Source organism: Dipteris shenzhenensis, chromosome 5, assembly GCF_047967505.1.
Source record: "Dipteris shenzhenensis isolate YYH24624 ecotype China chromosome 5, Dip_SZ_1.0, whole genome shotgun sequence".
Classification (NCBI taxonomy): domain Eukaryota; kingdom Viridiplantae; phylum Streptophyta; class Polypodiopsida; order Gleicheniales; family Dipteridaceae; genus Dipteris; species Dipteris shenzhenensis.
The window spans coordinates 30482189-30626367 of record NC_141600.1 but is presented as its reverse complement, the minus strand read 5'-3'; the positions used below and the strand labels follow the sequence as shown (position 1 = coordinate 30626367).

Genomic DNA, 144179 nt, shown 5'->3' with positions numbered 1-144179 from the left:
TCAATGCAATCACACATGATAGTAACAATGACGTTCTCTTCATGTTTAGTTTATCTACAGAGTTGCTTACCACTTCAGATGATGCATATTCCCAGAATTGGATTTTGGATTCTACTGCTTCATTCCATGTTACTCCCCATAGGGAATGGTTCTCCACTTATGACAGTGGAAAGACAGGTTGTGTGCATCTTGGAAATGACTATGCATGTGACATAGTGGGAGTAGGTGACATAAAGTTTTCTTTTGCAAATGGGTGTGCATTTATTTTGAAAGAGGTGAGACATGTACCTAAGTTGACCAAGAGTCTTATTTCAGTGGGTCAGCTAGATGATGCTTGTTTTCACACCACTTTTGGCTTTTAGAATTGGAAAATTCAAAAAGGGCTGTATGCTTTTGGCCAGGGGTGCCAAGTGTGGGACTTTGTATCCCTTACATGTATCAGGGGTATTTGATCATGTTGTTGCAATAACCAAGCAGCCAAGCACTTCTTTATGGTATTGCAAGTTGGGGCACATGAGCCAGAATGGAATGAAACTCTTATGCCATTTGGGTTATGTACCGCATTTGAGTTTCTCTTATTTTGAATTTTGTGAGCACTATCTCTATGTGACGCAGACTAAATCAGCCCATAAAAGAAGGGGAAAGAAAGAGGTTGAAAAGCTTGATTTGGTGCATTCAGACGTATGTGGTCCCATGCCTACAGGGTCATTAGGCGAGGCTGAATACTATGTGACATTCATGATGATGCAACTAGGAAAGTGTGGACTTATGCTATAGCTCGGAAGAGTGATGTGTTCCAGGTATTTCAGAAATGGCTGGCCTTGGTTGAGAATCAATCAGGTAGAATGCTTAAATGCCTACGAACTGACAATGGTGGAAGGTATCTCTCTCATGCTTTTAGCATTTCTGTGATACACGTGGGATTAAGAGGGAGCTCACATCCCCTCGTACTCCTGAGCAAAATCCAGTTGCAGAAAAGATGAATCGTATCATTCAAGAAAGGTTGCAATGCATACTTTCCAATGCAAGTCTTTCTGGTGGTTTTTGGGCTAAGTCAATGACGACTGCAGTGCATGTGATCAATAGATCACCTAGTAAGAGTTTGGATGGCGGTATTCCTGAAGAGGCATGGAGTGGTAAGAAGGCCTCTTACAATCATTTGCGTATATTTGGATGTGAGGCATATGCACATGTGCCTGCTTCGAAAGAAGCTAGATCCTAAGTCTAGGAAATGCATCTTTCTGGGTTATGGTGAAAGTGGAGAGATGGGCTATCATCTCTGGGATCCAGAAGCAAAGAAGATCATACACAGCCATAATGTATTCTTCAATGAGAAGAAGATGCATAAGGCACCCATGAGGGATGTGGAAATGAGGAGAATCACTTTCCAGGATGTGAATCCACCTACATATGTTGATAGACAGCAAGCTGTCCATGCACCAAATGTGCAAGAAATGGTACCACCAAGTACTCCCACAGGTATACAATCAAGGGTAGATGATGGTGTGAGGGTTAAAGGTCACTGTGCCTTTACCCCAGTTATGTACAATACTCAAACACATATATAAATGAATGAAAAAGAAGATTAGGGTGGTTCTGCACCCACCAAAACTTGTGTGGCTCTCTGTCTCTCTCTCTCTCTCTCTCCTTCTTCCGTTCTTACTTCCATTGAGAGCACTCTCAACTGGTATCAGAGCCCGGGTAATCTGGATGAGCATCCGTGAATGCTTGAAGCTCAGCAGCTCTGTGGAAGGAAGGAGAAGCTATGTGGGAAGCTTTGTGGGCGACTTTACTTGCATCCGAGTGTGTAGAGACCTTGGAGGAACCTTTGGAAAAGTCACTTTGGTTTTGCGAAGTGGTTTTGAGAGCTTGTTAAGTGTTTTCAAAGAAAAAGTTATTTTTTGAGCTTTTCCCTATTCCGTTCGATGACAGAGACTCCGTATTGACTTGTAGAGGCAACTATTGCTTGCTTTTGGTGTCCACTTCACTTCAGGAGCTTGGAAACAGCTTCATTCTTGAATCTGGGATCATTTCATTGGATTTATGACTCACTGTGTCAGTTTCTGCGTTTTTTGCCCGGGTGTTGGAACTCAAGTTTGGAGCAACCATTTGTAGATCTGTCAGTTCCAGTGGACTCAGGAGGTCCTAAAACTTCTATGTTACTCATCATTCGCACTCCAGTGGAGTTTACAAACAGCTCTGTTTCCAAAAACGTTTTTCAGTCTGTGTGTTGGACCCAGTGATTGAGACCACGGTTTCCAAAACTGTCTGTCCCATTGCGTTTCGGACACCCAAAGATCCCTACCTATCAGTTCTTGTGCAATTTGGTGGAGGATTTTCAGAGTTATAGATCTCTGTGTATTCAATTTTGTCTCTCTATTATGCATTTTTCATTCTAAGGTTTTGAAACCTTAGATTTATGCCACATGGTAGTGGATAAGTGTTAACTCCCATTTCTCACTCATCGGTTGGGATTTTGGAGTTCTGGCAGAAGAGAGATATTTGCAGATTGTCTTGCCGAGTCCGATTATGCAATGGTGCCCATGTTTTGAGGCATCTCAGGTTCTATTTTCAGTAGTGGTCATTACCGTGGGACTATGATTTCTTGAGCATACCTTATGCAGATCACTCTAGTTGCAGTTTGAGCAGTGTTGTGCACTCATTTGTGGTATGCATTGGGTCGCAGTGGATGATTTATAGGCCATTTGGATGCATTAAGGTCCTTATTGGATGCGCTGATAGGCCCAAATTGCCTTGTGGGATGCTATTTTTATGGATGCTTTGCATATGGATGCTATTTTATGTTGAGGGACAGCATTGACACATTGCAGGTGATGCACTGATAGTGCTATGCTCTCTTGGATGAGATATTATTGATGCATATGCCAGTGGACGGTATTTATGCTTAAGTCATTTGGCACTTATTGGCATTTTGGATTGCCATTGCAGTTGGCATTTTCTTTTGGGCCAGATTTGCTCATATGGATGCATAGTATATGCACATGAGTCAGATGCGTTGAGACATGAGTTTTGGTGATATTTCACTCTATTGTGGAATACACATTTGGGTGCACCTGGTATTTGGTGTGAATCTCTCTTGTAGGCACTAGCATTTGGGATTTAGCTTTATTTGCATTATGGCATCCTCTTCCATGTCTAAAAAGGAGTTTTTCAACATTAAAAAGTTTGATGGGACAAACTTTTCTTTGTGGTAAGAACAAATAAGGGATGTGCTTATTCAAAAGAAGCAGATTAAACCCTTGGCAGGGATTGAAGCTAAGCCTGCAAATATGTCTGAGGATGATTGGAATGAGTTGGATGCATTAGCAAAATCTACTATTAGACTTCATCTTGCAGAGTCAGTTTATTTCACAGTAGTAAATGAGCAGACTACAGAAGATTTGTGGAAGAAACTGTGTGCTACTTATGAAAAGGAAACTGCCTCTAACAAAGTTTACCTCATGAAGAGCTTGTTTGAGCTGCAGGTGAAGGAAGGGGTCTCCATTGCTTCTCACTTGAATGAATTCAATATTATTTTCAGCCAGCTTCAGGCTCAAAAGATGAATTTTGATGCGGAGACTAAGGCAATATTTCTCTTATGTTCATTGCCATCCTCATGGGATACCTTTCATACAGCTGTCAGTAACTCCGCACCTAGTGGAGTACTGAAATTTGATGATATTGTGGGTAGCTTGTTGGCCGAGGAGATTAGACAGAAGTCTATGGATGGCATCAAGCAGGATGCAGCCTTAAATGTGCAAAGGGGCAAATCACAATTCAGGGGGAAGTCCCAAGAAAGAGGGAAGTCTCGTAGCAAATCCAGGGCATGGAACATTGAGTGTTACCACTGTGGCAAGAAGGGCCATATGAAAAAGGATTGCTACAAGCTGAAAAGAGAGCAAAAGGTTAAGAAAAAGAATGCAAATTGGGGTGTAAATCAAAAGGAAGAGAGTCCAAGGGAGGACAAAGGAAAAGTGAAGATCGAGGAGATCAATGCAGTCACACATGATAGTGACAATGACGTCCTCTTCATGTCTAGTTTATCTACAAAGTTGCTTACCACTTCAGATGATGCATATTCCCAGGATTGGATTTTGGATTCTGGTGCTTCATTCCATGTTACTCCCCATAGGGAATGGTTGTCCACTTATGACAATGGAAAGATAGGTTGTGTGCATCTTGGAAATGACTATGCATGTGACATAGTGGGAGTAGGTGACATAAAGTTTTCTTTGCAGAATGGGTCTACATTTGTTTTGAAACATGTGAGACATGTGCCTAAGCTGACTAAGAGTCTTATTTCAGTGGGTCAGCTAGATGATGCTGGTTTTCACACCACTTTTGGCTTTCAGAGTTGGAAATTTCAGAAGGGATCCATGCTTTTGGCCAAGGGTCAAGCACTTCTTTGTGGCATTGCAGGTTGGGGCACATGAGCCAGAATGGAATGAAACTCTTATGCCGTTTGGGTTATGTACCGCATTTGAGTTTCTCTGATTTTGAATTTTGTGAGCATTGTCTCTATGGGAAGCAGACTAAATCAGCCCATAAAAGAAGGGGAAAGAAAGAGGTTGAAAAGCTTGATTTGGTGCATTTAGACGTATGTGGTCCCATGTCTACATGGTCATTAGGCAGGGCTGAATACTATGTGACATTCATTGATGATGCAACTAGGAAAGTGTGGGCTTATGCTATAGCTCGGAAGAGTGATGTGTTCCGGGTATTTCAGAAATGGCTAGCCTTGGTTGAGAATCAGTCTGGTAGAATGCTTAAATGCCTACGGACTAACAATGGTGGAGAGTATCTCTCTCATGACTTTCAGCATTTCTATGATACACGTGGGATTAAGAGGGAGTTCACATCCCCTCATACTCCAGAGCAAAATCGAGTTGCAGAAAAGATGAACCGTACCATTCAAGAAAGGTTGCAATGCATGCTTTCCAATGCAAGTCTTTCTGGTGGTTTTTGGGCTGAGGAAATGAAGACTACAATGCATGTGATCAATAGATCACCTAGTAAGAGTTTGGATGGTGGTGTTCCTAAAGAGGCATGGAGTGGCAAGAAGCCCTCTTACTCTCAGTTGCATATATTTGGGTGTGAGCCATATGCACATGTGCCGAAAGAGCTTTGAAAGAAGCTAGATCCTAAGTCTAGGAAATGCATCTTTCTGGGTTATGGTGAAAGTGGAGAGATGGGCTATCGTCTCTGGGATCCTGAAGTAAAGAAGATCATATGCAGCCATGATGTGGTCTTCAATGAGAAGAAGATGCATAAGGCACCCATGAGGGATGTGGAAATGAGGAGAATCACTTTCCAGGATCTGAATCCACCTGCATATGTTGATAGACAGCAAGCTATCCATGCACCAAATGTGCAAGAAATGGTACCACCAAGTACTCCCACAGGTATACAATGAAGGGTAGATGATGGATCATCTATTGGTGGAAATGATGAGCCAAATGTGGCTGATATGCAGATGGGACAGCCTTGAGAAGATCTTCTAGAGTGTCTAGACCACCTGATAAGTTTGTTCCAGGGGTAGACTATGTGATGCTTACTGATTGCGTGGAGCCTTCTTGCTACAAAGAGGCTATGATGCGCGAGGATCAACGCAAGTGGGAGTATGCTATGCAATGAGAGATGAGTTCACTTATGAAGAATAAGACTTGGGACTTGGTTTCTTTGCCACATGGAAAGAAAGCATTGCCATGTAAATGGAACTACAAATTGAAGGTCACAGGTGATGATGTGCCTAGGTACAAGGCCCGTTTGGTCGCTAAAGGGTTCAAGCAAGAGAAGGGTGTGGACTTTGATGAGATATTATCTCCGGTTGTGAAGATGACCACACTTAGATGCATGCTTGGACTAGTGGCATCAGAGGATATGGAGCTTATGCAGATGGATGTCAAGACAGCTTTCTTGCATGGGGATTTGCATGAGGAAATTTACATGGTGCAGCTAGAAGGCTTTGAAGAAAAGGGCAAAGAGCATTTAGTTTGCAAGCTGAAGAAGAGTCTCTATGGTCTTAAGCAAGCGCCTAGAGAATGGTATCAGAAGTTTGATGCGTCAAAGAGCACTGCTGTGCTCAAGAGTTGGAGGTTGGTGGGCTCTGGCTCTGGGCTCTGGCTCTTCAGATGTGCTAGGAAATGCAAGGCGATGGCCATGTTTGGGAGCCATATGTAGAGGAGGCTCATGGGAAAAGCTTCTATCGATCTTGTGTTGCATTGGACAGTCCGTCAATGGCGCATGCAACAAACTGGCAGTGGTTTTTAGCATGTGTGAGGGACTACTTATTAGTTTTCATTTAGCACTGTAGGATGTATTTTTTATGATGTAATTTATCGGGGAGAACGGCTACTTTGGAGGTGTGAGCCTCATGTGAGTGAAAAGGCTTGTCGATAAGGGCTGGAGTCATATCGAGTATGTCCACTGGCTATCTTGTCAGTACGGAGGATGGAGCCCATGTGAGACAGACTCCCTTGTTGTTGGAGTAGGGTCGGGGCATTGTCGGAGACCCTTCTGTAAGTTAGAGCTTTGTTGGATGTCAAAATGGTAGTCAGATCGAAAGCGTATTGTTTGCTTTTGCATGAAGCGGAGCGAAAGCGAATGTCGTAGTTGGGTGTGAGTCGGATGGGATGAGTAATGTCGCATGTGTCAGGCAGCAGATCGGTGTCGGAGACATTCACCCATTCGTATGCACTTGTCGGATTGGCGTCGGAGTCGGACACTGTGGTCGAAGTCAGAGTGTACTCGAAGCGCTCAGTCATTTGCATTGTTCCCATCGGATTGGAGTTGGAGTCGAAGGCGCTAGCTTTGTTGGATGGTTGTTGGATGGTCGTTGTGGGCCCAGGCTCACCATTGTGGGCACTTTAAGTTTGGCATACCTGCAGCACTTAGTGGATTGGACTGGTAGAGATTAGAGCATACCTGAACGTTTGTGTAGATGAAACATGTTTCATATGTCTATGTCAAGCTAGTGTCAGTGGAGTCTGATGGATATAAATTTGTCAATGTGAATAGCTGAAACATATATATCATCTTGATTGAGGTCTTTGCGGAGTTGCAGAGAGATTGTGTTTATCTTTACTTGAGTGGGGTCAAGTCCAATATAGGGTTTGACCCTGAAACTATTGACTGGTTTGTCAAATGCATTCCCATGAACATCAACTGATTTGAAGGCACCTTGATCGAAAACTTCAAGGACCTTGAAGGGACCATCATATCTGAGCTTAAACTTTCCTGGCATTTTCCCCAACTTTGTGTTAAACATTAACGCCAAATCACCTTTTTTGAACAATTTGAACTTGATGTTTCTATTAATCCATGCTGCCCTCCTTTTTTGAATAATAACAGCAGTAGTATGTGAACTTGTTAGCCTATCCTCATACAATTGCAAAAGTTGTTCTGATCTTGCATTGATGGATTCTTCTGGGGATAGTCTATTATCTATTGCCACTCTTAGGCTACCTGTGCCAAAAATTCCGTAGGTATTACTGCTTCATAGCCATATACCAACCTGAAAGGTGTTAACCCAATTGCAACCTTGTGTGTTGTTCTAAGTGCCCACAGTACTGAATCCAAGTGTTGATCCCAATCCTCAGGGTGATCAGCCACCATTGTTCTTCTGTAGACCTTTTTCATCACTTTGTTAGAGCTCTCAGCCTACCCATTAGCTTGTGGGTAATAGGCTATAGTCATCTTCCTGATTGTTTTGTTCAGGAAATGGGTTCCTCTAAATGGCACTATTTCAATAGGAACACCAAATTGGTGACAATATTATGATAAAGGAAATGTGCCGTAGTCCTTGCCTTGCATGTTTTGAGTGCTACAGCTTCAACCCATTTCATACAATAGTCAATGGCACCCAAAATATATTGATCACCTGAAAACTTTGCTGGAGGTTTGATGCGTCCAATAAAGTCCACTCCCCATTTCTAAAAAGGTCCCAAGAGCAGAATTGGTTGATGGGGCATCCTATCACTGTCTAGTGGTTTGTCATCTCTTTGACAGGGCAAACATGTTTGGCCAATTATGAGCATATTTTAAAACGGTAGGCCACCATAAACCAGCTTGCAAAATCTTCTTACTTTTGTAATGTCTCCAAAAAAGTGTCATTCTGTTGGTCCTCCATGGGCTTCAGCTAAGACAGCTTTCTGCTCATGATCTTGGACACATCTTCTAGTTACCTGATCAATTCCTCTTCTATACAAAACACTAGCAATAACTAGGAAAGGCTTGCTCTATAAAACAAGTTTCTTTCTCTGATCCCTAGATAATGTTTTAGGGATCAAACCATCAATCAGAAAGAACAACATTTTATCATACCAATTTGGTGCTTCTTCAATTCTTACCATGAAAATTCCTGCATCAGGAAGCTCATATAGTATTCTTGTTGGAGCTTCTCTTGATAGCAACCGGCTCAAATAATCAGCAATTGCATGCTGCTTTCCAAGCCTATGCACAATGCTATAGTTAAATTCCTATAGCAAGAGCATCCATCTGACCAATCTTCATGTTAATTGCAGTTTGTTCACTAGGTAAATGAGAGCTTGATGATTCACATGAAAATCTACTTTGTTTCCCACTAAATAATGTTTGAATTTGTGCAATGCATAGATCATTCCAAGAGCTTCCCTTTCTATGCTTGCATAGTTCTTCTCATGCTTGGTTAAGATTTTGCTGGCATAGTAAACTGGTCTAAACCACTTTGGTGTTTTTTGCTGCATAAGTGCTGCACCTACTGCTGCATCAGAAGCATCAATAAAAACTTCAAATGGAAGACTCCAGTTTGGGGGGCTGTAATATAAGTGTTATCATCAACATTTTCTTCAGGATATTAAAAGCATATTGCTGTGCATCACCACAAATGTATGGCTCTGTTTTTCGTGTGAGTTTTGTGAGAGGATAGCAAATGTCACCAAGGTATCTAAAAAATTTGCAGTCTCTGAAGCTGCTTGATTTTTTTGGGTGGTTTGGCATGTTGAATGGCTGAAACTTTGTTTGGATCTATTTCCATTCCATCTTGTGAGATAATGTGCCTTAGTGGAATTCCTCTACTCACAGCAAATGCACATTTGGCTGGGTTTAAGTTTAGACCAGCCATTCTACACATGGCAAAGCATAAACTCAAGTGTTGTAGATGCTCCACTTTTGTGTCAAATATTGAAAAATCATCAAGGAAGACTTTCATGAAAGATGTAAGATATTCAACAAATACCTCCTAGATGTACTTTTGAAAGGTTGGAGGAGCATTCTTAAGACCAAATGTCATGACATTAGAAGCAAAGACTCCCCATTTAGTGACAAATGTTGTCTTGTCTTTATCTTCAGGTGCCATTGTTATCTAATTGTAACCACCGAAACCATCAAGAAAACTATAGATTTCATGACCTGCTACAACATCTAGTAAGGAATCACAAAATGGTACAAGAAAAGGGTTAGTATTAGTGGTAGCATTGAGCTTTCTATAGTCCACACATATTCTGAGTTTTCCATTCTTTTTGGGCACAATCACAATAGTTCAAAGCCATGTAACATGGGTGAGAGAGAGGATATATAAAACCCACTCTCAACAGCTTATCAATTTCTTCTTTAACTTGTTTTGCATAGTTGGGATTCATTCTATACCTTCCTTATATCATTGGGACAACATCTTGGTTTAAGTTGATTATGTGTTGACAGAACTTAGGGTCTACACCCTTCATATTAGTATAATGCCAAGCAAAGATGTCCTTATACTCTGTCAATAAGTCTTTTAAAGCCATTTTGAAACGTGGAGGGAGACCTGTACTTACCAAAACTATCTTGGGGTTGTGGGGGTCTCCAAGGTTCACCAAGTCATCTAGTTGGACTCCAATACTCTTTTGCATATGCTCTTAAAATTGAGCTTCAGCTTCCAGGATGACTTGTGCAGCTGATTTATGATCGTCTTCATGTAATGTGTTATCTGGGTGGGATTGATTGTCACTTGTGATACTATGCTTGATATAATCTGCTTCAACTATTTTTTGACCGTGTTCTATTCTACCCCAGTCGTGGATAGCTTTGTTTCTTGATTTGAGCATGTACATTGATCAATGATTTTGATTACACCAATTTCAAATATGGGAAAAATAGTAGGATTTCTCCTAAGGAAAATTTCCTCCTCATCTTCTTCAAATTCAGCTATCATATTAATGCCCTCTGCTTGTAGTGGCTGAGCTTGTTTTGGGAAGCTTCTCTTTGAAGAGAGATTGATTTTAAACTTCTTCTTGCCTTTCCTGGTCGTAATTCTTTCTAATCCCCAGTCTTGCTTTTCTTTGGCAGCTCTCAGCCATGGCCTCCCCAATAACATGGAATAGGCACAATCTCTTTTCTCCATCCCGAGTACTACAAATGTAACTATGAAGGATAGTCCCATAATAGTAATTTCTAGTCCTCTTAGTATTCCAAGAGGTTGGATCCACCTTTGGTCAGCCATTCTGATTTGAAATGGTGCTGGTGCAAGTTCATTGCAATAAAAAAATTTAAATAGATCCTCAGAGAGGATGTTCACTCCTGATCCTCCATCTACCAGTACTTTGAGGATCCTTTGCCTTTTATAATCCACATCTATGAGTGGGACTTGATAATCCACATCTTCAATACTAGATGTGTAAATGGCAGGTGTTTCCTCATCATCATCACTTTGTGGGTTATTTGTGGATTGAGGAACGTCAATAAAATGCAAATTCTAACATAATTGATTTTTGAAAGCTGGAAAAAGATTCAAAAGTTGATCTAATGTTATTTGAACTTTGGAATCGAAAGGCTCTTTAAAGAAGAGTGTGGGATTGTCATGTTCATGCTTGGCCTTTTCCTGTATCTCTCATTTCTATTTTTCAACGTGGTGTCTAGAATTGAAACTATCTGTTCCTCTTTGATTTCTATCAACTTGACTATGTCACCACTATTTCTCTGCTCTGCTAAATTCGAGCTCGTTCCAACCAGCAAATCATTTTTATCTTTTGGAATATATCTCCGGCTGGAAGAAGCTTGTACTGTTCTTTGTGTATCTAGAACCTTGTTAAGTTGTTGTTGTATGTTGCCATGCTGAAGTTGACTAGCTATAGCTTGATGTCAGACATTTTCTGTCGGAAGACTGTCGGACTGTTTTTGGAGTTGTTCGAGGTTGAGCTAGGCCTTACCCTTGTTTTGGAGCTGGGATGTTCTTGCTTCTATTGCTACATTATTGTCAAGTATTTGTTTGCTGTAGAGCTTGATTTCTGACCTGTGCCTGATTGGGCCAGTTCATTGGTTGTGTTGTCATTCTTGGTGCATCTCCAAGGACAAGCATGGGCTTTGTACCTTTAGATCTGGTTACTGTCAATGCATGTATATTACCCTAACTTCTTTGAGTTTGTTGATTGTATTTTTCGTTTATAGGATCCCAGTACACCATGTGAACACTTGGCGATGGCTACTACTGTTGATTCTGGTTACCTCTTCCATTATAGTTGATGATGGGAATTCCTCTTTCTCCTCTATGCTTGCACCAAAGCTCACATTGAGGTCCTTGTCTGTGCCCTTCCATGCCATAGTATGTGTATGCTTGATCCTGGCCAGCCACGGTTGTTATCCCTATCGGAGAATGTGTACCTACAGGTGGCAAACCTGAAGTAGTTAGAAGGTGAGATAGCGCGTCGATATGTGGATCGAGCGGCCGTGCTCCTAGACCGTTTAATTGCCATGCAAGAGGACAACGCTGGATTTTGAGATGGAATGACTCAGCATGTGCCGGGCTACCTTGTAGTAGGAGCAAGTGACGAATTTTGCCTCAAGCTTAAATGGGAGAATCCAGAAACCATGGTGCTAGCACATGAGATTGCTCAAAAGTTTGATGTTCCAAAGCTCGACAAGAACCTCTTATCAGTTGGGCAAATGACGGAATACAATTATCAACTCATCTTTGATGGAGATGAATGCACGATTAGAGACAAATCTAGAGGATATCAGCTACTAGTAGGAAAAGCAGTCAAGGAAGGATGCTAGCTTCAGTACCAGATTTGCATGCCATGTCAGCTCAACCGCCGCGACAGATACCATTTTTTGTAGTATGGCACAAGGGATTGGACATGTCAATTTCAAAAGCTTGATTTAGCTAAGAAATCAAAATATGGCAATTGGAATTTCAAAAGTACAGTTTCTTGGAAAATATGTTGCTTTCGTAAACAAAAGAAAACCAATTTTGGTAGAAGCACCTCTCAAGCTCTTGATTTAATACATATAGATGTATGGGGTTATGCCTAGACCCGCAGCATCAATGGTTCACTTTACTACTTGACTTTCATCGACGACTACCACAAATATTGTTGGATCTAACTTTTGAAAGAGAAATCTAAAGACATTTCTAGATTTCAAGAATTCAAAGCCATGGTTGAAAAATAGACATGCAGAAAGATCAAATTCATGAGCTCAGATAGAGGAGCTAAATGCATGTCTTTAGCATTCATGAACTTTGGCAAAAATAATGGCATTCAAAGACAATTCACATGTGCAAATACTCCTCAGCAGAATGCAAGAGCTGAAAGGAAGAACAGTACCAGTGCTAGAGCAATTCTCAGTGAGAGGCATCTTCCAAATCAGTATCAGGCAGAAGAAATTGCCACTGTAAACTATTTGCTTAATCGGCTTTCAACCCACCCAATTCAGGGTATAACACCTAATGAAGCATTCACTAGACACAAGCCACACATTGGGCATCTCCGCATATTTGGTTGCATAGAATATGTCCACATACATGATGATCATTGCAAAAAATTGGATGCGAAGTCACGCAAATGCATCATGGTTGGTTACAGTGAGGAAAGCAAAGCATACAAATTGTATGATCCCATCAACCAAAAGGTCATCATCTCTAGAGATGTAATCTTTGATGAAGAATCAGAATGGAAAACATCAAATTCACAAGAGATAGACACACCTGTTACTCAGTCACCTACAGAAAAAGTTGATGAAGAAGAGCAAGAATTGCTAGAGACACCTTGAGAAGAGCAACAACTCAGACGGTCTATTAGGGAAAGAAGACCACCAACCAGATTGGCATATGCTTGGAAAGGAAAATCAATTCAAGTGGAAACTACCAATTATGCTCTTATGACTACCATCATGGCTATAGAAGATCCAATGTACTTCGAAGACTGTTGTCTTTATTTTAGCCAAGTGCAGGTTTCGAGGGTGTTGGTCACCTACAGTCATGTCATTGCTCATTGTAACATAGGTGTTCACAAGTGTAGCATAGGTCCACAGGTTGTGTTCCAATGAGAGGTGTAGGCTAAAGCGTGGAAAGTAGATTTCATGCGCATGTGAATGAGAAAGAGGGCTTGATTTTAACAATTGATGGAGGCTCTCGCCTTCGCAAGAGTTCAAGGGTTTAGAAGGGGATTTTAGGGTTAGAAAGGGGGACAGGGTTGACAGAGTTAACTAGGAGTTTCAGGGTTCAGAGGGGGTTGCTGGGTTTAGGAGGAGTCTAAGGTTGAGGAGTGGAGAGCTAGTCTCCTTTGCGGATTCAAGGGGTAAGGGTTGAGCAGGAGGGAGGGAGGAGGAGGAGGAGAGAGGAGGAGGACAAGGGAGGAGGAGGGGGAGGGAAGAGAAGGAGGGAGGAAGGAGGAGGAGGAGGGAGGAGGAGGAGAAGGAGGGAGGAGGAGATGGGAGGAGGAGGAGGGAGGAAGGAGAAGGAAGGAGAAGGAGATGGGAGGAGGAGAAGGGAGGAGGAGGAGGAGGAGGAGGAGAAGGGAGGAGGAGGAGGAGGAGGAGGAGAAGGGAGGAGGAGGAGGAGGAGGAGGAGGGAGGAAGGAGAAGGAAGGAGAAGGAGATGGGAGGAGGAGGAGGAAGCAAAAGGAGGAGGAGGGAGGAGGAGGAGGAGGGAGGAGGAGGAGGGAGGAAGAGGGAGGAAGGAGGAGGAGGAGGGAGTACAAGGGTAGAGAGTGCAAGGATAAGGGCATGCTAGAACATGGTTGTGTAAGAGAGCATGGACGCAATGGAGATCAATCGCATGAACACAATAGTGAGCTTGAACACTAAACCCCAAAGAGTGGGAGCTTCATTCCATTTAGAGATATTTATACATGTTGGTCTTTACACAATCCGTAGATACCTCCGTGGTGGGACCTCTTTTGTAGGAGACCTTTTGGACAGGATTCCCTCCACTTTTGGGGGGGACCTTTTGGGTCTCTACACAAAGTGGAGGGACTTTCTGGGTCTCTACACAAAGTGGAGGGACTTTTTGGGTCTCTACACAAAGTGGGGGAACCTTTTGGGTCTCTACACAAAGTGGAGGGGCTTTTTGGGTCTCTACATAAAGTGGAGGGACCTTGGAAAGTGTAGGCTTTTAGTCTTTCTCTCTCTAGATCCTGATTTTGCAAGTATGATTAGATCTTTTCTAGAGAGGATTTTGGCTATCCTCACCCTTTAAGATTTATCATACCATCTTTTAGGCTCAAGATATTACAAGCGGAGCTTTTCCACTATTCTACACACACAATGCTCTCATAGTTGTTGTCCTAGACTGCACTTCTGGCCCTTGTTGCCATAGGGTTAACAACTCCCCTAGACCGATTTGATTACCCATCCTCGGGTTATGGTTGGGTCTGTAGATGATGTTGTGATGCAGTTGTCTTTACCCAATGAGTATGGTAAAGATGGCGGTGGTGATAGATGGAGCGAGCTTCTTATTGATCTTTTCCTTGTAATCCACGAACACCATTGATTGCTTGCTCAATTTTTAAGAAGCCAGTGTCAACCATTTCTTTAAAAAAAAACACATAGCACCCTTGAAGAGATATGGCCCTTTGAAAGAGGAAACTTGTTGTTTGAGGATCTATATGTTGATTTGTATTGAAGCTGAGGTTGGGAAAATGGTCGTCAATGGTGAGGTACACCTCCAGGATGACTGCTAAGGCTTCACTGTATCTTGCACTTTCCTTGAGTGTTTTGTCATGACTGCATTGCATAATTGATGCATGTCGGCGGTCCATGGCTCCAATGAGTGTTTCCTGGCTTGTCCATTTGATTTTAGAGATTCTATTGATTAATAGCCAATTGCAAGGAGCATCTGCATTATCTAGATTATGATGATTGGCATCCCACTGATAGCGATGGGGTACCGCATCAAATATGGGATGCATGCAAAAGGAAGATAGAGCCTGTATGTATTCAAGGAGGTACTTTTCATTGACCAGCTTTGGTCTATGCCAAGCAGGCTATGGCTCCAATTTCATGCTGATGTCTAGGGTGATTTGTGCTTAGTGGATACTCATTGAAATTCCAGTGAGGTCCCATCCTCCTCTTCACTGCATGTTTGGTATTGCCTCCAAAAATCACCAATGGGGTTACCGGGCATGGGAATCCTATCTGTCTCTTGTTCCAACTCCCTTGTGGGTGTGTGAATTGGATTATCCAATTCTTGAAGCTCATTGATGGAATCATTATTGGTGTCTTCCATTGAAAACTCAAGGGAGATTGGAGGAACATGTGGTCTTGGGAGAGAGGAAGAGGTTATAGGGGAATAGCTTGAGGTCAAAGCAAGTAGTGAATTTGAGAAGGTAGAAGTAGGGATGTTGGTGGAAAGTGGAGGGAGAGCAGGGCAAATTGATTTAGCAACTTGATAATCCTCAAGGGATGTATTGTCAAGTGTTGGAAAAAAGTTAGGTGTAACTGGATGATAGGAGTTAGATTCTTGGATTAGGCAATAATGTTGAGAAGCATGGGCAAAGAGGCATGGCAAGGAATACGGATTAGCGTGGATTTGTAGAAAGGTATGGAGGATAGTATTGGAGTTAGGGAGGGATGTGAGTAGATTAGAATAGAGAATGTCAAGGTAGGGTAGATTAGATTAAAGGTAGACCACTTATTCCTTTGGCAGATCCTTGTCGCTTCTGGTAGGCATTGACAGCTTTAATTTTGGATTTTTCTAGGAGTTATATCCCATGGAAGTTGCTAGTGATTGTTGCAGTAAAGGTAGGACTCTGGCTACTACCGGTTGACTCTCCACATCAAAGAAGGAACGCCGTTTGTTGTCTAGCTTTCGCGAATGCTATTTAACACCTACAAGATGAGGGCTTCTTCTCTTTTACTCTGATGGTATTGCTCAGCCAACCATGTTATTGATCTCTAATCAACTCTATGTTGGTCCCAAAGTTGAAGCCAAGAGCACGACCCTTTGTCCTTGCTCGGGGAAGATCCATTCATGCAGTTGGGTCCCCACTGTAAGAAATGTCCTACTCCACCGTAATCGTCATGAAGGCTAGCATCACCACACAGGATAGTTCTCCCCTTCCAAGACCACAAGCCACCATAGAGTGTTCAAGCATCAAGTAAATCTACTACCTACATTCCATAGTGTAAATACACTTTGTTGGTGACTACTCCCTAACATTAGAGTCAGTGAATATTTCCATTGCTAACACTGGCACACTCGGTGGTTAGATTTTTTTGTAATTCTATCTATCTGGACCCACTGAATCATTTATAGGACCATTATAATGGAATATAATAGACCTTTCACTTGATGTAACATCACACCAATTCAAGACTATGCCAAAAATAAAGAGAAGAACTTGGTGCAAAACCAATGTTCAACCTACCTCCAAACATGGCTATCTACCATACCCCAAAGGAAGGAGTTAGTTTGCAATAAAGAAAAACTAACCGAAGTGCATATCATCATCATGTCCTCAAGTACAATGCAAGAGCACGTGCAAAAATATGGTGTCACCATTGTACTTGAGCATATACTCAAGTATAATGCAAGAGCACATGCGAAAATATGGTGCCACCATTATATAGCAAAATGCCAACACTGTGAAGCCATAAAATATAATATCATCCAATGAAAATTGTACACAATAAAACCATAGGACCATTAATTAATTATATTTTCACTCCATTTGCACATGCTGGACATGTCACAGGCATCATTGTGCCTAATCAAAAGCCAAATAAAAAAATCAACTATGAAGATATATTTTATTAAATTCTAATTTCTTGTAATCTATTTTTTTTTAAATTATCTTCTTGAAGTGAAGCACTGATTTTTCTACATCATAACCATTGAAATAACTAAAAATATTGTGAACAAAATTTTTAGAACATTGTTGAATTTGTTTTCTATTTAAAATTTATATTTCACCATGTTTAAATCATCTTCTGTATTGATCGACAAATTCTTAAAAATATCTTCACGAGTTATGACACAGAATCCATGATCATATCTCAGTTCTTAAATATCAAAATTTGAATTTTTAATTTTTTTTGTAGAATTTCTATTTCTATTTGGAGATTGCCTATTTTTGTTTGCTATATTTCTATATCTTTTTGTGGTATTGGACTTTTTTAATTTCAATTTTCATGTATATTTTTATAGAGGCCAAGTGTTGGGAGACATTCGATCTGAAATTGTGGTTTTTTGAGAACTCTTCCAGGATCTTTTGGCTCTCTTGGTTCTTCTTTACACCCTTAGTTTCATCCACTCCATCCCATCACCATGACCCAATATGGCTGGCATCTTTTCCAGCATTATTTAAAATAGTTTTTGAGAAACTATATTAGAAACTAGACACTGCATGGGTATTAGAAATGCACTTGGTCTTCTTGAATCAAAACGTGAATATGTATTCAACACATCATTGTGAATTTCCTCATTTGAGTATGTGCATCAAAGGAAATATCATCATCATCATCCAAATCAAGAAATCTAGTTTTGAATTTACATCCTCTTGCATTTCTTAAGAATTCTCGTCCATGTTTTTGGATGAGAATTCAAATCAACATTATCATTCATAGAATGCATAAAATGTTGTTTTGATCTAAATTGTAGATAGGGTTGGTTAGGCTTCAGCTCACACCAAGCTGTGGTTGCAATTGTGCCACGTGGCAACATTATCACAAATATCATGTCAGTAGGGTGTAAAGAATAAGGGAGAGAGATAGGAGATTCAAGTTCAACTTTCTTGACAACACACAAAAGAGAGAGGACACAAGGTTGGAGGGTGAAGCCTTTCTTCACTTTTGCACACAACAACAATACAATAGAAGAGGGAAATACCCTATATGTCAAACCCTAGAATACGTGGTTCATATGTGAACCCAAACCAAAAACATACGTGGTAGTCTAACTACACCACGAGTACAACTAACATAGGCGGTGACATAAATGATAGTCATCCAGGAGATGTATCGGGGGTAGAGCTTGATATCTCAACACTCCCCCTCAAGCTCAAATCCATCTCACGTACATCAAGCAAGCTCCTAAATCTGCGAAGCTTCTCGGTACCCAATGCCTTCGTAAAAATATCAGCCACCTGCTCCTCAGTGCTGACATAGACAAGATCAATCTCACCAGCTAGAACCTTCTCTCTCACAAAGTGATAATGCACCTCAATGTGCTTTGTTCTAGCATGATAAACTGGGTTATTAGCAAGCATGATGCTGCTAATGTTGTCACAATGAATGACAACTGCTGCATGAATTGACTGTCCCATATCTGCAAGTAGCTTCCGTAACCAAGCTACCTCACATGCAGCCATTGCTGCACCCCTGTACTCAGCCTCTGTGCTCGACAAGGCAACTGTTGGCTGCTTCTTGCTGCTCCAACTGATGGCACCACTCCCAAGGGAAAACATAAAACCACTAGTAGATCTCCTGTCTGAGACACTACCAGCCCAATCAGCATCTGTGTATCCATGTACCTGTAATGCACACCCAGCTTCATAAAACAGTCCATAATGCAATGTGGACTTCACATACCGCAGTATGCGCCTAGCCGCATCCAAATGTGGCTTCCTTGGTGCCTGCATAAACTGACTTACCAGCCCCACAACATAGCTCAAATCTGGCCTGGGGATAGTCATGTAAATCAAGCTACCTACTATGCGCCTGTACATAGTAATATCTTCAAGAAGCTCACCTGTCTCTGCATTGAGCTTCACATTCTGCTCCAATGGAACAGAGATAGGCTTACAGCCTGTCATCCCATATTTGGACAGCATGTCCAAACCGTATTGCCTTTGCAACAGCCATATCCCACTCGGGGATCTAATAACCTCAATGCCCAAGAAGTAACGCAGCTCTCCCAAATCCTTCATCTCAAATTTCTACTTCAACAGCAGCTTCACTTCATTAATGTCTGCATCACTATCACCTGTAATAATCAAGTCATCAACATAGATGACTATAAGCACAATCCCTCTGTTTGTCCTTTTCACATAAAGTGAAAAATCTGAATTGGAAATCTGAAATCCAATAGTGACAAGATATTGCCCTATCTTGTCTGACCATGCCCTCGGCGCCTGTTTTAAGCCATACAAGGCTTTGCGCAACCTGCATACAAAATCGGGGTGTGAATTATCCTCATAACCTTCTGGCTGCATCATATAAACCTCTTCCTGCAAATCACCATGCAAGAAGGCATTTTTCACATCCATCTGATGCAAAGACCATCCCTTTGCAGCAGCCATAGTAATTACTGCTCTCACGGTTGCCATCCTTGCAACTGGGCTGAAAGTTTCCTCATAGTCAATTAAATAGGTCTGCGCAAAACCTTTGGCAACCAATCTTGCCTTGTACCTGCTAACAGACCCATCAGCATTGTGCTTTACTTTGTAAACCCACTTGCAGCCAATAGCCTTCTTATCATGAGGCAAAGGCATCAAATCCCAAGTGTGGTTTGCATCCAAGGCAGCCATCTCTTCATCCATAGCTGCTTCCCAATTTTTATGCCCTGCTGCATCCTCAAAACATGTGGGCTCTAGCTCCTCTAGAACCTTGACCATATAAGCATAGTGATGTGTTGTATACCCATCATATCTCAGCCTGTCAACTGGATACTTAATACGAGTGGACCTCCGTACAACTGGATCAGTTGCAGGAGTCTTTAAATCATGCCTGCTTTTCCTTGCACCAGGTGTAACAACAGAAGGAATCCCAAGTTCCTCATCAAGGCTCATTTCAGAGCCGCTTGACTCTCCATCAACATGAGAGCTACCAGCAGACACATCAAACACTGGAGCATGGTTTACTTTTTCTTTTCCCTTATGTGATACCTGCACAACACTATCAGGGCTGCCATGTGACGATTCACTAGATCTCAATCTCCCTGTCCATGCATTAGATCCACTAGTAGAGGACTCTATGGGTCCACTCAAGGCTTGAGATTGCTGCTCTGCATTTATTGCAGCATTCCCATTTCCTATCTGCATCTCCTACCATAACAGTTGGTGCATACCAGCTGCTCATTTCATCAAAAACAACATCTCTGCTCACTTGCATTTTGCGGGTGGAAGGGTTATAACAGCGATACCCTTTCTGGTGCAGAGCATATCCAATAAAGATGCATTTTTCTGCCTTTGGATCCAGCTTTGTTCTCTTCTCATCAGGAACATGAACATAAGCTATGCAACCAAATACCTTCAAGTGAGAAATATTTGGTTTTTGGCCTGTATACATTTCTTCAGGCGTCATGCCATGGACAGCTGCAGTGGGGGTTCTGTTCATAATATAAACAGCAGTTGCTACTGCTTCAGCCCAAAAATAATCAGGCATGTTTTTCTCATTTAGGATCGCCCGTCCTACTTCTGCAATATGCCTGTTCTTCCTTTCTGCAACCCCATTCTGCTGAGGGGTAGACCTGCATGAGTACTTCCTTTGAATTCCCTGTTCTTTCAGATATTCACAAAATTCTTCTGAAAAGTACTCTCCCCCTCCATCAGATCTTAGCACTTTAATATGCACACTTTCTCTTTTTCAACCATGGCCTTAAAAGCCTTGAAATGGCTGAACACTTCACTTTTGTGCTTCATAAAATAAATCCACACCTTCCTAGTGTAGTCATCAATAAACGTCACATAATAATGGCATCCACCAATAGAAGCAGCTTTGGTTGTCCAAACATCTGAATGGATCACTTCCAAAGGTCTTCTGCTCACCTTAGCATTTTTGGGAAATGCATGTCTGGCCTGCTTACCCATTTGGCATGCTTCACATACCTTTTGCATTCCCTCAACTCTGAATTTAGGCAAACCTGCAACAATGTTTTTCGTTTGCATAGATTTCAGCCTTTGTATATTCACGTGCCCAATGCGCTTGTGCCATATCTCAATATCTGCAATGACACCTCTCCCATGCGCAAACATAGCAGCTTTCACCTCAGGCATATCAACATCCAAGGTGAACATTCTGCCATTTTTGTTGCCTTTCGCAACCAAGCGGCACTTATTTTTCAAGTCCTCAACAAAGCATCCATCAGGATTAAATCTAACCTGCAGACCTTGCTCAACCATCTGGCCAACTGAAACCAGGTTCTTAGTGATTTTTGGAACATGAAGTACATCTGCCAAGTACTTCGTTTTGCCATCCTGCATAGCCAATGGCACTTTACCAACCTGCGTAATTGGGTGCGCAGTATCATCACCTGTTTCAACATAACCTGGCTTATCCAAATTTCTAACATCATGAAACCACTCACCATGACTAGTCATGTGGTTAGAGGCACCTGAATCAACATACCAAACATCATTGCAAGCTGCAGCATCTCCTCACATGGAGTTAACCATATGCTGCATCACAAAAAGGTGCTCATTTCTGTCGTCACCATGCCCACTTGATGATGCATAGTTGCTTTGCTGCAACTTCCCACTTTTGATGTCATTCTGCTTTTTATAGCATGTATTCTCCTTGTGTCCAGGCTTTCCACAATAATAGCATTCTGTGCTGCTATTTACTTGCTGGTTCCTTTGCCATGAACCACGGCCTCTTTGGCTCCCCCTGCCTCTAGAACTACCACGTCCTCCTCCATAGGACTGGTTTTCCTGTTGTTGCTGTTGGTTCTGATTTCCTGCACGGCCACCAAAACGGCCTCTTCCTCTACCCCTGCCTCTACCTGTATTCGAGTAGAAAGCAGTCTCTTGAGAAGTTGAGGTGGCTGAACCACCATTCCTTTGCTCTTCACTCAGCAAGAGAGCAATAAGTTCCTGAAAATCAGGAAATGTTTCATGGACTCCAATGGATGTCCGAAACTGTGCATAATCTTTTCCAAGACCATTCAAGGTCACGGACACTAAGTCCTCATCATCAACAGGTGCTCCAATGGAGGTAAGAGAATCTGCAAGGCCTTTCACCTTCAAGGAATACTCATTTATATTCAGATTTTTCCTTTGCACATTGTGCAACTCCTGCTTTAGCTGCATCTTTCGTGCTTTGGTATTTGTGCTATACAGCTTCACCAATGTATCCCATGCCTCCTTAGGCGTCTCTACATCCTGTATATGCACAATCATAGAATCTGAAATGCTAACAGACAGCCAATACAGGCATTTTTTGGCTTTTTCATGCCATTCTTTAAAGGCCTTCAATTCAATAGGAGTGGGAGCAGCACCCAAAACTGGTTCTGCAGTTTCACCACTGATGTACTCCCAAACTCCCTTTCCCATAAGGAAGTTTGTCATCCTGAACTTCCATGCTTGGAAGTTGTTCTTGTCAAGCTTCTCACTGACAATGGTAGACAGATTCTCAGACATTTTACAAATCACGAATTGCAACAGCAACCTGTAAACACAGCAAATGCCTCACAAGGGCAAATAGCAAAACTTCTGCAAAAAGCCTCACAGGGGCAGATCTGCAACACTGACGAAAGTGGTATTTCACCACACAGTCACTTCCTAGTGACGATTTTGCATCAACAGGCAACAGGCATGAATCTGCAACTCCCAATATCTCTGCACACAGGCATACGATGCAATTTCTGTGGCACCTTTCCAGCGACTAGCCGCGTGCAGTGGTCGCACAGCGAAAAACAGGGCCTTTTTCTGAGTGCCTGCGAAGAACTTCCGCCTTCAAAACGGGCCCCGAAACGGCCTCAAATCAAAAAAATAAAGTCGTTAAGGGCTTCGCCCTTGTCCCGCAGCATATACTGCGCTCTCGCCACACCGCGAAGGGCCTCTCAATCTGAAACAGTGCACTCCTGCACTCCTGGTTGTGCTACCTGCAGAGATTTGCTCCCAAACTCGAAATAGGAAAGCAACACTGGTCCTCTTACCAGGACACCACAAACTTGGCTTGCTTTCTTGAGCTCCTTACCACGAACAAGGCTCTGATACCATGTAAAGAATAAGGGAGAGAGATAGGAGATTCAAGTTCAGCTTTCTTGACAACACACAAAAGAGAGAGAGGACACAAGGTTGGAGGGTGAAGCCTTTCTTCACTTTTGCACACAACAACAATACAATAGAAGAGGGAAATACCCTATATGTCAAACCCTAGAATACGTGGTTCATATGTGAACCCAAACCAAAAACATACGTGGTAGTCTAACTACACCACGAGTACAACTAACATAGGCGGTGACATAAATGATAGTCATCCAGGAGATGTATCGGGGGTAGAGCTTGATATCTCAACATAGGGTGCCACATCACTACCACGTTAGCATCCATTATTTGCACATGCCACATCATTTGCAGTTTAGTGCCACCTCAGCAGTGAGTCAAATTGCCACCTCATCAGTCAGTCACCTCAACATCAGTGCTCAATAGGCACACTCCCCTCTAGAGGCACACATCATCACAGCATGTGACCTCCATAGGCCACATCATCATTTTTTGACCCCCTCCTTGGATCAAACTTTGGCCATCCTTCGAAGAGCCATAACTTTTGATCCAGGGGGAATTTGGAGGTGATCCAAAAAGCAAAAATCCTAGCCAGATCATGCTCTACGTGTTGAGCACCTCATATCTTACTTTTGACATTTCCACACGTCAACATCATTAAATCCTCTTCATCAGAACCACCTCCTGATCCATTGCAGTGCATCCAGCACATAAAATGAACGAACTAAAACTCATTTTGCTGCATTTAATGATGCGACGTTTAGTCTAACTATATAATAGCACCACCATAGAGGAGGTCCAACTCCACCAAGCCAAGTCGGCCATTGCCACATTACTCGATTAGTTCCTATCGGCGTCAGTCCCAACGGAAATATCATCGGAGTACACATTCACATATCTGATTCTTGGAATTTGGCACTTCATCACTCAGTGTGACACTTAGCTGTGATCTTCCTCTTGGATTGAGGAGTGTTGCATTCTTCTTGCACACACACATGCCACCCATGTAAAGTCACGCATTGTTGACTATTTTTGGCATTGGTTCCTGCACTCATACACATCAGCCTTGTACAGCCTCTTGGCTACTCCCGACACACAGTTGTCATCACTTTAGTACAGGCTTGATCCTTGGCACACACAGTAGTTCTCACATGACTTGGTTTTGACCGTTTAGCGTGTAAGCCCCCAAGTGGCAGCTCTCACATAGTGTTCTCATAGGTAGACACTCTTGCCAGTGCATGGGTAAGCCTCTTGCACAGAGCACCAGACCGCCTGCAGCATGGAGTTATCCACATCACACAGTTGATGATACACCAGTCATGACTCCGTATCAGATTCGTGAGTGGAAAGAGAACCTTCTTCGACCATTTATTACCACAAGGTATGTTCCAGTGTATGATGCCGACTCGATCTTCATTGGCCTTGACAGATCACATGCAGATGTAGATGCTTCAGATGTTAGCATGGATCAACCCACACTTTTTGATCATGCACATTCCTCGGTAAGCCCTCAGCATGAGGCACACTTCTTGGTAAGCCCTCATCACGAGGCACATTTGATAGTGAAAGTGTACAGGAATAACCTCGGTTACTAATAACGAGAAAAATGGAGGGTGGGAAATATTTACTTGGGGGAATTAGTAAGGGGGGGAAAAAACCTTTGGAGGGGAGAAGGGATTTTTTTTTTTTTTTTAAGTACATATATGTTGAGAAGGGTGAGAATTTTATAGAGTAACTAGGAGCATTAAGGTTAGAGAGGGAGAGAAAAAAGAGATAGGGGGGTATAGTTAAATATGGAGAAGGGTGTGGGAAGGAGTACTAGGTAAAGGTATAAATTGAAAGAAATCCTTAAGAAGGGAAGCCCTCAACATGAGGCATATTTGATGGTAAGTCCTCAGTACGAGGCAGTCCCATTGATATTCAGCTCAGACTGATTCTCGTGATGCACATCCATCACCTTCATGCATGGATTCGACTCCATCCTTTGCCACAGATGCAGATACTCAGCAGGATTTCACCTATGATCATGCAGTTATTTAGCAGGTAAGTCCTCAGTACGAGGCACTCACATCTTTTGTCGCATGCAAAGATATATGCCCCAGTGATTTAACTCTTCAGGTGATTCCATTCCAGCATCCATCACTGATGCTTTCACCCCTGACACAGAGCATACCTTGGGCTCAATTCCCTTTAGTAGTTCAGATCAGCACATCAGTCTTCTGGACATTTCAACATCAGCTCACTCATGCGGCATTGCGCCCTTGGATCTAGTGATCACCACCTCTTTCGATCAGTAGATCATTCCTTAGCACGAGGATACCTATGCATTAGTGTGGTCCTGCCCTAATGTAGTAGACATCATCAGGTTTAGCCATAGCGCAACCTAGGGAGACTCAGTGTTTCAGCATGCACTTATGCCTATCGTATACAGTCCATACTTTATGCAGATCAGTGGTTGGATCCACGACTTTAGATCTATCCCTTCATCAGCATTCGGCACTGCATATGCCTCACGGACATCTTATGATTTTTCAGTTGTATTTCAAGATTCTAGGCCTTTATACTGTCAACTCCTTCTCGACAAGCCTTTGACAGATTCTACATCCCATGCCAATGGATGTTTAGCTATGCACACCAGTTTGACAGGTTGCCATATCTTGTCATTTGTACCAGCCTCTTATTCAGCAGAGCAACGTATCATGCCTGCACCTTCAGCCCTCGATTTTCAGCCCCTAGATCACTCTGTCTACATGGACTATGCAGTCTTCTATGACCCTGCATCATTTGACAGAGATTATACTTCTACTGCAACATACCTCACACATTGCTGTCAGTTCTTTTGGGTTGGTGACACCCTTGTTTGTCACAACCTACCAGATTGTTTCGCCATAGCTACATCGACTAGCCTCACATCCGAATGCCTCTTCTACAAAGCAGCTGCACAGTCCACGATGACTAATGACATGTTCAACTTTGACATGTTCAGCACACAGCCATACATTTCACACAGTCATCATATCAATGGAATCTCTGGCAGTAATCCGCACGGTTCAAACTGCAATTCAACCACCTAAAAGAGGGCCTCCCTATGATGGCTACCAAGGCTAAAACTCTGGTGTTACAACTGCTTTACTAATAGTGTGGAAACACATCCCCATGAAGCATGCCTTGACTGTTGAGGAAGATTACTAATTGTCATAATGATTTTTCAGGCTATTTTAGCCAATGGTGCTCAAGTCAAAGTCTACAAGCCAATCAAAATCCTTGGGCTAGCAAGCCCTAAAACAAAGATGCTAAGAGAGCACTACAACCCTAGGGAAGAAGATGGTTCTCTAGAGCATTCATCGTAGGGATGCTCGATGCACTTCTAGTAGGGTTATCTCAACCCCACTAGCATATGCGAGGCCCTCTAAAACCTCTATCAATTTGTCATCAAACCTACAAGTTCACCTCCATTTGTATCTATTCACTGTTTTTTATCATGGTGTGGCAAAGAGTTTCTACATCAACGCCCCTCCTTTGAACTATATTCTCTATGCAACTGCTCTATTCAAGGGTTAGTCATTTTGCACCAACACCTGTAGCAATGCTAGCATAAATAATTCATCAAACACATTATTAGTCACTGTCAACGGGCCCAAAATCTAGGAAGCACCAACAAGACAATCCTTATATTTTAGAATCCATTCTCACTTGATGCTTGTTGAGCATAATTCCTACAAGGCAACATTGATTTATGAGGTCTACTAGGTTTTCGCTCATAGTGCCACATATCCAATTACCAAACTTTGGCATTCCACTCCCCTATTGGAGACAAGAAAAATCCCTCTCCAAGCGCTGAGAACATGGCCGGACTTGTGGATTCAGAGAACAACAGAGTGGAAATCAGAGGAGGAGTTGAGGATGGCATTCCGGATGACAGAGGGAGAGGTTGACCTCATCCACGCAATATTGGTTAGAATTCCAAACTCATGGCCGACGAATGGTATTCAAGCCAATGACGCAACATACAGGTAGTGGGTAATGGACAAAGCTCCCCTCCCGAACCTGTCAGTCAGAAAAATCTATAGGTCGCTTCGCGAATCGGAGTGGGTGGCTGCGAGACTGAACAAAATCTGGGGGATGAGGCATGGGGTAGAGTGGTGGAAGAAGAGGCTGACAGAGATCTGGAAAGGATGTACAGTACACATATGCCGCAGGTCTTCTGTTCCGTTTCCACAGAGTGCACACCCAGAATTGACCTAGGAGGTGTCTGATAGTGAGGGAGGTGTGAAGAAAGTTAGAGAAGGTTCTCGCGTTGGCGTGGGTTGGCATATACGCCAGTTGTGTAGGCATGGAGGTAGTCAGATTGTGGGACGTCCGACACAGTCTCCAGCCGTTCGTGAGCCAATTGAAGCCCAAGAGTGAAGCCACCATTCATAAAAAACCATAGTACTTGTCAGCCAGCCCCTGAGAATGAAAAAACCCGGGGCGAAAAAAAGCTCTGTTTTGAGCGTGGTGGATTCTTCCGCATTAAGGGGGAACACGGGGAGCGTGGGCATTTTATGGCGATCCCGCTCACATGGCATGTCGTGGGAATGCACTCTTAGACGCCACAGTGAGGCAATCAGGGCTAATGGCACGTTTCATGATCGGGACGAGCTGGAGAATTCCAAGGCTGGGGGACGCATCTAAACTGCTGTCTACACTTGCGGTGGCTAGTTGGCCATACCTCAGGGCATCCATCCTTCTAGGCATTTGGGCATTTGGGAATAAATTGGTATTTAAGCACAAGACTTATGCTGGCTTTAGATCATCTACAATGTTAGCAATCGTTAAGATATATTTACATGATGTTGGTAGGATAATGGAAAAAGTAGATCCGATGGTCAGCAAGGCGGGGCTATCTTCGCGGTTGAAGCAAACTTCTCAATCGGGTAGCAGAGTGAAGGTTGTTAGCGCAAGCCAGGGGGTTCTGTCCCCAATCTCGGCCAATTTTTGTATTAGGTCCTTTTTCTCGGGCTGACCACCCCCTTTAATATAGACGGCATTTTACTTAAAACCCAAAAAAAAAATGATGTTTCCAAAATTTTCATTTTTTTTCACTTTTCAAATGATACCCACTTTCTTCCATAATGTGCATCTATAAAGAACCAAACGTATGTGATATTTAGGCTGGTTACACACTGGTGGGGCGCCAACCTGTCCACCCAAAATAATAATGGCGAGAAGCCACATGGCAGACCTCGATAGGTCTCGCAAATTTCGCACCTTGTCCAAAGTTAGGCGGGCAAGATCCCCCGCCCAACTGCTCGAACACGGTCTTTTTGCCCAAACAAAATCTTATGCATTGCACTTGGTTGGGCTTGAACCCTCTACCTCCTGCCTTAGAGGTGAAAGCTTCCACCTTTAAGACATGGCAATGTGTTCGTGACATCGCCCGCCTGCCACCAAAATATACATATATATCTAGGGAGGCGCTCGTTTGATGCGTAACCAACCTCACACAAAATGAAGGGTGTGTTTTCCAACTCAACACCGTTTTCAACTTTTCTCTTTAGCATCATCATTGACTTCCTTGAGCGTAAGAGACCTCCTAGAGCACAGCTTTTTTCGCTTCTCCTTAAGGTATCCAAATATGGCAATATTGGCCTTGTGGACCCACTTGGCTTCCTTCTAGCCAACCCAACCATTCAAGTGGCCTTGTGCACCCACCAAAGTTGTATAAACACTACAACCATGAGAGATTTGTAGCCAAAATTCATGTATGGCTTAGTTGCATTGCAAAGTACTTATATTGGGGTACTTAAAGATTTTAGGAAATACATGTAGTTGAAGAAAAGTAGAAAAAGCACAAGATAATTTAGTCTATTTCCTAATAACCTAATAAAAAAGAAGACATCTACTTATCATGTAAGTTCATTCATTCACCAAAAGTTATTAAATTGAGGTCCAATTTATTTTCCCATACTTTAAAGAGATCCCACATTTTATCCTATTTTATTCGAAATGAATAACTTCATCTTGGCAAAGCTAGTAGCAAATATGCCTTACAATCTAGCACTTGGTCATTGTGTTTGCATCATGGCAAAGCTAGTAGCAAATATGCCTTTAGGATTTACCCACTAACTTTTTTTTTGTGGGAATTACCCACTAACCCCATTAGCACAAGTGCAATGAAATACGGTTCCATCTTAATTCGAGTGTTTACAACCCCTTCATGTAGATGTACATCTTTAATCCTGGCAGAAATTGGAGAAGAACTGTTGAGGAGCAGAACAGGAGAAAACAGCAGAAAAGACACTGGGAAAAATTGGAGCAAGAGTGTTGACAAGAAGAAGAGCCGGAAGGAAACCCTTAGAGAAGAAAAGCAGAAAAGACTCTCTGCACAGCCAAAACGGAAGAATTCGAAATCTTATAAGCTCAGAGAAGGAGAGAATAGCAGAAAAGACTCTGGGAAAGATTGAGCAAGAGTATTGACAAGAAGAAGAGCAGGAATAGAGAAGACGAGCAGAAAAGCAGAAACACACTCTGCACAGCAAAATGGCTGTTGGGGTAGCAAGAGGGCGAGGGGTTGGAGCAGGAGTAGAGGATGCAGACGCAGATGAAGATGACGAAGCAGCACAGGCCTCAGAGAGACGATGAAGACCTGAGACTTTCTCTTGGTGACAGCTCCACCTTGTTGCTTCTGAGCTCGTTCTTTGTTGCTTGCTTATGGGCTCATGGTTGAGGCTCCCCCCTTGCTGCAATTCCTTCGGTACATGCAGAGCCGGACATGCTGTCCACAAGGGCCTGCCTCAGCTGAAGGAGGCCCCAAACATTCGCTCTCGATCGGAGGAAACTTCTAACAAAGTTGCATTGGTGAAAAACAACAATTTGATCCACATGTATGTGAAGCGCGGGAGAATGCTGGATGCTTGCGGTGTGTTTGATACCATGCCTAATCGCGATGTGGTCTCATGGAACATTATGATCCTGGGGTATGCCAAGCATGAAAAGGGCGCGTGCGCCTTGGAGCTGTATGCACGGATGCACCAGGAAGGTGTCCACCCGAATGATCGAACCTTTGTTAGCGCATTGACGGCTTGCAGTAGCCTGGCAGCACTGGAAGAGGGCAACCCAGTTGTCTGGAAAGCAGCATGCCTTGCGAAAGGTAGAGCCATCCACTCTCAAGCAGCAAAGAGTGGATTTGAAACTAATGTGTTTGTCGGAACGACGTTGGTGAATATGTACACGAAATGTGAGAGCATGGAGGATGCACGGCGTGTCTTTGACGAATTGCCTCACCGTAACGTCGTTACATGGACGGCCATGATCTTGGGGTATGCTGATCAAGAAGAAAGTTCCCTGGCCATAGAATTGTATGTACGCATGCACCAAGAAGGCGTCCAACCCTGTGAACGAACCATTGTAGGAGCTTTGAAGGCTTGCAATAGCCTGACAGCCCCAGGAGAGGATAAAGAAGTTGGTGGGAAATTTTGGAAAACAGAATGCCTGGAGAGAGTTAGAAGCATTCACTCCCAAGTAGTAAATAATGGTTTTGAGTCAGATGTATTTTTGGAAACCACCTTGGTGGATACATATGCGAAATATGACAGCCTGGAGGATGCACGGCGAGTCTTTGACGCATCACCTCATCGTGATGTGGTTTCCTGGAATGCTATGATCCTCGGGTATGCACAACAGGAAAAGGGTGAACAGGCTTTGGAGTTGTATGCGCAGATGCACCTGGATGGTGTCCGACCTTGTAGACGAACTTTTGTTGGTGCCTTGAAGGCGTGCAGTAGCTTGGCAGCACTCAACCAGGGCAAGCATGTTGACAGGAACTTTGAGAAAACAAGATTTCCAGAGAAAGGCAAAGCCATCCATTTTCAAACAATTAAGAGCGGATTTGAGTCAAATGAATTTGTAGGAAACACCTTGGTGGATATGTATGTCAAATGTGGCAGCCTGGAAGACGCGCGGAGTGTCTTTGACACTTTGCTTCACCGAGATGCGATTTCCTGGAATGCTATGATCCTGGGTTATGCCAAGCAAGAAGAAAGCAAGGAGGCTTTTAGACTTTATGCACAAATGCAAGAGCAAGGCTTTTCACCAAATAGCTTTACCTTTGTGGCCATCCTGAAAGCCTGTGCCAATACAGCAGCCCTAGAAACTGCAAAGGAACTTCATTCTCAAATAAGCAGGGATGGTTTTGCAACCACAACCCCTGTGGCAGTAAGTCTTATTGACATTTATGCTAAATGTGGTAGTATGGTAGATGCCCAACTGTTGTTTGATGCCTTGCCAGCAAGGGATGTTGTACCATGGAATGCATTAATTTCAGGATACTCCCGTCAGGGAGCGAGTGACCTTGTGTTCCATTTCTTTGAGAGAATGAGGCAGGAGGATATACTGCCAGATGAGGTCACATTTCTTAGTGTTTTGACTGTTTGCAGTCATGCAGGTCTAGTTGACAAGAGCCAGAATTACTTTCTGGCTATGAGCGAACATTATGGCATTATCCCAACAATTGATCACTGTGCTTGCATGGTTGATCTCCTTAGCCGGGCAGGCCAACTGTTTGAGGCAGTGATGATGATCGAGAAGATGCCTTTCCAACCCAACATTGATGTATGGTTGACCCTGTTGGGTGCTTGTGTGAAGTGGAAGGATGTAGATGTTGGAAGGCATGCCTTTGAACAATTGGTGAGATTAGATAAAAAAGTTCCTGCAGCATATGTTCTGATGGCAAACATATATGTGGATGCTGGCATGCATGAGGATTGTGATAAGATTGAGGTAATGATGGGGAATGCTGAAGCATGGAACAATTTAGGAAAGAGCTGTTGGGCTGACATTTGCATAAGGTTGGGCGGACCTTATTTGAATTGGCTGCCGCTGGAAGTATCTGATAATGGAAAAGACAAAGCACTGTGTGAACTGGTTGGTACACTTTAGAGAGGACACCCATGCTCGTAAAAATATTTGCAGGCATGTGATGCTTGTCACAAGGCCAGTGCTATTAGCAAAATGTTTTTCTGTGATTACCATGTGTCCTTGGACCATTGGTAGACAACCCTCCATAGCATGCGCATCTCCTGTGGGTCTGCCCCAGCAGTGGAGTTCCCTGTGCCGAGGACAGCTGTGCACTGGGCCATTGGTAGATGACCCTCCTTAGTATGCTCATCTCCTGTGGACTGCCCCGGCAATGGAGTTCCCTGTGCTGAGGACAGCTGTGCACTGGGCCATGACGGTTTTTTTTGGAAAGACAAATTTTAATGGAGTTTTGATATGGCAAACAGTTCTGTGCAGGACTTGGTCACGTGATTTTGGCAAGACAGGTGACTATATTTTTGGCTGGCTGGAGCCTTGTATTTTAGTGGACTAGATATCTACTAAGCTCAAAAATCAGACATTGTATGGAGCTCTCAACCTCGCAGGAGCAGCATGTGCCAATTGTTGCATCAAGATGTGATTTCCTGGAATGCTATGATCCTGGGGTATGGCTATGAATGAACATTATGACATTATCCCAACCATTGATCACTGGGCCTGCATGGTTGATCTCCTCGATCAGGCACCGAAACTGACTGAGGCACTGGCGATGGTGGAGAAGGTGCATGTCCAACCCAATGTCAATGTACTGTCGAACTTGTTGTGTGGTTGTGAGAAGTGGAAGATTGTAGGGATAGGAACTCATGCTTTGGAATTTGGTGAGAGTAGATAAAAATTGTGCGAGGATTGTGATAAGACTGAGGTCATGAGAAAAAATATTAAAGCATGGAAGAATTCAGACGCGAGCTGTGGGGCTTACATAATAGTTGGCAGACCTTAAGGGATATCTGCCAGAATTTAATCGGATGCCACTGAAGTATGTGACAATAAAGCACTGTGTGAGCAGTGGCGTATTGCATGCACCCTGAATGATACATCTGAGAGGACACCCAAAATATTATATGCAGAGATGGGAATTGGACTCATAATTTCTAAACGTACCATTGGTAGACATCCCTCTATAGCATGCTCATCTCCTGTCAGTCCTCCCCCCCATCAACAGAGTTGCATCCTCTGTACACTGGGCCATAGCAGTTAACATTGCAGATTTGTGGGTGCAAGAATCAGTCGATTCATTGTGGCACTATGGTTGACAGTATATTTTCACATTTGAAGGCTGGCGTCCTGTATTTTAGTGCACTCAGAAATTAGAAATTTTCTGGAGCTATTGAGATCGATCAAAGGAAATTTTAATTTGTTTATGTCAACCATTCTGTCTTTTCTGTTGCAAGATCAAATATAATCGAGTCTTATGAAAGTATATATTACTGTTGAAATCTCCCGACTGCTGAATTCTGGGTAAAAGCTTTAAAGTCCCACATCATAGTCATACCAAGTCAGACACCTGTTACATTTGGTTCTAACTACAGCTCATATCTTTCAATCCACCATTTGCAATCTTCACATGCACAGAAAGGAAAACATTAATATTTGTAACGTTATGTGACGCAGAGGCTTTGTTAACCAATTCGCACAAGATCCTTCATGTTAATGACTAATCAGAAAACATTTGCTTCACTTTCTCAACTGAAAACACAGTAAATTATGGATTCTCAATGATAATGTTTTTCGAGTTACAGATAAGCCAGCTTCCTTCAAATGTATTCAGTAATATACATCTGAACAAGTTCAACATGTGCATACGTACAATGGATTGTTTTTTAAGAATATTTCATTCAGACGAAATATCCTTTGAAAATTTCCAATTAGGTAGAAATCAGAATTGAAATTGAGGAGGTACCAAGTCTTGTAGGGTTTACCATTCATGTTAACAAAGCTTTTTAGGGATCAACCAACAAGATCACCAAGAGCCATGTTTTTTGCCCTGCTCATCTTAATCCAGCATTAACTCCATGTATTTGCTTTATCAAACTCAGCACGACTCTCAATTGGGCCTGCTCAACACTCTTGAATTGGAGGACTGGGAATGTTTTGCCAGCCAACTGAGGAACGAATCAGTGTCACCAAGTCTGGGGTCACAGAAGCCACAGTACATGACAAATAACAGGATTCTGGTCTGAACACCTGCTCTGAATTCTTAGGAACCCCTAGTGCACCGTTTAGGAAGACGTCACCTTCAGAGCAGATGCTGCCGGACTCTGCCACCTCTTTGTCACTTGCCTGTGCATTGCACAAATGTTACTTTTCTATAAGATATAATAAAAGGCCTAATCTTTCTTTTCATCAAACATAACTGAAGCTCCTGTTACCTTCTCTGTGTAGTACTCGAATGCCTTTTTACTTTTGCCCGCTTCATATATATTGCATTGAGAAAAGATCTGCAAAACAAGTATGATGATTGCGAAAAGGCCATGAGCCAAATTGGGTTCACAAACAATCAGTCAACTTTCTCCTAATTTTTCACGAGAATCAATATGGACACCTTTGTTAAGACGGTATTCTGGCTATCGGATTGCCAAATGTGACTAGGAGTTTAGCATAAGTTGCAAAACGCCTACCAGGAAGTCCTAAATTACCTGGGCTTCCACACTAGCACAGACTCCATAAAGACCCCAATCCCGGGTATAATTGTTGTAGAGATGCACTTTCCCAAACCGCAGACGTGGGTGTCTCTGACGAGTGCCGTCAAAGAAACAATGGTGGATGGTCACTCTGATACAGCGATCACCAATATGATTTGGGTCTGCTCCTATTAGCATAGTCTTATCGTGATTGAAAAAGTGGCACCTGCAAAAAAGGTAGGCAAAGTCACTGAGGTGTTTTGGAACCAAATCCCCCTAAAGCAGATATCTTTTTCAAGTCACTAAGACCCCAATCCAGCAATTATCCTGAGGCAGATATCCCTGTACTATGAAGGACCTCATATACCCACAACGGCTTCTCTTCTTTCAGAATCCTGTCTGTGCTCACCTGGAGACTGTGATGTCAGTGCACTGTCTAGTAATGTCAATCAGTCCATCATCATAGTCCGAGAGAGTGCAACGATCTATCCATATGTGCCTGGAATTAGGTTTCAACTGAATGCCGTCGACGTCGTGACCTCGGCCACCTTCAAACTCCAGGTTGCAGATGATGACATGCTCACACTCTGGCAGTTGAAGTCCGTTGCCGACAAGCTTCACTCTGCGCCCTCGCCCATCGATGGTTTTGTATGACTGGACTTTGATCGGTGCTGAAAGTCTTATAACTCCAGAGACGTCGAACACGATCCACAATGGCTTTTTCGACTTGCAAGCCACTCTTAGGCTGCCTTCACCATCCTCTGCGAGATGGCAAACATCATATACTATCTGCACACAATTTGCCTTCGTTTTGTGTAGTGGAGGCACAGAGAGCGAGACTCAAACCAATAGGAAAAGAACAGGCGCCTACAGGCAAGCAAACCCAAAAACGTCAGAAGGTGGGAAACATTATATCACTACCCACCATTCAAGGTTGTGACATGATACATTTCACCGTTAAGGCCTCCGATGGCCTCCCGACCGAACCCCTCAGCCTGCCCAGAAAGAGCTCGCAGATGCGAATCGACATGTGAGTAAGGCAATCGGTGTTTTGGAAGCTGCGGAGGGGGTTGCAGTAGTGGCGGCGGTTCCTGCTGCTGCTGCCTCCTGGGAGCCAATTTGCGAGGAAGCTGAAAGCAGCGATTCAACCACTTTTTCATGCTCTGAGATGCGATACGAGCTTCGCGCTCCGGTGTTGTCATCTGCTTCAGCTTCCGAGCTGATCGTCGTCCTGATGGACTGCTGCAGCGTACTCTACAATCAAGGGTCTGGATCTTCAAAAATGGGAAGAGAATCGCACGCAATTCCAGCTATTGCTTTACCAACAGGCTACCATAGCCTTGCTTAAGGAGAGCGGGAAACGGTGTAGTTTGTCGATATATCGTTTTGCGTCTTCTTCCCTAACTTCTCGGAAATGTATTGCTTCTACGTATATATGAGATTCTCCCCGGACTGCTGTGAGCTCACACTTCCAAGCAACGGATCTCCGATTCGGGACTTGCAAACAATGCATCCACATTCCAGAATCCACATCTTCTCTGCCGATTGTAGCTACCTTTCTTCTCCGAGACGCTTGCTTACGTTTGCTCGACGTTTGCCGATCACGCCCGCGAGGCAAGGCACATCACGAATTTGCTGCCGCCATCAGGGCGATCAGAGCAGCTTCATTCCGTTGGTCTCTCAGAGGACTCGACTGAAATGAAGAATGCAAGCTCATCAGAACTTTGTGATTCAAAAACGGGTTGGCAATAACGCATCAAACTCCATTCAGCCATGAACGAGTACGGAAACTGGGTTTAAAAGCACTTAAGCCGAGGCCTTGGACCCCCCCCCCCCACAGAGGGGCAAATAGAATTGCCGACCCCAAAGGACAAATAGAATTGGAGAATTGCCATCACATGTGGTGGTTCACCTCCAAGTGGGGAAATAGAATTGGAGGATTCCCGCGAGATGTTTGTGGTTCACATCACCCCCCCATGGTCATCCCAGTTCTACCATCCTTTGATTCGTGTAGCAGTCATCATGTAACAGCTGGAGGACTTGGCCTTGGAGTCGGTGGCCTACATGGGCCTGCTTTGTTTTTAGGCCCGTCTCCCTCCCGTTGGGCCCACTCGGATAGCAGCCCTTCACACCACCCTTTGGAGCATGGCGGACAAGTGGTGTAAACCCAGCCTTACGGCCTTTCTTTTCAGTCACAAAGATGTAGTGAGATTCTGCTCGAGCAACAGCAACTCCAGCTATTTGGACTTTCACCCACCTGAGCTTTCGCTTCTCTCGGGAAAAAAAGATGCTACCTAACAACACTAGCCAGGCCCCTTGTAGTTGGCCGTGCATGCATGCGCGTGCGCATGTGTATACATACTCATAGTGTAAATTCATTAAGCCTCCTTATTGACCACTCTTGATTCATTGAAGCCTCTTCAAACCAGCACATAAAATGAACAAAGGAAATAAAATAGTTTATTAAGCCTCCTTATTTAACCCACTCTAAATTCATTGAATCCTCTTCAAACCAACAAATAAAATGAATAAAGAAAATAAAATAGTTTGCTACATTTCTCATAGTGATGTGTAGTTTAGGTGTAGACTAGCACATCATTAGAGGAGATCGAATGCCACTAAAGCAAGTGATGCTTGCCAAAAACATATAATTAATGCCTAAAAGAGTCAGTCCCCTTAAATCTATCATTAATTTCCTCACTCATACATTTGATCCCACCTCATTATTGATTCCACTTGTAGAGTGAACTTTTCTTTTGGATTTAGGTAAATTTCACTTATTTGCAATTCCTATGCCACCCTTGTAAAGCCACTTTGTTGACCACTTTGAAATTATCTCTTGCACATACATTAGCCTTGTAAAGCCTTGACTATTTCCTACACATTGTTGTCATTATCTCATTACGGGTTTTTATATTTAACATTCAATGACCCCATCATGGCTCATATCATACATTTACTAAGAACCCATGTTATACCCGTGTAGGTTGGGTAAGAGTTTGTTTTGAGAGGTAGCATTATAAAGTGGCAAGTCAAGCATAGCCCCATAGATGTACCTCATAGTTCTTATCTTTCATCTCATGGTTAGGTCCTTATTTCTGCATTCAATAGCCTTCCATAGTGAATCATCTTAGTGTTCTTCATGGATGGCTAAATACACTTGATGCAAGATGGGTTAGCCTCTACCATAGGGCCCTATATAGTCTCTAGCATGGAGGCATTCACATTTTGATGATATTGTAATCACGGATCCAGATGAAATCCATGAGTGGAGAGAGCAACTACTTCATCCTTTTGTTTCCAAAGCAACATACAATTATAATTCACAGCTCATAGGTCTTGATAAAAAGAAAATAGATCCTACTATCTCATATGAATGTGGTTTGAGTTCAACAGATTCGTCACATGTGCATGGATCAACAGAGTACACTTTTTGATCATGCAAACTTGTAGATAGGCCCTCGACATGAGCACCTTTCATCTCCATCAGACAATAACCTGTAGGAGCTGATTTAGATTGAAAACAATCAATAGAAATAGAGAAACAATTAGGCTAAATTGAAGGATTGTACAGAATGGAGCTATCTGTGTCAAGCATTGACCTTGAATTAAAGAAAAGCCACAACAAGATAGATAACAAGGGCATCCATAGGGGCAGCAAACATGAGCAAAAAACGAGATAATTCATCTAAAGACTTAAATATTTTTGACTTGTTTTATGAGGAAGTTACAAAGTGTTCTTAAATAGAGGGGCCTTGTCTTGTTAGGAAGAAGAGCCAAGAACTGTTTTATTGAAAGTTCCAAGAACAACCATGCCTTGGAGCAAAGGCGCCCTCAACAACCCACAAAAATGGTAATCTGTTCTAAAATTGAGTTGATGCACACTCTACACAAAAATGCTCAGTGATTTGATGCATAAAATCATGCCTCTTAAAATGATGTAAAAAGGCTAGGTCTAAAAAAAAGGAGCAAATAAAAATTGGAGGGACCTATGAATTAGTTGAGAAAATGCCTGAAACTTAAAAAGCAAGTTGAAGTCAGTCCTTAGTAGCTCCAAAACATTAACAAGCTTGACCATTAAAGATAAAATCTGCTCCCAATAGATTGACAATGAGTGTACAAATTGTGAGCATGGAAGTAGATAAAATTGAGCTAGGCAATGCTGCTCTGATACTGAATGGTTTAAAAAATGGTGAACACACATAGAAACAATCGCATTTGAGGAATATGTGCTAAAATGAGGATATATATGCTCTACAATGATACCCTAACCCTACTACTAGCCTAGGGGGAAGACCTCCTCTCTAGAGGGATAAAGTGACCCAAGGATAGGTTCACACCACACCACTCATAATCTAACACATCCTATCTGGAGGGATAAAGTGACTCTAGGATAGGTTCACACAACACCACTCATAATCTAGCACATCGCAAAGTTAGTTGACAAGCTAAAACTAAAGTTGCAGGACACTAATATTGTAAAGAATGTGTTGAAAGCTATCAAGGAGAGCGGGCCTTCCAAAACCAACCACTAAGCCAAAGTAATGGATAAGGTGTGGGCCTCTTTTGAATGCAAGATTCCTCCATAAAAGCAACTCAACTGATGTCTACTAGCTTCAAAATGGCAAGGACAATGTGATTTTGTAGGGTCAGTTGTGTTTTTTCTCTCCATGATCACAAGGAAAAAGAAGGTTGATAAGAGATTCTACCAAGGGATTGTTGTGCCAAGATTAATACATGTTTTGGCATGTGATGTAGTAGTGGATCGCAATCAAATCCAAGTTGTCAAAATGGAAGGATATTGACAATAGATGCCCACTCTACTATTCAACAAGGGAAGATGTCTAGCATTTATGTTGGAGATGCCTAAAGTTAGACCTATATAGAATAAAGTTGTTGCTTGGAAGTGCCAACCAGGCATCACAACTAGATTCTCCACTCAAAGAAAATAGAATATTGTCATTGGGAAGGTTGCTAGTATGTCTACATGGCAATAACTAAGCCATACATAAAAGGAGTTGTGATTTGGTAAATGTGGAAGGCCAAGAACATCACCTTTGACCAAGGGGCCTCTAGAGTACATGCTAGACCTATCATCACCAACTTTGTAGTTGAGTACATCAAAGATCTAATTGGATGACCCAAGAGTACTAGGGTTAAATGTGGTGTTGGTGGTAGTGGCTGGCCACCTCGTCAATCATAGCAAAATAAAGGTCATGACACTCATCTTTCAACTAACGATTTTATTTTGCTTATCACAAGCTAACCTTCCTTGTTGTCCTTCGAGATAAGTCGATAATCAACAAATTTGTCTACAAGGACAATATTGCCTTTGGAGTCTCTTCTAGGGTAGTTCAAAAAACTGTCATACTGTTAAAACTTTATTTTAATGTCTTTCTCACCTATGTTTCTAATGTTGAGCTCTTAGAGTAGGATGAAAGCATACTTCAGTCTCTTTAAAGAGGCTGCACATGGGTTCATCTTGTTTGAGTAAAAAATGCATCTTACATTCCATGAGACCATGTACCAATCCAGTTTACCAAAAGACATTTTTGCATATTACATGTGCTAGAATGGTACTAGCTACCACCAATTTGTTTGTGAAAGATGGACATTAATCTTGGGAAGTTTCCCAAGTCCATATATCAACCTTAAAAAAAGAAAAAGAAAAAGGCAAAAGAGTTTGACCACATGCATAGTCGCACATACAATGAACTAGTGTTTGAGAGGCTTGGTCAAATGGCCTTTTCAACAAAGATGGCATTCTGGTCCGTCATTGATTTCAATGGAAGGGCCTTGAGTTGATGTTGCCAATGAAGGGCCAAAAGTGTCCTCCATTCTCACTCTATCTCTCCTATTTTGCCTTTCTTGCAAACTTAAAAGTGTAAGTTTTGCCTCTGTTGAGTGTATACATATGAACCACATTGTAGGTGAGATTGTAATTATAGCAAGTGAGACTTTCATGTAAACTGTGAGCTATCGCTTTGTCTCCTAGAGTCAAACTTTAAATGCATTGCAAATATGTAGGGATGGTAGCCAAAGGAATCGACACATGGGAACAAGAAAGGCCTTTGGAATCATTGTTGTCTACACAGAAGTCACATTTCAGTTGAGAGTGGAGATGTTGCTCTCAAAATACCCACACACGTGGCTGTGATCTAAAGCTTCATATTGAAGACTACTAGTCACTAGACCATAACCCTCCAAGACAGTCAAGATTTGGGGATTTTCAATTGAGCACCTAGTTGAGGTAAACTATCTCAAACAATCACTTGGAAAAGATGACCATGTTTTTGACACATGGCACCTCTTTAACACATGATGCCACATGTTGGTGCATGTGTACTTTTACCTCTTCAAGTGATTTATTAAAGAAAGGCAATTGTTTTGCCATTCTACCTAGATATTTTCTTTACACATAATTAGATTTAACGTTGGTTAGAGTTGTTGACAACTCTAGTTTTTAAGATTCTTCCTCAACATTTGAACTTCAAATTCAAAAGCCAAGCCTCACCAAGCCTCGCCTTAGAAGAGTCAAAGGATTTAAGGCTCAAAATATTAAAAGCTCAACAAAACAACTAAAGGCTAGCCTCACCAAGCATCGTGTAAGAGGCCAAGAGTTATTGTAATTCAAATAAAAGGAAGGTTGATTGGACACTTAAGTTTACAAGTTGTCACTTTGTGATGTATGCATTTTTTCCATTTGAGCATACTATCAAGTTCTTGACTTTCAAGTGCACAATAGTGAAGCGTCCACTCTAGATGGTTGAAACGAAAGGGCTTTGGGAGCCCTTTACCGTTATGTCCAAGGAGTAAGGAGGCAACCCCTAAGCTTTTCCTATTGCGAAAGTGATGGGACAATGACAGAAAAGCCTTTCTACCTAGTGCAGATGGTCATGATAACAACCCAAGATCTGATCCCTATGCGGCTAGATGCATACTGAGGTATGTGAAGTCCACATTGCAGTATGGACTATTTTATGAGACTGGGGTTCAGATACAATTGCATGGATACACTGATGCTGATTGGGCTGGTAGTATTTCTGATAGACGATCTACCAGTGGATATGTGTTCTCTTTTGGGAGTGCTGCAGTCACTTGAAGTAGCAAGAAACAACCTACAGTTGCCTTGTTGAGCACAGAGGTTGAGTATAGGGGTGTAGCAATGGCTGCATGTGAGGTAGCTTGGTTGCGTAAGCTACTTTATGATATGCATAAGTCTACAGATGGGCCAATTGTCATTTATTGTGACAACAAACTGACTCATGATCAGGCTTAAGATTTGATCGACAGTCCAACAAATTGACATAGAAAATCATAAACTACCTTTACTTCTTGTCTTTTTGAGCTTTTGACCGACTACACTAAAATGTTGAAAAAACTTATATTATCGGAATTTTCTTGATTAGAGAAAATTCAAATAGCCATTATTTTATGGGCATAAACCCAAAAAACGGTGATGACAAAGATAAATTTCATGAATGCATGAACTTGCTGTGATTCAAAAAAAACATGTTTAAAAGCCCTTAATATTGAGGGCAATCCTAAAGCTTATCCAAGATTGGATCTTAAAACTCCTAAAAAATCATATAAATATTTGGATTTTCAAGTTAAGCATGTATATTATGTCCCTTCAAGTTAAGGACAGGTACATGCTTGCCAAAGCTTGAAAAGGGATGGATGTTGTGTCACTACAATTGGACGGACACTACAACAATAAAATTCATTTATTGCATCCGCTAGGAGATGCCTACATGGTTTAGGGCAAATACTCGTCTATTGGTTGCACGATGGATGGTGGTTATTCGTCCCATGGTAGTCTCTTTTTTTACACCTTGTCGTTTGTTGACATGTGGCAGCCATATGAGCCTAGGCTCTTGTCTGCCCATAATTGGACAGTTGGTGTGTAAGAGGGCCTCATAACGCATGCTAGAGGGGCTGGGATAGCCCCACTAGCAAAGAGGTTGCAACTCCCCATGCTTGTGCCAACACTAGGATCCAAAAATCTCAATGCTATAGTGCTTTTCCAACAGCTCCATTTGAAGCATGCTATGCTAGCTTTCCAATGCCTAAGCCCTCTCATTGGTCCACAGAGTTGACCTCCTTTCTGGTTGGCTCAAACAATGTGCAAGATCCTCGTCGGGCACTCATTAGTCACAAGTTGGAATAACAGAAGCCTGCATGGGGATGTATGTTTTGCAATGCTGGCTTAGCATCTCGTTGTTGCTAGAGTTCGAATGTTGGCAAGAGTGCGGGGAGCTACGACAAAAGACCTAAAGGCAACTTGGGAATTCCGATTCTCGGGAAGTGGGTTTGTCTCGGGGAAAATACACTAGAAACTAAGCTTTTGTGAGCACTCGGACAAAAATTGGGAAAAAGTCAACGGCTGAATGTGCAAAAGGTCAAACGGAACTGAGCATCTAGAGGTCCTTCGTGTGTTAATAATGTGAAAGTGATACACAAGCAATTCTTAAGCCTTTCATTTCATGATTGCCATGCTCATACAGCAACTCCTTAAGCTCCAGCCTGCTCCTCTTCTCAGTTTCTTTCAGAGCTTCACCACAACACGCTTTCATGGCCATTACTATTTCCAAAGTCCTCTCTCCTTCCCTTCCTATCTGCCCCCCCACACCTTTGCACCTTTCCCACCATCGCCCCATTGCCTCTTTCTTCTCCCCTCTTTTCAATTCGTCTCCTAAGCTCGGCCCCTCTGAGTTTTCTTCACATCCGCGTAAGTCGCTTTACTTAAAAATCTTACCATGGATTCAGATTGCGGGGGACTGATCTCTTATCCACGTGGAAGCCTTTCTGAAGACTATTATTGCACGTCGTTATCTACAATTTCATGTCTACCTCAACCCAGTAAGCACCAAAGTTTTTCATCCAATGGAAGCATCGTTCCTTTAAAAGCGTTTTGATGGGTATTTTGGTGTTCAATTGGTCAGGGGCTCTCGCTCCGTTACGAAGTCGATTCTATCGAAGAACCGTCTGGGCTGCTTCTGCGAAAAGGAATTCATCTGAAGATGATCGTCAACAGGTAATGATTAAATATCATGAATTATTATTTACATCAGTAATAATACTTTGGGTCTCTGGGGGAAAAAGTCGATCAGATGTGGACTGGCAAGTCAAACTGCTCCAAATTACAAAAAATGGGCGAGCTTTTGAAAAACACAATAAGGGCTTGGTTGTCATCCAACCTCATTCTGGTCCCTCCACCACCTGTTATCTATCGCCCCTCCTCTTGAGATGTCTCACTGCTCAATGTTAATTTAGGCATCTATAATTATTTTTTTGGAATGCTTTTTTTCTTAAAGCATCTGGCAGCATTCATATACAGCATTTACACCCTTTTTTGGGGCATTCTCCAGGGCAGCCACGGCACAAAAGTGCACATCTTTGGGGCTTTCAAGCAGCCTGTTTGCAGGCCAGCTGGGTCACCTAGGCTCGGCCCATAGGGCTGACTGAGTCGGCTCAGAATACCTGACTAACCAGGTCGGTCAGCCGACTTATTTAAGGGGCACTCAGCCTCCATTTGCAGCATTCAGTTTTGGGCCTTCTTACCTGCTGCTCCAGCTGTCCAGTCACACAGTACGAGCCCCCTGCCAGCTGCGATTAGCCTCAATATCCTCTGCAACCAGGGCAAAATATCCACACAGTGAGGGCGTGATATAGACATCAGCAGTTTGAGGTGGTCCCAGTCCTGTTTCAGCAGCATAGCTCATTTCTCCCAGAGTCGCACATAGGAGAGTTTTCCAGCTCAGTTTTGTATGCCAATTATATACGGACAGTAGTTAGGGCATTTTCGCCAGCATCGTAAATAAGGCAGTGTACAATAGTTAGGAAGATCTCTGCCGTCTTTCATGCTTGAGTTATCCATTTACATTTATCTATGTCCATATAGCAAGTCCCTGTGCTACATTCAGCATGGTTCCTTCTGATCTGAAGAAGGTTGGAGGAAGTCTTGGCAACAAATCGCAGTAATGGTGACAGAATCGGTAAAGAAGGGAGGATGGTCGGGATATTTCCCAAATTTTTATATTGTCTATACCCCGGACTAGTGGTAGTACTCCAATTTTGTATTTTGTCCCCACCCCGGACTAGTGGTAGTACCATACTCCATTAACCTCTCCCCCCTTCCTTCATCGCACATCGGGTCCGCTCCCATCTTCTGTGTGCATTTACACCTTGTGGGAAAGTAAGGGGCGGAATTTTCACCCTAGGCAGTCATTGTTGCAGCAGTTGATGGGTCTACCAGTTAGGGGCCCATCCAGCATACCAGCTCTCATGCGAGCGTTTAGGGAGCAAGATCGAATCCTTGAGCACAATTCCAAGCAGCACCAAATCTAGGTCGAGTGTTGTCGAAGTTCATCATCTGCTCAAGGGTCTTCCACCTTAGAGCACAGTTCCATGGGCTATCCGTTCGGTAGTTCCCATCACAGTTAGCTCTTCATCCGTAGGCAGTCATTCATCAGCTCAGGAGTCTTTCATCTTTGAGCACAGTTTAGTGGATTCTTCTAAAGAGTTCAGCCGTCTGTTTCTCTAGGGTCTACCAGCCTAGGGGAACCTTTAGTTTCCACAATAGCTGCATGGAGTGCCTTAGGGTCTTCCATCCATGAGGTTATTGCATCGAGTTCCTCAAGTGTCTTCCCTCCTTGGAGCCATCTGAGCACAATCCACAAATGTGGGGGTTGAGTCTCTTGGGTCTACCACCTGAGAGGGTCGTACAGTTTCTCCAATTAGCTCTCAGGAGTCTTCCATCCCTTTGGCCATCTCCGCTCAACCAGCCTATTGTTAGAAATGACCCAACAGAGGGTACACGCAGCGGAAGACTTATAGTAATGCCCAGGAGCTCACACAGTGTGCGGTGTGGGTGTGGAATCACAAACTTCTTTACTTATGTGCATACAATAGGTGTGCAGACTCATCAATAGACAATGAACCAACCAGATAGAGAAACCACCTAAAATATATATTTCCGTCCACAACTATGGACACAATACAAAAGAGACAGATCCAGAGTCCCACCAATGATGTGGTCCTCTGATCTTACCACAAGGTACTTCTCCTATCTGCTGGCTATCTCTAGACTCGAGCCTGCGTGCTCCACCTTTAGCGTAAGTAGACTTTCCGTCTAGATCCCTTCCACCTTGCTGTCTTTGCACCAGCCTAGGTGGGCAGCACCCTCAGCTAAGTCTGCAGCTACTGTATGCTCTCTTCTCCTCCAGTGATGAGGCCCAAGACAAGCTCCCTGCTGCTCCTTTCTAACGGGGCTTTTCTGCTGCTCCAAGTGATGATTGAATGAGGCCCAATGGCCTCTTTATATAGGCCCCAAGGGGGCTGACAAAAAAACCGACCAGCCTGCTACAGACTGGCCGACCAGACTGGCCGACCAGTCTGTGGCTGGTCCAGCCCTAAAAGGGCACACACCCCAGGGCTTTTGGCCCAAACTTTCAGGGTCCTTTGGCCCTCCATTCAAGGCAGGTATCCAGCCTATAAAAGGCCTGCCTTCTGCCCACTGACAGCCACATTTCCTGCTGCATATCTGGGTCTGCTCATCCTGCCATATCTGTGCCTCTGCCAGGTCCTCTTCCCAGCCACGTGTCCTGCGCCGTACACCTGTACTTCCTGCTGTCCTGACCTGCCTGTACTGCACCATCATCAGGGTCTGTTGCAGGCCCTTCACCTGCCCACTACCCTCGCCATGCTGACACCATCTGCAGGTTCCAATCCTGTGAGGTGCTGCCCATGTGGCAGCCCCCTCTCTTTCTTCTCTCTTGGGCACATCCTGCCCTAGGTCTCCCTCCCCCACGCACTCCTCATTTGGGGGCTTATAGATGGGGAGGTGACCTTTCCAACACCCCCTCTCACCGACACATCTCGGCCCAATGCCAACACGCCGATGAAAATGCTCCAGTAACTCCCTGGTCGTAGTCCTCTGGAACCTTTCGGTGTCGAAATCTTTTCCTGGCTTTGCATCCAGTGGCTCCTGCTCCACCTGGTCCGGTTCCACTTCCGCACACCATCCTGGTACACAGGTCCATCTTTGGTAGCACCTTCTGGTACCACCTCCTTTAGTCACGTTCTTGCCTCTGAACTCGAGCAATCCAGCCGTCACGATCTTTCAGTCGTCCCCCTCATAATGAGTGAACAACCTGGAGTCTTCCAGGCACCATGCTTTGAGGGTCTATTTCAACCCGTCCTTCCTTTGGCAAGGTCTGCAACCAATGAATATTTCTAGATAACCTGGACCATGAACTCTCGCTGAGTTCTCAAGCAGGTACTCTTCTGGATTCAGTATTCTTTGTCCATCACCTTCTAGCAATCTGCGTCCAAGATTTGAAAAGCACCAATACTTTTGCCTTCGAAGAAGGCCAATTCCTTCCAATCTCCTATCACCTGAGACAAATGAAGAGCAGAGTCTCTCCACAGCATGCTATAAAGGCTCAAATGCAGAATATCAAATACATACCAGACTGTTGTACTGCCTGAATGTTCGCTCTGAAAGCAAACTCTTATTGAGGCACCCACCAAGCGCTTGTGTAATCCTGTACTGTCCCCTTCTGAACTCCAGCATCCATCTGACCATGAGACCCCAGGGCCTTCCATGGAATCCACCCTCGTGTCAGTGTCAACAGCCACACACCTGGAAGGTACCAAGCGCTCCATGCTGTCCTTCACCTTCACAAAGGCATCTGACTCCTCGTCGACCCACATCTCTATGTCAGACATCCTTACTGTGATTTCTGGATCAACATATCTGACCTCGGTAACACTCGGTGATGTCACCAGGAACAACTCTTCGATTACCACATTTGCTTTGGCCTTTCCCTCTGAATCTGAGTCAGACTCCTTGTTGTTTTTCAGATCTGCCTTTTTCTTTCTGCAGTCCTTTGCAAAATGTCCGGGCATATCACAATAGAAACACTTCTTCTTGTGCTTTCTCTTCGAAGTCCCCTCGTCGTCAGAGTCGTCTTTAATGGACTTGCCACTTTTAGGCTTGCCCTTTCCTTTGCCAGCGGAATCCTTCACCAGCATCCTTTTTTTTAAATCCTCTGTCCTGCTGTCACAGCCGTAACAAAGCTCTTGAAACTCCGAGGCAGTCTCCTCAGTACCATCAAGGCCAGATGGCATGAGTCTGTCTTCTGACCAATTGCTGCCAGCTGATCTCTCACGACCTTGACCTTCGTCAAATGGCTATGTACCGTATCTCCTTCTTCCATATCAAGATTGTAGAGTTGATGCTGAAGAAGCACGATCCGGGAGGTATTGTCTGTCTCGTACAGATCTTTCAGGGTGGCCCACGCCTCTACTGACGTCTCGGCCAGTTGGATATGCGGAAGAATGGAGTCCGCCGTAGTCCCTATGGTTATTGCCAGGGCATGGGCATCTCTTTCTTCCCAAGCTTCAAGCTCCTCTCTGTCTACTGCCATGAGTACCTCCCCTTTACTATCAACCATGTCCTCCAGCTTCGACTCCTCTCCCGTGGTCAGCTTCCACAACTTCAGAGCCACTAAATGACTCCGGATCTTCACTTTCCAGATCGGGTAATTAGTCCCGTCGAGGTTCCTAGACTCTCCAAAATTAGGGATAGTGAAAGAGAGAAAACTGGGGGAGGAGGAAGAGAAAGCAGGGGCTGAAGAGGCTGTAGAGGTCGACATCTCTGCTGTTTATACCACACAGCAAAGTCAACCAAACTCAATTTCAGTAAACCAGAACTCTGAACGCATGTGACTGAACCAGAGTCACCCTCCTTCTCGCAAGGGCACAATCCTCCAGTCGTGGAAGTCGATTCCCTAGAGCTTCTGAATCAGGGTCGTCCTTCAGTAAGGTCCCTGCCTTCAGGCTCCCACACCTGTGAGCCTCCTACTTGGGCTCTGATACCATGTTAGAAAATAACCAACAGAGGGTACACGCAGCGGAAGACTTATAGTAATGCCCAGGAGCTCACACAGTGTGCGGTGTGGGTGTGGAATCACAAACTTCTTTACTTATGTGCATACAATAGGTGTGCAGACTCATCAATAGACAATGAACCAACCAGATAGAGAAACCGCCTAAAATATATATTTCTGTCGACAACTATGGACACAATACAAAAGAGACAGATCCAGAGTCCCACCAATGATGTGGTCCTCTGATCTTACCACAAGGCACTTCTCCTATCTGCTGGCTATCTCTAGACTTGAGCCCGCGTGCTCCACCTTGAGCGTAAGTAGACTTTCCGTCTAGATCCCTTCCACCTTGCTGTCTTTGCACCAGCCTAGGTGGGCAGCACCCTCAGCTAAGTCTGCAGCTACTGTATGCTCTCTTCTCCTCCAGTGATGAGGCCCAAGACAAGCTCCCTGCTGCTCCTTTCTGATGGGGCTTTTCTGCTGCTCTAAGTGATGATTGAATGAGGCCCAATGGCCTCTTTATATAGGCCCCAAGGGGGCTGACAAAAAAAACCGACCAGCCTGCTACAGACTGGCCGACCAGACTGGCCGACCAGTCTGTGGCTGGTCCAGCCCTAAAAGGGCACACACCCCAGGGCTTTTGGCCCAAACTTTCAGGGTCCTTTGGCCCTCCATTCAAGGCAGGTATCCAGCCTATAAAAGGCCTGCCTTCTGCCCACTGACAGCCACATTTCCTGCTGCATATCTGGGCCTTCTCATCCTGCCATATCTGCGCCTCTGCCAGGTCCTCTTCCCAGCCACGTGTCCTGCGCCGTACACCTGTACTTCCTGCTGTCCTGACCTGCCTGTACTGCGCCATCATCAGGGTCTGTTGCAGGCCCTTCACCTGCCCACTACCCTCGCCATGCTGACGCCATCTGCAGGTTCCAATTCTGTGAGGTGCTGCCCATGTGGCAGCCCCCTCTCTTTCTTCTCTCTTGGGCACATCCTGCCCTAGGTCTCCCTCCCCCACGCACTCCTCATTTGGGGGCTTACAGATGGGGAGGTGACCTTTCCAACACCTATTGGGCTACCACTCATGGGGATCATCCAGTTTCAGCAGCTTATTCTCTTAGGGTTCCTATCCAAGAGATCATTCAATCCAGTGTAGTTAAGTCAGATGGGTCTTTCACTTATCCAGCATCTTTATCATGTCCAGTTACATCCTATGGGTCTTCCACCTAGGGAGCTTAGTCAACTGGTTCAGTTTCATCAAGGGAGATACAGTTTTCATAGTAATTCTTGATGGGTCTTCCATCCTTGGAGACATCGGGTGTAGCAGCCAGTTGTGATGGGTCTTCCACTCATCAGGACTCTTCGTCAGCTACATTCAATTCCTATGGGTCTTCCACCGATGGAGCTCCTTTGGCCACCTCAGTTTCAGTCGGCATGACTCACATTTCACCTTCTCATCAGGAGTTTTCAGGACTAGTGGGCTCAGTTTCTAGTCCCACTGGCCTTGAAGCGTAGTAGGAAGGGGCGTCTTAGGAGTCCGCTAGACCAGTTTCAAGCCTAGCAGGAGAGATTGTGCAGCTCCCTCCATAGTCCCCCTTCCTCGTTTCAATAGAGAGGTTGACGATGCCTTATCATTATTGTATCCTTCACTCTGTGAGGTTAGTCATGCAGCTTCCTCTTCATTAGGTTTTTAACAAAGATTTTAGCCATTAAAATGCTTGTATTCTAGTAAACCTGTTGCATACATATGTCATGGCACCTCCAAGTCTTCCTTTAAAAGTGTTTGATAGCTTACTATCCTAAAAGGCATCAGAGTTGGAACAACGATGCTTAAGTCCTTGCCACTAGACCATAGATTGGAGGGCAATCCTCCTTTGGATGTCATGTTTTTTCAAGTGCCATGAATCTTTCAACTTATGGGCTTCGTGCCTTTGTGACTCTTACAACATTGGTTGTTGCTTCATTGGATCCAATCATGTCCTAGAAAGTAATTGGAATCAGCGCATTTGAGCCAAGACACTTGCCTTTTTAGAGTGCCCAGACACTCAACTTAACGTTGAACCAATAACTAGACATCAACTTCACACAACATCAATTCAAACACCAACCCACTTTGTGTGCGTGCATGTATGGGAAGAACACTAAGATGTAGAGAATATACTCAGATGTCCAACCAAAGGAATATGTATTGATGTAGAGAACCTAGTATAAAACTTGCCAATAATGTACCAACACCTACAACATACTGTCTCACTGACCTCTTGGGGCACTTGTTGCTTGATCTAGAGCCCGCTCTCTCAAAGGAGTCCGTGCAGATGCCTCTAGTTGGAGATGATGGCATGTCATGTATAAGAAGAGAGGTACCTCAACACACCTCTCCAAGTGCCCTTGTCATGAAGGCCAAAACCACTCTCTAGGATCCCACTACACCTCTCGAAGGGGCCGGCCCTTCCACAACCAAAGATGCCACTACGACCCATCTAACTCGCAGCAGTGATTGGAGCTGGGTCAAAAGTCCGATCCTTGCCCAAGCAACCCATTACCCAAGTCTAGGGCCCCATCCAGCTTTGGGTCTCGATTCAGTGCCCGCTCTCTCGAAGGAGTCCATGCAGCCGCTTCCAGTTGGAGATGATGGCGTGTCATGTATAGGAAGAAAGGCACCTCAACACACCTCTTCCAAGTGCCCTTGTCATGAAGGCCAAAACCTCTCCCTCGGATCCCATTACACCTCTCGTAGGGGCCGGTCCTTCCACATCCAAAGACGCCACTATGACCCATCTGACTCGCAACATTGATTGGTGCTGGGTCGAAGGTCCAATCCTTGCCCAAGCAGCCCCTTACCCAAGTCTAGGGCCCCATCCAGCTTTGGGTCTCGCTTTGTCTTTGGCTGAAGAAGTCCTCCGAGTTCCACTCTGTAAATCTTGGAGTTGAAGGATTCGAGGGCTCAATGCAAAAAGTAGATCCTCAGGGGCGACTGGTCTTGGAGAATTGTCCATACGAGTGCGGGGATTTGAGGCACTATGTGAACCCTCCCTCCAAGACTCTGGGATGGTGGACTATATCTCTAACATCCCCGCTTGCGCCCCTGGAGTGAGAGAGGGTTCACGCGTGTGCCTCTTGTCTTTGTGGGGGGACAGCTTCATGCTTTGAAAGATCTTGCTCGGCCACTATCCCATTGTGCCCGACCAATGTGTGTTCATTACCCCAGCATGAAGCCCTTGTGATCTCAAACCTCCGGATGCTAGAGGAGGGTTGACACTTATAGTTCTTAGGACACCGAGGGCTGGTCTGAATAAGTTCCCCCAACAAACGAGCCCATGAGCCCGCCCTTGTGAGTGGGGCCTTCAAGAAAATCCATTGGTGGAACTACTCCCACTGACCATTTGTTTGGGGGTGTTCCTGAGAAGCCATTTCTAAAGGAAGAGCTTCTGGGGCTCCGAGTTTGGGGTGAGATCTTGCACTACCAGCTTGCTTAGAAGCCCTGCTCTGCATCTCTTGGTTTTGCTTGGGGCAGGATCACCATTCACCAAGTGACCCTGGCTCTAGTGTTTCTTGTGCTGTCTAATCCTGCCCGTATGAAGTTGCATACCAAGCACATGAGCTGCCCCATACATCTCTTGTGAAAATAGCAGCTCGAGGCTATATACCTTGCCTTGGCTAGAAGGACCTGGTTGGCCACTAGGGCTTGTCCAACGAGGGAGGGTTTGGCTGAGCTCCAATATAAAAGCTTTCACCGGCTTTCACCGCACACTCTTTAGCACAGGGGCAATGTGTTACTTTGCTGAAATGTCAATGCCCACCTGACATCATAGGTATCTCACTGATTGGCCTAGTAGAATCCATTGGAAACCAAGGCAGCTCCCAATCCAAGGCCTCCTTAGTCACCTTGAGGAAGCCAACTGGTTTGGTCCAATTGATTCTCGCCTCGGATGCCATACATCACAACTCAAGGGCTCATCAGACTCATTGCATCCTTGTGTTGCCACAAAAGAAAGAGGAAAGGAGCAAGAGGGAAGCCCTACCATACTGAGCAAGAAAGGGAGAAGGCCTCTCGCTATGTCTCCCAATTAGCATCTGGCTGGAACTTGCTGTGTACAAGGCAGAGACCCCCAAATCCATTCGTCCAAGAAACCCATCCTCTGCATGGTGCATCCTTCCAAAAAAGGCCACTCCACTCTATCATAAGCCTTTCGAAATCCAAGAGCAAGAGTGCAATAGGCTGGGATTCTCCTTGGCCAATCCAGTGCCTCCCAAAAGGTGAAGATGCTGTCTAGGATATTGCGTTCTTGAACAAAACCTATCTGCGTGTCATAAATGATGTTTGCAAGAAGGGTATTGCAGCTGTAGACTCAAGATCTCGGCTAAGATCTTGTAGGTGGTGTCTAGTAGGATGATCAGGTTCCATTGTCGAATGTCTGATTGATCTGCCCCTTTGGGATCAAACAAATTCACCCTCGACTCAATGACTTGGAGAGCGAGGTAGAGTCAAAAATCTCCTAAAAAGCCAAGCGCAGGGGTACCATTGAGCATAAAGCACTTGGTAAGGTATACATGTTGGAAAGTCACCTCCCCATTTGTAAGCCCCCAAATGAGGAGAGCATGGGGGAGGGAGATCTAGGGCAAGACCTGCCACATGGGCAGTTTCCCAGAGAAAAGAGAAAGAGGGGGCTGCCACATGGGCAGCACCTCACAACAAACACAAGAAGAGGCACCTAGCTGATCTGGAGCAGGCTTGACTGTGTGGAAGGGCTGGGATTGTGTAGAAGCATTGCTGGCTGCAAGAGATCCAATACAGAGGTTTGTGTCATAAGGTACAGAGCTGATGGAGCTGATACCATGTTAGAAATCAACCAAACAGAGGGTACGCACAGCGGAAGACTGATAAAATAGCCCAGGAGCTCACACAGTGGTGGTGTGGGTGGAATCACAAACTTTCTTACTTAATGATCTGCACATACATGTGATTTCTAACATGGTATTAGAGCCCAAGTAGGAGGCTCACAAGTGAGGGAGCTTGAAGGCAAGGACCTTGCTGAATGACGATCTTGATTCAAGGCTTTAGGGAATCAACTTCCACGACTGGAGGATTGTGCCCTTATGAGAAGGAAAGTGACTCTAGCTCAGCTAGGTGTGTAAAGAGTTCTTGTCTATAGACGATGGTGCTTGTTTACAGATTTGCTGCTTGGAATAGCAGCAGAAATGTTGATTTCAGAAGCCTCTTCAGCCACTGCTCTTCCTAACTCCTCCTCCAGTTGGAGGGGTGCATGCTTGGGCAATGGACTCATATCGGATGGGTCAGCGGGACAGGGGACCTGCGAGATCCTTCGGGACATGGAGACGACTTCCTAGAGAGAGAGAGGCCTGTAGAGAGGCTCTCTCTTACCTCCGAGGAGCAGGCATTAGGATATAGGAGATTGAGGAGGCGATCCCGGACTCTTGGTGGGAGGGATTATGGAGCCCTTGGACCCCCCATTGCTGGTCAGGACAGTTCTTGCAGACAGGGGTACCGCTCCGGATACGCTTCTTTCGGGAGTCTCTTGGCTCCCCCAGTCTCGATTCTATAGGGTGGGACCGGGAGGCTCACTTCAGGTTGAGTTGAAGATGGAGGAGGAGATGAGGTGGGACTTAGAGGACTTGGAGTGGCGGAGGTTCAGGATTGTGGGCCGATTGGGCAAGACTTGGTATATCAATCCCTCCATAGTCTTATCGACCCCAAAGGGATCAGTGTGGCGCCAATGGATTTGGGAGGGCAGACCCTTATGTGACATTAAGTGGGATCCAGGGGAGTGGTTTTGGCCCGCCCGCGTAGGGCATTCGGACCGGGTGGAGGAGGTCTCCTTCTTTTTGTACACTACTCGCATCTGGCATTGCTTACAGCTTGAGGCAGCAGCATGGTCCCCCACGAGGGAGCGCCATTGGCTAGAGTAGGATGTACTGAGAGAGGTGATAGGTCGCTTTTGGCCCTGCCTTTGGACGAGTTTGCTCCTGCGGAAGATTTCTTATTTCTTTTGGCTATTGGCACATGGGGGCTTGCCCTTTGGCCCCTGGTTAGAGCAGATGCGGATAGATGGCAGATGCACTGGTTGTGTGGATGGAGTTGTGGAGAGGATTCCGCACTATCTATGGGGTTGCTCTGTCGCACAGTGGATATGGCTGGTGTCCTTCAGGATTGTTGCTAGTACACAAAGGATGAGCATGCATTTCACGTGGGGGATGGTGACCTAGCTCATGGAGGGAGGCCATGCCTTTGTGATCGACCTTGTCGCGATGGCTTATAGGATACATGGACAATAGGTTTCCTGGATTGAGATCCATGACGCAGCTCAGCCCTGCCGCTCACGCCCACCACCTCTCCCGGAGGATGGTGTTTGGGAGACTGTTTCTAGCATCACTGCCTGGAACGTCTGGGTGGCTCTATGCAGTCGGGTGATGGGAGACCGGACGATTTCTCCGGCGGCTACCCTAGTAGCCATTTGGCAAGATATCATCTTTACCTTACGCGCCATTTGGGAGTGCGGTACTCTAGGCTTGAGAGCGATTGTTGAGAGGTTGGAGCGCTTCCGCCAGATATGGCCGGTAGGAGTATTCTACACCCTTTCCGCAAGGGGTATTCGCTGGGTATATAGACCACCATCATGGTTGCTAGCTCTTGTTTCGGAATCTCTATAGGCGACGAGCCATGAGATCTGGAAACGTGTGCTTGTTCTAGTAGTTGGCAACCTGTTTTTCTTTTCTTGTTTTCGTCGACAGCTCCTTTTGGAAGCTGGATGTAAGGTTTTTAAAGCATTAATAGAATTTATCTTTCTCAAGAAAAAAAAATCCAGCCGAGCTCCTTCTTTCACTATCTCTAACTTTTGCGAGTCGGAGAACCTGGATGGGACCAATTATCCTATCTGGAAGGTGAAGATCCAGAGTCATTTAGTGGCTCAGAAATTAGCTTACAACGGGAACGGAGGCAAAGCCAGAGGATGTGTTGGACAACAAGGGGAGGATACTTGCACCAGTAGATGCAGATGAACTCCAGGTGTGGGAGGATAGAGATGCCCAAGCCCTGGTCTTGATCATAGGGACAATGGTGGACTCGATGATTCCTCATATCATGGTTTGCTTTCAGAGCAAGCACACAAGCAAGATGACGTTCCGGTATGTACTTTGTGAAATTAATTTGAGCCTTTATAACTCTCTGTGGGGAGAATCTGCTCTTCATGAGTCTCAGAAAATGCGAGATTGGAAGACATGTGCCTTTCTAGAAGATAGAAGGGGAAGTCTGGTGCCTCTTCAAATCTCGGAAGCAGATTGTTGGAAGGTGACTATGGACAGGGTGTACTGAAGCTGGAAGATTACTTGCTTGAGAACTCAGTGAGAGTTCATTGGTGCACCTTGGATGGACCTGTGTACCAGGATGGTTTGCTTCTGTAGGACTGGACTTGGAGGAGCAGGAGCCACTGGTTGAAAAGCTAGGAATTGGAATCGACACCGGATTGTTTCAGAGGGCTTCATCATGGAAGCTGCTGGAGCAACTTCATCAATGAGTTGGCATTGGGCCGAGATGTGTCGGTGAGAGGGGGTGTTGGAAAGGTCACTTCCCCATTTGTAAGCCCCCAAATGAGGAGAGGATGGGGGAGAGAGACCTAGGGCAAGACCTGCCACATGGGCATCTGCCTAGAGAAAAGAGAAAGAGGGGGCTGACACATGGGCAGCACCTCACAGCAAACGCAAGAAGAGGTACCTGGCTGATCTGGAGCAGGCTTGACTGCGTGGAAGGGCGGGACTGTCAAGAACCATTGCTGCCTGCAAGAGATACAGTATAGAGGCCTGTGTCATAAGGTACGGAGCTGATACCATGTTAGAAAATCAACCAAACAAAGGGTACGCACCTCACAGCAAACGCAAGAAGAGGTACCTGGCTGATTTGGAGCAAGCTTGACTGCGTGGAAGGGCCGGGACTGTCAAGAACCATTGCTGCCTGCAAGAGATACAGTATAGAGGCCTGTGTCATAAGGTATGGAGCTGATGGAGCTGGTACCATGTTAGAAAATCAACCAAACAGAGGGGACGCACAGCGGAAGACTGATAGAATAGCCCAGGAGCTCAGACAGTGGTAGTATGGGTGGAATAACAGACTTAATGATTTGCACATATATGTGAAGCACATTAAATAAGGAAGTTTGTGATTCCACCCACACCACTGGGCTATTCTATCAGTCTTCAGCTGTGTACCCTCTATTTGGTTGTCTCGGCTACCTGCACCAGGCAACCAGGATGGTGTCTTGCTAGAATATCCTGATCAGTGCTTGTTGGAAGTAGATACGGTTGAAATCGAGTATGCTAAGCGTCTGCAATATTTATCCACTTTTACATTCCTCAAGAGGTGTCTTGGTGGTGGCTCAACATGTGGGGGATTGGACTTTAGTCTCTAACATTGATGTTTTGAAATGATCATGCTGATGATTGCAAACAGAATGCAAAATAACAGTTTCTCTAGTTCCATAGCTGAATGTACTGAGAGATGAAGCTTGGATTCAAGATAAATGGCGGCTTAATCATAGTATTATATAAAAAGGGTGTTTGCCAACCGTATGGTTTTTTGATTCAGGAATGGTTTAAGTGGTGCAGCCTGCTGGAGGGATTGGGAGTAATGCATTAAAGGTCATTCCGGGGGCAAACACATTTCTTCCTCATGTTGTAGTTGCAAGCACATTATTGGCCCTTGTATTTCCACCGTCATTCACATGGTTCACCAACAGGTCAGCTGCATCCGTTTGGATTGTATATGCCAGCTACAAAAATGTATGTGTGCATGAAATAGTATTTTCACTTAAATCTCTTGGCCCTTTTTGAAATGTGGGTGTGTGTGGGCAACTTGATGTTGGGTCAGGCAACTTGATGTTGGGTCAGATAGTCCAATAACTTCATAGAAGACGTGTTGGCACCAATTGTTCTCTGTATTGCTGAAGCTCTATTTTCAGTTGTGGTCCAAATATGATACCATGTATTCATATAAGTCTTTGATATTTTCTTGTCTCTTGCATTTATTCTCAGAATTAGTTCTCTCTGAGTAAATGACCTTTGAAAGTTAACACAGGTGTATGCTCAGCTTTGCTTATACAGTTCATATACTCTGAATGTACAACAGCACAATGAATATGAGGGCATCTAGTTGCATGGTCTAAGTTTTGGTGTGCTTTGAGGAAAAATGAGAGATCAAAGGTTCCTTTTTCCTCTTTCCCAGAGATGGATTCCTAGTTTTGGTGTGCCTTGAGGAAGTGAGAGATCGAAGGTTTCCTCTTTCCCAGAGATGGATTTCTGTCAGCCAAGCCTGTTCCCACATACCTGCATTATGATAATTTAGAGCTCCACACTATTGTGATATTTATGAACTAGATTTGAAAACGAGCACTCAACCTTACAGTCCCCAAAGAGTAAGAGTACTCACATAGAGATAGTGGTTGTCATGTGATGATAAATGTAGCCTTCGAAAGTTGTTCTGTGTTATAGACAAATATATGTTCATTCCCTGATGTGCCAATCCAGAGTCCATTGAGCTTATGGTCTCTATCTCCAAGTCACGTTTCTATCTACATGGATAATATCTTAGATATTGCTGCTCTATAAACTCTATTTATAATCCTTATGTGGAAGGTTTTCAGTAAGCTCTTTCTAAAAGTTCTCTATTACCTAGTATATTTTGGTTTCTTTGTTGTCTTCGGGAAGTCATCAAAGATATACATACTACTAATAGAGAAAAAGGCAAAACATAAACTAGCATCTCATCTCCATTAAAAAATGAGTAATCTCCGAAGCCCTTTTGTATGTGGAACTATTGCATCTACTCAACCAATGTACGAGGCAGAGGCTTAGAAAGTTTTAATATGGATAGAGAAAAGAAAAGCTGAAGTTGCGCTCTGTCTCAATTACAAAATGAGGGATTATAAATACGATACATGGCCACCCTTGTATGTGGTCTAATCCAGCCTATTTTCCGTGTCACTCATGCCAAAAAATTGTAACAACTCTAAAGCTCTCTTAAAAAATTCCTTGGCACTAAACTGTCCACTGCCATGTGATGCTAAATGTCCGAGAACATAAAATTGCTGGGCCATGCTGCCAAACTAGCATCAAAGAATGCGACATCATTTCACCTTCAAGTGACAACCGTTGCAATATAGTATAGATCCACGAACAGCCATGTTGTAAGCCACCCTGCACCAGCTCACGAGCACGTCACATTGATTACACATTAGCGATAATTCTTTCTATCTTAAATGGTGAGTTGCCCTATCAGCTAGATTTAGATGCTTGTTTGGGAGAGACTAAAATGAAATCGTTTAGACTTCACAAGCAGTTGTAGCTTGAATGAAGAGATATTGGACTACTTTTTGATTAGCCTTCTCCTTTAGTGCTAGCCTTCATCATGGCTGAGTCTGCGGAGTGCCGACAGAAACTCAGTACGAAGACTTCGTATAAATGGATGCTCAAGTATGTGTGGGTGTGTGGATTTGTATGTGTGAGAGCATATTTTTATACGATGGTCTACACTCATTGTTGGGTGCTGATGATGTCGGATACTACCAACACCCTTCATAGGGCATGTCCGATTATCCTCCATAGTTACCTTGGCGTTAGGACGCGTCCCAACCCATGTATCATCCTTCCTTGTTGCCTTCGCTCACTGCGTAGGTTGAGCAATACTCAGTAATGATAAAGAGTGAGTTGGTAGTGATGTTGGCTGAGTTAGTCTTTGGCTCCTCTACCTTGGATTCCCGCTTCCGCTTTAGGTCTTCTTCTCCGGAATTCCTTAGCTAAGTGACCAAGCTTCTCACAGTAGAAACATTTCATCATCATCTTCTTCTTCTCTGCATCCTTGGTCTTGTTGTTCTTGGAATCGTTGGACTTGCCCTTGCCAGGCTTGTCCCTCGCCACAAGTGCTTTCTCGTCCGATTGATTGAACAGTTTCTCCCGAGCCTCTGCCTGCAACAGTAAAGGGCAAAGCTCTTCGAACGTGAGAGGATTGGTCCTCTGTCCCGCTGTGACCGTCGTCATGAAGCTCTTGAAACTGCCAGGTAGCTTGTGAAGTGCAGCAATGCCAGCTGACTCAAGTCTACCTTTTAATCAATCAAAGTGAGCTGGTCCCTCACCACCTTGATCTTCGTCGGTGGTCATGTCCATTATCTCCCTCACTCATATCCATACTGTATAACTGATGCTAGAGATTGAGGATCCGAGATGTGTTATTTGTTTCTAGTGGGAATGTCAAGTAGCTAGTCCTTGCTATGCGTGATGGAGTTTATGGTTTTCAATCTTATGAGTGACTATCGTGAGATTGAAACAGCACTATGTTGTGTTTTTAGAGGATGAGTTTGGGAATGTTCCTGGATTCATCTAGGTATATGATTTATCCCAGCTGGCATAGCAGTAGATCAAATTCATGTTCACTTTTCACCCAAGCAAAAAGGAGACCCATCAATATTAAAAACTTGACCTGCTTTGCCTAACAAATGTACATTGTTACACGTAGTCATTCTTGGAATGAAACTGTGGACTTACTCTCTCTTTCTCGAAACTGGATTAAACCTCTCTTGTGACGCTTTTGACCCACAGTTTGGTATTGTGAGGCATGCTTTGGGCAGCCTTGGAAGTATCATCTTTGGCAATCGGCATGGATCTTGACAGCGTGCACCTTCAGTCATCCTTTCCGAGCTAGAAGAGGAAGCAAGAGAAGAATGTAGTGTTTTCTTAGGTGAGTTGTCAGTTGACGAAGTAGTCAGCGACGTGTCCTCTGATCCCCTTATGCCAACTTTTGAGATGGATGAGGTCTTGGGTGATGATGAGGTCTTTGGTGTTGAGTTGTCATTAGAGGTATTATCTTTGGATTGTGACTTTGTCACCTCTCCCAGCATTGCCCCATTCATATGATGAATGTCTACCACATCCTTGCTGCTATGTACTAAGGTGTGGGCTCCTCTGCTCCATTGGGACAATCTCTACTTGTACTGGTTGTTGGTTTACACCGCATGCAAGATGATCCCCCAAATGGATGAATACATTCATCCTAGTATTGGCCACACTCCCCAATTCTATAGCACATCACAGGTCTTCGAGGGTGGGGCTCTCTTCCTAGTCCCTGCCCTGTGGCTAGTAGGATCCAATCCTTGGGTTTACATTTGGTAGCGTGGATAGCACATCCAAGGGTTGATGTCACCAAGTTGTAAATACTCCAAGTAAAATACAAAGTTGGCCTCTGATTTGACCATAGTCAAAAGGTTCTTCATTTATTTTAATTATGGTCAAAGCATTGATTTCGGTCAAAGACACTTGACTTCGGTCAAGTAGGTCTGACTTTAGTGAGGGAGACTTGGTTTAGGAAGAGGGGGTGATTCTGCCACCAATCCTGAGGACCAAGATGAGATATTTGCAGTGCAGCTGATCAATATGTTAGAGATCTGCGGACAGCAATAGAGATATCTCATGAGAAACAAAAGAAAGCTGCAGATAAGCATAGAAGACAGCTAGACCTCAAGTGAGGAGATTGGGTACTTTGATAGGCTCTGCAAGCTTAAGGGCAAAGAGAGAGTGTATGCCAAGTTGTCTACCAGGTATTATGGCCCCTTTCGGGTCACAAATGAAATCAATGAGGTAGCATACAGATTGCAGTTGTCAGAGCATTGGAAGATTCACAATGCCTTTCATCTTAGTCTTCTAAAGAAATATCAAGGGCCGGAGGCTACAGTAAGAGGTTGAGTTTGTGGGTGAGTTAGTCAGCATATCTTTTGACCCCAGTTAGGGTCCATCCTAGGGTTTTCTCTCTATGACTACCCTAGCTTTGTTGGCTTATTTGAGTTGCTGCAACATCATTCCAGCTTGTTTCAGCTCCATTCTCTCGCATTCTCTCGCTTCCAATTCCAACAAGTTTCACAGATAGCATACACAAGTCTAGCCACTCAGATTGATGGCTAGTTAACTAGGTGACTGATCTCCCTCTATCCTCACCCTAGGTTACAGGGTGATGTATTTACTTTCTCATATCAAACATCAGCCTTGGGCTTGGGTGTCCATTAAACATTTAGTGGCCCCACCCCTTAGCTTTCATCATATTTTGGTTTTTTTAGTCTCATAGAACCTTCGATCTTTCATAGACGTTAATAAACTCTCTCTCTCCCTCTCTCTCTCTCTCACACACACACACACACACATAGAACCTTCGATCTTTCTCACGAGGGCGCAGTGCTTTGGCCCGACTAGAGAGATAGTGCTTTTGGGCACACTTTCAGGACCCACCAACGAAGAGTTGCCTCTTCGACACACTAGTGTGACGGACCGCCATTTATGCATCACCCTTCTGGGGATGTGACGTATCGAAGACAAATGGAGGAAATTTGAGCGGCTACAGGTGACTATGGGATCCAGGATGATTCGAAGTAAGCCCTCCGTTCCACATGAGATAGTACAGGCAGAGTTCGCTATGACTGCTGCAGCACGCAGCCGTGGCGCAGCGCACAATAGTGTCGTGCCGTGCACCTCCACATCGTGGCAGCAACTCAGGCCTAGGGGTTCGTGCAACAAGCCATAGGTCCAGTTTGTGGCTCCAAGATTAGGTCTAGTTCACGGCTCCAAGAACAGGTGGCAGCAGCAAGCCAAGGGTGATTCGCATCACTCCAGGCTGGGCTGAACCACCCCCGGCCTAGATCCGGGGTTAGTCTCAGTAGAGAGGTTTCTCAGATTTACACAGGCCAAAGCTAAGGACTTTCCTAAGATGAAGACATTTGCCACGACCCCAAGCAAGCCTTTATACTTTAGACCCACAAGAGCACATTTATTATTTGGTGCATGAAATTCGTGAGCTCAAGCTTAAAAGGGAAGCTCTAGAAAGGAAAACCAATGTTGCCATTTGACAGAAAAACTGAATTTGCTTGGGTACCCTGATCTCGTCTATGTGCCTTGGGTAGTGGTCTCTGTGCCGTAAAACGGCTTCATGAATGAAAGTTGCCAAACAATTCTGATTTGGATGCAATAGGACTGGAGAGTGGCCTGAGTTCATCCTTGAAAAGACAATGGTAACCTCGAATCTCATAGTACACAGTGCATCTGAACTTTGAAGCAAAGTGCTCCATAGACTCAATCTCTTGTAGATCAATGCTAGTGCAGATGCAACCCTCTCTAGGTATGCCTTCAGCCCCATCCGCTCTTAATGCATAATATTTTTTATTTCCCATAGAAAAGAACTTTTAATTTGTTCTTTCAAAAACTAACCTTACAAATCAGTCAACCAAGCATTGCTGAATGAGGAAGGCTGGAGAGCTAATGCATAGTTCGTGTGGCTCAACATGGAACTGCCTAATCGATATCCTTAAAGAATGGGGAGGTGGATCCGTGTGCCTCTGATATCCTGAAGCAATGATCTCTGTAGAAGCTGAGGTTCACAGGAAGGTTAACTAGGGGCTAACCATGTCCAGAATTGTGTAGCTGTATGAGAGAGAGAGAGAGAGAGAGAGAGAGAGAGAGAGTTGTAACTAAAGAGTCAATACTGCTAAGCACTATTGTCCCCCAAAAAAAATACAAATCATACTACGCACTGTGAAAACAGAAATGTGTGCTCATTGAAGACGTTTCATTGAGTGAGAAAAGACAGCAGTTCGAGAAATTAGGGAAATATGTAAGCAAGTTTTTCAGTTGACCTTTGCATCAATGCAATGATTACGCGCTACACATTATTACCTTCAAATTGTTGCTGTTTATGATGAATCTTAATGCTGTTTATTGTATGTCATTGCTGCAGATATTATGCACCAGCCTTAGGCTTTTTGATGTTTGCTGTCGGTATCAACTTGAATTCTTCAGACTTCATCCATGCCTTTAGTAGACCATGGGTGATCATTGTTGGATACGTAGGGCAATTTGTTGCAAAGCCCCTACTTGGAATTCTATTTGCGAGCATTGCTGTGTCTTGTTTGAACCTTCCACAAGCCATTGGTATGAATCTTTTCCCTTTAAAAGCAATTTGTTTCCTTTTGGTAATGGCATCCTGGTTTTGTGTAAGATTCAAAGGAGAACATTTCAAAGTAATAAGAAAAAATCAAATCGTATGCTTTGGGGGGTGGGAGGGTGTGGGAAAGGTCACCTCCCCATCTGTAAGCCCCCAAATGAGGAGAGCGTGAGGGAGGGAGACCTAGGGCAGCATATGCCCAGAAAAGAGAGAGGCTGTGAGCTCACGGATGGCGTCAGCAGAAGTACGGTTCAATACGGGACTGAGGTGCTCACGTGTGGGCAGATCAGGGTACCAGAAGATGGTGCAATGGACGGCCGGTTGACAGCAGAGGAGAAGGCCTGGTTAGACAGGCTGGTTGGGCTGGATATAGCCAGCCAATGAGGCCTGGTTAGAGGGCTGGACCAAGGCTGGAACCAGCACAAAGAAAAGGTGGCCAGGAGCAGCAGCACGTAGGACTGCAAGGGACTGGCCTTGGGGGCATATTAATAGCCCACTGGGTCAGCCAAGTCGGCCCAATTAGGGCATGGAAGAGTGGGCCATAAAAGGCCTAGTTCTGTGCGCCAAAGGGGCCAGCAAAGTTGGCCAGAGGGGTTAGAGTTGACTGACCAGCAGTTGGCCATTATGGGCCTGCTGGGTCGTCTTCTGCACCCTCTGCTGGTTGATTTCTAATATTGTATCAGAGCCCAAGTAGGAGGCTCACAAGTGTGAGAGCTTGAAGGGCAGGACCTTGCTGAAGGATGACCCTGAATTAGAGGATCTTGGGAATCGACTTCCACGGCTGGAGAACAGTGCCCTTGCGAGAAGGAGGGTGACTCAGGTTCAGTCAGGTGCGTACAGAGTTTTGGTCTACAGAAGGTTGAGTTTGTTTTTCGATTTTGCTGTGTGGTTTAACAACAGTGATGGCGATTTCAAAAGTAGAAGCCTCTTCAGTTCCTTCAGTCCCTTCCTCCTACCTTAGTCGAGTTCTTTCTTTCGCCATCCCTAACTTTGGAGAGCGTGGGAAACTAGATGGGACTAATTATCTTATGTGGAAGGTGAAGATCCGGAGTCATTTAGTGGCTCGAGAACTATGGAAACTGACAACGAGAGCAGAGGCGAAGTCGGAGGATGTGGTGGACAACAAGGGGAGGATACTTATACAAGTAGATGGAGAGGAACTCGAAGCATGGGAAGACAGAGATGCCCACGCCCTGGCATTGATCATAGAGGCTACAACGTACTTTGTGCTTCCTCACATCCAAATGACAAACATGTTAGTAGAGGCGTGGGCCATTCTGAAGGATATGTGTGAGACAGATAATACATCTCGGATCTTGCTTCTTCAGCATCAGCTCTACAACTGGGATATGGATGAGGGAGATTCAATACATAACCACTTGATGAAGGTTAAGGTGGTGAGGGATCAACTAGCATCGGTTGGTCAGAAGGTAGACTCCGACCAGTTGGCCTTGATGGTACTTTGGAGGCTACCAAGAACTTTCAAAAGCTTCATTACGACTGTGACAATAGGATAGAGGACCAAACGTCTGACTTTTGAGGAGTTGGGTCCATTACTGCTCTAGGAAGAAGCTGGGAAGAATCTCTACAACAACAACAACAACAACAATGACAAGGCGTTGCTGGCTAAGGATGAAGCTGGCAAAGGAAAGGGCAAGCCTAACGGTGGCAAGCCCAAGAAGGATGATTTTGGCAAAGGAAAGGGAAAGCCTAATGGTGGCAAGTCCAAGAAGGATGATTTTGGAGATGAAGATGATGCTTCGAAGAAGAGGAGGAAGAAGAAGTGCTTCTATTGGACGAACCAGGCCATTTTGCGAAGGATTGCAGAAAGAAGGCGGCGGATCAAAAGAACAAGAAGGAGTCGTCCGACTCAGATTTAGATGGTGATACAAAAGACAAAGCTGATAAGAACAGGGAGTCAGAGAACCTTTGTGAAGGTGAAGGATAGCATGGAGTGCTTGGAATCTTCTAGGTGCGTGGTTGTTGACACGAGGGTGGATTCCATGGAGGGTTTCAGTTTTAGATGGTTGCTCTAATTCAGAAGGTGGCAATACATTATTACACAAGTTATTGGTATGTGCCTCCATGAGATGCATGGTTTGCTTTCAGAGCAAGCATCGAGGCGGTACAATGTTCTGGTATGTACTTATTATTATTAATTTATGCCTTTGCAGCATGCTGTGGAGAGATCAGGTCTTCATATGTCTCAGGTAATGCGAGATTGGAAGGCATGGGCCTTCTTCGAAGGCAGAAGGGGAAGTATGGGTGCTTCTTCAAATCTCGGATGCAGGTTGCTGGAAGGTGATTATGGACAAGATGTCTTGAAGCCAGAAGAGTACTTGCTTGAGAGCTCAGTGAGAGTTCGTAGTCCAGATTATCTGGAGATATTTCTTAGGATTTCATTTCTCAATATGGTTCTTTTATTATGGACTTGTCAGAGGAACGACGAGTTGAAATAGACTCTCAAAGTATGGTATTTGGAAGACTTCAGTTTTTTCACTCATTATGAGGGGGACAATTGGAAGATGGTGGCGTGTGGATTGCTTGAGTTCGAAGGCAAGAACGTGATCGAAGGTGGTGTGCCATCAGGATGGACCTGTGTACCGGGATAGTTTGCTTGTGTAGGACCAGACCTGGAGGAGCAGGAGCCACTGGTTGAAAAGCCATGAACCGGATTCGATACTGAATTATTCCAGAGGGTTTCATCATGGGAGCTACTAGGGCAACGTCATTGACGTGTGGGCATTGAGCTGAGATGTGTCGGTGAGAGGGGGTGTTGGAAAGGTCACCTCCTCATCTGTAAGCCCCCAGATTGAGGAGAGCATGGGGGAGGGAGACCTAGGGCAGCATATGCCCAAAAAAGTAGAGGTTGTGAGCTCACGGATGGTGTCAACAGAAGTACGGTTCAGTACAGGATTGAGGCGTTCACGTGTGGGCAAATTAGGGTACTAGAAAATGGTGCAAGGGATGACAGGTTGATAGTAGAGAAGGGCATACCTTGTTAGGGACAAGAACCCCTCATTCCTGGACGGCCTCTTCATCTCTTGCATCTCCTGGCTCCCCAATTGTCACCTAATCAAATCTTAGTTTTCCTTGCAATCATGATCATGGCAGGGTCCATCCCATCTTTTTGGGTAGGAACTTCTACCATGCTAAAGGCGCTACTTGGGTAGACGATTGTTTTTTTTTCCAGAGCACTAGGCGGATGTTTGTGAAAGCAATCCGCCCGTCCACTCATTTTTTGAGCCGCCCAGCTTTTATTGGGAGTCACCCTGATCTTCCCTTATGCAAAAGGCTTTTCACATTATGAAGCCTTTTCATGGAGTTCCTCCACTACTCTTCTCCAGTATTCTCCAAAGGTGGTTGATGGAACATAAAAATTGGAGCCTAAGCAAACTGTTTATCAATATGGAATACTTACATGTAAGAAGAATAGGTACTAAAAGTACTTACTAAAGTTTAAGAAGTACTCCAATATTGGTGCTTAAGGAGTGCCTAACGAACTTTTCACTCTTCTCCTGAAGCCCCCCTCCAAAGGTTCATTGATAGACCTCCATGCTGGAATACCCATGTTTGGTTCTTCCTATGAGAGCTCCAGAGGCATCGCCAAAAGTAGGTCTGCAAAGGAGGGGTAATGTAAGATTCTCCGGTTTGTTCTCTTGGGCGAACATGACAAATTCTGAATGTGTAATCAATCTCCTCGCGATATTGATACTGTAATAAAAGAAAGATATTGTGCTCCATGGGTCTTTGTATCAGTCCATCTCCACTTGCGTGGGTCCATGGAAAATGATGAGGGAGCGTCACCATATAAGTAGAGTTGGTGTGACAAGAAGGGTGGGGGTTGATGTACCAATGGCCTTCAATCTACCCAAAAACTCTGACAATGTGGAGAAAAGGGATCCTGTATGGGTTTTTGGATTGGTAGTCTGACTTGTGTCCAACCCTCTTGGATTTTTTAGAGAATTGTAGCAACTCCTTGGTCTCAAAGTTGAAAGAATGCATATATTATGAGGGAAACACCTAAAGCTTTCTAGCCATTGGGTGCATCTCCCTATTCTACTTGTGCGGTCCTCCTATCCAATCCATAAAGAGGGACCGTTGTATCAAACTGCATGTTACCTCTACAAGCACCTCTAAAGTCTTGAGATATGTACGTCTTTGGTGAAGGCATCTCTCTAGATGCTTTTCAGGCACTAACTATGGATATAGGTTTTCTCATCTAGTTAAGGTTGCAGTTTGCTGTATTTTTTTTGAGATTATCTGGTGAAAATGGCTCAGAACAACCCCAATGAGGTGTTTGGGGTTCTCACACAGGAGGATAAGTTGGATGGCACCAACCACTCCTTGTGGAGTTTCATGGTTCGCAATATCTTGGTTGGCAGACGTCTTTGGGATTATGTCGGTGGAGATGAAGCAAGACCAGATGCAACGACTACACCTGTCACTCCTACAACTAGAGGCAGGGGTAGAGGCGCAAATGCAGCACAAGTAGTTGGAGTAGCCGCTCTAGGAGCTCCCACAATAGAGCAAAAAAGATGGGACTCTAGAGATGCACAAGCTCTGTCAGTAATTTCTCTTTCTGTCAAGAGGTTCATTATACCTCATATTCGGTCATGCAAGACATCTATGGCAGCTTGGGAGATACTAGAGAGTATGTTTGCAGCAAGAAATGATGCTAAGGTTTCCTTTCTGAAGCGAGAACTTTCCCATACGCATATGGAGGAGGGAGATTCCATGAATTCTCACCTCACAAAGCTTCAGGACTTGAGGGAACAATTGCTGAATATTGATGAAGTCATTCCGGATTCAGAGATGATCACCACCACTCTGAACTCTCTTCTTGAGTCCTATCTCGGTTTCCACACCTCGCTGAGTTTGTCATTGAGGGGGGGCAGCAATCCTCTCTCTTTTCACGAGTTGGTAGGACTTTTGTTGCAGGAGGAACAGACTCGCAGAAATATGGCAACCCGGGCTGGCGAGCATGCTATGCTCTCCAAGTTCAAGCCCAAGGGTAAAGGACAGCAAAAGCCACATGCCAATCAGCACACATCAGCATAAAGCTGATTCTGGACAGCCTTCTTATAAGGCAAAGGGTGACACAAATAAGCAGAAAAAGAAGGGCATCTGTCATTATTGCAAGAAGCCAGGTCATTATATTGGAGAATGCAAGAAGCGCATAGCCAAAGAGAAGAAAAGGGATTCCAGTATGGCTATGTGAGATGCATTAGTTCCACATTCTCATGATGGGGGAGATGTTGCAGCTAACTTTGTGGAAGAGCACTATGCCTTTCTGTCTTGCACTTCAGATTTTTCAGTGGGTAGTTCAGATACTACAGCCACTAATGATGATGACCCATATGCTTTCTTGACTTGCAGTTATGATCCTTCAAAGGATGCATGCTCTCTTAGTGTCGATGAGACACTTCATACTTGGTATTTTGACAGTGGTGCTTCAAAGCACATCACTTCCAAGAAGAGTCTGTTTGTATCTCTGCATCCTCCACCCACCAAAAAGAAGGTGACTTGTGCGAATAATTCTTCTTATTCAGTGTGTGGAGTGGGAGACATTATTCTCACATCCACTGATGGCACATATTTCAGAATTTCAGATGTTCTCTATGTGCCAGGGATAAAGAAGAATTTGCTTTCAGTGTCCTCACTCAATAGAGGAGGATTTCAGGTTGTTTTTTTTAATGACAAGTGTGCAGTCAGAGACAAAGAGAATGACTATGCTTTGATGTTGTCTGGCACTTTGTATCGGGGTCTTTTTCAGCTTGATCTATATGAAAAAAGATTCGATCTTGCATTATCAGTTAGCACTCCCACTGTTGCGATGCAAAATGCGGAGTTATGGCATGCCAGGTATGGGTACATGAGCTATGGCAGCTTAATGACACTTCAAAGGCATGATATGGTTGATGCATTGCCTCCTTTGGAGTTGCCGCCTCCTCATGCATGTGAAGGGTGCATTCTTGGCAAAATGCATAGACTTCCCTTTATGAAGGATGGTGCAGTGAAAGCTACATGAAAATTATAGCGTATTCACAGTGATTTCTACGGTCCCATGAGGACACTTGCTTTTGGGAGTTATCTCTATTTTGTTACATTCATAGATGACTTTACCAACTACACTTGGGTCTATGGTCTCAAGGCAAAATCATAAGTGTTTATGCATTTCAAACACTTTGTGGCTATGGTTGAGAATGAGACAGGACTCAAGGTGCAGACACTTCGAATAGATCAAGGGGGGGAGTATATGTCTCATGAATTTGAGACATTTTTGAAGGAGAAAGGCATCATGCATCAGCTTACAGTGAGGCTTACACCTCAACAGAATGGCAAAGCTGAGTGGAAGAATCGCACTGCCACGGAGATGGATAGGTGCATGCTCACAAGTAAGAAGTTGCCTCAGGTTTTGGCTAGAAGGCCTCATGTGTGCCAACTATATTTTGAATCGGGCTCCTATAAAGGCTTTGAAGACAATCACTCCCTATGAGGCATGGCATGGGAGAAAGCCTTCAGTGGAGCATTTTAAAGTTTTTGGTTGTGTTGCATATGCCCACGTGCCTGTGGAGTTTAGACACAAGTTGTCATATAAGGCACTCAAATGCATTTTTGTGGGATATAGTTCACAAAGCAAAGGCTATCGTCTCTACAATCCTGCTACACGCAAGATTTTTGTTAGTAGAGATGTTATATTATCTGAAAATTCCGCACATAAACATGCTGAATTTCAGATTCCAGCTTCTTCAGATGATGTGTTTGAGGGGATGCTTCCTAAAGCATTTGGTTCCCGTGCTGAAACTCATAATTTACAGCAACCTCCTCCAGATCCACACGTCCAGATTCAGTGCCCGGCTGATTTAGTACCACCTCAAGGTGTGGATGAAGTTGTCAGGCAAGAAATTCAAGAGATACATGCAGCCAAAACAGTCCCGAATTGGTTGCTTCAGACTCTCAGGGAGAGTAAGCTTGAGGCTCCATTGCCTGGCAGGACTCGTAGTGCAGTAAGGCACGCAGGGGGGGCTCTTTTAGTTGAGACAGCTTATGGAGGGACTCTTCTTGATGAAGAGGAGCTTGACTCTGTTGAAGAAGGAAAGGATAATGTGCATGGGAACAGTCGCACTATCTTCTACAGATTGCAAATTGTTTACTATCTGAATTTCCCTTGCCTGTCAGTGGAAGGTTACCTATTGTAAGGTAGACTTCATGGAAGGGAAAGGTAGTAATCAAACGCCCTCTCTTGATCAATGCTTCATGGAGATCTATGACGAAGTTGACAGCTTGATGACCGGACCTAATTCTTCGAGATCTGGAGAGCATGGAGGGGGAGCTATGGAGAGCTGTGGAATATTACAAGATTCCACCCTTTGGACACGCCATAGTGAAAGAAGCTTCGCATTGTAGGAGATGCAGGGAGGCAGAGAAGGCATCTATTCACCAATTGGAAACTGGACTGGGAGCAATCCATCTATGGGAGACGTGATTGGAAGCCTATCGAAGGCACCTCCACTTTATTCAGCCCTGAACCTCCACTCTGTCCTCTGTGAGGACAATTTTTTGAGGTCTTCCATTTGTATCCTTCCACCATTTTGTTTTGGTACCATAGGTGGAAATAATTTTATTGATTTCATTAAACCACCATCTTATAACTTAAGGGTGAGATAGAGCATAGTATATTTGCTCTACTTTTGTAATGGTCTATCTCAGTATGCCACAAATATTTATAGACGATTACTTTGTCTTTGGTGATGATGATCGACCGAGTGAGTTTTGGATGGAAACTCCTGGTTGCCAGATACCATGGTGGATCAGGCATTCAGTCATTGGTGAGTGGGTGTGGCCAAACCTACCCAATGGATTACCTAAGGGAACTGGGTGATGGATGACCCTAGACTTGTTGACGAGCGAGTGGGTCACTATGGACTTTCGGATGGAAGGTTGTGGGTTGTAAACTAGTCACGGTTGTTTTCCGACCCTGACTTACACTAGTATAAGTCTTATTTTAAGGGAAGGAGGATGTTTGACTTGGTCTTGGATTAGACCTTAGAGAGGTTCAGATCACTAGGAGTGAGCTAGCCTGCTATACTTGGCAGTGGAGTGCTAGCCAAGTCAGGGTAAGCGGAATTGGGTTGAGGCTTGACTATAAAGCAAGGGACACTTCCTTTAGAGTAGCCTAGCTAAGAAAGCTTAGAATAGGGCTAAAGCCAATTAAAGCATCATGCCTAGCCTATAAGTATAGGCTAGGGGCTCATTATCAGGGATCCTGAGGATGCGTTCCTCATAGACTAGGACCTGCTGGCCAGAGAGCAGCAGCTAGGGGAAAGGGCTTGTGGTATGGGACGCAAGTCTAGACTTTAAGGTTGGTTGTTTCTCTCCACCTCTAGGTGGGGGTGTGCTACGGCTAGGAGGTGAGCTGCTAGCGTCAACCCTCATGAGTTGAGTCTAGGGCGGATGCCCTAACCCAGATGGGTTGTTTGCAAGCTTGGCATGTGTTCTGATTAGGGTTTTGGTTATGGAGCTGACTTGGATACCCCACCAAGTTCTAGGGTTGACCAGACTTGGTGTGGGTTTTTACACTTAGCTTCCCTTAAATGTAGGGCATTTGACGCTCTTGGTACCTACAGCCATTTAATGAAACATACCACCATGGTGCCCATTAAATGTTAGCGCTTTTGCTAGCAAAATTAGACTCTAGACTGTTCCTAGTCATTGTGGGCATCCCCACTAAGCACATTTGTGTAGCTAACATAGAGAATACTTTGGTTGACCAAAGTCAACCCTTTTGACTGTAATTAAGGGGCTTTGACGAGGGGTCAAGGCGCCTTAATTAAAGTCAAATCTTGCCGACTGAGGTCGGGAATAACTTGGTTGACCAAAGTCAATCCTCTTTGGCTAAAGCCAAGTCTTGTTGGTTGAAACCAACACTCTTTGACGGAAGCCAGCTCTTAAATACTTTGGTTAGCTGTAGTTAAACCTCTTGGAGTGAGCCAAGTCTCCCTGACCAAGGTTAGGCTTACTTAATTAGGGTCAAGTAACTTTGACCGAACTCAATACTTTGACCAATAGAAAATAACTCTTTGACCATCATTAAACAAATAAAGAACTCCATAATTATGATTAAAATAAAATGGTCAATTGGAACAACGTGGTGACAAATGGATTCATAATAAATTGCTTTGATACCATTGTTGGGTGTGGGGAGCAATGGAATGCAAGAGAGCAAAACAATAGTTGAAGGAACCCAAATGGATCATGAAGAAGTACAAGAATGGCCACTATATGGCCCCAAAGTCAACTGGTTGACCAACGTCTGCTGGTTGACTAGGACTAGGACTGGGACGAGTTGACCAACGTCTGCTGGTTGACTAGGACTAGGGCTAAATGTCCTAACAGGCCTAGGAGGCCATCCCAAGGCCAACTGCTAAGAGTCTATATCTCTGATATGCTCGTATGCTTGACAAACATGCTATAGGTGTGGTGTTCGTCATGTGTGTGTGCATGTCCTTTGCTCAGAGTATTTTATATTGGCCTATTTCCACCCCAAGATCATGTGAGCTAAACCCCATTTCCTTTATAAAGTGCCTCCTGAACTTGAAGAGGGATATTCCTCTTCAAGGTACTTTTATCTTCTATAGATGAGCATTTGATCGATATCTCTTCTTAGAAAGCCATCTTCTCCCTTTGATTTAGTGCTCGTGTCTTTGTCTTGAAGAAAGAAAGAAAGCTCTATTAATGTCTGTGGAAGACCAAAAATATAATATGAGAGAGAGAGAGAGAGAGAGAGAGAGAGAGAGAGAGAGAGAATTTTTCAACCACAATGATGCAATCTATCTTTAACATTGATCCGTTGGCTTTTGTTCAGGATCAGGAATAATTTTGGTCTCTTGTGTTAGTGGAGCACAGTTGTCTAATTATGCAACCTTTTTGGTGGAACCGGTTATGGCTCCATTAAGTATTGTAATGACTGCTCTTTCAACTGCAACAGCAGTAATGGTGACACCAACTCTTACACTCCTACTACTTGGTAAACGATTGCCAATTGATGTGTATGGCATGGTAGTAAATATCACCCAAATTGTGGTTGCACCTATTGCGGCTGGTCTCACTCTTAACAGGTAGGAAAAACATCTCTATATGCAAATGTGGAAGTAACTGAGCGTTTACATTCTGAAGTGGTGGTCTTCTTCATAATACTCGCCCTTTGCATTAATCTAATGTAGGAATCTGACGTGGGTTTTCTTTTTGTTTACGTGTTGGTCCGGGTGGGGGAGGATGGAGAAAAGAGAGGTTTAAGCATTGTTGAGTAAAGATGCTGATAGGTCTATGATCAAGTCAATCGTAATTAAATCATCAGGCTGAATCAATTGACTCAAATGAGGAAAGAGGTTTAATGAAAGTATGCCATATATAATGATGCATCAATCTTTCAATATTTTTTGAGTATTGGAAAGAGTATCATTTTTCAAATGATATGTGGTAAATTTTTTTGTTACTGTACATTGTGTAAGAAACATGTTCAAATACACATCATTGGAGGCTGAAGTTTACTATGCATCGATTAAAATATATAAATAAAAACGTCAAGGTGGTGTAAAGTGATAGACCTAGAGAAACATTCAAGACATGTATTAGTTGGCGTAGATGTGATCAAAATTCGGGCATCAAAATGATTGAACAAAGAGGTGATATCTCATGTCTATTTTTGGATTAGGTAAGAGTAGTTAATACGAGTCCTCAAAAACTCCTAAAAGGTTTTTATATCACAAATGTATGAAAATTTAAAGGTTTGGATAGTGAAATTTTTGGTGAAATGCCTCACGGATCAATTTACTAAGCTTGTGGTAGTAAGGATCAAGTAGCAGCGGGTTAGTTTGGGAGTAGAAGAGTAGATGTGCTATGTGTTGGAGTCCAATCATCACTTGCAGACGAGAGGCAATGATCTGTGTAATCTTGCTATGTTGTGCGAACTAGTTGGGTTTTAAGGTCAGATGTGAAGGAGTGCAAATATGGCTTTCTATTTCACTACATTGTGTATCTAATAAAGCTAAAGTCACCAATATCGAGTTTTCTTTTGGTCATGATATCTAATAAGGGTGCTTACATATCAACAATTATGCAATCATGCAGACTAAAAATGTGTTTTAGACTCCAGCTCATCCAGATGGTAGTGCTTGAACCTTTGGATCATATCAAAATCTCCCTATCTCAATGTCCAATTGATGAAATGGCACACAAATTGAACTAGAGACATGCAAAAGAGCATTAGATATGTTAGACAATGCTATTCATGTTTGGAGGAGGTCATCCCAAAGTAAGAAATGACATGTGGATGCTTGTATTTTTTTCCAGGAAGAAGGGCTTCATGCTTATAATGACTTGAATATTGTTTCCAAGGTTGGTGGAAGGTAGATTGAAAGGGTGGAAATTTGTGCACATTGAGCTCCAAAGAGGAATCTCAAATGATCCAACAAGAGTGCTTATTGGGAGATTTTGTTGTGTTTTGTGTGTGTGAAAGAAAATCGAGGTTTTTGATTTTGCCTTTTATTTTTAGCCATAAAGGCTGTTACCTAGTTTCTTGTGCCTTTTTCCCCCCTCAGTGATGAGGTAACCATATAGCTGAGTTATAGTGGGAGGATGCTTTCTGTTAGAGAGTGTGGTGACCAAGTTGTCCCACAAGTCTAGAAGACTGTTGAGAAGAAGATCAACTATCTGTGTATCTGGCATCTTCTCACTGAGAATTACTAGTTGATCTATCATTTTTTGAGCTGATCAAATGGTCATTTAAGTTTTGACCCTCTTGTTCTCTAAGTTTATTCAAATTGCCTTGTAATGACTAACGCTTTTTGCACACTAGCGTATTCATAGGTGGGCTGTAATGTCTTCAAGGCTTTAGCTAGAGTTTTCAGGTGTCTGACAACAAGGATTATGTTATCCTTGATGCTCATATTTATGTGAGTATGAGCATGTTGGCTCTTATCATAGCTTCCAAAATTCTCTTATGGCCGTTTTTCAGTCCCATCAATTATATCCCACAACTTTCGAGCTTTGAGAATATTCTCAAGCTTGTGTTTCCATATGCTATAGTTGGTTTCATCCTAACCTAGCACCTTTTGGAAGGGGGCATTCATCGGCTTGATGTCGTGCCTTAAGTGGTGTATTGTGACAACAAAAAATGATATTTTGTTTTGAAACCTGTGGGAGGATTTGTGAGGCCCGCAAGGTGACAAAAGCTAGCCTCGGAAACAAAGAACCATGAAGCGTGATGGAGAAGTTGGTGGCGAGAGACGGCTCTTTGCGGCTACTCTCGTTGCGGCTTGACAATCTTTTGATGTCGACTACTGTATTTCATGTAATCATTAGTGTCAGTTCGACACTCATTAGAATAATTAGTGAAAATGATTGCAAATGTGATTATGAGTGGAGTGCATCATTGTAAATACCACGGGTATGAATTATGAATACCTTGGTATAGGGATAGAATGATTTGGGAGATATATTATTTGCTTTGTAATTGGGAAATAGAAATGAGTCATATATTTAGAGTGGGCCAAAAGCCTACACGGACTCAATAATGTACTAAAATAATAGGGAGTGCACATGGAGAGCATGTGGAGGGCATGTGGAAAAGTGTGGAGTCAAAAGGACTTCTTCTAGCATTCTTATGTGGAATGTGGAGGGTGTTGATATGTGGAAAAGAGCAGGGTCCTCTTGGGCTCCATGTGGGAGGACTATTGACTTTTCTACTCAAAAGGATAAAGAAGCATCGTGTGATGGGACACTTGCCAAAATCCTCCTAAAAGGACAATTGATGGTGACCCATGCCCTTATGTCACGAAGAGGTGAAAGAATCTACTGCCAACAAATGTAACAGGGTGAAGGAAGGTGAGAATTGCACTATAAAAGAAGCCCCTCCCCTCTCTCTCAAGCATCTCATTTTCTCCTTATAGCCTTGCCGTTGCCTTGTATCTAGCTCCTTCTATGCCTCTCCTTTCCCTTGAGCCTTAGCCCCTCTCTTCTTTGTAGTTCTCTCCCATTGGGGAGCTTTCCTGGCTTCCAGAATCAAGATCTTCCCTTCTTTTCCCATTTTCTCATATTTTTTTCCTCTTCGCTTGGGAGTCCCGTTGGTGCTCATGTATGGCTTGTTTTGGGATCTGTTCTGAGGGGATTCTCTACCCTTTAGGGCGACCTCAGTCCAATATGTACTGTGGAAGCAACCCCTTCAGTAAGAGAAATCGTTGCCTTTTCCTATTGCTCAAGTCGCTCCTGGACTGTTTTGGTATCCTGTCGTAAAACGGCCATAACTTTTTGCTCCCTACTTCGTTTTGGTCGAAACCTATATCAAAATCTTCGTCTCTTTGAGCTCTATCCATTTATGTCTTTACTTCCATGTTCTGATTTACTGAGAAAATGTTATAGTGTGCAGAACAGGGTAGACTTGGATGTGGGACAGTTTTGGAGTCTGTTACTAAAATGGTCCTAACTTCTCATCTCTTGTTCCATTTTTCATAAACTATATGTCAACATTCTTGTCTTTTCAAACCCTACAAGCATGTGTTCTTTGTTTTAGGTTTTGGGGGTCAAAGGAAGAGCTTCATAGTTGTATTTTTATTTCCAATAATTGTGGGTTCTCTTGTGTTGAGCTTTATCAAATTGATGTGACCTAACAACCCCATACGTTAGAATGAGTCCTACCAATTCAGCCCCTTCACTTCCATTCATGTAGTTCTTTGTATGAAAATTTTCTTCCAACAGAGGCTTGCTCTTACATTCAGCGCCAAACGCTTGGCAGAAATCAATGCTTCCCCTCAACCTTTCCTCTTTCCCATGTTGAACTATGATCTCACCTTTGAGGTTTATATCTTTGTCTTGCTTTGATTCGTCTATTTTCCTTTCCCTCTTGTTCTTTTGAGAAGTGACTAGAATTAAGCCCCAAATTCTGTGTCACATCTTTTGGTGGAGACGCCAGGTAGGTTTTGCCTAGGATTTTCCTATCATAAGCTCACGATCTCAGCTTGTTTACAAGCAAATACTTTCTTCTTTGTGCTCAATTTTTGTGCAAGATGTACAACATTTCAGTGTTCCGTGGATCAGGAGAAGGCGCGAGGAGTTACCTTCGGAAATTCAATCGAGCATGCCGCTTGACTGGATGGTCTATGAAGGAATGTGCTGAGGTACTTTCAGATTTCTTGGAGGGTGTGGCCTTAACTTGGTACGAGGCCTTGCCAAAAGATACCAAGGATGGTTGGGAAAGCTTGGTCGAGGCAATGAAGGAGAGATTTGGGACATTGAAGTAGCCAAATTCCTTGTTATTGCAGTTGGAGAAGATTTCCCAAAAGGAAGAAGAGTCAGTTTCGACCTTCGCTATGAGGTATGAGGATTTATTCATCAAGTACCAACAAGCTGCTTTGCATGTGGTTGAGTCTTCTTCATCTTCTACGGGAGATTCTAAAGGTTCATTGGCAATGGAACATCTCAAGATGAGCAAATTTGTTTATGGTTTGGATTCTAGCTTGCGTGGAAATGTTCTAAGCAAAAATCCCAGTAATTTTAAAGAGGCTATTCGCATTGCTTTGAAGAAGGAGGCGGCCCATCAAATTGAGTCCGCATTTCAGCCATCTACAAGTGTCATGACTCCGGCACATCGGGTAGAGGTAGCCTCAACATCCCCGGTATCTGCTCCCTTATCTGCTCCCTCACTGGATCATAATATTGCACAATTGATGGCAACATTTGCTGATTTGAAGTTGCACTTAGTGAATGCCAAGCCACATAGGGCTCCACAAACTGAGGATAAGCCTAGGGATAAAAGCAATGTTACCTGTTATGAATGTCAAGAGAAGGGACACTATCGTCCCGAATGTCCAAAATTGAAAAAAGAAGAAGACAAGAGTGTAGTACTCTTAGAAAGAACATGTTCAGAGGAGGAAGATGAGGAAGAAACTTTGATGCCATTGATGACAGAAGTCGTAAAACTAGGAGTGACGAGGAAGAGGAGGAAGCGAAAGAACGGAAACATAAGAAGAAAAAGTCATCCCGAAGAAAGATTGGACAATTCGATTTTCCTCTTGGACAAGGGACTTTTAATTACGATATATTGACAGACCTTAGAGAGAAGACTGCACAAATCACATTCGGGCAGCTTTTGGTACTCTCTCCAAAACTTAGGAAGGAATGGAGTAAATTGGCCACCACTAGGGAGTTTAAGAAAAATAAGAAAAAGGATAATGGGACACCTATGGCACAAAAGGTAGACATAGATGTGGGAGATGATGTACCTGTTGTTGATGTTATCATAGATGGCCAGACTATTTCTAATGCATAATTGATGGGGTGTGTGGAATTTCTATACCTACAACATTTCAGGTTATTCCTACAAAACTAGATGCTAGGGCTTACCCATTGATCTTGGGAAGGCCTTGGCTCCGTCAAGTGAAGGCAGTACAGAAGTGGGAGACAGGTGATCTTATTCTCCAAGGAGGGAATAGGAAGGTCCGCTACAACATCAAGAATCGCCACAGGATGGTGGTAAAGGAGGAAACTTCGACTTCCGAGAGCTCAGAGTTCGAGTCATCCGATCACGAGACAAGTGGCACCTCCGAGGAGTCCATCTCAGAAGGAGAGGTGGAAGGAGTGGTGTTTGGTCTTTGCCTTGGTGTTGATTGGGGGGACAATCAAGGAAATGGAGCTTCAGAAGGAGAATCATCTTTAACCATGTATGAGAAAGTGGTGGATCACACTAGTCTTCACCAACAAAATGAGATTCTTCTTGATGAGACTATAACAGGTACTAAAAGAGATGAATACCTAGAAATGCTTGATGGGTTTTTTCATCTGTTTGCAAATAGTTACTCACAAGTGCGTCAAGTTACCTTAGTGGAGCACAAAATTGATTTGAAGCCTCAAAGCAATCCAGTGGTGCAACGGCTTAGACGGTTGGGAGTGGTACAAGCACAAGTGCTAAGGAAGGAGGTAACTAACTTGCTCCAAGCTGGATTAATTTTTCGAGTTGAGAATTCAGAGTGGGTTTCTCCAGTGGCGGTTACTCCCAAGAAAGGAAAGAAATGGTGTGTTTGTGTGGACTTTCGCCCTGTGAATGCATGCACAAAGAGGGATTATTTTCCTCTACCATTTCAGGACGAGATATTGGATCAAGTTGCAGGTCATGAAATATATTCAGTATGTGATGGGTACTCCGGATACTTCCAGATTCGGATTTGTGAGGAAGATCAAAGGAAGACTTCATTTGTTACACCATGGGAGGTGTATGCATATAGGGTGATGCCATTTGGTGTAACTAATGCACCACCAACTTTCCAACGTTTCATGAGCCAGGTATTTGCACCCTACTTGGGAAAGTTCATAAGAGTGGTTTTGGATGATTTTTGCATTTATTCAAGCCATGTGGATCACTTGGAAGAGTTGAGGATTGCATTGAAAAGTATTGATGATGCAAAAGGTTGCCTTAATCCTCCAAAATGCTGTTTGGCCAGGAAGAAGGTGGCTTTGTTAGGACATGTTATCTCGAAGGAAGGTATAGAAATGGATCCTGAGAAGGTACAAGCAATCATGGCCCTTCCACCACCTAGTAATGTCAGAGAGGAGAGGGGCATTTTGGGTAAAACAAAGTATTACCAGCACTTTGTTGATATGTTTTCTGAAAAGATGTATTCTATAAATTTATTGACAAAGAAAAATGTATCTTTCCAATGGGGACTAGAGCAAGATAAGGCATTTTGTTTGCTTAAGGAATGCATGAGCCAAAGGCCAATTATGCAGCCTCCTAGGTGGGAGGATGATTTCTATGTGAATCCAAGTGTGTCAACTCATTCAGTGGGAGCCTACTACTTCAGAAGGGTGAGCAAGGATGCATGCAACCAGTGTATTATGCAAGTCAGCAACTCATGGAGGTTGAGGAGAGGTATGATGAAATGGAGAAAGAAGGTTTATCTTTGGTCTTTGCAGTGAAGAAGTTTAGGTCATACTTGCTGCCTCGCCCTTTTTTCTTCCTTATATGTCAACTTGCTTTACAATTTTTGATTCGCAAACCCAATCCTGGTGGAAAGTTTGCTAAGTGGATTTGTGAGCTTCCAGAGTTCTCTTTTACTTTTATTACAGAAAGCACCACTAGAGCTTCTCTTGCAGATTTGCTTATAGGTAATCCCACTCTAGCATATGGTCCATTTGAGAGGTGGGGTTTGGATTTTGTTAGCGCCCTTCCTCGTTCTTCACAAGGGAAGTATTATATATTAGTTGCAACTGATTATGCAACTAGATGGGCAGAAGCAAAAGCTATTGTCAACAATAAAGCAACAACGGTGGCATCATTTCTTAAGGAGTTTATATGTGTCCGTTTTGGTTGCCCCTTGAAAATCCTTACAGATGGAGGGAGGTCTTTTAGGAATGACTTGATTGAATCTTTGGTGCACAAATTGAAAATAAATCAGGTCATATCAAGTCCATATTATCCCCAATGCAATGGTCTTGTGGAAAAAACTAATGGTTTGCTTTGTGGGTCCTTGTCTAAGCTAGTAGACACCATGAAAAGGAAGTGGGGTGTGCATATACCAGAGGTTTTGTGGGCTTTTAGAACCACTCATAAGCTCTCCCTTGGTTTCACACCTTTTCAGCTAGTTTATGGAGTGGTGGCAATCTTGCCAATAGAATTGGAAACCTCAAGTCTTTGCACGACTTTTTCTCTATTGTGCGACGAAGAAGAACACATGCCCAACGTCTAGTACAGATAGAGATCTTGGATGAGAAACGCCTTCAAGCACTTCAACATTTGGAGGCAGCACAACAACGACGCAAAGCAAGGTATGATGCTCTTACCAAGAAGAAGAAGAAGCCATAACTCAAAGAAGGAAGCTTGGTCATGAAGTTTGATGGTCGTGTGGAGAAGCGGCTAGACAAAAAACTCCTTCGGCGCTGGGAAGGTCCTTCAGGGTGAAGAAAAAGTTCAAAAATAACACTTATCTTTTGGAAGATGCAAATGGTCAAGAGGTCCCTGGACGTGCCAATGAGTACCGGTTAAAAGTGTTTTATCCACGTATACCATGGCCAGCAGACCCCCAGGCCCCTTTCGGTATTCTTTATATTTCACAGTGAAATGATTACCAGTTGCATCTGGGAGACCTTCCTAGCAACTGAGCACGCAGCCCCAATTCACTGAGCCTTCGCAAGGCTTTCAAGAATAGAACACCATCACATAAGTGCACTTAACCCATAGGCTTAATCCAAAGGCACTCTCTTTTCCGAGTGCAATTCCATTGGCTGTCCAGATGCAATCAGACTGCACCTCAGCTGCACTCTCTTTGAGTGGTTTCTAGATGGCATTCACAAAGCTTTTCAAAGCTCCAAAATAAAATCAGCAAAGCACCCAACCAAAGAATGACTCATGTAGCACTGCTTGGGCACCTGTGAACCAAGAAAGAGGTGGCACACGAGGCCAACCAATAGCTTATGGCAAAAAGAAATTGCAGCAGCAAAATCACAACTCACCAAGCCCTGAAAACTCGAACCAAGTCCTCAATCGCCAAGAGGACATAGTAGCCAATGCCCAATTGCATTCTTAGCCAAAGAGGAGTGCAAAGGCATGAAGAAAGAGCATTTACAAGAGCCGACCAGCAAGAATTCCATTTAAAAATGCAAAAAGAAGCACTTCTGTCGCGAAGAAGTGGGAGTTGTTGGGCTCAAAAGAAGTGTGCTTCAGAGAGGAATGCATTGAGAAGGTTTTGGAGAAGTTTCATTGTCGGAAAGTCCTCCAAAATTGAGAAAAACCAGTCAACCAGCGCGTGGGACCACTCGAAAAGAAGTGCCCAGCTCTACCCGTTCTACCAAACGCACGGAGGGAAAAGCATATCACTACGAAGGGAGGCAGAGGGGAAGCCATTGGGCCAAACGGAAGTCGAGGAATCCAAACGAGTGAGGAGTTATGAAGAAAAACGGAATTCAGCTGAAGGAGGCTGAAAAAGCAGTCCAAAATCTCAACAAAGGGAGAAGATGAGAGAGAAAACCACACATGTGAAGTTTAGAAGGACCAGGAAGGTCTAGGAATGGTAAAGGAGCATGTAGAAGGCACTAGAGCCACCTGGAACTCTAGGGGGGCCACTGAAGGTACATGGCCCTCTAGGGGGCCCATTAAAAATGCCACGTCATCATTTTCCAACAACCACTCTTTGAATTCCTTGGAATGCCTTTGGGCCTAGGGATTAATTACGCTTATGTGCTAGGCACCATGCCGCGTTTAATTCATAGTCACCTGAAACGTTTCGAAACGTAGAAACGTGAAACGTTTAAAAATGTTTCAAAAAAAAAAAGCATAAGTTTTGAAACGCATGATTGTACTCTTTAGTGCCAAAAATGTCTAAAATATATCCCACATATATATGGCATGTTCAAATGATGCTTAACATGTACAATTTCTAGTAATACTACCCTTGGCCATGTTTCTTTGGGATTGAAACGTTTCTTTCCCAAAGAATCGAGTTTTGTTGTGACTATGGTTTAATTACACATTATTAAGCCCACGCTGGGACTTTTAAAACCAAAGTTGTCACAGTCTTATAGTACATTAAAGTACATAGAATTTCACGCTCCCGTGACATACCTCTCTCTTGAAACAACAAACTATAGTTTGCTACCCCAAAACAAATGAGCGAGCATGAAATATACCATGAAAGAGTATACAAGAAAGCCGCAACTATAGTATACAGAGATAGTGAAAATATGACTAGGAGAGGTATGCATCCATTCATATATACTGCTCAAAATCTATGTGATCCTTGGCAATCAATAGTCAAGATGCATCAATATCATGAAGTCTCACAGCAGAAATATTGTAAGCTCAGTATCTCGGATGAGACATACAGTGTCATCAAGCGACCTCATGAAATCACGGTAAGCTCGTTTGTACTGCGGGAGTGGAGGTGCTACCTCCCTCTCAACACCAGGTAATGCTCGAGACGCTCGCTTTGCTGAACTACCTGTAGGAGCCCGCAGTCGGCTTTAACTGGAAAGCATCAAGGTAAAGATGCAATATCCCAGGTGAATTTGCCAGTTCACCTTCCTCCATCCATTTCGCATCGAGTGATGGGTAATTTTGAAATTTTACCAAGTAGGGACGGATAACTTTACCCTTGAGCTTTCTATCTTTGTGTGTCAGAATCTGCTCTGGGACCAGAAGTTCATCTTGTTCTTCCACTTCAGGCTGTACCTCATCAGGTAAATCCTCGGAAACATCTCCATGATATTGCTTTAACAAGCTCACATGAAAGGCATTATGTATCTTCCAATGCGGAGGCAACTTTAGCCTGTAAGCTACCTCGTTTATCTTTTCAGAACCCTGGAAAGGACCATAGTAATGCATGTTCAGCTTTGTGTATAACCTTTCCTTGCTTTTCTTATTTTTCAGCCTTGCCTTCTGAAAACGCAAGAAAACCCAATCACCTTTTGTAAATACCAATTGCCTGCGGTGCTTATCTGTTGCTCTTTTCTGCTTGTCCTGACTTCTTTGCAAGGCATATTTGATCTTCTTGTAACCCTCTTCAAGGCTTTCCACAAAACGATCAGCTTCGAAGATTTTCTCTTTTGTATGCAAAATGGGAGGTATCTTCCTGGCACCTTCCACTATTTCAAAAGGTGCTTTACCTGTGGATGTGCGCACCGTATTATTGTAAGCATATTCCAACAAAGGCAAATAATGCTCCCATTTGCTTTTGTGGTATGAGACATAGCATTTAAACATATCCGGGATGGTAGAGTATTCCTGCTCCGATTGTCCATCAGATTGAGGGTGAAAAGATGACGAAAAATTCAGCATAGTGCCCATATTTTCAAACAGCTTTCTCCAAAAGAGGCTGGTCATCCTCTGATTATGGATTCAGGCATCCCATGATACTTGAAGACATGCTGCAGAAACAATTTGGCCATTTGATCTGCTGTAATTTTCTTTCTTACCGACACAAAGTGGGTTTGTTTGCTAAACCTGCAAATTATTTTCCACAATCCATCATGTCCAGTAGGAGTACGTGGAAGCTCAAACACAAAATCATGATTTGCCATAGTCTATCCGGAATTGGCAAAGGGTGCAACAACTCAGGTGCCTTCTGCTTGTCAAACTTGCTTTTTGACAAACCATGCATGTTCTCACATATTCTTCCACATCTTTAAAGCCTCAAAGATGGCCAATAAAAGTATTGCTCCACTGCTGTAATTGTTGCTGTAATTCCCCTATGTCCTACATATGGAGGAGCATGACTTTCCATTATGACTTTTTGTCGCATCTGATTAGTGACATAGAGTCGTTCATGCATCAAAATGAAACCCTCTTTCAACATATAGTGATCATGCCTTTGATTATCAGAAAGCTGATCATAAATAGTTGGAAAATCAGCATCATTAACATACTGATCTTCCATCACATCTAACACATTGTTCTAAGCAATGCTCACTGCTGAAACACTGGGTTTCTTGGAGATTGCAAAGGGTTTTGCAAGATCTGGCAAGATAATAACGGGTTCAGAACACAACTTTTGCTTCAGCTCTTCAAAAGCTGCATTTTCCTTTGGTCCCCACCAAAATGGTACAGCTTTCTTCTGTAAAGCATGCAAGGGAGAAGCAATTTCTGCAAAGTACTTTATAAACCTCCGATAGTATGAACACAACCCAAGGAAGCTTTTGACTTCATGCAGATTTTTCAGAATTGGCCAACTCCTTATGGCCTCAACTTTGCAGGATCCATCTTGACTCCATCCTTTGACACTATATGAAACCGGCCTCTAATCACTCAGAGGGCAGTCGAACTAAACCTTTAATCACTTCAGCAGTTATTTACAGCTTTGTGAGCTGATATCACAACCATTAACCATTGCATGATCACCATTTGGCATTTACCCATTTGTTCACAAACAAAACCACTGAAAAAGGGATGGAGGCTAGAATGCCCCTGCTCAACAAACATAGACAAGTGCACCCGATTGGCCCCAAACACTGTGGCGCCCCTTTCGATATTTCTCTATATTTCACAGTGAAATGATTACAAGTTGCATCTGGGAGACCTTCCCTGCAACTGAGCACACAGCCCCAATTCACTAAGCCTTCGCAAGGCTTTCAAGCATAGAACACCATCACATAGAGTGCACTTAACCCATAGGCTCAACCCAAAGGCATTCTCTTTTCCGAGTGGAATTCCATTGGCTGTCCAGATGCAATCACACTGCACCCCAGCTGCACTCTCTTTGAGTGGTTTCCAGATGGCATTCACAAAGCTTTTCAAAGCTCCAAAATAAAATCAGCAAAGTACCCAACCAAAGAATGACTCATGTAGCACTGCCTGGGCACTTGTGAGCCAAGAAAGAGGTGGCACACGAGGACAACCAATAGCTTATGGCAAAAAGAAATTGCAGCAGTAAAATCACAACTCACCAAGCCCTGAAAACTCGAACCAAGTCCTCAATCACCAAGAGGACATAGTAGCCGATGCCCAATGGCATTCTCAGCCAAAGAGGAGTGCAAAGGCATGAAGAAAGAGCATTTACAAGAGCCGACCAGCAAGAATTCCATTGAAAAATGCGAAAAGAAGCACTTCTGTCGGAAGAAATGGGAGTTCTTGGGCTCAAAAGAAGCGTGCTTCAGAGAGGAATGCATTGAGAAGGTTTTGGAGAAGTTTCATCGCCGGAAAGTCCTCCGAAACTGAGAAAAACCAGTCAACCAGCGCGTGGGACCACTCGAAATTCAACAGAAAGCTGTAGCTTTGCAAGAGGAGAGGCCCAGGAGGCGGTAGAAGCAAAAAGGTCCAGAAAAAGCCACTTTTGCAGATTCGATCAGCAAAAGAAGTGCTCAGCTCTGCCCGTTCTACCAAACGCACGGAGGGAAAAGCATATCACTACGAAGGGGAGGCAGAGGGGAAGCCATCGGGCCAAACGGAAGTCGAGGAATCCAAACGGGTGAGGAGTTATGAAGAAAAACGGAATTCAGATGAAGAAGGCTGAAAAACCAGTCCAAAATCTCAACAAAGGGAGAAGATGAGAGAGAAAACCACACATGTGAAGTTTAGAAGGCCCAGGAAGGTCCAGGAATGGCAAAGGAGCATGTAGAAGGCACTAGAGCCACCTGGAACTCTAGGGGGGGCCATTGAATGTACATGGCCCTCTAGGGGGCCCATTAAAAAGCCACATCATCATTTCCCAACAACCACTCTTTGAATTCCTTGGAATGCCTTTGAGCCTAGGGATTAATTACGCTTATGTGCTAGGCACCATGACGCGTTTAATTACACATTATTAAGCCCATGCTTGGACTTTTAAAACCAAAGTTATCACGGTCTTGTAGTACATTAAAGTACTTAGAATTTCACGCCCCGTGACATACCCCTCTCTTGAAATAGCAAACCACAGTTTGCTGCCCCAAAACACAGGAGTGAGCATGAAATATAGCATAAAAGAGTATACAAGAAAGCCGCAGCTATAGTATACAGAGACAGTGAAAATATGGCTAGGAGAGGCATGCATCCATCCATATACACTGCTCAAAATCTATGTGATCCTCGGCGATCAATAGTCAAGATGCATGAATATCATGAAGTCTCACAGCAGAAATACTGTCAGCTCAGTATCTCGGATGAAACATACAGTGTCATTAAGCGACCTCATGAAATCACGGTGAGCCCGTCTGTACTGAGGGAATGGAGGTGCTATCCCCCTCTCGAACACCAAGTAATGCTCCAGACGCTCGCTCTGCTGAACTACCTATAGGAGCCCGGACCGCAGTCCGCTCTAACTGGAAAAAAAGCATCAAGGTAAAGCTGCAATATCGCAGGTGAATCTGCCAGTTCACCTTCCTTCATCCATTTCGCATCAAGTGATGGGTAATTTTGAAAATTTACCAAGTAGCAACGGATAACTTTACCCTTTAGCTTTCTATCTCTGTGTGCCAGAATCTGCTCTGGGACCAGAAGTTCATCCTGTTCTTCCACTTCAGGCTGCACCTCACAAGGTAGATCCTCGGGAATATCTCCCTGATATTGCTTTAACAAGCTCACATGAAAGGCATTATGTATCTTCCAATGCGGAGGCAACTTCAGCCTATAAGCTACCTCGTTTATTTTTTCAGAAACTTGGAAAGGACCATAGTAACGCATGTTCAGCTTTGTGTACAACCTTTCCTTGCCTTTCTTATTTTCCAGCCTTGCCTTCTGAAAAATGTACAATTTGAAAATGATACATTGAGAGGAAGTTAGCCCATCTCATGTGCTTTTCAGATAATTTTCTCTGCGTGAGAAAATATCTAAGTGACTTAAAAATCAGCTCCAAGAAGGTAATGTTTCCATGTGGTCAAAGCATGTATCACTGCTAACATTTACTTCTCGTATGTCTGCAAGTACAATTCAGCATCTTTGAGAACTCTACTCTCATATGCAACCACTCTGCCATCCTGCATCAAAGTGCCTCCTATGCTGTTCCCACATGCATCAGAAGTTACAGCAAAGGGTTTTGCAAGATCTGGCAAGATAATAACGGGTTCAGAACACAACTTTTGCTTCAGCTCTTTAAAAGCTGCATTTTCCTTTGGTTCCCACCGAAACGGTACAGCTTTCTTCTGTAAAGCATGCAAGGGAGAAGCAATTTCTGCAAAGTACTTTATAAACCTACGATAGTATGAACACAACCCAAGAAAGCTTCTGACTTCATGCAGATTTTTCAAAATTGGCAAACTCCTTATGGCCTCAACTTTTGCAGGATCCATCTTGACTCCATCCTTTGACACTATATGACCAAGAAAATGAATCTCATGCATAAAGAACTTACTTTTCTTGGTGTTTATTAATAGCTTGTGTCTTTTCAACTCTTGAAACACAATAGTGAGATGTTTCCTGTGCTCCTGCTCATTTTTAGAGAACACAATGATGTCATCGAAGAAAGTGCCCACAAACTTTCTGTGTGCTCTAAAAATTCTGTCCATCATTCTATTGAAAGTGGCAGGTGCATTAGTCAAACCAAAAGGCATCACAAGGAACTCATATAAGCCAAATGAAATGCGGAAGGCAGTCTTGTAGACATCTTCAGGCCGTATCCTTATCTGATGGTATCCACTTTTAAGGTCAATACGACTGAACATTGAGGAACCTTCCAACCGATCCAATATATCATCAATGCGTGGAATTGGAAAACGGTTCTTAATTGTGACTTTATTTAAAGCCCTATAATCAATACACATTCTCCAACTGCCATCCTTCTTTTGCACAAGCAACACAGGGGGACAGTAAGGAGAATTACTTGGCTGTATTAATTCCTTTTCCAAGAGTTCCTTCACTTGTGACATTCTCTCTTCCTGTTGTGTCTTACTGACATGATAGGGAGGTATATTAGGCGGTGAGCTTCCTGGAATTATATCAATTTGATGATCCTCGGGCCTCTTGGGAGGTAATTCTTGAGGAAGTGCATTTGAGAAACAATCCTGAAAATCTGAAATAAAAGCAGCCCTTTCTCTATCTAAAGCAGAAAGAGTAGAGCCTTCCTGAACTGGTTGGCTGTCCTCTTTGATAAAAATCAAGTACGCTGAAATATGACGCTTTATTACATTGGAAATACAAGAAGCTGAAACTATAGGGATGGACTCCCCTTTCAACTTTACATCAAGTACATGATTTTTGCCTCTATGAGTTAAAGAAATCTTCTTGTTTCTCATCTGCACATCAGCCCCCACCTTGTACATCCAAGGCATCCCAAGCAAAGCATCACACTCTGGCAAAGGCATAATGTAGAAGTCCTCTGCGTCCTGATATCCCTGGATATGCATCCTCAACTTGCCAATGATAGGAGTGACAGGTGTGTTGAGTTCAGGGTTGGCCATATCACACATGCTGGATGGCCCCATTTCCTCAGGCTTGATGCCAAGCCTTCCTGCCATATCAGGAGTTATGAAATTCGCCTTTGCCCCAGATTCAAAGAAAAACAAACAATTCTGATTTCTGATTTTTCCCCATGCTCTGCACATCTCAGTCTTTTTCGTTTCCTCTTCATCATGTGCATGTGGCAAACTCCCAATCACATCTGGAAGAAGTCCTGCGGAAGGTTTAGGCCTTTTGCCCTTCCGATCAGCCTGTTTATTACCATTCTTATCATCATCTGACCTGTCTCTTTTCTTGAATGGGCAATCATAAGAGCGGTGTCCCTCTCCTTTGCATATAAAACATTTGTTTTGCTCCATGAGTGACTTTTTCTCTTCATCAGATAACTTGGTACGGGGCTGTTTATTAGGCTGTCCACGCCTTTGACCAGCTTTGAATTGGGCTTTTCCTCCCTTTTGAAACGGTCGTTTGCCATAATTTTTATTTTCAGATTTGATGTCCTTATCCTGGTGTTTGGCAGCCTATTTGTTGTCTTCTTTCTTGCTGTCCATAAAGCCCAAATTCTTCTCCTACATCCATGCATATGCTGTCCTTGCATTCTCAATTAATTGAGTCATAGAACCCACCTTGGTTTTGATGCAATAATCACGTAGCTCACTAGGCAATCCACAACAGTACCTCTCTATTTGCTCTTTCAAAGAAACATGCCTGTAAGAGCTCAATGGCAGCAAAACATCCCAAAACCTCTTGGTGTAATCATCAAGATTCTTGCAAAGTTTGTATGACAAGTCATGCCAGTGTGAAAGTACTTCAACTTCAAAAGTTGGAGTAAGCCAAGTAGAAGAGAACACTTGCTTAAATTCCAGCCAAGTAGCAGGTGCATCTCCATGAAGCATAAGGTTGGTGTATCACTTAAGTGCATTGCCTTTCAAAAATGTGGCGACCTTCCTCATCTTGGATGCTTTTGTAAACAAACCCCCAAGAAATGCAGCATCAAATTGTTGAAGGAACGTGAGGGCTTTGTACCTATCCCATGGTTGTTAAGACACTCGTGTCTTATGATAAGACACTTAAGACACTTAAGGACACGTGTCTTATCTTAAGACACCTTTAGACACTCTAGTGTTTTTTTTTTTTTTTTGGGTGGGTGAGGAGTGACAACACACATTGAGTTTGACTTAGCCATGCTATCATTGATGGTGACTTTGGATCTAGCAGTGGGAGTGACCTCATAGATTCAGATTAGGATGAATCTTTAGAGATTTGAGTCTTGAGAGTCGAAAGCTTTCTTTCAATTATATGTATCGAGATGCAGTTTTCATTCATGTCACATGTGACACGATTCAATTGTCAGTTTAAATCTTTTAGTACTCAAAACTTGCGAGCTCTTCAGTCGTGAGTCTTAACTTTAACTTTTCAGTCTTGAGTGACGAGTCTTGACTCTTAACTACATTGTACAAGTGCATTGTTTCTTCTTGCATTATTTAAGTGTAGCTTATTGTACTTCTAGAATCTAGTAGCTAGCTATGCTAGCAAGTTGTACATTTGTATACTTACACATATATTAATTAAATATTTATTATTATAACCACAATGGCGTGTCTTACGTGTCTTATCTTTAAGACACTTTAGACACTCGTGTCTGAAGCGTGTCTAACGTGTCGTGTCTTAACGTGTCTTACAACCATGACCTATCTTGTACTCCATTATATGTATCAAACTTGACATGAGAACCACCATCCTTAAATTCTTTATATACATTTGATATTGGCTGTCCCAAAGATGGCTGTATATTTGCAACATTCCCTTCACTAGGGAGAGCCATGCTTGGCTGAACATTAGGCATGGGAGCATATGCTGTGGCTTGCATGCCTGGCTGCATTCCCACATTGTCATACATGGCTTGCTTTCTATGCCCAATTGGCGGTGAAATCAACATAGCATCAAAGATAGAACCTGTACCAAAATATTCAGGTTGCTGCCTCAAATATGGCTGAGGCCTTGTGCTGGCTGCTCATACTGTTGCACTGGCTGTACTTTTTGTATCTCTTTCTCAAGTGCTCTTTTGGGTGATCCCTCTCTCTTGGAAGTCACTCTCTGAGTCATTTTTGATGGCTGTTCCTCATGGGAAACTGATGCATGAGTGTGCGGTCCGCCATGAGAAGCTGATGCATGTGTGTACTCACTCTTTCCGTGCTTGTGCTTTGTTGATTTCTTCTTCTTGGCATTTGTTTGCACAATCTGAGCCAAATTTTGAGCCAGCTGAGTCAAAGCAAACACTGCACTTGCAAGCTGTGCATTCAACATAGTAGCATCATCTGACTCACTGCTAGAACTAGTATCACCGTTGAGCTCAGTTGTAGCTTCACGTGTGGCCTGCTCAAAAGGCATTTGTTGTGCTCCCTGCAGCTGTACACTAGCTGGATCATTAAGGCTTTCCTGCCTTCTCCTTTGAGGAGTTGTGGAGCTCTCTTGCTCATGGGTACTCACCATGTTTATGGTTGTAATATTCAGCTGTCAAAAAGTGCAGCAGAGATATCCTTCCACCAAACTACCGAGGCCCACCTCTTGAGAAAGAGTGTGTGGTGTCCCGGCAACGGAACCAATGAAACCGGCCTCTAATCACTCAGAGGGCAGTGGAACTAAACCTTTAATCACTTCAGCACTTATTTATAGCTCACAAAGCATATATCACAACCATTAACCATTGCATGATCACCATTTGGCATTCACCCATTTGTTCACAAACAAAACCACTGAAAAAGGGATGGAGGCTAGAATGCCCCTGCTCAACAAACATAGACAAGTGCACCTGATTGGCCCTAAACACCGTGGCGCCCTTTTCGGTATTTCTTTATATTTCACAGTGAAATGATTACAAGTTGCATCTGGGAGACCTTCCCTGCAACTGAGCACGCAGCCCCAATTCACTAAGCCTTCGCAAGGCTTTCACCGATTGGCCCTAAACACCGTGGCGCCCTTTTCGGTATTTCTTTATATTTCACAGTGAAATGATTACAAGTTGCATCTGGGAGACCTTCCCTGCAACTGAGCACGCAGCCCCAATTCACTAAGCCTTCGCAAGGCTTTCAAGCATAGAACACCATCACATAGAGTGCAATTCCATTGGCTGTCCAGATGCAATCACACTGCACCCCAGCTGCACTCTCTTTGAGTGGTTTCCATATGGCATTCACAAATCTTTTCAAAGCTCCAAAATAAAATTAGCAAAGTACCCAACCAAAGAATGACTCATGTAGCACTGCCTGGGCACCTGTGAACCAAGAAAGAGGCGGCACACGAGGCCAACCAATAGCTTATGGAAAAAAGAAATTGCAACAGCAAAATCACAACTCACCAAGCCTTGAAAACTCGAACCAAGTCCTCAATCGCCAAGAGGACATAGTAGCCAATGCCCAATTGCATTCTCAGCCAAAGAGGAGTGCAGAGGCATGAAGAAAGAGCATTTACAAGAGCCGACCAGCAAGAATTCCATTTAAAAATGCAAAAAGAAGCACTTCTGTCGCGAAGAAGTGGGAGTTGTTGGGCTCAAAAGAAGCGTGCTTCAGAGAGAAATGCATCGAGAAGGTTTTGGAGAAGTTTCATTGCCGGAAAGTCCTCCAAAACTGAGAAAAACCAGTCAACTAGCGCGTGGGACCACTCGAAATGCAACAGAAAGCTGTAGCTTTGCAAGAGGAGAGGCCCACGAGGCTGTAGAAGCAAAAAGGTCCAGAAAAAGCCACTTTTGCAAATTTGACCAGCAAAAGAAGTGCTCAGCTCTGCCCGTTCTACCAAACGCACGGAGGGAAAAGCATATCACTGCGAAGGGGAGGCAGAGGGGAAGCCATCGGGCCAAACGGAAGTCGAGGAATCCAAACGGGTGAGGAATGGTGAGGAATGGAATTCAGTTGAAGGAGGCTGAAAAACCAGTCCAAAATCTCAACGAAGGGAGAAGATGAGAGAAAACCACACATGTGAAGTTTAGAAGGCCCAGGAAGGTCCATGAATGGCAAAGGAGCATTTAGAAGGCACTAGAGCCACCTGGAACTCTAGGGGGGCCACTGAAGGTACATGGCTCTCTAAGGGGCCCATTAAAAATGCCATGTCATCATTTTTCAACAACCACTCTTTTAATTCCTTGGAATGCCTTTGGGCCTAGGGATTAATTACGCTTATGTGCTAGGCACCATGCCGCATTTAATTACACATTATTAAGCCCACGCTTGGACTTTTAAAACCAAAGTTGTCACAGTCTTGTAGTACATTAAAGTACTTAGAATTTCACGCCCCTGTGATACTAGTTTTTGTTTTCAGACAAAAAAACAGGCTGTAGTGGCCTAAAACAAACTTCCGTCCAAGTCCGTTAGGTTCTGTCGACAGAAATAAACATGATTTTTTTTTCCTTTCTTTTTCTCTGATTTCTTCGTAGCTATGGCTAATTGCTCCTTCAGTTTTGTTGATGCACGATTTACCACAGAGCATTGTGTCCTCTTTTGATTGTTTTCCTTGTTTTGTTTTGCAAGTTCAATTGTTGAAGATTTGCCGATGCTCTTCTTCTCAAGCTTTGCAAGAGTCGTGTAAAATTCTGGGTTTGTTGCTATTGTGCCCTTTCTTAGTCCATTTTTGCAGAGCTCTGGCTTTCTTTCTAATCGTTTCCTTTTGTCGCAGGTGTGCTCTCCTGCTTCTTCTGTTCTGCATACAGATCATGAGCCTGATTCGAGCCCTTGAGGCTTCTCTATAAGCCTCAGAAAAGAAAGGAAGGCCTCCATAGAAGAAGATTCATAGCATAAGCTTGTCAATTGAGCTGTAGCTGAAATCTTACACTTTTGCAGAAGAAAGACCTACAGCAAAAGCTTGCATGCAAATCAAGGCAATTGAGGACCTGCGTGAGAGGAAGAATCGTTGCAATTTGGGTGAAGACCTTGTAAAGAGCAGCAAGAGGTTTGAGGCACATCAAATCCAACAAAGGGCAAAGCATAAAATCAAAGCAGCTACTTGTCTCTAGGTACCTGCAAATCGAAGGCCTGCTAGACTATAAAGAGATAAATGCCCACACACCCGCACACCCGCTAGAATAAAAGTGTGCAAAATGCCTTCTCCTTTAGTGCTAGCCTGTGTCATGGCTAAGTCTGCCCTTCACCTTCGGAGTGCTGACAGAAACTCAGTACAAAGACTTTGTATAAATGGATGCTCAACTAAGAGTGGGTGTGTGGATTTGTATGTGTGAGAGCATATGTTTATACTATGGTCTACACCCATTGTTGGGCGTTGATGATGTCAGTGGAGATGTCATAGTAGCTAGTTCTTGCTATGCGTGATGGAGTTATGGTTTTTAACCTTACAAGTGATGAGTTTTTGGAGGATGAGTTTGGGCATGTTCCTGGACTCATCTAGGTATATGAACCCCAAACAAGTGTGCACAATTACACATCGGCACTGGTAAAGCAAATCTAGTATAGTGGTAAGTGTTAGGTCTTAAATTTGTTGGATTGCCACATAGCTTCCTCTTGCTGTTGATTCTGATGATGCTATGTTTTGAGCATAGTAGCTAGTCCCTGCTATGCGTGATGGAGTTTATGGTTTTGAACCTTATGAGTGACTATCATGAGATTGAAACTGCACTATGTTATGTTTTTAGAGGATGAGTTTGGGCATGTTCCTGGACTCATCTAGGTATATAATTCTGCCGTATTAGCGGACATGCAAATTTCACCTTGTGAAGTTTTCGTCCATGTTGCGGCCCGCTAGTTTTGCGTTAATTCTTTCTATCTTAAGTGGTGCGTTGCCCTATCAGCTACATTTAAATGTTCGTCTAGGAGAGACTAAAATGAAATTGTTTAGTCTTCGCAAGCAGTTGTATCTTGACTGAAGAGTTTTTGGACTACCTTATGATTAGCCTTCTCCTTAAGTTCGGGCCTTCGTCATGGCTGAGTCTGCCCTTCACCTCCGAAGTGTTGACATGAACTCAGTATTAAGACTTTGTATAAATGGATGCTCAAGTATGTGTGGGTGTGTGGATTTGTATGTGTGAGAGAATATGTTTATACTATGGTCTACAACCATTGTTGGGCGCTGATGACGTTAGTGGGGATGTCATGGTAGATGACGTTAGTGGGGATGTCATGGTAGCTAGTCCTTGCTATGCGTGATGGAGTTTATGTTTTCAACCTTATGAGTGACTATCATGAGATTGAAACAGCACTATGTTATGTTTTTAGAGGATGAGTTTGGGCATGTCCTTGGACTCATCTAGGTATATATCTACTTTTTTTTTCTGAAATTTTGTGTCTGCACTATGTTATGTTTTTAGAGGATGAGTTTGGGCATGTTCCTGGACTCATCTAGGTATATTTCTTTTTCTGAAATTTTTTGTCCATGCCATTATTTCCTTTTCATGAAGGATGTGCATGTGTGGTTTGGGCTTCTTGTGCTGTGCCATTTTTTGCATACTTTAATGGGCATCCCTGTGTCAACAACTGTACTCTATTTTTGCAGAGAGAGAGAGAGAGAGAGAGAGAGAGAGAGAGAGAGAGAGACTGATGTATTTTTTCTTGCATAGATTTGCTGCCCCTCTTTCAAGAAGCATCAGGCCGTTTTTGCCATTACTTTCTGTACTCGTGACAGGCCTATGCATAGGTTCGCCATTGGCCATGAATATCAAAGCTGTGAGGTCTCCTTTCGGACTTGCAGTTCTTTTACCCATACTTGGGTTCCACACGGCAGGCTTTCTGCTAGGCTTTTATTTGGCGGGATTGATCTTCAATAAGGCACCAGATGTAGTGGATATACAGAAAACAATATCTTTTGAGATTGGTATGCATTTCATTTCAGCCAGGGATTTTATTCTTTGAACTAATTTTGGCATATGGTACAGCACAATTTTATTTAACTGTGTTGTGTTTGATTATTCATTTAGTTGTTTTTACACGTGATCACGAATGAAATGGAATGGTTAGATGCTTCATGCTTTATGATGCTTGCAGACAAGTAGAGAGGGGTAGGAACAAATCCTTTACTGACAAGGTGACGCTAAGATAAAAATGATAATCAAGGTTTAGCAGATCTTTCAAAGGTTGTAAATCTCTAATGGTCTTCAAACTGTGAGTTTGGAGAGTAGTCGAAAGAATTGAATGATAGGTTATTTTATTGGTTCTTTTGTACAATGTAATCAAGATACGACTTCTGCAAGGCTTTATGAATTGATGCTTGTTCCTCTTGTTGTTATGCAGGGATGCAAAGCAGCCTTCTCGGCCTTGCCTTAGCTAATAGATTTTTTGCAGACCCCCTTGTGGGTCTGCCGTCTGCCATTTCGGTTCGTCTTGTACAAGATTATGTCACAATTGCAAAGTTTTAATTGCACTTTTCATATCACCTTACCATTTTAATTCTTCTACAAAGAGTTACTGTACAAAGTGAAAGAGAGATTGTTATCTGTTGCCTTTTTTCGAAATTAGACTTACTATCTGTGAACGAGTTTTAGAGGGAAAGTCTACCTTAGTCTTCTCATTTGTTTTGTCTTTCCTGCTTGCAGACTGTTGTCATGTCTGTTATGGGATTTGGCCTTGTAGTACGCTGGCGCATGGAAAAAGAAAGAGCTGGGATTGATTTGTCAACATGATATGCTTCTATACAGCATAATCTTTTCATTCATTGCACATTCTAAGGGTATTCCCGAATTTGATTCAATGCATGTCAACAGAAACCCAATCTGGTAAAGATGCAACTGTTGAAGATCCTTATCATTCGATTATTCTTGGCTGATTTTCTATTTCGGAATACCTCCTGCAAAAAGTATTTTCAAGGATCTATAAAAATTATAAAAGGGTGATTATATTGCACAATCCTTTACACCAAAAAGGGTATATGCCAGTTTCTTTCATGTGATTGTCTAGCTATCATTGCTTCTTGTCCATTGTTTGTAAATGGAGCAAGCTAAACAAATGTGCCATGGAATTTGAAGATTTCTGCTGAACCTTACTTCAAGGACAAGGTTCAATACCAAGGTCCAGATATGAAGGGGAAGTTTTTAGCTATGCTCTGTTTTGAATGTAGGTGAACATTTTTTCACCATTCAAATTCGAAGAGTTGTTACATTGATATTTCTCTTTTTGTTCTGCAGTATTGAAATTCTAGAGTACATAGCTATAAACTCAATTTGCTACCTGGTATAAAGACCATGCTTCGGTCTAGATGTTCACATTTCTCTAATGATACAAGATTTAGAGGGGTTGCATGTTGTTCAATAGGTGGCTTGGTTGGTTATTCTTTAATCGTGACTCTAAGCTTTGGCAGCCTACTATGTAGTCTCGAGGCGCAGCTAGGATCTTACCAAATCAAGTAATTTGCTTTGATGCAAACACTTATCTGCTAGCTTTACTCCTCTAAGATGTCAATTGTTGCCGTGATATAGGCTGCTATATTGATTCACACATTTTTCCAATGACAAGATTTAGGAGGCGTTGCATGACTCCCATATGACTTGGTTATGTTTTTAGTTCTAAGCATGGGTGGCCTACTTCATAGTCTTGATACATGCATTTGAAGGCAATAGGTTATCTCCGACTCAGGTAATCTAATTGTGATGGATTTTGCCACAATCAGAACATTTGGCGGGTGGGTGGTCCTACCGGAATTTTCCACAATCAAAACATGTGGCAGCCTACAACTATAGAGTCGATTTCATCAATGTTTTTCACAAATGCGTGCCATTTCTCCAGGGTAGTTGTAGTTGCCTTCATGCTCCTATGCACTTACTATACTACCATCACTTGAGTGGGGCATGTAGACATTAAGGAGAGTTTTTGAGTATTTGGAGGACTGGGGAATAAGTGGGTGGTAGGTGTAAGGCTTGTAGGTTATGTCCTGTTAGAGTTTGAGCATATCGTTGGTTACAGTCCAAGCCTAGTCTTGCACCGTACGAAAGTGTTAGATCCCTTTATTATGAATGTGGCTGCATGTTATTTGTTCATTATGTTGAGCGTTTTTACTTCTAGCTTTAGTCTAGACATGGCCTTTCGAGTGTAGACTCTAGACATGGCTCATTTATAGTGTTTATGTATAGGCCTTGGCCCATTATCTATGCTTGGCTAAGGGTAGCCACGTACCTATGTCATCCAAGGTTATAGTGTTTATTGTGCATAGGCCTTGGCCCATTATCTATGCTTGGCTAAGGGTAGCCACATGCTTATGTCATCCAAAGCGATGGTCTTTCTTATTCTAGACCTTGAACTATGAATCGTAGGTTTAGGAAGTGTTCCTTGATGTTGATGTTATGTTGGCAACTTAAAAGGTAAGAATCCACCTATTCCACTTCTTGAGGCCCCCTATGAACCACATTACCATGTAACTTGCTGGAGGTCTTGGTTGGTAACTAGACTTTTCATTCTTCCATCATGAGCTCTTACATCCTCTTCATTACCTTACAACATATTTTTAACAACATTTCCTTTTGTGCCAAGCTCAAGGGCACTCTAGCAATGTTGAATTAACACACCAAGAATAACAATGGTTTGGTGCAATTTGAGCCAATAGAATGTAGAGGTACATGGTAGCCGATGTAGAGATTGTTGTTTTGGGTCTATGTGTGTAGTTAGGTGCGTTGTCTCTCTCGCTCATGGGCATAACCTTCAGGTGTAAAGATTTTGCCCCATCAAGGGAATTAAATATTGGTAGCCTATCGATGAGCATATCTCTATTGTGCTTCGGTGCATGTAGACCAGAAAAGCAACGTAATACAAACGATGCAAGTCTTTCTCTCTATCTCCTTAACAACTATGATGGCTATCCATGAATCCAGAATGCGTAGACCAAAGGAGGGAAACATTTGCGATCTTGCTAGGGATGGGTACGTAGATGCTTTGCTTTGATGGAAGGTCATGTACCCAGACAACGGGTGCAAAAGAAGCTCGAAGGAATGGAGAAGGTAGATATCAATAGATACGATTCGATGAAAGGTCCCATACCTAGACAATGGGTCCAAATGCGCTTCAGGAGTGAAGCCCAACTTTTGACCCTTCAAATGAAGAACATGGTGGAGAAATAAAAAATGGGGAAGTAGAGGATTAGCATAGTTTGGCCTCATCTTTGCTTACTCACACTAGGAGAGGCAAATGACGGCCACGACATAGCCAAGGGAGCATAACAAAGATGAGATTGCTCCAAGGCATGCTAAGTAGCTAGAGGGTGCAAGCCATTGATAGAGTGGCACAAATTAGGTAGAAGGCGGGCAAAAGAACCAAAGACAAAGCCATCAGAGAGAAGGAGAAGCAAGCAAGCAACAAAGCTAGTCAAAGGAGATGTCAAATTGCAGTTGCTACCAAATTGATTGTTTCCAAGAATGACTTGTTGCTAGAGATGACGCATGATGGAATCAAGGATGACATGCCAACCAGTCAAAGGCGTATTTTTAGCCTTTGGTCTAACTTCTTCCTCTTTTCATTTGGTATATGGATATAACAACTACACCTAAAGACTTTAAGATGGGATACATTTGGCTTATTCCCCCAATAAACTTCCTCTGGTGCCTTATTATGCACTATTGTTGTTGTAGTAGGCATTCTGTTCAAAATGTAAACTGCACGTTGTATTGCTTCTGGAAAATAATATGTAGGCATGTTCTTTTCATTCAATAATGCACACCCTACTTCTGCAATGGTTTTTTCTTTTTGCCACACCATTCTACGCCAATGTGTATGCCCATGAAACCTATCGTTGAATGCCATGCTACTCTAAATATGCAATAAATTCTTTTGGCATATATTGTCTTTGTCCATCCAAATAGATGGCTATGATTCACATTCCGGTTTCAGGCTCAATCATGGCTCTAAATTGCTGAAAATTTTCAACTACCTTTGTACCATTTGAGATGACCTTCACCCCTTCTTGAACCTTCCTAGTTTTTCAGTTTTACGAAGTTTTAAAAAAAGAAGATATCTCTATTTTCACTCCCCTTTCACCACCAATCCCCAATCCCCATACACAATTGTAAAGCATAATTATGTTCAAGGAAGTTTAGGTTAGGAAAATTTGTAGCCAATCTTAGTACAAACCCTCTAAGCCAATTTCTATATCAAAAGGTCCATCAACCCATATGACATTTGAATCCTAGTTCTCCACAAGAAAATTTGAGGGGTCAAAGGGAACATTATAGCTCCTTCTATCTTCTATATAAAAGCCCATAAATGAAAATACTTAAAGGCAGAGGAAGAGGAAACTACACAATATGAACATGCATGTGATAACATGTATGAATATGATTGCAAACCACCATTGCATGAACCAACTTATGACAAGATGGGTGTCACAATTGACAAGGGGTTTCAAACAATCCTCAACTAAGGAAACAAGGCCTCTAAGCTAGTTACTCTAGCAAATTTGGTGTTCAAAGTACTATAGTACAATACCTTAGTAAAAAGGACACTTAAATATTTAGAATACTTCCTCCAAGTCTATAGTGTAGCTTAATGGGATGCAAATATGATAAGCGTTGTTTGTTGTGCCTTAGTGGAAAAGATGGAAACAAGATAAGCACTTTCTTGACGCAAACAAAATATGCAATTCTTGATGCAAATGAGATAAGCACTTTCTAGATGTCCCTTACTAATAAAGCATTGGAATGGAATGGTTTATGGATCTCAAATGAAAGGAGAAAGTAAACCTTTTAAAGTTTCAACCTTGATACAATTCCTTCTAGCTTCTACATGAGGTTTCAATGCTATGAAATGGAAGACAACCCTTTATACCTCCTCAATACTACCAAGAAGCTAAAGATGACCTTGTAAATGCTATTGAATGAAAGACATCCTCAAACTCGTGGAATGAAGGAAAACCCTATGAAATGAAAGATGACCCTTGAAACCTCTCCATACTATTAATCAACTATAGAAGGTGGGGGTTAGGATTATACGGCATGACTAAATGCCTTAGGAAGAAATTTTTTGGAGGAATCCAGTGTGCATAGCTTACTCATAGTCTTCTTCAAGGTCTTGAATGAACAAATTACGACTTTCTTACTTTAACAAGAATTATATAGCCTGCATCTATAACAATGAAAAAAGTGGCATCATGACTCTTAGTTTGACAAAAATAGAGAAGATGAATAAAATATATAGCTCAAAGAAGGAAATAATCTATTAATGATCTCACTAATAATATTATGAGCAAGTTTAAACAAATCCCACAAGTCTTTTCTCAACCACTTGTTAAAAATCAACATCACCAACATCTTTATCCTAGAAGGGACCTAGAATGATGTCCTATGTGCAATGGTAGCCAAACATGGAGGAATTGAAATCCTTGGAAAGCCTTGAGTTTGTATCCATTTTAGAGAATGACATAATCTTGATACTAGTAGCCATGATTCTCTCTCTAACTAAGCTTAAGGTAGAATTTCTTTAGAACGTATTAACATTGTAGGGCTGGTTGCCATTTCTAATACACAAATTGGTGTCCCATTAGGATCTTTGTTGAGAACAAATCCTAGCATGTGTGCTTATCTCAACCTATGGATGCTAGGAAACTTAGAGAAATCAACTTTGGTAACCTTAGCTACTAATAACTCCATGCCCGTCGTCATCAAGATCATTGCCCATTGGGAAGGAACTCTAGAAAATGTCACCATACCCTTGGAATTTAAATAGTAAAGATTAGGAGCACCATCTTGATGGAGCTATTGGACTCAATGTGATTGCATTAAATCTCTATAAGCTATGGGGAATCCCACCTTTGAAGAAGATTTATTTCAACATCAGACTAGCGGATCGAACCAAGGTACAAACTCAATGACTAATCCGTATGTACTACTATAGATAACTTGGCTAATATAAGAATATCATACGGTTTCTTTTGTGAGTTTTGACAATGCACTCACCAACATTCCAAGGAAAATTTTATTTGCACCCCATGTTGAACCCCCTAAATGAGGAGACATGATTTCAATGGATAAGGGTGAGGCAAAATAAATAAACAAAGCCAAGGACAAGTAGAAAAGGAACCAAGACCAAGGAGAAGAGTGAAGGGAAGGGTCAAGAAAAAGCAAGGGGTGTTCCATTCACCCCAACTATCATCGTATTCATCAAAACTTGATATTCATTACTGAAGAGTGCTAAGCCAAGCAACAAGGGAATGCCTATGTCAAAGGATACTAGAAAACTTAAGGCCCAAAAAATGGATGATATCCAACTCTCAATTAGAAGATTAGAGGTAGTAGCTAGACAAGGGGATTTGATAGCATAGGAAAACCTCAACAAAGCCGAGATAGAAGTGAGATTACAAGAGCAAATTAGACTACACGAGAGAAAGGTTTACTTCATGGATTGGTGGGTAGGAAAGATCGATAGGAAAACCAAAGAAAATTTCAAACTAATCAATAGAAAGTAATAAGTGAAGGAAGTCCCTCTTCTTAAAAAGAGTGATGTGTCCCTCAGTTATTACTACATCATCCCTAGGGGTTACTTTCCACTTCTATTGTGACTAATGAGAAGGTAATGAGAGCGAAGAAAAAGTGTCAACTTGCTAGATCGAGGGCTAGTTACAACTTTAATAAAATGTTCCTTGAAACCCTTTTAATCCAAAAGATGCTAAAATAGGCAGTGGAGGTAATGGCTGATAGCAAGACACCTAGGGAGGATGGGCTTACTATAAAGTTCGACAAGCAATTTTGAAGCTAATAGGTCCTTTTCTCTTGCAACTTTGAAAGGAGAGTGTCCTAGAATGGTAATTACCTGGGATTTTGAATGGGGCATTATTAAGCTTATTCCTAAGGAAGGCAACAAGGATGTAGTTATTACTACATCATCCCTAGGGGTTACTTTCCACTTCTATTGTGACTAATGAGAAGGTAATGAGAGCGAAGAAAAAATGTCAACTTGCTAGATCGAGGGCTAGTTACAACTTTAATAAAATGTTCCTTGAAACCCTTTTAATCCAAAAAATGCTAAAATAGGCAGTGGAGGTAATGGCTGATAGCACGACTCCTAGGGAGGATGGCCTTACTATAAAGTTCGACAAGCAATTTTGAAGCTAATAGGTCCTTTTCTCTTGCAACTTTGAAAGGAGAGTGTCCTAGAATGGTAATTACATGGGATTTTGAATGGGGCATTATTAAGCTTATTCCTAAGGCAGGCAACAAGGAGGAGAAAAAATTGGAGACCTCTCACTATGCTGAATTGTAGTTGTAAGATATTTGTGAAAGCTCTAGCTCTAAGGACCCTGCTTCCTCGAAAGATCTATAGAAAAAAGGGTGTCCTCTTGCTCTCTCCTCTCTGCCATAGGAGTTGATACCCTGGGTTGGCTCCTTCAAGAACAAGTAGAAGAAGGAGAAACAAAGGCATGGAGCTACCCTTAGCAATTTGATGGTCAATCAACAATTTGATGTTGACACAAACCTAACCTTGAACAACATAACTCAAGATGTTAATGGTGTTCTTAAGTGTCTCAATGCTTTCTTCTTAGCTTCAAGGTCAACGATCAATCACTCCAAAACAAGCTACTTTACTCTTATAGTTGAGGACCAAGAGGTTTAGTTTGTTGGGGATAGCAACTTTGAGGTATCCATGAAGGATAGATGGAATTGGTTTGTTGGTAAGTAAAGGGCACCTCTCTCTCTCTCTCTCCTTTCTTTTCTTCATATTTTCCCTTCTCTTATACCTTCTTCTCCTTCTTTTCTTCTCCTTTCCACCCTGACTATAGGCATGACAAAATACTTTAGATAATTCTCTTCATATTGCAAGTGTTTTGAAAATATGTAAGCTTCAAAATATAATTTGAAGTGGGGATTGAAGAGGTAAAATGAAGAAGGGTTGTTCTAGCATTGGGGGGGGGGGGGGGGGGCACGGGCGGTTGTTGTTGCCATTGCGCATGTGTGTAGGAATAGGGGGAGTTAGTTATGCATGCACAAAAGGGCACCTCTCTCTCTCTCTTCATCGCCTTCTCTTATAGCTTATACTCCCTCTTTTCTTTACCTTTCCACCTTGTCCATAGGCATGAAAAAATACTTTAGATATTTCTCTTCATATTGCAAGTCTTTTCAAAACATGTAGCTTCAAAATGACTTCGTTTCCCAGGAAATTCGTGCGGCGGAAGATCTTGAGTTTAAAACTATTTGAAGTGGGGATTGAAGAGGTGAAATGAAGAAGGGTTGATCTCGCATATGTTGTAAGCAAAAGGTGAACTTATCAACGGAAAGTCATTCAAGCTTGTACTAAGGTATCTTGCATATATTGATAATAAAAGATTTTACCTGAAATTCATATCATCCTCAACTCTCATGAAGGAAACTGTTAAAAACTAAAATGCTCTGACCATTACACAAAACAAATAACATTTGAGCTCTAAACCAAATGCTTCATTCTTAGTCTTCCTCTTGGCCATTCTTGTATTTGTTGTTGCTTGGAGCTTGGTCCTTTTGATTCTCTTTGAAGATACAACTCTTCACATAGTTTTCAACATTCTCATTTATCTCCTTTAGTAGTTGACCATGAGCCTAGTTGAATTTTAAAACCTCATGTGAAAGTCTTTGCTTTGCCAAGTAAACCATAGCAAAACATTTTCTTCAATGTTAACAAGTACATTGTTAAATTGTAGATTGCTTCTAGCAATCCAAATGCTCCAAATATCCTAAGCCCTAACTTGAACCCAGTGCTTCTTTTTTATCTTTATTGCATCTCTAAAAAGAATAGCCTTCCAATTTATGGGCTCCTCTAAATGCATCTGACCAATTTTCCAGCTTCTTGTGACATGTGGATAGGTAAAAAACAAGTGAAAGACATCCTCGTTGTGCCTTCGGCATCTTTTAGATATTCCATCCCCTTTTCCTTTTCTCTCTCCCTTACTATTTGTCCAAGTTGCTTTATGTAAAATCAGCCATAGAAGAGTACACATTGTCTTTGGTATGGTTTTGACCCAAACCTTTGAAAATCTGTGATTACTTTCTACCATTTTAGATCTAGCATTCAAGACCTTATAAACCTCCTCAATGTTAGACTTAGGAGTGGGAATAGGGAAGAAATGAGGTTAACACCAAGTTGAATGCTTTTCTATAGACAAGGCAAGTTCCCCCTTTCCACAAGGTGTTAGTCCAAATATCAATTCTTCTCATCACTTGTGGTTGATAAGCCCAAAATCCCTCCTAGTTTCAAGCTAGAGCTTTCTCTAAATTCCCCTAGTTTCAGGCTAGATCTTCCCCTAAGTTCCTCTTTTTTCCATAATTGCTCCTAGCTTTGCAACCCTTTTTTAAACACTACATTGGACAAAATGAAATTCTTGTTATTAGGGTGTTCTCTTTGAAGATAACTAAGACCCAAATGGAGTTTAAATTCATGAAAGCTCCCTTCCCTAAAAAAATAATTTGACATTTTAAGGCTTCAAATTACTTCTAAAGTGATCTCTAAAGTGGAATACCTTTGGACCTACAAGGTTTAGGGTTGTAGAGTGCTGAAAGGACACGTATGTCTTCAACTTAGGAGGCCTGAGAAGCCTTGGTCACAACTTCATTGAGAAACTTTGGCTAGGTTAGGGCTAATAGCAACCTTGACTATCCAAGAAGCTGATAGGTTGTATGTAGCCTCTTGAATGTCAACCACACCCAACCCTCCTTCCTCCTTTGTACTTTTGCAAAAGGTCCACTCGACCAAAGAACTCGTTTTCTCGTTGAATTTTTCTCCTCAAAGGAAAGATTTGGAGTATGTTATGAACTTTTCTAGCCCAAAATTAGATGGACACTAATAATAGAGGTAGAAAATAGCAACATGATACATGCAATAGTTTAGTACCATCCTCCTTCCAAACTAGTTTGGTTGAAAGCCTCTCCACTTGTCCAACTCTTTTTAAAACTTACCAAGAAACCAATTCCATATACCCTTCATGGATACCTCAAATTTGGTATTCCTAACAATCTAAAACTAAAACCCTTAGGTAGTTTGAAGCATTCTAAATATCTCAACACCTCTTGGTCCTCAGCTCTACTATAAGAGTAAAGTAACTTGTTTTGGAGTGATTGATCATTGACCTTGGAAAGCATTGAGACACTCTATAACACCATTAACATCTTGATTTGTGTTGTTCATAGTTAGGTTTATGTCATCATCAAATTGCTGATTAACCATCAAAATGCTAAGGGAAGCTCCATGCCTTTGTTTCTCCTTCTTCTACTTATTCTTGAAGGAGCCAAATGGTATCAGCTGCTATGGTAAAGAGGAGAGGAGCAAGAGGACACCCATTTTTCTATGGATCTTTTGAGGAAGTAGGGCTCTGCCATTTATCCACTGACACAAATCTTCTCTATAGCATTTGTAAGAAACACTTTGGCGTATGACCCATACAGAGGTCCAATTTTCATATCCTATAAAGATTAGATAAAAATATCCCCTTCCAATATATCAGAAGCTTTTTCCTATTCAACCTTGAGAAAGAAAATATCTTGATGAGTTTCCTTTGCATACTCACAGCCTTCTCAAATATTAATAATCAATTCGAGCAAGTGTCTTTCTTTTATGAAACCTTTATGTTCTTGAAGGACACAGATGTCCGTTCTCCTTTGTACCCTTAGAGCTAGAGTTTCACAAATATGTTACAACTACAATTCAGCATAATGAGAGGTCTCCAATTTTTTTCTCCTCCTTGTTGCCTTCCTTAGGAATAAGCTTAATGATGGCCCATTCAAAATCCCAGGAAATTACCATTCTAGGACACTCTCCTTCCAAATTTGCAAGGGAAAAGGACCTATTAGGTTCAAAATAGCTTGTCAAACTTTATAGTAAGCCCATCCTCCCTAGGTGTCTTGCAATCAGCCACCATTACCTTGTTTTAGCATTTTTTGGATTAAGGGGGTTTCAAGGAACATATTATCAAAGTTGTAACTAGGCCTCGATCTAGCAAGTTGACATTTTTGCTTTGCTCTCATTACCTCCTCATTGGCCTCAATAGAAGTGGAAAGTAACTTCTAGAGATGATGTACTGATAACTGCATGTTCTCATCATTAGAGGAGCATCACTTTTTTTAGAAGAGGGACTTCCTTCACTCATTCTATTCTATTTGATTAGTTTGAAATTTTCTTTGGTGTGCCTATCTACTTTCCTACCCACCAATTCGTGATGTAAACCTTTCTCTCATCTAGTCTAATTTCCTACCCACCAATTTGATGTAAACCTTTCTCTCATCTAGTCTAATTCGTGATGTAAACCTTTCTCTCATCTGTTATCAAATCCCCTTGTGTAGCTACACACATGCGCAATGCCAACAACAACTGTCTGCCCCCCTTGCCCCTCCGCCCCCCACCATATGCAAGATCAACCCTTCTTGATTTTACCTCTTCAATCCCCACTTCAAATCACATTTTGAAGCTTACATGTTCTCAAAAGACTTGCAATATGAAGAGAATTATCTAAAGTATTTTGTCATGCCTATAGTCAGTGTGGAAAGGAGAAGAAAAAATGGAGAAGAAGGTAAAAGAGAAGGGAAAATAGGAAGAAAAGAAAGAAGAGAGAGAGAGAGAGAGAGAGAGAGAGAGAGAGGTGCCATTTTGTGCATGCACAATCAACCCGCACACCGCACCCTGCCCCCCCTCCCCCCTTCCCCCCTCTTCCTACACACATGTGCACATACATACCCCCTTTCCCCCCTCTTGTGTGCATGAGCACCCCCCCCTTTCTTAAGCGCATGAAGCACAATGGCAAAACACCCAAATGAAACCAACTCCCCCCAACCTCCTCCCCTCATTTATACATTGTGAGAGAGGTAACCCTCTTTTATAGAGTGTAAATCAAAGGCACCCCTCCTACATCAAAGGAGATCACTCCTATATCATAGGCACCTCCTTAAGAGGGGGGCCTTGCATTACATCATCACTTGTGTCATGGTCTAGACACCTTGTAGATCTAAGTGTGCTTCACTACACACACACACACACACACACACACACACACACACACACACACACACACACACACGCATGCAGTTAGTGAAGATGAGGTGGAGTGTTCCTTGATGGTCTAAAGAGTTTTCACGTTTCAATTTACTTGCCTCAATTGTCCATCAATAGAACCACCAATTTGGCCCTGCCTCAAGAAAAAATGGAAGATGTAAGAGTAAAGTTTCTTTTTTGACATTGATCCATGGACCTGATGTTGACAATATTAGAATCAAAGGGGCATGTGGCGATAGTGGGTATGCTTGCAATGTCAAGCCTATTAGTGTGTATAACAACTTGGACCTCCTACGTATCAAGAAGAAAAAGCTCAAAATCAAGGCCTTGATTGTGGCAATAAATTTATTGGTAACTATAAGCTAAGTAGAAAAATTCGTGATTCGAAAAATTCAGACAAATCACTCAAATGATTCAAATGGAAGAAAAAATCGGTTAAGAAAGCGATGACATGTCACGCTTTTTACATAAATCGACACGTCAACCCTACATATTCGTACGAATAAACCTCTATTAAGACGAATATGTTACTGTGTTTCTGCATATAAGCTCACTATTTGCCAATGTCTCTTATCTCACGCTTGGTTCCCTAGCTAAGCATAAGAGATCAAACAAGGAAAAGAAGAAGAAAGGTCCTCAAGGTTGTGAAAGCTTTAGGGAGCTTTAGGATCTCATTTTTGAGTTCCTGAGGTCTCTTGTGCAGTTTTTGGTTTTGGTCTTTGTTCTTTTGTTTGTGGGAGTTCTAGATTCTCTTTATTGAGTTCCTTCGATCTCTTGTGAGAAAAATGTTTTATATCTTTTTGCGTCTGAAATTTATTTGTGGGAGTTCTAGGTTCTCCTTGTTGAGTTTCCTAAATCTCTTATGAGATAAATTTATTTGTGGGAGTTGGAGGATCTCCTTGTTGAGTTCCTTAGATCTCTTGTGAAAAATGTGCTTGTTTTTGTGTCCATGAAATTTGTTTGTGGGAGTTCTAGGATCTCCTTGTTGAGTTTCTTAGATCTCATGTGGATAAGGTGTAGAGCCATTTGTAACAGTTTTGAGGATGGTCGACGCTGATGCCTTTGTTATGGGTAAAGTGTATTGGAATATGTCAGAAGCAATACGACAAGTTGAAGAATTCGTGCGCTTTGCACCCAGGGAAAAGAAACAAGTGGTATATTTGGCCGATAAGAGATGGAAGCAAATGCACACCCCTTTGCAAGGAGCTGCATTTGCATTACATCCACAATATCAAATGCATGCTCAATCATAGAATCCTGAAGTCATAAAGTAACTTTCGAGAGGTTTGTAAAAACCTGCTTCCAGGAGATCAAGGAAAACTGGTCTACCAACAACGAGTGAGGTATACGAATCACGAAGGCTCTTTTGGAGATCCTTGGAATCTTGATACTATTAAGACGACTATTGCACCTACTTAGTGGAAGGAATATGGTGGAGAGACATTGGAGTCGAAACATGTTACAACTCGTGTGCTCTCTATTGCTGCATCATCAGGTGCATGTGAGCGAAATTGGAGTGCATACGATTTTATTCATTCTAAGAGACGCAATCGCTTAAAGCCATCAAGAGCTACAGATTTGGTATTTTGCTTTGGAAATCTATGTTTTTTAAAAGGATTCAATGTTGTGGCTAGGGCAGCAAGCGAAGCTGCTGTAATGAGAATTGCTGGACAACGATTGACTGCAGAATTAGTTGCTAAGGGTGCATTCAGCGAAGAGGAAGACGAGCTTGAGCTACTCAGTGACAACATCGAAGTCGAAGAGATAGACGATATTGTACCTGTGTTGAATGCAATGTAGAGTGATAAAAGAATATGATAGGTGATAGAAGCGGTGGATGAAGCTCTAATTATAACAGATATAATGTTGTATGCGAGGGGATGGATGGAAGAATATGTCAAGTGATGGAAGAGCACATATGCTCGTATCCATCTCATCTCCTTTTGTACTTGAAAGCTAGAACCTTGTGGGCTATAAGCAATGTTGTGTTGTAATTATTGAGATTGTGGATGATTTTGGTATATATAATATAGTTAGAGCCAAACTTGTGACTTGCAAATACTTTCAAGGCAGCATCGGAAAGTTGGAAAGAATAATCGAATATGCACAATTGAAGTTTATATTTTCAAGTCTCAAGGTTGATCTAGCTATCATGTGCACTAATTCACGTTGATATATTTCAATATTTCTGCATTAACTTTACAAGTCCACCTAATCCACTGAAACTACTTAAATCACTTATACCACTTAGTTCACTTAAATCATTTAAGTCACTTAAATCACTTATATCACTTAGTCCACTTGAACCACTTAACTCACTTATCTTTTAGTCCACTTGAACCACTTAACTCACTTATATCACTTGAACCATCATTGCATAAGAAGTTGAAGAATGATAAAAATTAAACAAATGCACTTAACCCAGATCATTATATTTGAAGAAGAGTATTACAAAGTTATATATGACGTTTACAATGTACATAATTATGCAGTAGGATCCACATCTGCCGTTCCCTGAGTGCTTGGTCCTACAACCTGCGAATCTATATTAGTGAGGTCCTCAAAATAAAAAATATCGGTATCCTCAGCTGCATCCAAATCTCTAAAGGTATGCTTGTAGCATACAAGCTCAGACTGCAATGTCTGTACGCGTGCTTGCAAGTCCTCGATCTCTTTGGCTTGTGATGCAACATGATCTTGTAACTCCTTAGGAGTAACACCTTGTTGACGGAGAGGTATGGCAGATGTGGCCAAGTCAACAAGATCACTTTGTGCCTGGGGAGTTAGCACGCGAGGTCTCTGAGACACGAGCTCTCTATTCTCTATCCTTGCTTGCTTGCGCTTTGCAGGACATCCCTTTTCTATTCCTGACAAGTGATGCTTGTCATTCCAATCCACACGTCGATGCAAGACGTCGTAGACATACACCTGCTAAATGAAATACATGGGTATTTGTTGGTTGTTGGGGATGCTCCCTTCCACCTCTATGAATCGTTGGAGAAGGATGTGGGCTAGGGTTTTGTGCCACAAGTCTGACAACTTGGGCTGTGCATATTTATTCCTAGCATTTTTAAACGAAGAAACAAGGTGTTTCTTATGAACTCTGATGGACATAGTCTCTATACTTGTCGAAGACAGAGCGGGTCACCTTGCATGGTATCATCATGCACTGGACCAACAACGAAAATACCTAGCCCCTCTCTTCCCAACATCTCTCTTTGCACCTGTAAGATATCTTGAGAGCCTCGGCGTAGCCGGCGGTCTGCTAAATTAGCCTCTTGAGGCACAAAAGCACCTTGTGGGCCCTCTTGAAGTGGACGTTGCTCTGGTTGGGGAGGATCCTATGGGAGAATGTTCTCTAAGTTCTCTCCCTCCATGCTCATACTTAGCCTAAAAAATGACAACAAGATAGAATTAATTTGTAACCACAAACAATATTAAACTTATACAAATAATTTTGTCACATAATTTATCATATTTTAAAATTGGACCATCATTTTTATTGCATCATTCACTTATATAAATAATATTTAAACATTAATTATTGCATCATTTATCATATTTGACAATTGGATCATCATTTTAATCGCATCATTTACTTATACAAATAATATTTAAACATTACTTATCATTTATCATCTCATTGTAAATATACAAACTTGAACAATGGAGTGGATCCACACTTGGATGATATACAAAAATAACAATGTTACAAGTATTCATGATCGGTCACTCATATTACAAATTGTCCAAGAAAGACTCAGTCATTTGCTGGTCTAAGTCCTTGGTTTGGACTGAGCTGTATACCACATCTAGGAGCAATGTCAAAAACCCCACAAAAATCAGCAGTACTTGGATGTCTATTTGGTTGACTTTCCATGAACCACAAATTGTCATAGACGCCCGATTAGAGCTTCTACGGATCCCGTACTTGGCGATGGTGCACAAATGTCCAAGATCTTCAAGATGTGATGAGACAGAGCGTACACATCTCGTGCAACATCAAACGGTGGAGGATTGGTGCAGAGGCACTTTGGAACAACGTAGCGAATTCTAGCCATGGAACTCCACACAGTGTTGGGACTGTCACTGAGTAATGTGGGATAGTGCTTCCTAGTGCTTGCATGGGGTTATCATTCCCCAATCACAAATGCCCAGATACACTTTCTCGGATGACTCCGAGAAGTGTAGCATAATGTTTTGCGTATGCAAATAATTATGTAGGACATTATGTTGGTGCATGTAATGAATAGTGCAAACAAGTGCACTTAAAATATCAAATACATGCTGACAGACCCGTGGAGCTCTAGTAGGCATTTTCACATCATCTCTGTGAAACACCGGAGATGGTCGCTTTTCGTCATGTCCGAGGTAGGTTAGCCATCTTTCCAAATGATTTCCATTCTAGAACAAAAATAGTATCATTGGGTTATCATCATGGACTAGACCTATTGCTCGGATGATGCCCGGATGTACGACATCGCCCAAGCACATGGCTTTTTTCAAGGCCTTCAATGCATCAGTGGGCACAGAAACCCTCAGCACCTTATATGCATAAATCTTGTGTGGATCAAAGGAAGCGACAAGAATATTGCACATGTTGGCTGTTCCTTTCGTGCCTGTGCCCATAGTTGCACTAGGCGTGAATCGAATGTCTCGTTGCTAAAGCAGTATGGGCCGCATGGATCTTGCCACTGCTACACGATCATGCAAGCCATGTGATGTGCGTAGTGCTTATGTAGGCGAGAATGAAGCAGATGAAAATGTATCTGCTTGTGCATATAGATTGTGCATTCTTGGTGCAAGCGAGTATGCGGGAGATGGAAACTGGTCTGCGCGTGTAGTAGGAGGCACAAATGGAGAAGCAAAAGATGTGGCAAAATGTGGTTATGCATGTGGTTGGAGATGTGGACAGGGAGGTAGAACTTCTTCTGGGTATGAAAGAACTTGGGAAAAAGGGATACAGGGAAAGACATGTTGTGGTTGATGCACTGGTGCATACGCATGGCGTGGCTGTAGTGGTGCTTGTAACTACGTTGGGTGGAATGCAGCATGTGACTGGGGACATGGGTCCATTGGTGTTTGTGGTTGCGGTGGGTGCAATGCGGCATACCCAGAACTTCTTCCATACCCATAACTTCTTTTGGGTATGGAAGAACTTGGAAAAAAGGGATATGGGGAAAGACATGTTGTGGTTGATGCACTGGTCATACGCATGGCGTGGCTGTAGTGGTGCTTGTAGCTACATTGGGTGGAATGCAGCATGTGACTGGGGACGTGGGTGCATTGGTGTTTGTGGTTGCGGTGGGTGCAATGCGACATACCCAGAACTTTTTCCATACCCAGAACTTCCTTTGGGTATGGAAGAACTTGGGAAAAAGGGATACGGGAAAAGACATGTTGTGGTTGATGCATTGGTGCATACGCATGGCGTGGCTGTAGTGGTGCTTGTAGCTACGTTGGGTGGAATGCGGCATGTGACTGGGGACGTGGGTGCATTGGTGTTTGTGGTTGCGGTGGGTGCAATGCGACATGTGATTGGGGCGTGGGTGCATTGGTGCTTGTGGTTACGGCTGTGCTTGGGGGGTGGGTGCAGCATTGATGGAAGGGAGGTCAAGGCAGCTCCTTTGTCTTTGTAACCTTGCCACACATTCTTGATGTACGTGACCTTGGCATCTACAGTAGGACCCTCCCACTTCGTGTCACATGAGTTTGTCTCGATCTATTTGACCGAGGCATCGTCAATCCTTCAACGCGAAGTGGTGCAAATACTGGTCTATAGAATCTACTGTAAAAACATCTGAAAATCGATCACACAAGGTCCTCCCTCCATGATTTGTCATTGTCCTCACCAAATTCTGTACACCGCTTTCACCATTTTGGAAAGTTGTCTCAATGATGTCCTGATCGACATTCATTAAGAAGTGTACATTCTCGTTTTTCAGCACCTTTCTCTGAATCTTAGTGAGATCAGGTTGCTGATACTTCCTCTTCTTACCTGCGTGAGCCATCTCATATGCAGTAAGCTGCAACACAAAATTCAAAAAAGAATTCAGTGCCAGGTGCAATAAGAAACTCATTAAGCCATAACAATTAACAATGCAAGCAATCTAAGAAATTACCTAGATATAACCTCTCAACTCAAGCTCACATCATGTAACAGACTACAGAAAATCAAAACACAAAAAATAAGCGTGTAACCTGCACAAAAAATGACCTAGGTATAACCTAATCGTGGACTTCACCGTCTAACACTAGGCTTCGACTGCAACACACAACTATCAAGGGACAGTTGAGTGCCAAACTAAGTGTTTAAGAGCACATCGCATGATATCTAACTTAGACTGCAACACACAACTATCAAGGGACAGTTGAGTGTCATAAAAATTGTCTAAGAGCACATCGCATGATATCTAACTTAGACTGTAATACACAACTATCAAAGGACAATTGAGTGCCAGACTAAGTGTCTAAGAGCACGTCGCATAATATAAAACTTAGATTGCAACACACAACTATCAAGGGACAGTTGAGTGCCAGACTAAGTGCTTAACATATCTAAACTTAGACTGTAACACACAACTCTCAAGGGAGAGATGAGTGCCAGAATAAGCATCTATGAAAACATCACTAAGCTTGGACTGCAACACACAACTCTCTTAAGAGAGATGAGTGCCAGCCCAAGAGTTCCTACAAATAAACATTTTTATACAAACTGAGTGCCAGACTAAGTGCTTAACATATCTAAACTTAGACTGTAACACACAACTCTCAAGGGAGAGATGAGTGCCAGAATAAGCATCTATGAAAACATCACTAAGCTTGGACTGCAACACACAACTCTCTCAAAAGAGATGAGTGCCAACCTCACGTAAAAAATAATTATTTATATTATAATTGAAATTGCAACACACGACAAAAACAGACTGCAACACACAACTCTCGTAAGAGAGATGAGTGCCAGCCTATCTACACACTTAAATATAATACAAAATAAATATTAAATAATTTAAAAAGATTGCAACACACAACTCTCCTAAGAGAGATGAGTGCCAGTCCTAAACAATACACAACAAAATAAACATTAATTACTAATGAAAGACTACAACACAAGCAAGGATGCAGTAAGGTATCTATGAAGAGAGTTGGTAGGTATGGAAGCAAGCAGGAGGTAGGAGGTAGGCAAGCAGCAGGAGGTAGCAGGGCTGGCAAGCAAGTGGCTAAGGTGGCAAGGAAGATAGGTGGATACATTTGTACGAATACAAAAAATGGCAGTGGCGGCAAGTTTATACTATGTTTATTCGTACGAATAACCTATTCGTACGAATAAAATAGCAAAAAACGTTTGAAACGTTTTAAATCGTAAAAAACATGTATTTGAGTGTTTTTTTCAAATTAAAAAAAAATGCCCGAATTAATGCAACTTAGATTGTAAGTTGCGTAAGAGCTCAAAAATATTTTCATGTGCTTGACCTTGATGAAATTTCTTATGATTACCCACTAAATTTTCATGTGCTTGACCTTGATGAAGCTTCTTGTGATTACCCACTAGATTTTCATGTACTTGACCTTGATAAAGTTTCTTGTGATTACATGCTTATCTTAGACAACAACCTTGGCTTAGAGAATTTAATGCTACAAGCTATTGGGGGCAATAGACATACACCCTAATGAAATGCTCGATTGAAGATTTTAGTACAGCTTGGGGCAAGGGAAGCTAACCTGTGAATCTAAAGATTTTCATAGATGAAAGTAATACTAAATATTTAAGTAGCGAGGGAAAATTCCTATCCCTAGGAGTGGAAAATTTCACTGGTGGATTCACTACTACTTTATTTCAAGGACAAGATGCTGGGGTCAGGATTGACTTTATAAGAAAGATAAGATTACATGGGGATATTTGAGGGCTTTCTTGAGCACTTTTGCACTTCAATGAGGAATTCCAACAAATCTCTCGAGTAATACATTTGAGCCCAGCGGAGGAGATGTTTTGATGCTTGGCAACTTGAGGGTCTCGAGATGGAGGTACAAAAACAAAAACTTCTCAAAGATGGATGCATTGAATCTACTGAGAATTACAAATGTGTCCCCTTAGTGGTTGTCACACACTTGAGCCTCAAGGCCCTTATGATGAGCTGGGGAGGCACATCCCAAGACCACAGGCTATGCTTATGAGTTGAAACTAGCTTTTTGCTTCACGAAGATTGTATGAGCAACTGAAGTGACACAAAGGCCTTGAAGTCGATGTAGAGGCTCAATGGGCTATAAGGGGAAGAACCTTTGAGAAATACTGAAGAGAAATGAAGATCCCCTCGAACCGAGCACTGTGCTTTCTAATTTCTCTGAGTTTGCTGGCTGAGTCGAGCTCCATGGCTCAGCCATGTGCGTTAGTCTTGCTATGGAGCAAGTCTCCCAAAACATAGTCTACTCAGCAACTCAATCACAACAAGCAAACCCTAGTCGAGCTCAATCACAGCAAACCCCAGTCGTAGAGCTCAAAGGTAGCTACCATGCTAAGCCACCACACCAAGCTCACTTAGCTTGAAGAGAGATGAAGAAGCTCAACTCGAAGGAACAACATAACTGAAAAATGCCACGTCGCTAAATGGAAGAAGCACTACCACAACCTTGATTGACCACCTCAAGTCACCACCGTTGGAGACGCCATAGTCAACCATTGTTGCAAACATTGAAACGAGCTCGCCAATCGTAGAGTGGAGCAAGTGCTACTGTGCCGTAACCGACTGCCTCAAAAGACACCATATTTAACCAACAAACATTGCATACATTGAAAGAAGCTCGCCCAATAGATAATTCGTTGTGCAGCTCTCCCAACAAATAGTTTGGTACAATTCAAACAGTTTGCTCTAGCTCTCAACTCGATTACTCAAGGTTCTTTGCTTGCTTGACTACTCAGATTTGGGGTTTTTTGCTTAGCTCGTTCTAAAATTCTCGGTAGCAAGAAGGTGAATTCTTTCGCTCAAGCGATAGCTCTTCCTCATTGCCTCATACTAGACTAAACAGTTTGCAACAACAGATTGAGGACCTCGAATAGGAAAACCAGCAACTCTGAAAACTCATGGAAGAGCTTAAAAAACATCTAACCACGCAAGAGGTTCAATCCAACAAGCAGCTTGGCTCTCATCTTCTTGAAGGACCTGGTAAGAAGGTTGTCATAGATGTAGTTGTCAAAGTTTGCAAGGCTTCTCCCCCTACTCCTCAGCAAGTCTCTACAGTCAAAGGTCTAGTTCATACTAAAGTACAAACAATCAAGAAAGGAGTTACTATGGAGGTTGATACAAGAAGTGATAATGCACTGAAGATCAGAGTAGGAAGACTCCTTGAAGGCTGGTACGAAGAGGAGGATTCTTCTAGTGAAACTTTAGCACATATCAAAGCAACCATGCCTAGCATTGAATGGACGGTTGATGATGATGATAATGATGATGGAGCAACTAATATCTGACACTCTAGAAGATATGCTATCATTATACGCAAATCACCACATGTATGTGTAAAGCTTCTCCGCCAATCTTACAAGTTGAAAGGGACTAAGGTACGGATAGCCGACGAACTCACATGAGCTCAATTAAAGAATAAGGCAACAGAATTAGCCAAAATCAAGGCTGCTAGGAAAGATGGAAAATGGGTAGTATACCGTGAAGGCATATCAATCATCAAAGAGTTTAACTCTAAACCAAAAGACTCTCAGTCTTAAATTTGATGTATGGCCAATCATGGTTTTCAGAATACTATGTACGAACTCGTAAGTATATATATATAAAGCTGCTTTTGCACTCCTTGGGAGCTGCCATGTGCCCTCCCCCAGCAAATGTACTAGATGGTTTTTCCTTGTCCCATAGACTTGTCGATCTCTCGTGGACATTAGTAGAGTTTCTTTCTTTCTTTCTCTCTCTTCCTCTCCCACGTTCTCTCTGTTTTTTTTAGCACACCAGCACTCAGACTGTGCTTAGAATAACCTCACAATCCTCAGAATACTCAAAACAACGTCCAAAGCAGGACACAAAGAAATGACTGGCAAGATATGGTCATGAAGAGCAATGCCTTAGTGAAAGATAAACCAAGACCATGCCAAAGTTACAAGGTAAGGAGGGACTGCAGATGGAAAAGAGAGGGGACAGCTACAGAGCACACGCACGACTGACTAAGATGTGTTGAAAAGAATGAATATATACAAGGAGTGACGGTTAGCCCTTCATCCTTTTTAGCACTTTATATGTTCAAGCATTACTCACAAATGTACATGATGTCCATACTACTTCTCAAGCCCAATGAATTGCTTGCATCAACCAGTCGATAATCTCATCTGCAAAACACTAGAAAAAGTTTCTTGGTCAAACTATAGGTTGGCATACGTCAGATGTGACCATCTACAACACATGAAAGGATGTGACTCTATCGCACTTCTATAGACAGCAATAACTAATCGAGCAATATAGAAGCATGGAAAGCAAAAAATCTACCCAAACCAAAAGAAAAACGGATGAATGAAATTTAAAAAAAAAGCAAACCAAAAAAGTAACCAATAGAAGCATGCAAGTGGCTTCATGAGAGTAAGACAATAACCAAACGGAGCTTGCTTGATCTATCCAAACAAAGATGAACTGGTTGGATGACAGTAGAACAAATGGATTGCAGCAACTTTTGGCAAACCATTGCCCCTTCGCTAGCCTCACAAATCCAAGCCCATACAAAGCATTATTACTACTGCTACTCGCCCCCTGCCCTCCTTGCAGCTTTGTGATTCAAAATCATTCACCTTCCTGCTCCTGCGCTTCATTTCAAATGAAGTCCTTGTTCAAAGAAGACGATTCATGCAACAGCTACAGAGGTGCACTGTAACGGAGTCAACATAATTAAATATCACAATGAGAGTTTGAAGACCTCAAAAAACTGGCGTAGGCTGCACGTGTAAGTAGTAGATGGGATTTGGAGCTATCAAAAGCAACTGCCATCTGTACATTTGCAGTTAGAATGAGTGCTACAAATAAGCTATGGAACATGAGATTTGAGATCTAAGAAATGATGGATATGATACAGTAAGCCCTAGATTTCACTCTCTGTGATAAGGAAAAACAACAAATATATATCCCATTACAATCTGTCCTGCCAAGGAAATCACTGATTCCTGAAAATTGATTTTGAAGGGTGTAACATCATATAACACCGAAATGTAGTTTAGAATATATCATGGGCATGAGAATGCCTTATCCAAAAGATGTGGATCCTGTTTGATAGCCAGCTTAGTATCTAGTATGGTATGAAGTACAGTATAGAGCAATACCCAGATATGTCATTCAACTTATCGCCCATTACACCCTACTAGATCTACCAAGGAAATTACAGATTGCTGAAATTTTAATTTGGTTTTAGGTGTTACACACAACAGTGGACTAGCAGAGGCCCAAATAGAGCTTGTACAAAAGATATGTGATCATCAAAGCTATTCTTACGATCGTCGTCTACATGATTGTGCCTGGACAAGGTTTAAAACGTAGTTGATGCAGATGTCTGCTTACTAAGTGTAGGTTGGCTATGCACTGGGATACTCTTTAACTTGAAAACGTTGAAGCCTTTACAGAAGCAACAGCCCTGAACAACCCAGATATACCAGTTTACAAGCCTATGTCTTTAGTAGTAAGCTCAACCCTGGGAGCACAGGAAATTGCTGCTCCACCAACTTGGATACTTCTTCCCAACATAAACAGACCAGAAAGCACACTAGCTTTACGATTATGTGGACACAAGCTAGTGATTGGACTTAGTATCGTCTTGATATACGAGGCATGACATACTTCTTCTCTCTATCATGATAGATACGCAAAATGACAGCAGCTGTCTCTTCAATGGCCTTCCCTGTGATCTCTGCCAAGAGATGACAGAAGTAAAATTAGAGATATAAGAAACCGTTACCACCTCAAGTTGAATTGCTGTATTTTCAAGCTAAGTTTTAGGGACTGAACTGGAAAGGCTCACCAATCACGGGCCACTTCGGATTTTGTTTGAAAAGGTTGCCGCTGTACTCGAGCTCTTTTTTAATGTGATCCATCTCGCTGTAAAAACTTGTAGAAGTGACTCCAAGACTCTTGTACCTTGCCACACGTATAGACTGCAAGTAATTGGGATTTATCGTCAATGCATATATTTTGCTCTGATCTATGTCAAACAGTTCCTTCGGTGGGTCAATGCCAAGAACGAGAGGCACATTCGCAACCTTGTAACCTTTTTGGGCCATATAAGTCGATAAAGGGGTCTTGCTTGTACGGGACACTCCTACTAAGACCAAATCTGCTTTGTGTAAATTCTTTGGGAGCGCCCCGTCATCTTGCTTAATAGTAAATTCTACAGCGTCAATCCTCTTGAAATATTGCTTTGAAAGTGCAGTTTTACGTCCAGGAGCACCCCGTGGTAATCCCAAGGGAGTAACACCCATATGGGCTCCAAGTAACTCTGTGATAGGACCAAGAATATCAAGGTGGGGTATACCCATGAGCTGACAAGCCTTTTTCGCAGCTTCCCCCAACGCTGGATCAGCTAAAGTGTACACAAAGATTGCATTTTCTTTTCCAGCATCTGTGATGATCTCCATCAAACGATTAACATCGTCAATCTGCATCAGTCAATACAATGTCTGAAGGGAAATATTCATGCACTCTAATGCTAATTAAAGAAGCCAGTTGGCAGATAGGTCATTGTACCGAATGCATTCAGCGCATCCAACCAAGCAATTGAGACAAATAAACAAAGGATGCAATACTAGAGAGACTGAGTGAGGCCTCTTCATGCGGAAGGCTGTTCCTACTATCATGCAGCAATGAAATTTTTACTCAATGTAGCAATTTTGGTTCTTCTTATTGGGTGGTGGCATGGATCAACAAATATCCTACTACAAAACATACAACCTGAACATTCTCAATGGTTAAACATGTTATCTCCAGCAAACACACAGAATTTTCATGCAAAAGTCACAAGAATTTCACCTCGGAGAACAGATGTGTATTCACAGGACAACCTTGATCTACAAGGCAGTGCTCAAATTGGCCCAGTGCTGCATGCACCGCATGCTCAGCAGTCCAGCCAGTGCCATCAGAGACCATGTAGATTACGTTTTCCCTCCCATTTGCTAAATGTGCCGTCTCCTGCCCAAAGGCGTCTGCGTCTACATCCTCCTTGTCGATTTGAATGCCCTCAGAACTCGATTCTTGCGGTGTTTGCACCTCAGTCTTAGCTTCAGACAGCCGGTCTGTTATTTTGCCAGAGCGAATCCTACGAGTCCTTGCCCAACGTGTCAGCTGTGAGCTGCCTCTTGACTTCCAGTCCTTGCGGCTATCCGATTCTTCATCTTCAGAGGCAAGAGGCGCTTCTGCAATTTCTGCTGCTGCGCGAGCGTTTGAGAAAGTGCCCAAAAAGCTATGGGCGTTCGATTTGCTGCGGAGGGACGAGGAAAAAGGAAGCGCAATTTGTAAGAGTGTGGAACTGTGGGCTAAATCAGGATGGAATTGGAAAGCAGTGAAGCTATCAGCCACGGCCAGAAGGGGAGAATTAGCGAGTGGCATGTTTTGGTAACCATTCGATTAACATGCAGACAAGATCGAAAGCTGCAAGGCAAAGAATTTGGACAAGACATGCATTGGAATTTAGAGAAATTGGCGCTCACAAATTTTTCCATTGTCGCTCTCAGCCTTGGCACATGAAGGACATTTCCTAGCTTTGTGGGTGGTCCTGGCTGGCCTAGGCTGATGTGGCAACAATCGGAAGCTCAATCCGTGTGTGCTGATTGCAAACCGCGTACATCGTCCGATACAACCGGCACATCATCTGTTATCCAATCAAATAGCTTTTGCTCGCTCCATCCCACACTACGATGACCTATCGGATTCCATGTGCCCGTAATTTCGCTTAGGTTCGGCCAACCTTCGGTGCTCGTAAGTTCGATGACATCAAATTGGTGGCCTGCACTAACGGAGTGCTATCTCCGACGGGCATGTGCCCAATATATCTCATGCTTGAACGGGAGTGTATGTGAGAAATGTGAGGCTATTTACACATGCAGAGGTGCCCATCCCTTCATCGACGTTTCCACCATCACCGTTAGAACCAATAGGAGGCGAGCTTTTTAACGATGGGCGATGATCTCGTTACACACTCATCGCCCATAACCAAACCTTAAAATCCTACGTGGGTAGATGCTGTTTCCAAGCCCTTCCATGGGCAGCCAAGCTTGGCTACCCAACAATGGGCACCCTTCAAATTTGCCTGTGTTTTCAGAGTCCCGCAAATTACAAAACCATCGTTGGGCACTTTGTGGCGGTGTGTAAAGGGGGTGCCACTCGATTTTTTAAATGCCAACTAGGAATGCCAACTAGGAAGTGATGAGTCGCGTCCATTCTAGACTACCAAGGACTCTTTTTGGGCGCCCACACTTTGGGTTGTACTTGGGCACCCTTTGGTTGAATGTGTGAGAGAGGCATTGGCATCAAACATGCAATTTATAAAAGATTTTTAAAAAGAAAGAAAAAACCGCGATTCACATTGTTCGCCCAGTCTAGCTACGAGTCACCTAGTCCTCAGCTATAATCTTCTTGAGCATGGAGCACTATGCATTACTCACCTCGGCGGACGTAAGGGGGGGTGAGGGGGTTAGGCAACATAGCTAGCTTTCTGCCAAGTTAGAAAGGGCACCTGCTCTGCCTTTCACAAACGGGGGGGCGGGTGCCCATCTAGATATATCTGCCAATCTAGGGTCACCCAAGGGATTGTGAGAAAATGCGAGAGAGCAAGAGTGAGCAAGATGGAGAGTGAGCTGAACGGAGTTCACTCCCAAATGTCAACTGAACTAAAGTGAATGAAGTGTGTGTATAAGAAAGAGATAAGGGGTTTTGTCTAGGTGACAAAACCCTATCTAATCTAACCATAGTTAGAGATTAGACCATGGTTAGGGGAAAAAACCTCTAAGAGGGAAAAGTGCCCCTAACTCACTTATTACATTACATGGCCACTGCCTAGAATATATTAATAATTTTAACACCCCCCTGCAGTGCCAATGTGGTGTACAAGGTAATGATCAATCACTCAAAGAAGATAAGTTTAGGGCATTGCGAAATGCCTCAAACTTCTCACGTGGAAGTGCTTTGGTGAAGATATCTGCAACATTGTCACGCGTTGACACATAGATCATACTGATCTCCCCTGCATGCAACTTCTCTCTGACATAATAATAATGAACCCCAATGTGCTTCATGCAAGCATGAAACACATGATTCTTTGCCATTGCAGTAGCACTTTGACTATCAGTGAGAATAGGAGAAGGACCCTCCAATATGAGACAAAGATTAGCGAACAGATGTCGTAGTAGCCAAACACACTCAATTGTCGCTATGAAAGCTGCCCTATACTTAGCTTCACATGAGGAAGTCGTCACTGTAGATTGCTTCTTGCTCAGCCAAGAAATGCAAGCGTTGCCCAAAAAGAAACAATTACCACTAGTGGACTGCCTGGTATCATAGTCTCCAACCCAATCTGAATCACTGTAAGCATGCATTTGCAAGTCACCCCCCCTGGGAAACATCAAGTCAAAAGACTTTGTGCCTTGCAAATATCTAAAGATGCGTTTTACAGCCTGCCAATGTGTTGTCTTTGGGCTATGCATATATCTGCTCACTTTAGATATTGCATATACTGAATATTGGGCTTGGTATTGCACAAGTATATGAGGCATCCAACAGCCTGGCTGTAAAGTGTGACATCCATTGATTCACCAGCATCATACATAGTAAGCTTCAGCCTCGGCTCCATGGGAGTGGTAATAGGCTTACAATCATGCATGTTGAACCTATCCAAGAGTTTCTGCACATACTTGGATTGAGACATAACTGGATCCCCAAATAAAAAATTAAACTGGATCCCCAAATAAAAATTTAACATGCCCAAATCTGTCATGTCAAATTCAGCTTTCAACTCAGCCTTGAAATCTGCAATTATATCCTCATTTGACCCCGTGAGCAGCATGTCATCTACATAAAGAATGATGACCAAAATATCCCCCCCATCCTTCTTGATGTAGAGGGTGCTTTCTGTAGGACTATTGTGTAATCCCTTACTTGCTAGGAATGCATCGTTCTTGACATACCATGCACGTGGGGCTTGTTTCATTGCATATAAAGCTTTGTTAAGATTGGATACCTGAAGTGCATTGCCAGAGAGTTCAAATCTAGGAGGTGGTTTGACATAAACCTCTTCCTGCAAGTCCCCTTTAAGGAAAGCTGTTTTTCTATCCAACTGATGGACATTCCACACAAAATTTGCAGCCATTGCATAACTGACCGTATAGTGGTCATCCGGGATGTAGGAGCAAATGTCTCCTCATAATCTATGCCCTTCTTCTGTGCATAGCCTTTGGCAACCAGCCTTGCTTTGTACCTGTCAATAGACCCATCTGGCATCCTTTTTACCTTGAAAACCCACTTGGTACCAGTGGCATGCTTACCTGGTGGCAAATCCACAACATCCCAAGTTTGATTTTTCTCTATGGACTGCAACTCATTGTGCATGGCATGCATCCAATGCACATTATCGTTTGCTTCTTCAAAAGAGTCAGGCTTCTCTTTATCAAGAAGAGTCCCTGCATAAGATGTCTCAATTGAAAGAGCCCCCCCCGCGTGCCTTATCGCACTACGAGTCTTGCCAGGCAATGGGGCCTCAAGCCTACTCTCCATGAGAGTCTGAAGCAACCAATTCAGGACTATTTTGGCTGTGTGTATCTCTTGAATATCTTGCCTGAAAACTTCATCCACACCCTGACGTGGTACAAAATTAGCTAGTGGTTGAATCGGGGCATGTGGATTTTCCCACAAAAATGCATTTAAGTGCCTTATCTGACAACTTGTGTCTAAACTCCACAGGCATGTGGGCATATGCAACACAACCAAAACTCTAAAATGGTCCACTAAAGGCTTTCTCCCATGCCATGCCTCATAGGGAGTGATTGTCTTCAAAGCCTTTGTAGGAGCCTAATTTAAAATATAGTTGGCACACATGAGTCCCTCAAGCCAAAACCTGTGAGGCAACTTCTTACTTGTAAGCATGCATCTATCCATCTCCATGGCAGTGCAATTCTTTTGCTCAACTTTGCCATTCTGTTGAGGTGTAAGCCTCACTATAAGTTGATGCGTGATACCTTTCTCCTTCAAAAATGCCTCAAATTCATGAGACATATACTCTTCCCCTCTATTTGTGTGAAGTGTCTGCACCTTGAGTCCTGTCTCATTCTCAACCATAGCCACAAAGTGTTTGAAATGCATAAACACTTATGATTTTGCTTTGAGACCATAGACCCAAGTGTAGTTGGTGAAGTCATATATGAATGTAAAAAAATAGAGATAACCCCCAAAAGCACGTGTCCTCATGGGACCGCAGACATCACTATGAATAAGCTGCTGCAATTTTCGTGTAGCCTTCACTGCACCATCCTTCTTGAAGGGAAGTCTATGCATCTTGCCAAGGATGCAACCTTCACATGCATGAGGAGGAGGCAATGCATCAACCATATCATGCCTCTGAAGTGTCATTAAGCTACCATAGCTCATGTGCCTACCTGGCATGCCATAACTCCGCATTCTGCATTGCAGCAATGGGAGTGCTCACTGATAATGCAAGATCGGATCTTTTTTCATATAGATCTAGCTGAAAAAGACCCCAATACAAAGTTCCAGACAACATCAAAGCATAGTCATTCTCTTTACCTCTGACTACGAACTTGTCATCATAAAAAACAACCTGAAATCCTCCTCTATTGAGTGAAGACATTGAAAGCAAATTCTTCTTTATGCTTGGCACATAGAGAACATTTGAAATTCTGAAATCTGTGCCATCAGTGGATGTGAGTATAATGTCTCCCACACCACACACTGAATAAGAAGAATTATTTGCACAAGTCACCACCTTTTTGGTAGGTGGTGGGTGCAGAGATGCAAAGAGACTCTTCTTGGAAGTGATGTGCTTTGAAGCACCGCTATCAAAATACCAAGTATTCAGTGTCTCATTAACACTGAGAGAGCATGCATCCTTTGAAGGATCATAGCTGCAAGTCAAAAAAGCATTTGGGTCATCATCATTATAGTAGCTGTAGCATCTAAACTACCCATTGAAAAATCTAAAGTGCAAGATAGAAAGGCATAGTGCTCTTCCACAAAGTTGGTTGCAACATCTCCCCCATCATGAGAGTGTGGAGCTGATGCATCTGACACAACCATACTAGAATCCCTTTTCTTCTCGTTGGCTATGCGCTTCTTGCATTCTCCAATATAATGACCTGGCTTCTTGCAATAATGATAAATGCCCTTCTTTTTCTGCTTGTCTGCATCACCCTTTGCCTTATAAGAGGGTTGTCCTGAATCAGCTTTATGCTGATTGGCATGTGGCTTTTGCTGCCCTTCACCCTTGGGCTTGAACTTGGAGAGCATTACATGCTCGCTAGCTCGGGTTGCCATATTTCTGTGTGTCTGCTCCTCCTGCAACAAAAGTCCTACCAACTCGTGAAAAAAGAGAGGATTGCTGCCCATTCGAAATGACTTCATCAATATTCAACAACTGTTCCCTTAAGTCTTGAAGCTTTGTGAGGTGAGAATTCATGGAATCTCCCTCATCCATATGCGTATGGGAAAGCTCTCGCTTCAGAAAGGAAACTCTGGCATCATTTCTTTCGTGAATAGATTTGCTAAGCTAGCCTCCGTTGGAACATAGGACAACTGTATGTCTTCAGCTGATAGATGCTCTAGAACATAGTGATATTGAACCTCAGTGTTCTTGGTATGTGCATGAATCACTAGATTACCTACAAGGGCCAAGTTGTTAGTGTAGCATGCTGTAAGGGCTGCAAGATAGGAACTCCTCCTATATGTCAATCCCATTTTGACCCCTTGTCAAGCTATGCAAATTGAGGCCCCGTTTAAGGATAATGAATTGAAAGATGCAATTGGTTCGTGTGGCAAATGGAAATCTTCGGGTTGGGATGGCCTTATCATGGAGTTCTTTCTATAGTACCGGGATGCCATTTCATGAGCACTTTTGTACATGATAAATCTTGCTTGCGAATCTCAACAAGTGCCTTCTTCATGGAAGAAGGGCTGATTAAGCTATTCCCTAAAAAGCATTTGTGTGTCTTTCCCTAATATCTCCCAAGCTGCCATAGATGTCTTGCATGACCAAATGTGAGGTATAATGAACCTCTTGACAAAAAGAGAAATCACTAAAAGAGCTTGTGCATCTCTAGAGTCCCATCTTTTTTGCTTTGTTATGGGAGCTCTTGGAGCGGTTGCTCCAACTACTTGTGCTGCATTTGCACCTCTACCCCTACCTTGAGCTGTAGGAGTGACAAGTGTAGTCGCTGTATCTGGTCTTACTTCATCTCCATTGACATAATCCCAAAGATGTCTGCCAACCAAGATATTGCAAACCATGAAACTCCACAAGGAGTAGTTGGTGCCATCCAACTTATCCTCCTATGTGAGAACTCCAAACATCTAATTGGGATTGTTCTGAGCCATTTTCACCAGATAATCTCAAAAAACATAGCAAACTGACCAAGTAAAATCCCTTCTTGGGGATGCAAAATGTACAAGTAAAATCTGCAAAGAAAATCTACCCACAGTGGACAAATACTATCATAGCCTATCAAAGGCTCAAAATGCACTTCAATGCTCTATTGAATGCCCAAAAATCTGCAAAAAGTGGCAAAAGTCTGCAAATTGACTCGTATTGAGTCCAAAACTGCTTGCAGACTTCCAAAATGTTATTTTTCCTGCAAAATTGCAACCCAAATGCAAAAGCCCCAATTTCTTGTGGGAAATTGCATATAAAAGAGGGCAAATGGTCTGGAAGCCCCAAATGTTGCACAAATTGCACTCTGCCTGCAAAATCCCCAAATTTCACTGCCAGATTACAGTGCAATTGCAAAACCCTCCAAAATTCTCCAAAACTTGTAGATCTATTGCAATGTCTGCTACGGCTTCAAATGTGCTCTCAAAAGCAAAGCCAAACAATGGCTGATGCACAACTTAGCCTGCAAATGACAGACACCGAACACCTTCAGCCAGCAAAAGATCCTACAAGTACAAAACTATATGGAATCATACGAACGTTCTATACGGACAAAATTGGTGCAAAAGTACGAAATTGTACGGACGGCCGTACGGAACGATATAGACAAAATCTGATGTGCAATATGAAAATCCGTATGATTGTACGGACGAGTTGTCAAAATTATTATTATTATTATTATTTTCAATGCGGGTGTACAGACGGGAGCAAGTGTTGGTATGAAATTCGTACAGTTATATGGACTGTACAGACGACAAGTTGCGATGAGGCTATATGGACGAGCGGGAGTTGGAGCTTGGTGATGGAGCTAAAATACGGGAGTTAGAAGTAAGAGGATGGGAGCAGGGAGCAGGTCTGGGAAGGAAGTGCTCTGATACCAAATGTGAGAAAATGTGAGAGAGCAAGAGTGAGCAAGATGGAGAGTGAGTTGAACGTAGTTCACTCCTAAATGTCAACTGAACTGAAGTGAATGAAGTGTGTGTACAAGAAAGAGATAAGGGGTTTTGTCTAAGTGACAAAACCCTATCTAATCACAACCATAGTTAGAGATTAGACGTGGTTAGGGGGAAAAGCCTCTAAGAGGGAAAAGTGCCCCTAACTCACTTATTACATTACATTGGCCACTACCTAGAATATATTAATAATTCTAATAGGGATGTAAATTAGCTGTCCATCCATTTTTTGCCAATCAATGTAGAGGAAAATGTCAAGAATTCACCACTTTTTAAACTTGTCCTTGGTGTGTGAATTTGCCATGCCCCAAAAGTGGTCCCCAAGGACTTTTTGGAACCAAATGTTCGAATGCCATTCGTGAATCTAGCTTTATATTGTAGGTTGGTCAAACCTGACCTTGATTACAAAAAAGGGACATTACATCCCATGAAACAGAGAAAATAGTTTAGCTCAAAGCCTTGACTACTCCCACTATCCAATTCCTAGCCAATCATATTGTTTGCCTTCAAAGACTAAAAATCCATCATTAAGCAAAGTCCTGAAAAGTTATTTGATTGTATCAAATGCCAGTCTCAAAAATGGATTTTTTCTAAAAACTAAGCTATTCCTCTCACAGTCAAAATAGCAAAAAGGCCTGCTCCTCTAACTACACGTCATGTTTGGTAAATATTGGAACTTAAAGGTATGGAATCTTTGCAAAGGGCATTGGGTAACCGTACAAAATTCTGTTGTAACAATGTGGAACAATAAAGAGATTTCCCTAACAACATTCCACAACTCCTTGCTAATTTGGCATTCCCAAAAAAGATGCACTACTGTTTTCGAAGAGCTTCTACATAGGGCTCATATTGTGCATATGTCAACAAACCTCCTAATTCTAGCTTGTACAAGAAGCCACATTGCATGAGTATCTTCCAAATGAGAAAGCTAAATTTTGGAAGGCACCACTCTTTTCACAACTTGCAAATTTACATTTTCCTCCACAAATTAGGGGTGTTTGGCCTTTTCTAGATGCACGAGCAACACAAGAAGGCATAAAGTCTTCCATTAGCCTTGCATAGCAAAGAGTAGCTCGAAACTTCTTAAATTTTCTTCTTCCAAGTGTCTAGCCCACCCACCATTATACATGGTTATCAACAATGTTAGCAGGCCATGACATGGTAAAATCTTGCAAGATACGTTTCAAGTACTCCAATTCAACTGATGAGAGTCTAAATTTTTGACTAATTCAATCTCTTGACAACCATATTGCCATACTAATGTCCCATAAATTTTATGATCTACATACTCTTTAATTATTCAGTTTCCTCAAAGGAGACAGATTCCGCAATGCAAGCGACTATCCATCAACAATCTGGCTGAGTTCCACTAGGTCTTCATTTCAAACTTGCATCTCCCCTCAATCCCGACCTGGCCTTGCCATTGGAGTCTAAGAACTATATTTTCTTCCAAGCTTGATGAATGTAAGACATAAGATTTGGATTTTTCACCTTAAGGGGAAAGAAAGAAAAAATATCTCCTTCTTGTTTCCCAGCTCCTTTTCCCATTCTATTCTCTATAAACCATTGACTTGATTTTGCCCAGGGAGCTTAAATAGCAATTTGCCTACTAGTGACAATGATTTGACATTGAATGAAGGAACCTCAAGACCCCCATTCAAATTTCTGGCAATGAGTCCTTTTCAAGCATGTAATGCATCTTCCTCATCCCATGTTCCTTTAGCCAAAAAAGTCCACTCAATTCTCTCTCAAGTTAAACCTGTAATCTTAGGTGTGGGGTGGTTATGGCAATGGCCAGAAAGCCCCTCAAGTCTACTTTTCACCTTGGGTAAACTCTAGCATCCACTACTCACCATTTTTCTCTTGGTGAAAGCCTAAAGGTGTCCTCCAACAATTTCCCTATAGACCATTTACTACATAGACTAAATGCTGCCACACATAGGGGTCTAACACTTCAGTGAGTTTGAACAAGTGCAAAAGAGGATTGTGGAGTTGTACCTCACTAAATATCCTCCCTTACCTTTCCTCTATTCTCTTTTACTTCCTTTCATTCCTTGCATGGTCTTGCACCTTCTCTTGTATGTAGTAGGAGCTCCTCCACAGTCCTATGAGTTTTACACCTTTCCAAAAGCTTTCCTCACTGAGGTCTTACATATCAAATCATATTTTGGCAATTCATTGATACTTTTTAGGCCTTTATCTATTTGTTCCAACATTTGTAGCCATTTTTGTGCATTGCTTTGCTAATGGCATTGGTGGGTCTATGCCCACTTTCGGGCATTTATTTGCTAGTGGAGCTCCAATGCTGGCATCTATAGTGTCCAATAATTAGCACATGTGGGCATCTATCTTCTTACATCTCATTTCTTTTCTCCCTTGAAATAATATATTTCAATATGCTTGATTCATTAGCATGCATCTCATTTCTTTAAGAGCTTAGAATAATTTATTTTAATGCTTTGGATTTAATATTTTAGAGTTGTGTCAATGTAATCATTAGATGTTGGTCATGAAGATGTTAGTTTGTGAAGATCTACCTTTAAAAATGAGAAGATCTAGATTTTGAAAATGTCCAAATAAAGAACTAGAAATATACTCTTGCAACAATGTGGCTATACTCCTCCACCTGCTTGATTGATTAATTTCAACATCTAGCTTTGCAACTCCACTTGTTTCCAATAGATATGGATACTTAATAGATATGACCCCTAATAGAAATGGATTTACTCCAATTGCTTGGCTGACTAGGCACGTTGGATAAGTAAGCATGTGACTTAATGAACATGCAAAGCAAGTGACTTAACAGACATGCAAAGCAATGTAGCAGCACATATAGCAAAATAATGCATACATGCAAATCCTTCCCTATGGAGATAGACTCTAAAAACAAAATCTTGGTCTAAAAATGGATGAAAGACCTGAAAGCCAGAAGAATCAAGATATCTTTGTCCTTGTGAATCTTACATTGAGTCCACATGAGTTCATACATCATATTTTGACCTCTCAATATTTTTGCACAGTATTGTTCTTGGTTCATCCCCAAGCACATGCCTGCACTATATCCTTGCTAGCACTACATTCTTGCTAGCAAAAATCAATGCATGGTTCAAAATCTTGACATATATTTCCTCCAACATTTGAGAACCAGGATATTATAAAGTGAATCCATCTATCCACTCCCTCTCATAGGTTCTAGATTCTCCTTCACTCCCTTATTTTCCCAAGTCTACCAATCACAAGCCTTTATGGGTTGGAATCTTAAGAAGGGGAGACATAGCAAGGCATACATCTAGTAGGCAGTGAGAGGCAAAAAGGTGGTGAGAAGGCATGATGTGTGGAGGAAGACAGACCAAGGTGGGGGGGTTGGAGGTAGATTAATCCAAAATTTTTTGAGCTAAGGGATGTATGGCCATTAATGCTAGCATTATGGGTTTGAATTAAAATGCTATTCTCCCCTCTACCAATTTGCAAGATCGCATGATCCCAGCTTTTGCAAAAAGAGAACATTGATGGATCATCTTTCCATGTAATACTAGAGATTTAAAAAATGGTCCCCTTATGGGAAAAATCATAACAAGGATTCATGAGTAATATATATATTTTATGTTTGGGAGAGTAGCAACCATTGTACAATGGCATTGAGGGAATTGATTACAAAATAATTTGTAGAATCTGATGTTGATGAGATGCCGCATGTGCACTATTATTGATCCACAAAGGACTTGTGTGCTTTTGTCACAAGAAGAGAGAACAAAAATACATAGCACAAACTCTTATTAAGTAAAAATTTCAAACTAATCTATGCCTCAAACTATAGTATATCCTACCCAAAATAGGACAAAGTGTTAGCTGAAGCCCTAATCTACAAGTCTTGATGGAGTATCAGATCCTAGTGAGGGGCAGGGGAGCTAAAGGAGGCTCTAGAATTATCTATGTAGGCTAGTGGAGCAAGAGGGAGGCAAGGAGAAGGTCTAAAGACAACCAATATATGTAGTAATAAATAGGATGGGGCAATTTTTTCACTTATGCATCATATTATTTGTAGAAATAAGCTATTCATACAAATGAAGTAAGACATTGATACAAATAATTTATTTGTACAAATACATAGAATTTTTTTTTCCTTTTGTTTTTTAATTGAAAATTTGGGTGCACTAATCCCACTTTAGGTTTAACTAGGTAGGAATGATCATGCATGGGGCATGTAAAGCTAGTGGAGAGGCCCTTTATAAATTGGTGAAGGAGACTATGAACTCTGTAATATGATAGGCCTATGTTGATAGTCTTTTTCCCTCAACTCTCGTTGACCCATGTACCCGGTGCTTGGAAGTGATTGTGCCAAAAGATGCCCTTTCTTGCACTCCCTAGAATGCTTGGTGTATGCACCCACTCAGTGCAAGGGTGGAGTCGCTAAGAACACTAAGGGGGGCTTTGGTGTTGTATGGGTGAAACAGTATCACAATGGGTGGAAGAGTAATATATAAGAATGAACAAAACAACTGAAACTATATATAAATAAAACACCATTATGCTTAACATCAAAGAAGAGACCGTTACAAAAATAGCCATAGTTGCAAGATGGTGCTCATGTGACAATTAGTGTGTGTGCTTCTCCTCAACCAAGACATAGGCCTCTCTTTGAGCAATAGGACTCAACTCTCTCAATTAAACATAATACTGAGTTACATGAAAAGTGTTCATTCTACTGAACTCATCATCTAAATAATCTATGACCTTTTACTAAACTTACCTTCCCTCCAAGATCCTTTGCTAGAATAGACTCATATTGGACCATTTGCTATATTCTTGTTGCATTTCCTTTGCACCAACTTGTTGCTCAAGTATATGCCACTTGGTCTTGGTGCTTTCTGCTTGTTACTTGTTGACCCAAAGTCAACATCTCACTTCAATTTACTTTCATCCATGTCCATGCAGATGATCTCAAGTTGGCTCAAACTATGCATGGCTCAAATCTTGGTGGCAAGATTCTCCTTGAATGTACTAGGGATGTAGATGCCTGAGCAGGTTGACTAGAAGACCTTTCTTGTCAAGAAGCAGGTGGCAAATGAGGCGGAGGATCCACAAAGGGGCTAGGCTCCATGCCTAGGAGATATAAGATTAGTAGGTTTAGTGGCTTGATTTGGTACTGGTGGCCAAGGATATAAGGCATTGATGCCTATCGGACTTGATCTGGCTGGATCTTCCACTCTTCCTTTTATTGCTCAATCACTTGGACTACATTGGGATCCACAATGCCAAGTGCACAAACTTGTACTTCTATCTCTTGTGCTGCACTTGTGCTTTTGTCCATTTGGTGATGGGGCTCTTGCACGATTCCAAAAGTTCAAGCCACATTTGGATGGATTTAGTAGCTGCTACCACCGAAAGTCATTCAATTAACCAAAGTACCTTTGCAAAGTAGTCCGACAATGTTTGATTCTTGAGCAATCAAGATAATCCATGGACCTGAACCATCAGTGTGCGTCACTCTATGGCTCACTATCACTCTTCTTTGGCCTTGACCATGAGGTCAAATTCATGTGTGTAGGACAGTCATAAAAGGAAGCCTCTATAAGAAGATAACCGAGAGGAATGACCTAAGAGGGTTGAATTCATGTGTGGCATAGTCATAAAAGGAAACCTCTATAAGAAGATAACTTAGAGGAATGACATGTGCTAATGTTGATACCTTGTAGGCCTCTTGCTACTACCCTTGGAGTTGTCTATTAGCTAGAAAAATTCAACACCATGTTTGTGAAAGTTGTGGATCCCATTGTTGTCACCTTAGTTCACTTCTTTTGGCTCATAATAATTTGCTATATGGGGCATCCTTGCACACACCTCGATAGTATAAGAAAAGCACCTCAACCTCTGCTCCAAGTTGGTGTCCAACCCACATAATTCACGTGAATGATGGACATGTAAATCAAAGTCTAGAATCTGCATGCTCATCACATCTGGATCTTCCAGAACATGCATGACACCAGATTTTGCGAGTCTCATCATCCATTTTATCGACTCTCATAGAGAATGTTGGATAGGCACTCAGTCATGCAAGCCACCAAGTCTTCAAGCATTTTACACCACAATTGATCAAATGATGGATCAACATCAGGAAGGGGGGCATGTTAATCGCATTGCCACATTTTGATATCTTCTCACGTATTTTTGTAGCATAGATGGCATTCGATTTTGCCTTGGAGCCACATGGGCCCAAGAAGGCTGTAAAACTGGGAAAGGGGTTGTGGAAGAGGGAGAGGGAGAAAGAGGAAGGGCCCAGTAGAGGTGGTGGAATAGGGTGGAGGAAGAAAGAGGGGGCAGAGGAGAAAGGATTGGTGGAGGTGGAGGAGGGAGTGGTGGAGGTTGGGAAGGTGAAAGAGGAGGTGGAGGAGGAGAAAAAAGTGGAAGTGGAGGGGGAGTAGGGTAGAAGAGGGTGGTGAAGGGAAAAGAGGGTAGGGGGTAGGGAAAGTGGAAGAGGGTTTGGAGGAGGAGAAAGTGACAGAAGAAAAAATGATAGGGGGGAGGAAAGAGGAAGGAGGAGTTTTGGGAGAGAGATCTCAAAAAGGAGGGGGAGGGGATGCAAAAAATGAAAGAGGGATGAATGAGGACTAGGGTTGGAGATTTTATAGAATGTGGAGGAGCAGTAACTGTGTGTTTCTTGGTGGTGACTCACGTGTCATGTGGATTTTAAAGGAATTCCATTGGAGTGCTCCACTCCAAGCTACCATCCGTGAAAAGGAATGCATGCCTAAGTCGTCCACAAATGTCACCTTTGTGCCTCTTGAGTTGTTGCAATCGTGACTCCACGAGGGAAGAAAGGGGAGGGGGAAAAGGGAATGAGATATGGAGAGGTAATGGGAATGAGAAGGGATGAAAGGAGAGAGAGTGACAATTACAAAAGGCAATAGAAAGAGGAAAGACAACCCATGAAAGAGAAGAGAGCTTGTATTCCATATACTTGCATAAAACAACTGAAGATCTTTTGTTTTATACATGTCATCTTTTGAAGGTAGGGCCAACCCTATGCTCTCTTTCTACTCTTCTACACTTCTACTCCTCTTCATCCCCCCCCTCCCATCAACTCCCCCCTATAACCATTGCCCCCCCCCACTTCTGGGACCCCTCTCCCATAAACTCCCCCTCATGCCTCTACAACCCCTCTCCCCCCCCTGCCCATCAACCCCTTTTTATCCTCTCCCTGGTAATCCCTCCTTCTCCCAATACTTTTCCCTACCCCCCTCACGATGGCAACAATGTGTTGAAAATAGCCAAGTGGCTTACAAAGGTTGATATATGCACAAACTATGCCAAAAATGGCAAACAAAGAGGATTTACAAGGATGGAGTATGAATTGCAAAAAGGAGAGCATAACTATCCTATAACAAAAACATACCAATGTGCCAAGTTATCCATTGAGTTGGAATACCTTTGAGGGTTTACTTAACTAGATTGGCATATGATGAATAGATAGTGGTTTTTTTTTCTCATGTCACACTTCCTGCACATTCCTGTTACATAGCATATTGATAGAAGATTATCTTGCCTACATTACATTTTGAGCAATAAGCTTGAAGCCGGAACAAGGAATCAAGTTGAGATAATAATTTTGCTAGTTATTAAATTATTTAGGATATCATGTGGTTTTAATTGGATTTCAAAATGCCATTCTTGTATTGACTATGAAGTGCCTTGGCCACTTTGTTTAAATATGGTAGTGGCTTTGGGATATGGCCATTTTTCTAACTATGAAGTGTTAATATGGCTACTTTGTGTAAATAGTGGTAGTGGCTTTGGGATATGGTTTATCATGGAGATTCCCTCTTACTTTAATTCTCTTATGGTTATCATACACATGTAAAATTGTAAATCTCAAGAGAATTTGATTTCTTCTCCAATAATAAAATGCAAATATCAAGAGCATTTGATTTCTTCTTCAATAACAAATTTGACAATGTAACACATATGTAAGCACATCGTAACTCTAGATCCTAGAGAACTACACTTATTTCATCTATATTAGAGATGTGAAGATTTATTTTCCATATTTATCAAATGGTCGTTTTCTTTCTACATTGTCATTTGATTCCTCCAAGTGGGACCTTGTGGGGAGTGCCCCCAAGTGTTAGTAAATTTTCGCATGGCTAAAAGAATACAGTGTAAATATTTATTTTCTTAACTTTTCTAGGTTTGTAGCAATACTACCATAAATAAATACATGTCATGTTCTTGTTATTCAATTGTATATGTCAAAGGTGAAAGGAGTGACTTGCAAAGTAGAAATATGATTACATCATGAAAGTGACTATATTGAGCTCAACATACAAGAGACAAAAGACACGTTGCTTATGATGGCTTGTAAACACATGAACATGCACATAGAAAATACATTTTCATAGAGAAAATGTTTAGCTAGATATTTGAATTGTTTAAATGTGATTTTATATACATGGACTATATATATACAACTTTCCTTGTCCGTGAAGGACTTTTATATACACTTTATACAGATGGCCTTTTACGTACATGAATTCCTTGCCATGAAGCACATGTGTGCACATGAGAATTAGAGAAAGAAATAGAGACAGAGGGAGGAGGAGCATGAAAAGAGAAACATGAGGAGGAAACTGCAAGGGAGGATTGAAAGAATACACACACACACAGAGCGATATATATATATATATATATATATATATATATATAGATAGAGAGAGAGAGAGAGGGAGAGAGAGAGAGAGAGAATGTGTGCACGTGTGCCCACACTCTCTCTCTCTCTCTCTCTCACACACACACACACACAGACACACACACACACACACACACACACACACACACACACACACACACAAACACACACACACATACACACACACACACACACACACACACACACACACACACACACACACACACACACACACACACACATGCACACACGCACACACACACACACATGCATGCACACGCACATGCACATGCACACGCACACGCACACGCACACGCACATGCACACACACACGCACACGCACACGCACATGCTCACACATGCATGTGCACACACACACACACACACACACACACACACACATGCACATGCACGCACACACACACATGCACGCACATGCACATGCACATGCACACACACACACATGCATGTGCACGTGCTTGCACATGCATGTGCACATACACACACACACACACACACACACACACTTCCCCTCCCCCCCCCCACAAAGAAAAACACAAGGGATAATGACATAGTGGGCTGAAGACACACCCATGTGTGGGTGTGCGTGTGCATGTGCGTGCACATGCGTTCGTAGGCACACATGCATGAATGTGTGCACATGCAAACGTGTGAGTACACACACACACACACACACATTCTTTTCTAAAAGATCACATGTGTGCACACACATGTGCATGCGTGTATGCACACATGCAAACAAACACACACACACACACACACATGTATACACACATTTTTTCACTAATAAAATTTTATCAAGCATTTGTATAACATTTCTATCACTCTATATGCGAACTTGGAAGAAAGAGAAAGGCTAGCCAACATTGAGGGATTGAGAGGTACTCTTCATGGTTTAAAAGATGGAAAATGGATTTCTAAAGAGATGTTTGCTTGTAGCTCGCTTGTAGTAGGTTTATCTTCCTACATGAAGAGGTGGATAAGGGAGGACTTTGTGGAGAGAATAGTTTATATTTCATAATAGATTGAAGTATATTGAGTGGTAGGAGAGTTAGTATTTTTTAAACAAAGATTAATAGTGCAAATAGACTATCATGGCCATAGCCACCACGACCCTCCATAGTGGTGTGGGTATGTGTTATTTGGAAAGCTACGCATTTAGGAGGCGAATGATTGTGACACACTTGTAAACAAGGGTGAAGATAGAAGTATGTGCTAGTAGTAAGTTTGTGCAATCCATGTGGAAAGTGAGTGAGAAAAAGGAAAGTGCAAGAAAGCATATCTATTGAGCTTAATTGCAATGGTTTTCTACTTTTCTTTCAAGAGTGTAATTTTGAGTATAGTCTCATTCGACTCCATGTTCTTACGTACATAAAATGAGCACACATACACTACAATGTGTAGTACATCTGAAACTTAGAGTCCGTAAATGTTCAAGGAAGGACATGTGCCACATGGCAGTTAACACTTGACACATGCCACTTTCTTGATCTACCAAATGCGTGGTGTTTAGTTAACAGTAAGTTAGAGAAAAAGACAAAAAAGAGGGGAAGATGTAAGTAATGAGGAAAAGAGGGGGAGAAGAAACCAATGGGCAAGAGAAGGAGAAGTAAGTAATGAAGGAAATTCTAAACACTATGGAATGGTCAACCAAACAAAGAATAATAAATTAATGAATAGATGTAAGGCTACAAAGTAGGATAATAATAAATGATTAATTTATACTCAGCAACAGAAGGGGTTAAGGTGGACAAAAAAGAGGGGAAGATGTAAGTAATGAGGAAAAGAGGGGGAGAAGAAACCAATGGGCAAGAGAAGGAGAAGTAAGTAATGAAGGAAATTCTAAACACTATGGAATGGTCAACCAAACAAAGAATAATAAATTAATGAATAGATGTAAGGCTACAAAGTAGGATAATAATAAATTATTAATTTATACTCAGCAACAGAAGGGGTTAAGGTGGACAATTAGAGAAGGTCCATTTGAAGGTAGGTCTAGGATGATCAGGAAAAAGAATGTTTTTATTTCAAAGTGAGTGTGAAAGGGATAATGTCCATTGAGAATTAAAAACTATGTGTGTGTGCATGTGCATGTGCATGTGTGCGTGTGTGTGTGCATATGTGCGCATGCGCATGTGTATGTGTGCATGTGCGTGCATGTGTGATCTCACGTGCATGCATTGTGCATGTGCACATGCGCATGCATGTGTGTTTGTGCTTTGAAGGGTTGGGCAGTTTGGGGGGGGGATTCTATTATAACTACCAAGAGGGTTCAACCATCTAGACATGTTGATTGAAGATTGAGAAATAAAATGTGTGTGTACACGCATGCACTTGTGTATGTGTGTGCGAGCATGCATGCATGTGCATGTGTTTGTGCGCACATGTGCACACGCAAGCACATGTGTGTATGCGTGCTTGTGCGCATGTGTGTGTGTAATTTCACTAAAAAAAAGTGTGTGTGCATGCGTGCAAGTGCACGTGTGTGTGTGTGTGGGGGGGTGAGTGGGTGGGATTTTGTGTGTTTCAAGGGATGGAGCAAATGGGGGGACATCCGACGAGTGGAAAAACCTCTACGATATGTACTAAGAGGGTTCAACCATCTAGACAACCTTGGGCAGTGAGGGTAAGGTATTTGTTATAGGTCTTGTGGATTTGCTTGAGTTGGGGAAACGTGATCCCCTTTGCATGCAATGCAAGTACTAGCTTGTTGGAAGGCTATTGTGTTAACACATTTGTTAGTCACGTGATAGGTTCCACTTGAGGGACAACTCATTGTGCCTATGATACAAGCACAACGCTATTAACTGAAAAGCCCCAATGGGATGAATAACAATAGAACAGTTGTTGTCCAAAGGGTAGTTCTTGCATTGAATGCATGATGTTTGGTGAAGATTATATGGCCTTACTACTCCAAATTAGCTCTTAAGTTTCACTACAAAGCTCTTTAGTCATATGCCTCTACTTGGTGACACATCCCTTCGACGGTACCTGCCAGCTGGCCATACATAAGGGCTACAACCCTCATTGGTTCAAAGTCCTTGTAATTCTCGAGATGGTTAAGTCTTACTTGGGAGACTTTAGCAGGGTGTTGGCTAAGGAGGATCTACTCATTAAGTCATGCAATCTCGGATGTTGAGGGTTACCTCCTTGTAGGGTAATAGCAAGCTGTTTGCAACGTGGGCCTTGGATTTCAAGCCCTAGTTTTGGCCAATTTTTGTATTCAGGTCTTTCGACCTCCCCTATTGATAAATTCAGCAATTAAATTTTTTTAATCTAAAGAAAATGTAGTTACCAATCTTAAAACATGCTAAGACATGATGCTTGCCATATGATCGAGCTTGTATCATGGCTCTATCATGAGCAAGAGGTCAGATATTGGCCTCAAAAGAGGGGTTGGTTAGGTTATGAAAACCCAAATGCTCTAAAGATGAAAACTTGAATGGGACATGCAAAGGCAATACCAAGTTCTACCTATCTTGGACTCATTCAAGAGTGGAGTTTGTGTTAAGCGTGGAGATAGACTTTCGAACTATGTTTGAAATATTATTATTTCTTCATCAAATTTGTTATAGTGCCTTCTAGTTGTTTCATTTTTATGCTATATTAGGAGGTTTGTTGGATGATAGTTTTTTCAAGGTGCTCTCCATCATAAGATGTGCACCTGTCAAGGTGAGTATGCATTGTGTCGAAGGTTTTCTGAGCTAGAAGAATGGACTTTGACCATTGTGATAGAGGAGATGGGACCCATGTAATAGGCACCTAATTGTAGCATGGATAGATTAAAGGTGTGTATGCATGTATATAATGAAGGTCAAGAACTTGGAGAGGCAAATGAGTTTTTGAGAGTGTGGAGCTGAGATGATGTGTGCAAGGAGATGAGATAATGTGTACAAGGAGCAGTGATGGTGGGAAGGGGCTATTTGGTATGGTGGAGTAGTGGGTCTAGGCTATTTCTTTGCTTATAAATGAGAGGTGGAGAGAGGGGTGACGCTAAGAGTGATGCAATGAAGAAAATGGTTGAATGTTCACCATAAATCAAGAAGTAGGAAAAAGACCATTCCAATGTTAACATGAGGGTGTAAAGGGTGACCCCTTAGAGGGCCTCCTCGTGTAGGCGAGTGGAGTTGGCTTAGCACCATTAGTAGGGAGATTTTGCACCCCCATGCTCACTAGGACAATTTTGTCTTGTGGTGGACTGCTAGGCTAGCTTGTTAGGTTTTTTCTCCAGATTCAGTCTAGCGTGAAACACCGATGTATTGGCCATGACAGAGAGCCTCGAGCGATTTTTTTGCAGATAGGGGTTTGTTGCACGGTGTAGTTGGGAACGGAGAGTGTTGCGAGTGAAGGTCCAGCAGGTAGTATGGATGCTCGTGGTGGGCACCCTTTGCTACTAGTGAAGGTCTGGCACGGAGTATGGATGCTCGTGGTGGGCGCCTTGTGTAGGGCTACTCGGTGGGGCATAGGGTTATTTCTACGCCGCTATGTTTTGTCGTATGTGCTTTTCGGGAAGGGCGCCGGAAAGTGCATTGCACATATGTGCAAAATGAGTAGACGTTGGGGATCGAACTCTGCACTTCACCTTTGTGACACTCTACCACCATGCCATCCGTGCATCCGTGCACATGTGTGCATTCTTTGCACATATGTGATCACGTATGAGCACCTGCAACTCTGGCTCCGAAAAATCACCTCTGACTGGATGGGGCGTGCTGTCGCGTGGAAACGACAAATGTAAGCGGAGAACATTTATCATCAGGCCGGGGTGGGGAGTGGAAGAGCTCTTAAAGAAGCAAATGAAAATTTTTTGGGGAGGCATGAAATGATATATAGAAAGGGCCAAGGACTGAGGACTGGGGAGGAATCTTTGCGGGAGAGAAAAGGAGGAGGTGTGAAAAGGCTTAAGGGGGGGTGAGGTGGTGGTCTTGGGGTGTGTTTCTTCTTCACCCAATGGCGTGCTCTGCTACCCAACTGGACTTGAACACCGCCATAGCCACGCCTCTCAAGAGCTCCTTTATAGCTCATCCTAAACAGCCATAGCCAAAAAGCTCACGTTCCTTCTCAAGCTTCTTCATTCAGACCTCTCTCTCCCCCCCCCCCCCCCCCACAGCTATGGCTCAGGAAAGCTGGAACCTTGAGCCCGAAGAAGCTCCCTGCCCTCCCTCCCCTTGCCCCAATAACTGTGGCTTCTTCGCCTCCTCCTCCACCATGAACCTCTGCTCCTCCTGCTACCGCAAGCTCCTCCTCAATTCCCCTGTTGCTTCACCTTCCCTCTCCCTCTCTCAGCCTCTCGCTTTGCCTGCCGCCTCTGCTGCTGCTGCTGCTTCTGTACCCTCTTCTTTGGCCTCTGTTTCGACCCTCCTGCCGCTGCAGCAGCCGCCGCCCTCGCAGCCCCCCCCCCCCAGCCGCTGCTTTGCCTGCCGCAAGAGATTGGGCCTCGCCGGTTTCAAATGCCGTTGTGGAGACGTTTTCTGCTCCCTCCACCGTTACTCCGACAAGCACAACTGCTCCTTTGATTACAAGGCGGCTGCTCGCGCTGCCATAGCCAAGGCTAACCCCGTCGTCAAGGCAGACAAGATTGACAAGATTTAACCCCTTAAAGTCTCCGGGGTCAGCCGGGCTCCCAACTCTTCAGTGGAGTCCATTGTTGATGTGTCTGAAGATGGTAGCGTTAGATCGAAGGCCGCCGGGGCCGTTTAAGCTTTCCTGTTTCCTGCTACTATTCGAAGAAGGAATATTTACAAGGATGTTGGCAAATTCTTGGCAGAACAAACATGTCTGTTGGATCTTCAAGATGGGTTTTTTGTTGAAGCCAGGCGACCTGTCGCAATTTTTGTAAATACGAAGTGGAATTTAGCATTGGTTTTTCAGCTTGCTGAAGCTCACAGTTTCTATGTTGTATGCTCTTTGAAGAATCTATTGGTGGCCTTCTGGCTTCCTTAGTGTCGTTTTATCACAAGCCTAATTATTTGTACGCAAGTTTATTGACAGTGCAATGGTTTCAGGCCTTTGGAATGAAATTTCTCTTTTGTTGCAGATACTCATAGGAATTCATTGGAAATACCATCAGGAATTCATGCCTCATTTACCCCTGGTTGTAATGGTTCTGTCTCAAGGTATCTTACTAATACTAAGGCAAATGAGTGAAAATGAAAAAGCAAAAGACTCAAGGCTAATGTTATACCTTTAAGATTAAAATGCTCCACCAAAATACCAGACTTTGTACGCAATTGAATTCCGTAGTTCCCGTGCCAACAATGGAAGAAGTCAATTATTAAAACTTTTTGGTTCTTGCCTATTAGGTGCATGAAGGCGTTGCCTACGTTTTGTGGATGCAGCGTGTATACAGATCAATATGCTTCCCCTTTAGAGGGACCATACATTGAGTCAATCTGTGTAGGGGGAAGAGGGAGCAAGGGAGTTCTAAAATCCTAAACCCTAAAATCTTGAGTTGCAAGTGTAAATTGTCATACATTATTTAACCCTGAGTGCGAAGAAGTGAAACATGGTAGTTTTTCCCAGATTTGCAACACTTGGCAACACTAGAACAATTGCTTGGGTTCTTCTCGTCCCACTTTGCATAGCAGACCATTCTATTGGGGAGCCAAGCTTTCTAAACTTATAACTGCGACATTGTGAGTCCCTAGTTGATTTGGCATAATTGAGTAGG

At 42.7% G+C, this 144179-nt stretch overlaps 5 protein-coding genes across 6 annotated transcripts; 3 read left to right on the top strand and 2 right to left on the bottom strand.

Annotated features, from left to right (window-relative positions):
* The first annotated feature begins 30029 nt into the window (after positions 1–30029).
* On the top strand, positions 30030–32033 carry LOC147901858 (pentatricopeptide repeat-containing protein At1g11290, chloroplastic-like). Its single transcript, XM_087374384.1, has one exon. The coding sequence runs from the start codon at positions 30030–30032 to the stop codon at positions 32031–32033; it is 2004 nt and encodes a 667-aa protein (XP_087230510.1).
* Positions 32034–33701: 1668 nt separating this feature from the next.
* Positions 33702–36390, bottom strand: LOC147901857 (putative pectate lyase 21). Its single transcript, XM_087374644.1, has 5 exons — positions 35517–36390; positions 35001–35352; positions 34607–34817; positions 34340–34408; positions 33702–34250 (listed from the first exon to the last, which is right to left on the bottom strand). Exons 1-5 carry the CDS (start codon positions 35791–35793, stop codon positions 34029–34031), a joined length of 1131 nt encoding a protein of 376 aa, XP_087230770.1. The 5' UTR covers positions 35794–36390; the 3' UTR covers positions 33702–34028.
* Positions 36391–43058: 6668 nt separating this feature from the next.
* Positions 43059–97474, top strand: LOC147901856 (putative sodium/metabolite cotransporter BASS5, chloroplastic). Of its 2 annotated transcripts, none has more exons than XM_087374581.1 (8): positions 43059–43322; positions 43537–43628; positions 57097–57227; positions 63257–63450; positions 73332–73584; positions 95875–96128; positions 96545–96627; positions 96847–97474. In XM_087374581.1, the coding sequence occupies exons 1-8, from the start codon at positions 43166–43168 to the stop codon at positions 96931–96933; spliced, it is 1251 nt and encodes a 416-aa protein (XP_087230707.1). In that variant the 5' UTR covers positions 43059–43165; the 3' UTR covers positions 96934–97474. The 2 variants fall into 2 exon arrangements, with proteins under 2 accessions (XP_087230707.1, XP_087230708.1); XM_087374582.1 differs by lacking the exon at positions 43059–43322 and adding an exon at positions 43337–43453.
* Positions 97475–119422: 21948 nt separating this feature from the next.
* On the bottom strand, positions 119423–121924 carry LOC147901855 (pyruvate, phosphate dikinase regulatory protein 1, chloroplastic-like). The gene is made up of 3 exons (XM_087375107.1): positions 121237–121924; positions 120233–120866; positions 119423–120121 (listed from the first exon to the last, which is right to left on the bottom strand). Exons 1-3 carry the CDS (start codon positions 121810–121812, stop codon positions 120018–120020), a joined length of 1314 nt encoding a protein of 437 aa, XP_087231233.1. The 5' UTR covers positions 121813–121924; the 3' UTR covers positions 119423–120017.
* A 20502-nt stretch (positions 121925–142426) lies between these two features.
* LOC147901854 (zinc finger A20 and AN1 domain-containing stress-associated protein 6-like) lies at positions 142427–143532 on the top strand. The gene has a single exon (XM_087374873.1). It carries the CDS (start codon positions 142622–142624, stop codon positions 143099–143101), a length of 480 nt encoding a protein of 159 aa, XP_087230999.1. The 5' UTR covers positions 142427–142621; the 3' UTR covers positions 143102–143532.
* Positions 143533–144179: the final 647 nt, after the last annotated feature.

Excerpts from the sequence above, each read along its gene's own strand:
- LOC147901858 (XM_087374384.1), top strand. The coding sequence starts at position 30,030 with ATGCCTAATCGCGATGTGGTCTCATGGAACATTATGATCCTGGGGTAT.
- LOC147901857 (XM_087374644.1), bottom strand. The coding sequence starts at position 35,793 with ATGACAACACCGGAGCGCGAAGCTCGTATCGCATCTCAGAGCATGAAA. Across the intron at positions 34,818-35,000 it reads ACTGACATCACAGTCTCCAG|GTGCCACTTTTTCAATCACG; the intron begins GTGAGCACAGAC and ends CCTTTTTTGCAG. Across the intron at positions 34,251-34,339 it reads TCGAGTACTACACAGAGAAG|GCAAGTGACAAAGAGGTGGC; the intron begins GTAACAGGAGCT and ends TGCAATGCACAG.
- LOC147901856 (XM_087374581.1), top strand. The coding sequence starts at position 43,166 with ATGGCCATTACTATTTCCAAAGTCCTCTCTCCTTCCCTTCCTATCTGC. Across the intron at positions 43,323-43,536 it reads TGAGTTTTCTTCACATCCGC|GGGCTCTCGCTCCGTTACGA; the intron begins GTAAGTCGCTTT and ends TCAATTGGTCAG. Across the intron at positions 43,629-57,096 it reads CTGAAGATGATCGTCAACAG|CCTGCTGGAGGGATTGGGAG; the intron begins GTAATGATTAAA and ends TAAGTGGTGCAG.
- LOC147901855 (XM_087375107.1), bottom strand. The coding sequence starts at position 121,812 with ATGCCACTCGCTAATTCTCCCCTTCTGGCCGTGGCTGATAGCTTCACT. Across the intron at positions 120,867-121,236 it reads ATACACATCTGTTCTCCGAG|ATTGACGATGTTAATCGTTT; the intron begins GTGAAATTCTTG and ends TGACTGATGCAG. Across the intron at positions 120,122-120,232 it reads TCCGAAGTGGCCCGTGATTG|AGATCACAGGGAAGGCCATT; the intron begins GTGAGCCTTTCC and ends ATCTCTTGGCAG.
- LOC147901854 (XM_087374873.1), top strand. The coding sequence starts at position 142,622 with ATGGCTCAGGAAAGCTGGAACCTTGAGCCCGAAGAAGCTCCCTGCCCT.